Source organism: Bos indicus, chromosome 22 (genome assembly GCF_029378745.1).
Source record: "Bos indicus isolate NIAB-ARS_2022 breed Sahiwal x Tharparkar chromosome 22, NIAB-ARS_B.indTharparkar_mat_pri_1.0, whole genome shotgun sequence".
Lineage (NCBI taxonomy): Eukaryota > Metazoa > Chordata > Mammalia > Artiodactyla > Bovidae > Bos > Bos indicus.
This window is the reverse complement of record NC_091781.1, coordinates 7,104,516-7,227,679: the sequence shown is the minus strand read 5'-3', so window position 1 is coordinate 7,227,679 and position 123,164 is coordinate 7,104,516. Positions and strand designations below refer to the sequence as shown.

The following is a 123,164-nucleotide window of genomic DNA, read 5'->3' as shown; positions in this document are numbered from 1 at the left end:
AGCTGGATGTGTTGTATTTATACATATAGTAACAAACGCAAATATGATCACATATAATAAAGTGATATATAATAATTAGAAATTAAAATATACTGTCTTTCATGTATCAGTTCAGTTCATTTGCTCAGTCGTGTCTGACTCTTTGTGATCCCATGGACCTGCAGCACACCAGGCCTCCCTGTCCATCACCAACTCTCGGAGCTTGTTCAGACTCATGACCATTGAGTTGGTGATGCCATCCAACCATCTCATCCTCTGTCGTCCCCTTCTCCTCCTGCCTTCAACTTTTGCCAGCATTAGGGTCTTTTCCAATGAGTCAGTTCTCTGCATCAGGTGGCCAAAGGATTGGATTTTCAGCTTCAGCATCAGTCCTTCCAGTGAATATTCAGGACTGATTTACTTTAGGATTGACTGGTTTGATCTCTCTTTCATATATACTGAAAATCATGTATGAACACTAAATTAAATGTTGATATTTAGCCTCTTACCTTCTGAGATGGTCCACACTCTGTGGAGTGTCTCTCCCAGGGCTGCTCTCCATCTTTTCAGATGGGTCACATTCTATCTATGGAATGTGCACCTCTCTAAATAAATCCCCTTCTTACCTATCACTGTGTCTCTCACTGAATTCTTTCTATGACAAGGCATAAGAACTTGAGCTTTACTCAACTGACACCAGTTCTGGTTCTGGAGGATCTAAAGCCCCTACCCAGGTAGAGGATGGAATGATGACGCTGACCCTCCTGACTTCAGTCAACTAAAGCTTGGACTCTGTTGACCTTTGCCCCAATTCTATGCTGAATTCCCCTCTGCTCAAGCCCCTTCATGAATATGCACATACTCCTGGTTTAAAAATTACCCCCCTCAAAAAAATTAGCCAATTTTACAGTTCAGGGAGCAACTCCTTTGGAAAAAGATCCTTTTTCTCCTTCTTTGGGGCAAGTAATAAATCCTTCCTTCTCCCCACTGCCCTCCCACAAATTTGTATTTCTTTACATCAAAGATTCCTCAATATAAAAGTGATACTGGTAGAAATTTAAAGTGCACTTCAAATAATTCTTCTATCAAGGATTTATTTTGGCAGTGCAGTGGTTCTTGGAGTATGGTCCGTGGGCCCCAAGAGGGGCTCCAGGATTGTTTTAAGTGGCCCATGAGGTCAAAACTATTTTTATAATACTACTACTAATACCAGATTAAATAAGTTTACCTTCTAAATTCTAAAGAATTCATAGAATTACTATTGACCCTTGAACAACATTTAGGTTAGAGGTGCCCATCGTCTGTGCAGTCAAAAATCCAAGTATAAATTAAGTTGGCCCTCGATGGAAGCAGTTCTGCATCCATGGATTCACCCACCTTTGGATCCGATTGCGTAGTACTGTTGTATTTACTATTGAAAAAATCCACCTGTAAGTGGACCGACACAGTTCAGTCATGTTGTTCAAGGGTCAACTGTACATGTGTTTTTAATTTTTTTCTTCTACATTCTAAAGAAGGCACAATGCAATTTTCCAGAAGCTACAGGTGGTGATGCTGCCAAGTGGTTTTACCTGCCAATACTTTTGCACCATTAGTGCAAATATCAACATAGTGAAAAGGACAAAGAACATCTCATTATTATGAACTTAGTTTTGGACTTGCAAACGCTCTAAAAGACTCTCTGGTTCCCACCAGAGGGCTCCACATTCCACACTTTGAAAACTGCAGTATTAGGGTAATGAATCTTACCAGCAGGTGACAGAAGGTACAATTTAGCATCTTCAAATTAATCCTAGTCATAATTTAAGATATTTTGAGTTATAAAATATAATCCTGGATTAGGCAAAACCTTCTCAGACATATTACAAAACTACAAGCAACAAGAGAAAAAATAAATTGGAATTCACAAAAACTTTTATGCTTCAAAGGTTTAGTTCAGATCAGTCATTCAGTCATGTCAGACTCTTTGCAATCCCAGGCACTGCAGCACACCAGGCTTCCCTGTCCATCATTAACTCCTGGAGCCTGCTCAAACTCATGTCCATTGAGTTGGTGATGCCATCCAACCATCTCATCCTCTGTCGTCCCCTTCTCCTCCTGCATTCAATCTTTCCCAGCATCACAGGGTCTTTTCCAATTAGTTCTTTGCATCAAGTATTGGAGTTTCAGCTTCAGCATCAGTCCTTCCAGTGAACACCCAGGACTGAACTCCTTTAGGATGGACTGGTTGGAGCTCCTTGCAATCCAAGGGACTCTCAAGATTCTTCTCCAACACCACAGTTCAAAAGCATCAATTCTTCAGCGCTCAGCTTTCTTTATGGTCCAACTCTCACATGCATCCATGACTACTGGAAAAACCATAGCTTTGACTAGATGGACCTTCAAAGGTTACCATCAAGTAAAAAGACAACCCACAGAATGGGAAAAAATACATATGTCTGATAAGCGACCTGTATCCAGAATATATAAAAACTCTTATAGTAAGACAAATAATCAAACTTGAAATGAGTAAAAGAACTGAACAGACATTTCTTCAAAGAAGAGATACAGTTAATAAGCACATGAAAAAATAGTGAATATCATGAACCATCAGGGAAATGTAAATCAAAACCCCAATGACATACAATTTCATATCCATTAGGATGGCTATAACTGAAAAGACAGATAACAAGTATTGACAAGGTTGTGAAGAAATTGGAAAACTCACATATTACTGTGGGAATGTAAAATAGTACAGTCACTTTGGAAAGGAGTGTGGGAATTTCCTCAAATAAAAGGAGTTGCCATATGACCTAGCAATTCCACTCCTAGATATATACCCAAGAGAAATAAAAACATATATCCACACAAAGACCTGTAAATGAAGGCTCAAACAGTCAGAAGATGGAAACAATGCAAATCTCTATCAACTGATGACTGGATAAAAAAATGTATTACCATACAATTGAATATTATTCAGCTATAAAAAGGAGTGAAGTACTAGTATATGCTACATTATAAATAAGCCTTTTTGAAAACATCATGGTAAGTGAAGGAAGCCCGTCACAAAAGATCAAATATTATTTCATTTATATGAGATGAGATGTTCTGAATAGGTGGACCTATGAAGAAAGTAGATTGTTACATAGGGTTGGGGCAGAGGAGAGTGAGAGAACGCTGAGTGACTACTAATGAGTATGGGGTTTCTTTTGGAAGTGATAAAAATGTTCTAAAATTGATTATGACAATGGTTGCAAAACTCTTTGAACACACAAAAAGCCACTGAATAGTACATTTTTTAGAAAGATTTACTTATTTTATATTATGGCTGTGGTGAGTCTTCATTGCTGTGTGTGGGCTCTCTCTAGTTGGGATGAGAGTTGGGGTGCAAAGGCTTCTCACTGCACTGGTTTCTCTGTGGAGTGTGGGCCCTAGGGCACAGGGGCTCAGGAGCTCCGGCTCCCGGGCTCTAGAGCATAGGATCAGTAGTTGAGGGGCATGGGCTCTGTTGCTCAGTGGCATGTGGGATCTTCCCGGAGCAGGGATTGAACCCTTGTCCCCTGCACTGGCAGGCAGATTCTTAACCAGTGGACCATCAGGGAAGCCCTGAATTGTACATTTTTAAAAGTGCCTTTTACAGTATGTGAATTATACCGAAATGAAACTGTTACATGCACACACAAGTCAGTGCCCTTATTATGACTTTAAGACTCTACATGACCTACCCCTAACATTCTAACCTCATTTCCTACTATCAATCCCTTCCTTTCTCCACATTAAACTTTGCCGCAAAGATGCTATCAGGCATGTTGTCACCTCCGGGTCTTTTGCATTTGGTTTTTCCTCTGCTTCCAATGTTCTTCTTTCAGATATGTAAACTCTCCCATTCCTTTCAAGCTTTTACCAAAAAATTACTTTCCAAATGAGATCTTCAACTCTTATCGAAATGAAAATTTCAACCCTCTCTGACATACCTTATCAATCTCCATTCTGCTTTTTTCTCTCTAGCATTTCCTATTATCTAAAATGCCAGATATTCTATTTCTTTATTTCTTGTCTTATTATTTTTATTGAATAAAAAGTTCACTTAAAGTACTATATTAGTTTTAGGTATCAGTTCAGTTCAGTTCAGTCGCTCAGTCATGTCCAACTCTTTGCAACTTGAAGGACTTCAGCACGCCAGGCTTCCCTGTCCATCACCAACTCCCAGAGCCTACTCAAACTCACGTCCATACAAAAATCTCATCCTCTGTCATCCCCTTCTCCTGCTGCCTTAAATTTTCCCCAGAATTTGGGTCTTTTCCAATGAGTCAGTTCTCTGTATCAGGTGTCCAAAGTATTGGAGTTAAAGCTTCAGCATCAGTCCTTCCAACAAATATTTAGGTCTGATTTCCTGTAGGATTGGCTGGTTTGATCTTTTTGCAGTCCAAGGGACTTTCAAAACTCTTCTCCAACATCACAGTTCAAAAGTATTCGGTGCTCAGCTTTTCTTATAGTCCAACTACTGGAAAAAAAAACCATAGCTTTGACTAGACAGACTTTTGTCAGCAAAGTAATGTCTCTTTTTAATATGCTATCTAGTTTTCTCATAGTTTTTCTTTCAAGAAGCAAGCATTTTTTATTTTCATGGCTGCAGTCGCCATCTGCAGTGATTGTGGAGCCGAAAAAATGTCTGTCACTGTTTCCATTGTTTCCCCATCTATTTGCTGTGAAATGATGGGACCAGACGCCATGATCTTAGTTTTCTGAATGTTGAGTTTTTTAATGTTGAGTTCTGAATGTGGAGTCAAAAAGCCAACTTTTTCACTCTCCTCTTTCATTTTGATCAAGGGGCTCTTTAGTTCTTCAAGTTCTGCCATATAAGAGTTGTGTCATCTGCATATCTGAGGTTATTTATATTTCTCCCAGCAATCTTGATTCCAGCTTGTGCTTCACCCAGCCAGGCATTTCGCATGATCTACATGTAAGTTAAATAAGCAGGGTGACAATATACCACCTTGATGTACTCCTTTTCCTATTTGGAAACAGTCTGGTGTTCCATGTGCAGTTCTAACTGTTGCTTCCTGACCTGCATACAGATTTCTCAAGAGGCAGGTCAGGTGGTCTGGTATTCCCATCTCTTTCAGAATTTTCCATAGTTTATTGTGATCCACACAGGCAAAGGTTTTGGTACAGTCAATACAGCAGAAATAGATGTTTTTCTGGAACTCTCTTGCTTTTTTGATGATCCAGCAAACGCTGGCAATTTGATCTCTGGTTCCTCTGCCTTTTCTAAATCCAGCTTGAACATCTGGAAGTTCACGGTTCACGCATTGCTGAAGTGTGGCTTGGAGAATTTTGAGCATTTCTTTGCTAGCGTGTGAGATGAGTGCAATTGTGTGGGAGTTTGAGCATTCTTTGGCATTGCCTTTCTTTGGGATTGGAATGAAAACTGACCTTTTCCAGTCCTGGGGCCACTGCTGAGGTTTCCAAATTTGCTGGCATATTGAGTGCAGCACTTTCACAGCATCATCTTTTAGGATTTGAAATAGCTCAACTGGAATTCCATCACCTCCACTAGCTTTGTTCCTAGTGATGCTTCCGAAGGCCCACTTGACTTCATATTCCAGGATGTCTGGCTTTAGGTGAGTGATCACACCATTGTGATTATCTGGGTCATGACGATCTTTTTTGTACAATTCCTCTGTGTATTCTTGCCACTTCTTCTGAATATCTTCTGCTTCTGTTAGGTCCCTACCATTTCTGTCCTTTATTGAGCCCATCTTTGCATGACATGTTCCTTGGTATTTCTAATTTTCTTGAAGAGATCTCTAGTCTTTCCCATTCTATTGTTTTCCTCTATTTCTTTGCACTGATAACTGAGGAAGGCTTTCGTATCTCTCCTTGCTATGCTTTGGAACTCTGTATTCAAATATGTGTATCTTTCCTTTTCTCCTTTGCCTTTTGCTTCTCTTCTTTTCACAGCTATTTGTAAGGCCTCCTCAAACAACCATTTTGCCTTTTTGCATTTCTTTTTCTTGGGGATGGTCTTGATCCCTGTCTCCTATACAATGTCATGAACCTCCATCCATAGTTCTTCAGGTACTCTATCAGATCTAATTCCTTGAATCTATTTGTCACTTCCCTGGTGGCTCAGAGGTTAAAGCATCTGCCTGCAATGCGGGAGACCTGGGTTCAATCCCTGGGTTGGGAAGATCCCCCCGAGAAGGAAATGGCAACCCACTCCAGTATTCCTGCCTGGAGAAATCCCATGGACGGAGGAGCCTAGTGGGCTATAGTCCACGGGGTCGTAAAGAGTCAGACACGACTGAACTACTTCAGTCATTCCACTGTATAACTGTAAGGGATATGATTTATGTCATACCTGAATGGTCTAGTGGTTTTCCCTACTTTTTTCAATTTAAGTCTGAATTTGGCATTAAGGACTTCATGATCTGAGCCACAGTCAGCTCCCGGTCTTGTTTTTGTTGACTGTATAGAGCTTCTCTCTCTTTGGCTGCAAAGAATATAATCAGTCTGGTTTTGGTGTTGACCATCTGGTGATGTCCATGCGTAGAGTCTTCTTTTGTGTTGTTGCAAGAGGGTGTTTGCTATGACTAATGCGTTCTCTTGGCAAAACTATTAGCCTTTGCCCTGCTTCACTCTGTACAACAAGGCCAAATTTGCCTGTTACTCCAGGTATTTCTTAACCTACTTTTGCATTCCAGTCCCCTATAATGAAAAGGACATCTTTTTTGGGTGTTAGTTCTAAAAGGTTTTGTAGGTGTTCACAGAACCGTTCAATGTCAGCTTCTTCAGCATTACTGGTTGGGGCACTGACTGTGATATTGAATTGGATTAGCGTGATATAGAATGGTTTGCCTTGGAAATGAACAGAGATCATTCTGTCGTTTTTGAGACTGCAGCCAAGTAACGCATTTCGGACTCTTTTCTTGACTATGAGGGCTACTCACTTTCTTCTAAGGGATTCCTGCCCAGAGTAGATACAATGGTCACCTGAGTTCAATTCACCCATTCCAGTCCATTTGAGTTCGCTGATTCCTAGAATGTCGATGTTCACTCTTGTCATCTCCCATTTGACCACTTCCAATTTGCCTTGACTCACGGACCTAACATTCCAGGTCCCTACGCAATACTGCTCTTTACACCACTGGACCTTGCTTCCATCACCAGTCACATCCACAACTAGGTGTCGTGTTTGCTTTGGCTCTGCCTCTTCATTCTTTCTGGAGTCATTTCTCCACTGCTCTCCAGTAGCATATTGGGCACCTACCGACCTGGGGAGTTCATCTTTCAGTGTCCTATCTTTTTGTCTTTTCATACTGTTCATGGGTTTCTCAGGCAAGAATCCTGAAGTGGTATCAGTTCAGTTCAGTCGCTCAGTCGTGTCCAACTCTTTGCGACCCCATGAACTGCAGCACACCAGGCCTCCCTGTCCATCACCAACTCCCGGAGTCCACCGAAACCCATGTCCATTGAGTCGGTGATGCCATCCAACCATCTCATCCTCTGTCGTCCCCTTCTCCTCCTGCCTTCAATCTTTCCCAGCATCAGGGTCTTTTCCAGTGAGTCAGCTGTTCTAATCAGGTGGCAAAGGTATTGGAGTTTCAGCTTCAACATTAGTCCCTCCAATTAACACCCAGGACTAATCTCCTTTAGGATGAACTAGTTTGATCTCCTTGCAGTCCAGGGGACTCTCAAGAGTCTTCTCCAACAACACAGTTCTAAAGCACCAATTCTTCGGCGCTCAGCTTTCTTTATAGTCCAACTCTCACATCCATATACGACTCCTGGAAAAACTATAGCCTTGACTAGACGGACCTTTGTTGGCAAAGTAATGTTTCTGCTTTTTAATATGCTGTCTAGGTTGGTCATAACTTTCCTTCCAAGGAGCAAGCGTCTTTTAATTTCATGGCTGCAATCACCATCTGCAGTGAGTTTGGAGTCCCCAAAAATAAAGTCTGACACTGTTTTCCCATCTATTTGCCATGAAATGATGGGACCGGATGCCAGGATCTTCGTTTTCTGAATGTTGAGCTTTAAGCCAACTTTTTCACTCTCCTCTTTCACTTTCATCAAGAGGCTTTTGAGTTCCTCTTCACTTTCTGCCATAAGGGTGGTGTCATCTGCATATCTGAGGTTATTGATATTTCTCCCGGCAATCTTGATTCCAGCTTGTGCTTCTTCCAGCCCAGCGTTTCTCATGATGTACTCTGCACAGAAGTTAAATAAGCAGGGTGAGGATATACAGCCTTGACGTACTCCTTTTCCTATTTGGAACCAGTTGTTCCATGTCCACAAGTGGTATACTACACTGTAATTAGAAGATAATGGGTATAATTCCCCTGCTATACTGTGTATCTTTACTGTTTATTTTATACACAGTAGTTTGTACCTGTTAATCCCATACCCCCAGTTTATCCTTCCCCACTTCCCTCTCCCCGTTGGTAACCACAAGTTTGTTTTCTCTGTGAGTCTGTTTGTTTTGCACATATTCATTTGTATTTTTTAGATTCCACAAAAAAGTGGTATCACGTGGTATCTGTCTTTCTCTGACTTATTTCACTAAGCATAATATTCTTCTAGGTCCATCCACACAGCTGTAAATGGCAGAATTTCATTCTATTTTATGACTGAGTAATATTCCATTCTATATATATATGCCACATTTTCCTAAACCAATCATTCGTTAATGGGAACTTGGATTGCTTCCAAGTCTTGGCTATTGTAAATAGTTTGGCTCTGAACATTGGGGAACATTTATCTTTTTGAATTATGGTTTTCTTTGGGTACAAGCCCAGGAATGGGATTGCTAGGTTGTATGTCAGTTCTACTTTTAGTTTTTCAGGAATCTCCATACTGTCTTCCAGTGCGAAGAAATAGAGGAAAACAACAGAATGGGAAAGACTAAAGATCTCTTCAAGAAAATTAGAGATACCAAAGGAACATCTCATGCAAAGATGGGCTCAATAAAGGACAGAAATGGTATGGACCTAACAGAAGCAGAAGATATTCAGAAGAGGTGGCATGTAAACACAGAAGAACTGTACAACAAAGATCTTCATGACCCAGATAATCACGATGGTGTGATCACCCACCTAGAGCCAGACATCCTGGACGGTGAAGTCAAGTGGGCCTTCGGAAGCATCACTATGAACAAAGATAGTGGAGGTGATGGAATTCCAGTTGAGCTATTTCAAATCCTAAAAGATGATGCTGTGAAAGTGCTGCACTCAATGTGTCAGGATATTTAGAAAACTCAGCAGTGGCCACTGGACTGGAAAAGGTCAGTTTTCATTCCAATCCCAAAGAAAGGCAATGCCAAAGAATGCTCAAACTCCCACACAATTGCACTCATCTCACACGCTAACAAAGAAATGCTCAAAATTCTCCAAGCCACACTTCAGCAATGCGTGAACCATGAACTTCCAGATAGTCAAGCTAGTTTTAGAAAAGGCAGAGGAACCAGAGATCAAATTGCCAACATCTGCTGGATCATCGAAAAAGCAAGAGAGTTCCAGAAAAACATCTATTTCTGCTTTATTGACTATGCCAAAGCCTTTGCCTGTGTGGATCACAATAAACTGTGGAAAATTCTGAAAGAGATAGGAATACCAGACCACCTGACCTGCCTCTTGAGAAATCTGTATGCAGGTCAGGGAGCAACAGTTAGAACTGGACTTGGAACACCAGACTGTTTCCAAATAGCAAAAGGAGTACATCAAGGTGGTATATCCTCACCCTGCTTATTTAACTTATATGCAGAGTACATCATGAGAAACACTGGGCTGGGTGAAGCACAAGCTGGAATCAAGATTGCTGGGAGAAATATCAATAACCTCACATATGCAGATGATACCACCCTTAGGGCAGAAAGTGAAGCAGAACTAAAGAGCCTCTTGAAAGTTAAAGAGGAGAATGTGAAAGTTGGCTTAAAGTTCAACATTCAGAAAACGAAGATCATGGCATCCGGTTCCATCACTTCATGGCAAATATATGGGGAAACAGTGGAAACAGTTTCAGACTTTATTTTTGGGGGCTCAAAAATCACTGCGGATGGCAACTGCAGCCATGAAATTAAAAGACACTTACTCCTAGGAAAGAAAGTTTATGACCAACCTAGACAGCATATTAAAAAGCAGAGATATTACTTTGCCAACAAAGGTCCGTCTAGTCAAGGCTATGGTTTTTCCAGGAGTCATGTATGGACGTGAGAGTTGGACTATAAAGAAAGCTGAATGCCGACGAATTGATGTTTTAGAACTGTGTTGTTGGAGAAGACTCTTGAGAGTCCCCTGGACTGCAAGGAGATCAAACCAGTTCATCCTAAAGGAGATCAGTCCTGGATGTTCATTGGAAGGACTGATGTTGAAGCTGAAATTCCAATACCTTGGCCACCTGATGCGAAGAGCTGACTCACTGGAAAAGACTGATGCTGGGAAAGATTGAGGGCAGGAGGAGAAGGGGACGACAAAGGATCAGATAGTTGGACGGCATCAGCAACTCAGCTGACATGAGTTTGAGTAAACTCCCGGAGTTGGTGATGGACAGGGAGGCCTGGCGTGCTGAAGTCCATGGGGTCGCAAAGAGTGGGACACTACTTTGCAACTCAGTAACAACAAACACTGTTTTCCAGTGGCTGCAACAATTTACATTTCTACCAATAGCGTATAAACGTTCTCTTTTCTCCACATCCTCCCCAACATTTGTTATTTGTAGACTTTTGATGATAGCCATTCTCACAGGTGTGAGGTGACACCTCATTGTGGTTTTGATTTGCATTTCTCTCATGATTAGCAAAGTTGAGCATGTTTTCATGTACCTGTTAGCCATCTGTATGACTTCTCAGGAAAAATGTTAATTTAGGTTCTTCTCATTTTTGATTGTTTTGTTTGCTCTTTGAGTTGTATAAGCTGTTAATATATTTTTTCTTTTTTTTTCTTTTGTTAATATATTTTTAATATTAACCCCTGTCACATCATTTGCAAATATTTTCTCACACTCCATAGTTTTTTTCATTTTGTCAATAGTTCCCTTTGCTGTGCACAATCTTTTTAAGTTTAAATAGGTCTAATTCATTTATTTTTGCTTTTATGTCTTTGCCTTAGGAAACTAATCAAAAAAAATTGCTATGATTTATTTCAAACAGTGTTTTTTTTTTTCTTTTGGAGTTTTATGGATTCTGGTCTTACATGTAGGTCTTTAAAGCATTTTGAGTTTATTTTGCATGTGGTGTGAGGGAATATTCTAACCTCACTATTTTAAATGTAGCTTTCGTTTTCCCAGTACCACTTGTTGAAGAGACTTGTCTTTTCTCCATTATATATTTTTGATACCTTTGTTGTAGATAATTGACCATAGGTGTATGGATTCATTTCTGGGCACAGCATTGATCTATAACTCTGCTTTTTTGTTAGTATCACACTGCTTTGATTACTGGAGCTTAGGAGTATAGTCTAAACTCTAAGAGGGTTATCTGACCAGTTTGAAGATGGTTTTAGTATGGTAGATCATAGTAACAATGGTAATGAAGATTAGACATAGACTGAGCTTATTGTTGGCCTTTTTAAAGATGAAAAGCCATAAATTAATCAATCTTATTCTCTCACACTGACATGAGTAAAATGGATTAATAACAGAAATCTAAAAGATGAACTATGGAATGTTTATAATATATATACTCTACTGAGTACATATGTACTGTCCTTTTCAATCCTCACAACAACTCTATAAGGTAGGTTTCTTATCTTCCATATGTTGATAAGGAAGTTGAGATACAAACATATTAGTAGCCATGCTGACATCATAAAGTTGCTAAGTGATGGACTCTTGATTAATATCCAATGCCTGAGCTCTGAGCTATCTTTTCTTGACATCAGATATGGCTAAGACGGATCAGCTTCAAGGTCTACAGTGTTCTTCAAAGTACCCCAATCTCCCCTAAAAACAAGTGTCAAGTTACACACAAGAACTTGGAGGGACAGAAAAGTAATTACGCTGTATGAAAAATACCAATCTTAAAAGGTTACAAACTGTATGATTTTAATTTTTATAACCTTCGTGACAAAATCATACAGATTGAGAACAGATTAGGTGTTGAGTGCAAGGCTTTAATTGTGCAAGAATTGTGCAAGACAATTCTTCCTTCCAACCAAGTGAGGATTGGAGCCACAGGTAGTTTTCTCGTTGCTACCAGAGATATATACACTATATACAATTTTCTACCAATTCCAAAGAACGAAATACGCATTACTTTCTAATTATAAACAAATGTATCAGTGTGGACTCAAGAAGATAGCAATGTGTTCATCAAAGAGCAAATCCAGTCACCTCAAAGGGGATCGACGGTTGATGAATCATTTTCGTACCCCCGGCCCCTACGCGACCCTTCGACACCAAGTAAGACCTGGGCCCCAACGGCCTGTCCTCACCCCTAGTTCATCTCCGTATCACACTCAGAGACTCCCTGAGGGGAGGAAATGGCCCAGGTTCATAGACTATGTGAACTGCCACGCCCTGAGTCAGATTCTGGGGGAGATGGGGCCTGGTACTCCCGATAGTCTGGCCCTCACTTGATCGGCTCTGTAGCCTTCCAGAGCTCCGAGGTGAGTGAGGGCCACCACCAGGACCCCACAGCCTCCCCTTCCCCACCTCCTGATGGCCGGTCCTTCCCCTGCTCCCCAGTTACCTGTCACAGACCAACGAGTCTGTAAAGAAACCACATGACTACGCCAAGCAGTTAACGGCCGTTCTAGCTCTGAGCTTGCGGCCCTTGGTGTGTCTGAGCATGCACTCCTCTCAGCCAATCAGAAGCAAGAGGGAACTGGTGGGCGCCTCTGAGTGGCTAGCCTGAAGGCGCAAGTCTTGCAGCCAATCAGAGCCAAATGGGCTCAGGGGCAGCGGCTCGGTGGGAGTGTGTCCTTTCGTTTGAGGCTGGAAGTTTATCCAGAGCTCCCCAGGAGTAACTTGAGTAGGGGCGGTTGCCTTTTGGCCTGTGAAGATCAACGAAGAAAGGCAGGTCTTGGGGATTCGTGTGGGGCAAGGGCTACAGGAACATCTAGGCATCTCACCATTGTGCTGTCAGGCTCAGCGCTGTGAATAAAAGGAGGCTGAATATCCGATCCTGAATTCATACTGATTCCTCTGCCATAAATGCCCTTCTTGCTTTCCTACGAAGTTAACTCCAGTTCTTTCAAAGGCCGATGCAGTGCCATCTTGTCCTTCTCCTCTAAGCCTCCTCCAACCTGGTAGCCTCTGATCTCAGGCATACTGACCTTAGTCATCCTGCATGGAGACTGCCCTGCTATTGTGCCACTCCCCACCACATAACACTAGCGGCTTGTCACAAAGCCAGGAAGTGAAGGCAGGTTGAGTAACAACAGCTTGTAAGGGCTCTGGAGACCGAGACCAAGCCTCGCTCAGAGCCAGCTTTCACAGCCATCAAGCTTCGTGGCCTCGGAGGAGAATTAACCCCTCTGAGTTCAGCTTCGGAGTAGGCAATGGCACCCCGTTCCAGTACTCTTGCCTGGAAAATCCCATGGACGGAAGAGCCTGGTAGGCTGAAGTCCATGGGGTCGCGAAGAGTCGGACACGACTGAGCGACTTCACTTTCACTTTTCACTTTCATGCATTGGAGAAGGAAATGGCAACCCACACCAGTGTTCTTGCCTGGAGAATCCCAGGGACGGGGGAGCCTGGTGGGCTGCGGTCTATGGCGTCGCACAGAGTCGGACACAACTGAAGCGACTTAGCAGCAGTAGCAGAGTTCAGCTTGCTCATCTGCACAAGGGAGGAAAATGGAAAAGCCTCCATTTGAATTGTTGGGCGACTTCAACTGTAACAGGACAGATAAACGCATCCCAGGCTCTTGTCATTTCCCTGTCTGGAGAATGGAAGGAGTTCAGGGCTGAGGAGTGGGAAGGGGATCAGTAAAATCCCATGGATGGAGGAGCCTGATAGGCTGCAGTCCATGGGGTTGCTCCAAGTCAGACACGACTGAGTGACTTCACTTTCACTTTTTACTTTCATGCATTGGAGGAGGAAATGGCAACCCACTCCAGTATTCTTGCCTGGAGAATCCCAGGGACGGGGGAGCCTGATAGGCTGCCGTCTATGGGGTCGCACTGAGTCGGACACGACTGAAGCGACTTAGCAGCAGCAGCAGCAGCAGCATCTTCTGATACCTAAAGGCTTCTTTGTTGTTTTGTTGTTTAGTCGCTAAGTTGTGTCCCACTCACTGGGACCCCATGGTCTGTAGCCCGCAAGGCTCACCTGTCCATGGGATTTTTCTGGACAGGATTGTCATTTCCTTCTCCAGGGGATATTCCTGACCCAACTCTCCTGGGGATCAAACCCAGGTCTCCTGCATTGGCAGATGGATTCTTTACTCCTGAGCCACTGGGGAAACTCAAAGGTTTCTTTCAGTTCAGTTAAACTCAGTCCTTCAGTCGTGTCCAACTCTGCGACCCCATGAACTTCAGCACGACAGGCCTGCCTGTCCGTCACCAACTCCCAGAGTTCACTCGAACTCATGTCCATTGAGCTGGTGATGCCATCCAACCATCTTATCCTCTGTCATCCCCTTCTCCTCCTGCCCTCAATCTTTCCCAGCATCAGGGTTTTTTCAAATGAGTTAATTCTTTGCATCAGGTGGCCAAAGTATTGGAGTTTCAGCTTCAACATTAGTCCTTCCAATGAACACCTAGGACAGATCTCCTTTAGGATGGACTGGTTGGATCTCCTTGCAGTCAAAGGGACTCTCAAGAGTCTTCTCCAACACCACACTTCTAAAGCATCAATTCTTTGGCACTCAGCTTTCTTTGTAGTCCAACTCTCACATCCATACATGACTACTGGAAAAACCATAGCCTTGACTAGACATTACTTAATGTCTCTGCTTTTTAATATGCGGTCTAGGTTGGTCAAAACTTTCCTTCCAAGGAGCAAGTGTCTTTTAATTTCATGGCTACAGTCACCATCTACAGTGATTTTGGAGCCCTCAAAAATAAAGTCAGCACTGTTTCCACTGTTTGCCCATCTATTTGCCATGAAGTGATGGGACTGGATGCCATGACCTTAGTTTTCTGAATGTTGAACTTTAAGCCAACTTTTTCACTCTCTTCTTTCACTTTCATCAAGAGGCTCTTTAGTTCTTCTTCGCTTTCTGCCATAAGGGTGGTGTCATCTGCATATCTGAGGTTATTGATATTTCTCCCAGCAATCTTGATTCCAGTTTGTGCTTCACCCAGCCAGGCATTTTGCATGATCTACTCTGCATATAAGTTAAATAAGTAGGGTGACAATATACCACCTTGATGTACTCCTTTTCCTATTTGGAACCAGTCTGGTGTTCCATATCCAGTTCTAACTGTTGCTTCCTGACCTGCATACAGATTTCTCAAGAGGCAGGTCAGGTGGTCTGGTATTCCCATCTCTTTCAGAATTTTCCACAGTTTATTGTGATCCACACAGTCAAAGGCTTTGGCATAGTCAATACAGCAGAAATAGATGTTTTTCTGGAACTCTCTTGCTTTTTTGATGATCCAGTGGATGTTGGCAATTTGATCTCTGGTTCCTCTGCCTTTTCTAAAACCAGCTTGAACATCTGGAAGTTCACAGTTCACGTATTGCTAAAGCCTGGCTTGGAGAATTTTGAGCATTACTTTGCTAGTGTGTGAGATGAGTGCAATTGTGCAGGAGTTTGAGCATTCTTTGGTATTGCCTTTCTTTGGGATTGGAATGAAAACTGACCTTTTCCAGTCCTGGGGCCACTGCTGAGGTTTCCAAATTTGCTGGCATATTGAGTGCAGCACTTTCACAGCATCATCTTTTAGGATTTGAAATAGCTCAACTGGAATTCCGTCACCTCCACTAGCTTTGATCGTAGTGATGCTTCTTAAGGCCCACTTGACTTCACATTCCAGGATGTCTGGCTCTAGGTGAGTGATCACACCATTGTGATTATCTGGGTCATGAAGATCTTTTTTTGTATAGTTCTTCTGTGTAGTCTTGCCACCTCTTCTTAATATCTTCTGCTTCTATTAGGTCCATACCATTTCTGTCCTTTATTGAGCCCATCTTTGCATGAGATGTTCCCTTGGTATCTCTAATTTTCTTGAAGAGATCTCTAGTCTTTCCCATTCTATTGTTTTCCTCTATTTCTTTGCACTGATCACTGAGGAAGGCTTTCTTATTTCTCACTGCTACTCTTTGGAACGCTGTATTCAAATGGGTATATCTTTCCTTTTCTCCTTTGCTTTTCGCTTCTCTTCTTTTCACAGCTATTTGTAAGGCCTCCTCTGACAACCATTTTGCCTTTTTGCATTTCTTTTTCTTGGGGATGGTTTTGATCCCTGTCTCCTGTACAATGTCACCAACCTCCATCCATAGTTCATCAGGCAGTCGGTCTATCAGATCTAGTCCCTTAAATGTATTTTTCACTTTCACTGTATAATCATGAGGGATTTGATTTAGGTCATACCTGAATGATCTAGTGTTTTTCCTCACATTCTTCAATTTAAGTCTGAATTTGGCATTAAGGAGTTCATGATCTGAGCCACAGTCAGCTCCCAGTCTTGTTTTTGCTGACTGTATAGAGCTTCTCCCTCTTTGGCTGCAAAAATATAATCAATCTGATTTTGGTGTTGGTCATCTGGTGATGTCCATGTGTAGAGTCTTCTCTTGTGTTGTTGGAAGAGGGTGTTTGGTATGACCAGTGTGTTTTCTTGGCAAAACTCTATTAGCCTCTGCCCTGCTTCACTCTGTACTCCAAGGCTAAATTTGCCTGTTACTCCAGGTATTTCTTGACCTCCTACTTTTGCATTCCAGTCCCCTATAATGAAAAGGACATCTTTTTGGGGTGTTAGTTCTAAAAGGTCTTGTAGGTCATAGAACCATTCAACTTCAGCTTCTTCAGTGTTACTTGTTGGGGCATAGACTTGGATTACTGTGATATAGAATGATTTGCCTTGGAAATGAACAGAGATCATTCTGTCATTTTTGAGATTGTAGCCAAGTACTGCATTTCAGACTCTTTTCTTGACTATGAGGGCTACTTCATTTCTTCTAAGGGACTCTTGCCCACAATAGTAGATATAATGGTCATCTGAGTTAAATTCACCCTTTCCAGTCCATTTTAGTTCACTGATTCCTAGAATGTCGACATTCACTCTTGCCATCTCCTGTTTTGACCACTTCCAATTTGCCTTGATTAATGGACCTAACATTCCAGGTTCCTATGCAATATTGCTCTTTACAGCATCGGACGGACCTTGCTTCTATCACCAGTCACATCCACGACTGGGTGTTGTTTTTGCTTTGGCTCTGTCTCTTCATTCTTTCTGGAGTTATTTCTTCACTGATCTCCAGTAGCATATTGGGCACCTACTGACCTGGGGAGTTCCTCTTTCAGTATCCTATCATTTTGCCTTTTCATACTGTTCATGGGGTTCTCAAGGCAAGAATACTGAGGTGGTTTGCCATTCCCTTCTCCAGTGGACCACATTCTGTCAGACCTCTCCACCATGACCCACCCGTCTTGGGTGGCCCCACATGGCATGGCTTAGTTTCATTGAGTTACACAAGGCTGTGGTCCATGTGATCAGACTGGCTAGTTTTCTGTGATTGTGGATTCAGTCTGTCTGCTCTCTGATGTGCTCTCTCAATGCCTACAGTCTTACTGGGGTTTCTCTTACCTTGGACGTGGGCTATCTCTTCACAGCTGCTCCAGCAAAGCACAGCCACTCCTCCTTACCTTGGATGTGGGAAATCTCCTCTTGGCTACCGCTCCTGACCTTGGACGTGGGGTATCTCCTTTCAGCCCCTTCAGCACCACGCAAGGTTTCTTTAGGAAAAGACATTTCCAGATTGCAGGCAGCTCAAGATGGCATCAGTAGAACTGGGCCCAGCAGATGGAGACCCCAGGAAAATGGCTTGTCTCAGAGGTGAAGTCCCTATACCAGGAGGGTTCCAATAGGAAAAGGCTATGTCTGGAGCTGACAAAAAAACCCACAGGGGACTTCCCTGGTGGTCCAGTGGTTGGTTAAGATTCTGCGCTTCCACTGCAGGGGGCACAAGTTCGATCCTGGTCAGGGAACTAAGATCCCTGCTGCATGGCAAAAAAAAAAAAAAAAGACCCTTCAGACTTTATCCTAGACTCAGAACCTATGACTGAGAAAGGAAGACATTCTGCAGCATTTTCCCTTCTGAACCCAAACCTCGTTGCGTCTAAAATGAGAGCACTGGGCTGAACATCTTTAGGGGGGCAACTGGGCTAGGAAGGGCAGTACAAACTTGGGAAAAAACTCAAAACCCCCAAACCCTTCCACTGTACATCCTCGACCTCATGCCCATTCATCAGGAGCGCCTTCTCCCACCCCACCCCAATATCTTCTATCATGGTCTCAGTGTTTCCTCCACGTTCAACATACTAAGTACTAAATACTAAAATCTGGCTGTTTCTTGAGAACACTGACTTTTCTCTATCCTTCTCTCCAGCAACTGTTGTTTCTCAAACACTACTGGTTCTAAAATATTTGGAGGAGAAAAAAATCAGGAAGGTGCAATGTCTGAGCAGGGAGGAGACGAGAACTGTGAGCCCCAAGGTAAAACAGCTTCAGTTATGAGAAGGCAGCAGCATCTGAATTAGGGGTCTCTGAAAGTTGGGGTTTCTGGCCTGGGGTTCACAGGGGTCTTTTCCCCAGGGCTGAATGATGAAATCTAGGGCAGAAGAGATGGAAGCTTGATTCCTTGATTCACCAGAACCAAAATATAGAAAGGTTTTTGAGCCCAGGTTGGAACCACGCCCTTGGGTTTGGGCTCCTGCCTGACACATAGGGAAAGTCACTCAATCTCTGGATGAACTTCCAGCCCCACCTATCACCAAGCCTTTTGGGTCTTCACTAACATGTTTTCCCTCAGATTTTCTTAGCTTCATCTCTTTCCAACTATTCCCAGTCCCCCGGCTTTGGGTCTGTCTCCTGCTTCTCATCCCTGGCACCTGCCATAGAACCAGTCCCCCAACTCTGGGCAATTCTTACACCCTTATCATCCCACCCACCCAAACCAAACCACTGAGCTGAGATCCAAGGCACCTGTCCCTTCTGGGCAGTGTGGTGAAAGGATACAGGAGGGACTAGACAGCACGATGGTGAAGCTAGGAGAGGAGACAGCAGAGAGCGAGGGTTTTGTAGTTCTGCATATAACAGGAGCAGCATAGTGAGAGAGGAAATAAAGAGGAATGGGACTGAGACTTCCCTGGTGGTCGAGTGGCTAAGACTCTGTACTTCGAACATAAGGGACCTAGGTATGACCCCTGACTGGGGGACTAGATCCCACATGCCGCGACTAGGAGTCTGAATGCTACAACTCAAAGGTCCGGCATGCAGCAAATAAATACATAAACATTACAAAACAGAAAGAGACTTGAGATGTTTGAATGTTTGACTATAGAATGAACTAATGAATGAACAAAAGAGGCATTGCCAAATCTCTAGTCGGAAAGTGTGACAAGGGAATTTCCCCTGGCAGGTGTGAGGAGGTTGCTAAAGGAAGCCAGCTGGCAGGGAGGAGATGTGCTTAGTTTCACAACTTGTTATGGGTGGTGTTGGCAGAGATTCCTGGAGAACTGACAAATATGAAGATGAACTCTTCGGTTCATAGTCGTACCTGAACACATACACACACACACATTACAGACCTGCATATCTGGCATGATCAACAATAAAAATACATAAGAAAAAAACATAAAAGAAAGAATATACATATTTAGGGGAAAATTCATACAAAAAGTAGTAAAACAGAAAAAAAAAAAAAGAATTAAAATTTTAAAAGCAGAAAGGAACCCAAAGTAGTAAGCAGTGCCTCTTTCTAAAAAAAAAAAAAGTTTTTAATTTTTATTGAAGAATGGTTGATTTTTCAGTAGTCTAGTCATGTATGGACATGAGAGTTGGACCATAATGAAGGCTGAGTGCCAAAAAATTGATGCTTTTGAACTGTGGTGCTGGAGAAGACTCTTGAGAGTCCCTTGGATGGCAAGGAGATCAAACCAGTCAATCCTAAAGGAAATCAGTCCTGAATATTCATTAGAAGGACTGAGGCTGAGACTGAGGCTCCAATATTTTGGCCACCTGATGTGAAGAGCTGACTCATTAGAAAAAGCTCTGATCCTGGGAAAGATTAAAGGCAGGAGGAGAAGGGGACGACAGAGGATGAGATGGTTTGATGGTATCACTGACTCAATGGTGTTAGCTTTTTTTGGAGTTTGAGTAAGCTCCAAGAGATGGTGAAAGACAGGGAAGCCTGGCGTGCTGCAATCCATGGGGTTGCAAAGAGTCAGACATGACTGAACCACTGAACAACAATAGTTGATTTACAATGATAGTTTCAGGTATGAATCAGCAAAGTGAATCAGTTATACCCATGTATGTGTCCAATCTTTATCAGATTTTTTTCCCATGTAAGCCATTACAGAATATTTAGAGTTCCCTGTGCTATACAGTAGGTCCCTATATATTTTTAATATATATATATACATATTGTATATATATACAATGGACTCATTGTACATATAGATACACAATATACAGATTGTATATATACAAACACAATATACTCATTGTGTATGCTGCTGCTAAGTCGCTTCAGTCGTGTCCGACTCTGTGCGACCCCATAGACGGCGGCCCACCAGGCTCCTCTGTCCCTGGGATTCTCCAGGCAAGAACACTGGAGTGGGTTGCCATTTCCTTCTCCAGTGCATGAAAGTGAAAAGTGAAAGGGAAGTCACTCAGTCATGTCCGACTCTTCGAGACCCCATGGACTGCAGCCCACGAGGCTCCTCTATCCATGGTATTTTCCAAGCAAGAGTACTGGAGTGGGGTGCCATTGCCTTCTCCTCATTGTGTATATATAGATATATATATATACACAATATATATATATATATATATATACACACAATATCGGACTTAGCAGCTTAGTAGCAGCAGCACACAAAATATACTCATTGTATATAATATATACACAATATACTCATTGGAAAAGACCCTGGTGCTGGGAAAGATCAAAGGTAGGAGGAGAAGGGGATGGCAGAGGATGAGATGGTTGGATGGCATCACTGACTATATGGACATGAGTTTGAGCAAGCTTCAGGAGTTGGTGATGGACAGGGAAGCAGTGCCTACCAAGTACTTCTTTTTTTTTTTTTGCTTACAAAGTGCTTTGATAGAGGCAAGCAGTCAGCGATTTCACCAAAAAAACAGTGCTCTATAGGGCTTCCGTCTGTGGGGTCACACAGAGTCAGACACGACTGAAGTGACTTAGCAGCAGCAGCAGCAGCAGCAGCAGCATAGCAGGTACCCCCACCTCCAGGATCTAATTCCTGATGACCTGAGGTGGTTGTTGTTTAGTCATGAATTCGTATCTGACTCTTTGCGGCCCCATGGTCTAGTCCACCAGGCTCCTCTGTCAGTGGGATTCTCCAGGCAAGAACACTGGAGTGGGTTGCCATTTCTTCCTCCAGGGGATCTTCCTGACCCAGGGATCGAACGTGTGTCTCCTGCATTGATAGGTTGAGCCACCAGGGAAGCCCATACTCTTCTAAGGTGGGCTTCTGCCTATATCTTGGTCTCATTTGCTTTAGGAAAAATGTCCTGGAGGGAGATCTAGTTGGGAGAGTATGTTGCCATGTGGAAGGTGCAGTGAATACCGGTGGTGGTGGAGTCACAACAGAGCTTGTTTTTCGGGGATTCTGCTGGAACTGGCTGGGAACCTTGACGTGCTGGCACCTGCCCAGCCCTCCCGGCTGGGGGACAGTATGTTCTGGGCGGATCCCTCCTCCTTTCTCTCCTCATTCCCACCCCAGACCTTAACATTATAGGTGCATTCCTAAACTGAGTTCCCACACCTGATGAGATCTCTCAGTCGAGATTAGAGCGTGTGCCAGCCCCTCCCAGCTAACCCCAACTCATCTGACAGATGGTGGTCCAGGCTGCTGTTGAACTCTCCTCAAGCAGTTGGGTCTGTCCATGCCCAGAACACACTGTAAAAATTTTAAAGTGTTGGAAATTCCTTGGAAGTCCAGCAGTTACGACTCCACAATTCCATTGCACGGGGCACCGGTTCGATCCTGGGTCAGGGAACTAAGATCCCACAAGACACATGACTCGGCCAAAAAAAGAAAACAGTTAAAAGTTTCAGATTCAATGATAGCTTGGTCCAGTGAAAATACTGTCTGTAGCCTTTTGTAGCAAGGATAGCACATATTACTAGAAATAGAATTCTTTGTGTTACCTGTAATAGCCTTTTTAAAATAAGTTATCAACTCTACTTCAATAACATCTTTTTTTTAATGTTGGGAATGCTTGACTGTGAAAGTTGCCAAGATAAGCCTCCAATCACTGAAATCAAAGTTGACATCTTCTGAGTCGAACAGTAGGAAATTATCCCATCCAAGAAAACAGAATTGTTGTTAGGCCACCTGTTCCAGCAAGCCCTATCGAAGGGCTTGGTTGAGCAGAAAGTACATTCACATCACGGAATCCACCAAGCAAGAGAGAGGTAAGAATGGGTGAACACCCAGCCAAAATAACATCTGTATGGTTTTGGATTAACAAGGTCATGTTCACATTTGTCAATGTTGCAGGAATATTTGCCTCCAAACCTAGCTCAAAACCCACACATCTTCCCCACCAAAAGGCAACCTCCCCCGCCTCCTTTCTGCTAGGAACGCCCTCATTCTGGCATTAGGCTGGGCGTGTAGGATTAAGAATAAGCCTATGCTGGCAATCCCCTGGTGGTCCAGTGGTTAGGATTCTGCACTTCCACTGTAGGGGAGATGGGTTTGACCCCTGGTCTGGGAACTAAGAACCTGAGTGCTCTGTGTGCCCTACCTACCACCCTCCCAAAAAAAAAAAAAAAAAAAACCATGAAACAAAAACCCACAAATATGTAGTATTGTTTTGAGCTTTTTTCAAACATGTAAAAGTCTTACTGTATAGAGAAGGAAATGGCAACCCGCTCCAGTATTCTTGCCTGGGAAATCCCATGGACAGAGGAGCCTGGTGGGCTACGTCCATGGGGTCGAAAAAGAATTGGACACGACTCAGTGATTAAACAAGACCATGCTAAAAATACTTTTAAGAGTAAAGGAAAAAAAAAAAAAAAAAGAGTAAAGGATATTTTCTTACCTCCATTGTTGCTTTAAAAACAGCATTAAAAATATAAAATTAATATGCCCAAACATTGTTAATAAAAGACAAAGAAACTAAAAGTTATAGATCCAGCACTTCTCTGAGACAAACATTATATATTGGCTTCTGATTTAAAATTGTTAATTTCATCAAACATGATTTGACTTTGGTTGGCCTTTTATAGTTTGCATAAAACAAAGTTGATTTTCTTCAATTCTGTGATTTAAGTATTTTCCATATTGAGCAAATAATTAAATTTGAACTTATATTTCAAAAAAGATATACCGTCAAGTCCCCAGGCAACTAGCTCCTTCGACTTCTGAGTTTACCCACAGTTAGCTCCTGGTCATTCATTTTACAGTCCAGTGAATAAATGTATCACATGTACTCTTCTCATACCTTGTGCTAGAGTCTCTCCAAACCACACTCTAGGTGAAAGGACCAACCTCAGTGCACACCCACGTCTACTGTTTACTAGGTATTGACAAACACCCCTGCCAACGGTTGTACACTCCCACCAGCTGTGTATGACAGTTCCTAGCACTTGCTACAATGAGACTTAACCATTTTTGTCAAACTTTTGAGTACAAAATGGTATCCTATTTTTGTTATTTACCTGAGCTCTAGTGCAGCTGAGCTCTATAAATTACCTAACCGATCCTTTGCCTGTTTTTTTTTTTTAAATTGGACTATATTTTCCTTATTGATTTGTAATTCTTTTAAATATTCTGGAATATTACTTGCTGTTACTTATACCTTTATAAGGGGCTTTCCTGGTAGCTCTGTGGTAAAGAAGCTGCCTGCAATGCAGGGGACACAGGAGACTTGGGATGGATCCCTGGGTCAAGAAGATCCCCTGGAGATGGGAATGGCAACCACTCCAGTATTCTTGCCTGGAGAATTCGATGGACCGAGGAGCTTGGTGGGCTACAGTCCACAGGGTCGCAAAGGGTTGGACATGACTGACCTTTAGGTTTTCATACCTTTATAGGTATCTTCTCCAAGGCCAAGCCTTCTCTTTTTACTTTTTAATGATGTTCATTGGACTGAATTTTTAAGATTCTGAAAGTAACAACTGTACATAGTTTGGTCACAGGTACATCTCTGGTTGGCCGGGTGTGTTCACCACATTCCTAAATCCGGGCTGGTGATGCTGCCTTCCTTAGAATACTGCCTGAGGTCCTGGAAGAAGGACCAGAACTCAGCAAGGGCTCTCCAGGCCCAAGAAATAGCCCTGCTGGGAAGCGGCACCGTATCACTTCCACTTACAACTTTCGGGGTAGGCTAGCCATGTGGCCCTCCCAATACAAGTCCAGAAAAACCAATCAAACCTTTTCATTTAAGCATTAATTTTTAATATAACCCGATATACTGATTTGTGTACTGTGTCTTTTCCTATTGAGATTACTCATATACCATAGAATTCACCCACTTACTTGTAAAAACCATCACCACTGCCTAGTTCTAGTTCATTGCATCATTTGAGAGAAATCCCACGATGTGGATGGCAGGGGAAGGTTATGCATGCGTTGAGGGTAGGAAGCCTCTGGGAAACCTTTGTGCCTTCGTCTCTGCTATGAACCTAAAACTGTTCTTTAAAATAAAAATTGCCTTAACCGCCCCCCCCAAAAAAAGGAAACTTGGGGACTTCCCTGGTGGTCCAGTGGTTAGTTAGGCAGTTTCACTGCTGGGACCTGGCTTCCATCCCTGGTGGGAGAAAGATCCTACATGCCACAGGTTATGGCCAAAAATAAAATTTTAAAAATAAAGGTGTATTACCAATACAGTATAATAACACATATATATGGAATTTAGAGAGATGGTAACAATAACCCTGTGTACGAGACAGCAAAAGAGACACTGATGTATAGAACAGTCTTATGGACTCTATGGGAGAGGGAGAGGGTGGGAGGATTTGGGAGAATGGCATTGAAACATGTAAAATATCATGTATGAAACGAGATGCCAGCCCAGGTTCGATGCACGATACTGGATGCTTGGGGCTAGTGCACTGGGACGACCCAGAGGGACGGTATGGGGAGGGAGGAGGGAGGAGGGTTCAGGATGGGGAACACATGTATACCTGTGGCGGATTCATTTTGATATTTGGCAAAACTAATGCAATTATGTAAAGTTTAAAAATAAAATAAAATAAAGGTGTTTTAGGCGCTTCCCTAGTGGCCCAGCAGCTAGGACTCTGTACTCCCAATACAGGGGGGGACCTGGGTTTGATCCCTGGTAGGGGAACTAGATCCCATGTGCCGCAATTAAGATGCAGTGCAGCTAAATAAATATATTTTTTCTTTAATGTTAAAAAAAAAGTCCTGGTATCCACCTATTTTGCAAACACTGCATGGACCCAATCTGACCCACTGAGCAGAGTACTAGCTCTGGATCCTCCATCACAGACGTCCCTTTCATGATGGCAGTGTACACACCCTTCTTTATTCTCGAATCAAGGACCACACAGACACAGCCTTTCCATGGAAAAAACCCTCTTGTTTATTTGATTAAACAAAAATAAAATAAGCTGCATAGGAACAATTTTAAAGTCCAAAGAGACACCAACTTTGTTTTAAGGCTGCAGTAGCTGATACATCATCTCCTTGCTACCTTGTCCAGCCTCCTCTGTGGACCACAGCGATACATTCAGAAGCCTGTTAGCTAACACAGGAGTTTTTGAACACTTTCCCATCGGTTCTTCACCTGCTCATTGCCTGTCATGCCTGAGGCCTGCAGTGTATCATTTAAAAGTAAAACTCCAGAAGGGAGGAGGGAAAAAAAAAAACCCCACCCCAAACAAGAACCCACCTTAAAGGTCTGGGGAAAACCCTTCACTTCCCCAGTTCTCCACTTAATGGACAGGATCCACACCACCGCTGCAATGCCCATTTTGAAAAGTGTCAAGAGGCAGTCAGCAACCAGGAGGGCTTGCAGCATAGGTTTCTGTGGCCCAGGCAGTTAGTCTGGTGGTGCATATTCCTTACACCATGTCTGCCTTGAACAAATTTAAAAAAAAAAAAAAAAAGGACTTATCTTAGTCATTCTAATCTCAGGCAGCATGCCCGGGTTAATTTCTCCAACTTTGCATTTGCTTTTCTCACAAAAACAAAAAAAAAACAACCCCTCAACCAAGCCATGTGTTCTACACTTTCAAATTTAAAACATTTTGTTGACCGGGCATGACAGCTAATGGACAGTATTAAGCAAGATTCATTAAAAAAAAAAAAAAAACCAACAAACACTAATCACCCTCCCACCCACCCAAATATACCTAACATGCTAGTTAAAAACAACATCCCTTGCCCACCCACCCTCTCACCTGCATTGAATTGAAGAAGAATAAAAAAGAAAGAAATCTTACCGCCCTAAAAAACAAGAACATCCCAGAAATGTGAAAAATCTTCCTCTTGAAAAAGACAACTACACAGACTGCTAGAAACACAAAGAACTATTCCAGAGCTGGTTATTTAAAGAAGGTAAACACATTAACATTCAGTCAGTGTGCTCTGGGATAGAGCCTTAAGAAAAATACTACCTGAGCTTGCAAGTTAATACAATCATTAAAAGGAGGTCTACGACCATGTGGATACACAAAACTTTTAGAACCATTACTGGTTAAATGATGATGGAAAAACATCCCACCAGGCTGGCTTGTGAACCCGTAAGATCAGTTTTTAAAATAGGCATCATTGAGGTATTTCTTCACCATGACATCTTTAAAGCGAATGCGCAATGACGACAGTGGTCTTCAGGACCCTCTCTTCCAAACTATAACAAAAACTGAAGCGAGGGGAGGAAGAGAGGGGGAGAGGCAATACAGTACTACCATGGTAATGTGCTTCTCAACTTTATCAAGTATTTAATCAACAAGCAAAGGAAAAGAACAACCTATCAAAGTATGTGTTACCTTTGGTAGGAGGGGAAAAAAATCAAACACAGGAGTGACACACCCTGCACCATCACTGCTCAGTCAGACAGTGATTGCTGCAATGTCATGGTGAGGCATGCCTAGCTGGGCCCAGGAAGGGTATAAATACAATCATGAGGTCTAAAGGATGCTCATTCCCTTCCAATAGATGTGATGTTTTCAACAACCAGACCCTTAGAATTGCTCCTAAAAGGCTGTATTTGTAGACATTCAAAATACAGATAAAATATTTTTTCTCTTGAAGAGAAAAAAATAAAAGAAAGACCTAAAGGTCTTCATTTGCAGTTAAGTCCTCAAACAGGTCAGATGTACTCGTGGTTTCAGAACACTGAGCAATGTATTAACGGTGTGCATTGTCAACTCCTGGTGGGGGGAAAAAGCCAGATTGGTTAAGAAGTATTTGGGTTTAAGGACTCTGTTCTGCATGAGTATAGGAAGATTTGGTTTCCAGGTTTCTTTTTCAAGGTTGGTCCAAGTTTCTCCTGGGAGAAGTCAGTTCTGGAATTAATGAAAGCATTTTCTTCTCGAGGTAGCTCCCTGCTCCCACCCACTCCCGGTGGATTAATACTATTCAGAGACCCCGTCAGATGCCAGTGTGAGGTAGACGACTTTTTGCCAAAAGTGAGGTAGAAAGCAAACAAAAGCAGACGGTGTGAAGTGGAGTGGGTGGGTGTGTGTGTTTTTGTGTCTGTCTGTGTTTTATGCCCCAGCCTGCAAACAGCCAGAGAAGATTGGGAGGGCCAAGTTCTGCGATTCTACCACACGCAAGTATTAAGACTTTTTATACAGCCCCAGACTGTTGGAAACTCAGTAAGAGTGATGTCTTAAATAAATACTTTTTGGCACCATCGGATTTTTTTCTTTAACAGAAAAAAAAACAAAAAACAAAAAAACCACAAAACCAGCCTCTAACTTTGGCATATCTTTCGCTATCTACCAGGACACAGCAGTCTTAAGATCTTCAGAGAGGAAGAAGACACACAGAAGGCAGTAAGACTTCCCTCCTCTAATCATTAAGCTTTGGCTTAACTAGAATAAAGCAGATGGAGCCAATCTCACGGTCTTCTCTTACAACCGCATTTCAAAGTGCCTTCGATTCTGGCAACTTGTTTTTGGCCCAGCGTGTAATTTAGATTTTGTTTATGGTACCCTAGTCTTGTGATTCCCCAAATTAAGTTAGACTTAAAAGGGTTCTGTCAATCAAAGAGTCAGTGGACTTGGGGTCCTGTCTGGGCCACTGGGCTCCAGCCAACTTGAGTGCCACCTGCCAGCCACCACACAGCACAGGCTGAGATAGTACTGCTTCTCGTGACCAAATTCACACAGGAATTACTAGGTTGGCCAAAAAGTTCGTTTGGGTTTTTCCATCACATCTTATGGAAAAACCCCAGCAAACTTTTTGGCCAACCCAGTATTCAAAAAAAAAAAAAACACCCACACAAAACAAACCCAAACACCAGTAATACTTCTGAAATGTCAAGTTGGTGTCAATCAAAAGTGGTTTGCCTCTGTGGGTTGTTTGGATTTCCTTTAGCCATTGCAATATTTAAACCTGTACATCTAAATCCAATTGGTATCTCAAACCATATACTGACCCCACCCCATCCCCTGACCAGATCGGACATACACGGGGATTACTGTCTCAGCATCACATTCCTGAACAGAAGCATTTTATCCTCCTCCCTCACAGCACCCAGGAACCTATCTTCACACCACGTTAAAGACTCCTGCTCTGACCCAATTCCTGCTGCCCTGGTGTCACACCTCCTAAGGGGCGGGAGACCTGCACTGGTACCCACTTATTGTGAACAGCCTCACTCGTTCTAGGGAGCTCCAAAGGCTAGCCTTTCTCATGACTCTTTGATCCGGAGCATTCCACACTGTCCAAGAAGCACACTCCGAGTGCTTTGCACCAATCCCTTGTGGGTCAGGAGTCAATCGGAAGCAGCCGCAGATGGCAGTGTTTTACAAACAAAAGCTTCCCAAGTGTGAGCATGTTTCTCGAATGGCGACGCACAATCCTAGGCGCAGGCAAGGTAAGGAGATGTATCTTTTACAAAGAGTGAAGAGGCTGCGTCATCCACCCTCCATGCTCGTTTCAAGGAGGGGGCCTGTTTGCTTTAAGCCTGCACACTGGACAGTCGATTAATGAAGCCCTGGTCATTTCAGCCACGTGTGGAAACCCTGGATTCACAACCAGATCCACAGACAAACTTTCAAGAAGCAGCCGTAGTTACTGCTACTCTCTCACTCCGGTCCCAATACTTCCCCACAAATGGGGAGACTGGGAAGCAGAAGTGAGAGTAAAGATAATGAAGCGAAAGACAGACTAAACGAAGGTAGTGACTACCTCCAACAACTCAGCCCAACCATAATCGTGACCTGAGTTTCAGAGAACATTTCAAAGAATTTTCAAGATCCACTCCCCCCCACAGCTAAAAAAAGAAAAATTAAGCATTTAAAATCAGTTGTCTTTGGTGATTATTTGGGGGAGCAGAAGGACTAAGAGGAGGAGGATCAGCACCAAGTTATTCCAAAATTAAAAAAAAAAAAAAAAAGCTTAATTACATGTGCTCTTTACCAGTCAAAGAACTGAGAAGTTAGGGACAACATAAAAGACAACCGAATAGGAATCAGAGGGGAATTCACTATTAGGGAATCACTATTAAATTCTTCAATAAAAGAAGAGGTGCTTTTACCGAACAAAGTCTCCTGACACCTCCCTACCCAGCAACACTGCATCTGGGTGACGGGAATTGGAAGCTGCTTTCCAGTTTGGGGCTCTTTCATTGCATGTGGTTCTCCTTTATGGAACGAGGTTCTCCCCATTTTGGTCACTTAGAGACCCCAGAGATAAAGCAATGGGAAGAGATGGGGGACCGCAACATGGTGAATGTCCCAAAAAGCTGGATGGGAAAAGCGATTTGATTTGCTGGCTACACTGTTTCCCATCATCTCCTTTTCTTCAAGAGTTGTTCCGTTTGTTATTCTGTTCGTTAAAAACCCTAGCCATACTGCAAGAGGAATTTCTCCTCAGTACAGGGCCAGACACTGATCTGTTAGGGGACAGATCCTATTCAACACTGCCATCCAGGCGCACCTCCCTCTCTGGAGCCCCTCTGAAATTTGGTTCTCACTTTAGTTATTTCCAAGACGGCCAAGGCTCAGAAGCGCGAGGCTCTGCACCCTAGTCCAACCCCTGACAAACCCACCCTGTAAAGTGGCAGATGCCATCTCATGGTTCCGCAGCTGGGAAGACTGGCTTCCTACATCTTCCTTCTTTGGTTGAACAAGAGGTATTCTGTCCTATACGTTGTTCAGGTTGGGGTGATTTTGGCTTACAAACCCTTAACATTCAAAGGCCTCTGCGGGGAAAACGAACCACGCCCCGTGGCGCAGGAGCAGACTGCTCTGTGAAGGTGAGCTGAGGAGAGGGCGTGGGAGCGGGCTGTTCCTACTGCACTTGCAAACATCCCATCTCCCTGAACTTCCAAAGCAGAAAAAAATTGTGCTTTTAAAACAAAAGTTGATTCCTTTGCCTACTTATCTTAGGAGGAGAAACGCCTAGTGTTCAGAGAACCACAATCAACCGCAGTCTGGGGGTCCCTCGCCTGTGTCTCATGCTCTCTGCTGACCGACTCAGCACATGCACACCACCCACTCACGTCCACGCTCCAGTCCATGCCTGAAAATCCTCATTCTTAGAAGGAGGGGACTTTTCTTCTTCCTTCAAATGTATTCTTTATAACCAACAGCAAACGAAAAATCACTTAACTTCTGAGAATACTTTTAATCAAAAAGCCTGAACTACATCTATTTATCAGAAACCAAAGTGTGAGAGGAAAGTTCTTTGGGAGGTGGTATAGCATTTTTAGTTTTGCTATTTTGGTGTAAGGTGGTTGCACTCTCTTATACACACACACATACACACACCCCCTCCCTCAGAAGAAATAAAGACTGCATACCCTAAAATAGGAACGGTCAGCGTTTCTCGGCTAGCAAGCCACAGCCACATCTTCTAGGAGTAAGAAAACATGCTGATGTTGAACAGGATGAGAAACACACTGAGGTATAAAAGGAGAACACAGGGAAGTTCTCTGTTGCAGCATTAAAAAAAAAAAATAAAGAAAAAAAGGAAAAAAAAAAAAAGATTTTTCCCAGAAAGATCAAGATCACACAATACAACCTAACCCCATAAACACAGTATTCTTAAGAACACAAATACTCTACAATTAAGAATCTTAAATCCTATTTTTCCATGTTTTATAGTTTTTTTTTGTTTTTTTTTCTTTTCACTTAGTAGTTTTCTCATGTTTCCTTGGCTCAATCTACAGAATGCACCCCACCGCACACATCCAGTGCCCCCCCCCACCAGCCACAGAGATGCTAGGCTTGTGCGTGTCACACCCCATGGAGGAGGGAGGGAAACCCCCACTGAGCGAGTGTGGGAGGAGGCAGAGGGCCTGTCGGAGAAGGAAAGGTAAAAGGTTTCTGAGGTAGATAGAGATATCACTTCACAGGCTCAATCCCTGCAGAAAAGATAAGTACATTCATCTGTAAAAAAATAAAGATGAGGTAGGACGTAAGCAATGTTGTACTTTTCTTGTTGTCTTTCAAACAAAAGCAAAAAAAAAAAAAAAAATTTTTTTTTTCCCTGAGACAGTTTCCTCTTTGAAATTCAAAAGGGGGGGAAAGAGACAGAGAGGAGAGATGGATACACGTGCACCCCAAACACGGAAGCCCAGGAAATGTGATTAGAAGATGAGGATTCGATTGTTGCCGAAGTCCACCACGACGATCATCCCGTCCGGCGTGACCGCGATGCCGGAGGGCCGGTCCATCTGCCCGAAGCCACTGCCCTGGGCGCCGAACTTGCACAGGAAGCTGCCATTGGACTCGAACATCTGCACTCGGTGGTTCCTGGAGTCGGCCACGATGATGCGCCCCTCCTGATCCACAGCCACGCCCTGCGGCCGCAGGAACTGCCCATTGCCCGTGCCCTCGGAGCCCAGGAAGCGGGCCGACTGGCAGTCCGGGTGGATGACCAGGAGCCGGTGGTTGTTGAAGTCGGTGACCACCAAGTGGCCCTCGTGGTTGAAAGCCACGCCCCGCGGGGAGTCAAAGTGCTTCCAGAGAGCCCCCTCGAAGCCGTACTTATTCAGGAAGACCCCGTCGGGCCCGAACAGCTGGATGCGGTGGTTCCGCGTGTCTGAGACCAAGATCTTGCCCTCGGAATTCACCGCCACGTCCCAGGGGTAGTTGAACTGCCCGTTCTTGGTGCCCTTCTCCCCGAACTTGAGGAGGAACTGGCCCTCGAAGGTGAAGATCTGGATGCGATGATTGTCCTTGTCGGCCACCACGATCCTGCGGGAGGCATCGCAGGCCACCCCGGCAGGCCGGTCGAACTGCCCCGGCCGGGAGCCCAGCGTGCCGAACTTGTGGTGGAAGGCGCCGCACGGCTTGAACACCTGGATGCGGTTGTTGCTGCGGTCGGCCACCACGATGTAGCCCTCCTTGTCCACGCTCACGCCCCATGGGCGGCAGAGCTTGCCGTCGCTGTCACCCTCGCTGCCAAAGCTCAGGCCGGGGAGCCCAATGCCCACGTAGCTGCGGCCAGACTTGACTACCACCTTGAAGGGGCTGTTCTCGATGTGCTGGTTGCACAGGGTGACCGACACCAAATGCTCCCCCTCCAGCTGCGGCCGGTAGCTCACCACGTATGTCCCGTTCTGCTGGTCGCTCACCTCCGCACCAAACAGGTTGCCATCAGGGCCCAGGACCACAGCCGACATGAGGTCACCCCCCGACAGCCGTGGCTCCCCGTCGTGGTCGTAGCCGATGACGGTGAAGGAGGCCACCTTTCCCTGCAGGGCCCGCTTGAGGCCATCGCCTGTGGCCTTGGTGAGCGGCGCGAAGGCCCCGCTGCTGACGAAGCCGAAGGACTTGATGGCAAGATACAGGGCCTGGTCGGGGGGTGTGAACATGACCCGGTCATCCTCCTGGGGCTGCAGGAGACTGCGGACGGTCTTGAGCTCCTGTACCTGGGCCAGCATGCGGTCCCGGGCCAGCAGGATGTCCAGCGCCCGGCCCTCCTCCAGGACCTGCTGGACGGCGCTAATGGTGCTCTCCAGCTTGTTCAGGTTCTGCCGCAGCTTCTCCACCTGCAGGTACAGTGACTTGGCCTTCACCTGGCGGATCTTCTCTACCTGGAGGGAAAGGTGAGAGCCAGAAGAGAGGACATGGGAGGCTTAGAAGACAGACAGAAAGCAATTCATCGGCTGACAGACTCACACACCGAGGGAAACCTCAAACTGAGGTTTGAGTCTGCAGAAATGACTGGTCTCCACGCCCCCAGCATATCAAAATACAAAGACAGAGGAAGGCGAGGGAACTTTCCCTGGTCACAGGCGATGACTACAGAGACCTGATGGCTAAATGCAACGACTAATCCTGGACTGAGAAAATGCTACTACTGAACCCATTCCAGGTGGGACTTCCCTGGTGGTCCAGTGGTTACGACTCTGCACTTCCATCGCAGAGGGTGCAGGTTCCATCCCTGGTCAGGGAACTAAGATCCCACATGCCTGGTGGTGTGGCTGAAAAACACCAGTAACAAAAAAACTACTATTGGTGAAATGTGACTGCGGACTAGGCTCAAGATTTGAAACTAGTGTCGTATCAAGACTAAACTTCCTGGTTTTGATTAAGAGAATGTCCTTGCTCAGAGGAAATGAACATGTAGTTGTAAAGGTGCCGAGTTGCCAACATTCCAACTTACTCTCAAACTGCAGGCATGTGCATGCAGTTCATGCACGCCCACACATATACACACACACACACACACACACATACAATGATGAAAATGGAACAAGATGTAAATCACTGGTGAATCTGGATCATGCATACATGGCGTTCTTTTATTATCCCTGCAACTTTTCTCTAAGCTAGAAATTAGGGACTTCCCCCTGATGGTCCAGTGGCTAAGACTCCATGCTCCCAATGCAGGAGGCCCAGGTTCAATTCCTAGTCAGGGAACTGGATTACACATGCTGCACCCAAGAGTTCACATGCCACAGCTCAAGATCCCATGTGCTCCAATGAAGGCCAGTGCAGTCGAATAAACAGAATATTTTTTAAAAAATTTGAAGTGAGAGTTGCTCAGTCATGTCTGACTTGTTGCGACCATGTGGACTATACAGTCCATGGAATTCTCCAGGCCAGAATACTGGAGTGGGCAGCCTTTCCCTTCTCCAGGGGATCTTCCCAACCCAGGTCTCCCACACTGCAGGCAGATTCTTTACCAACCAAGGTATCAGGGAAGCCTCTTAAAAATTAAATAAAAGTTAAAAACAGCCATGTGACAGATGTAGATGTTTCCTGAGCAGCTCCGCTGCACCAGGTGCTAGAGATACACGCGGCCAACAGAAAACACGCGCCTCACCCCACTGAGCTTGTAATTTGAAAAGACAGATGCTAAGCAAGCAACGAAAGACCAAAAGAATAATTAAGACAGTGCTAGGGGTTAGAGGGTAGACACAGAGTGTGATGGAGACTCACGAGGGAGGTCTGTCTTAGACAGAGGGTTTTCAGGGACATATAGCCTTGAAGGTGGAGAGTAAAGTGGCAGACATGGGACCAGAGGCCGGCCGGACTGCCCAACGGACTGGAGTGCAAAGCTGAATCCCAACAGACTGAATCTTCTACACAAGGGCCGGAAGTCTCTTGTAGGTTATTTCTCTCTGTCTCTTTCTCAACATACGTACACACACAATCAGCGGGAGAACACTTTGTGTGTGGAGGGAATATAAGGAAGGATTTGGTGAGCATCTAATTCCAGATTACAAACTAATCCCCCCTCTGTCCCCCATCCTCACTGTTTTTCTCTGTTCACAGGTTTTAGAGATTTTCAACAGGGAGTCTAAGAGGCCCCACACCCCAAATCTGGAGACACGGCCTTTTTTGGCAACCACTGGCCTGGATTATCTCCAAAGGGGCCTCTAACCCTAAAATGCTGCAGGATGTAAAAACATGGCTTCTGTCCTGTTTCTGAGGGTCCCAAACCACACTATTAAGGATCGTGGGATTTCTGTTTGATGAAACAGCCATCTCTCCATTCTTTCGCATGAAATAACTTGAGATTCCTCTAAGTTTAAGTGTTTTGCTCTGTGAAGAGAACAAACCAGCCGCCCGGCTAGTCTGCATTGTTCTGCAGAGACGACCGTGACTTCTGAGTGCCTAACTGATCTGAAAGCCACAGAGTGTCTATTTTAGAATAAGGGTTCACTGGTAGAAGGGCTGGATTTAATCCGATTTTCCCTTGCGGGGTGGATAACATGATTCTGAACCCGATTCCTGCACATTCACCTGTCCACTCTGGAAGGACGTGCGTGCAGAGAGGCCCAGGTGGGGACCAAAGAGAAGCCATATCCTCTGTCGTCACTCTGGACCATATCTCTGGGCCTCAGTTCTGATCTCTCAACTGTGTGGCTGGAAATGTGTAAGCCACAAGAAAGGACATGCATCCAGACATGTAAAACTGGGTCACCCAGCACTAAAGTATTTTCAATAACCAAGAAGCACAAAAAGAAAACGTTATACAAAGGTGCCCAGGCAGGGACAGGCAGGAGGGAGCAGAAAACTTCGTAATTAGTGGAGAAGGCAGACTTCCCCAGGATCTGGGGCAAGGCACTCCAGCAGAGAGCAAAGATGAATGGGACTGCTGTGTGTCCAGAATGGGCAAGCTGATTTTGGGTCATCCAAGAGTGAGTTTTCAGGCAAGTAAACAAGAAGCTGCTTACATGAAGAAGAGACAGACTCTGCTTCCCAATCTGCTTCTCCTACGGTAAAGTGCGTGCTCTCTAGTGCTCCTGAAAGAGCACTGCCCTGCGAGGGAGGAGGATGCGAGTTGGGCCCACCAGAGGGAGGGGAACTAAGGTGAGGTCTGCAGAAACCCCCGCACACAAAGGCCTTTTCATCCACAAATCCAGAAGAGCAAGTTTGTGGCAGAGTTCACCACAGAGCTCTCAGGTTGCAAGAAGGGGGCCTCTTTCGGTTATAATTAACATTCGTGGGTGGCATGGGACCAGCAGACTGGGGGGACATCAGAGTGTCTGAAAACTGTGGCAAGCCCAGAGAGGTGCCCGAATAAACCGTGTGAATGAACTCTTGGCCCGTTTCTACCTGAGGACTCTCCTGCCAAGAGGGAGCAGGGAGCCATATTCCTTGAAAGACCCTAGAAGGCAGAAAGCAGACAGGAAGGGGCAATGCAGAAGCCAATGCAGCCTTCCAAAAGGCCGGCACAATTCACTGTTTTAGGGCATAGGAAATTGACAAGGATCATTTTCAGAAATCAAGAAGCCGTCAGACTGCCCTAGTGGCCCAGCGGATAGGCATCTGCCGGCCAATGCAGGGGACACGGGTTCAATCCCTGATCCAGGATGATCTCACATGCCTTGGGGCACTAAGCCCATGCACCACCACTACTCAGCCCAGGTCTAGAGCCCACGAGCTCCAACTACTGAATTCAGACCGTGTGCCAAGAGACTGTGCTCCGTAACAAAAGAAACCCCCAAACCGCAGAGAAGAGTAGCGCCGCCCCCACACACAACTCGAGGAAGCCCCTGAGCAGCAACGAAGATCAAGTGCAACCAAAAACAAATAATTTTCAAAAGAAAATCAAAATGCAATGAGCCAAACAAGCACCACACACCCAAGTACACCCATTTACATAAGCTCTGCATAGTCTTTGCTGGCATCTTTTTTCAAGTTTTTTCTGGCTGTGCCAAATGACACGTGGGATCTTAGTTCCCCAATCAGGAATGGAACCTGAGCCCCTTGCCTTGGAAGCACAGTCTGAACCTGTGGACCACCAGTGAAGTCCCTGCGTAGTTGTCGTTGTGTGTTCTGAGATGGTGCCTGATTCCAGTTGAACTGGTGTGGGGCACTGGACCTTCTCAGGCCTCCTGCCCTTTTCTTCCTGGGCAAGGGTGGAAGATCTGACAAGAAAATGCTGCTGGGGACGTGGGTGGAGCGAGTCATCTCTCCAGCTGATGTTATGTAAACAGCACACCAGCGGGCGCTGCGCTCCTTCCTGCTCCAACAGGAAGAAAAGGGCACACACATTCACTGCCCCCACACGGAAAACTGGCTTTCCACAAGGGGTCAGGAAGTCCCACCAGCCAGGGCACCAAAACTAAGGATGTGTCCAAGCAGCCTGCTTTCCTGACGGCAGCCTCCACTGTACTCTCTTTCTGCCTAGAATTTTCTGTTCTGTCTGCAATAGAAAACCCGAGCCTCCTGGGACTCCCCTTGGTGGTCCAGTGGTTAGGACTCGCACTCCGAGGGCTACCCCTGTAGGGGGCGCGGCTTCCATCCCTGGTTGGGGAATTAAGATCCCACATGCCCCCCTCCTCAAGAAAGTGTCATGAAAACCCAAGACTCCATCCAATCTCAGGGACCTGACTACTTCTGAAAAGGAGTCTTTCTGCTCAGAGGGCACCAGCAATGTCTAGACACGCCTGCATCTTTCTGTGAGAAAGAAATGGCAACCCACTCCAGTGTTCTTGCCTGGAGAATCCCAGGGACAGGGGGAGCCTGGTGGGCTGCCATCTATGGGGTCGCACAGAGTCGGACACGACTGAAGTGACTTAGCAGCAGCAGCATCTTTCTGCAGACCATTCAAAAGTCGGAGCCAGGGTCCAGGGGACGATATCAGAACACTCACTGTTCTGCTGTGCCTCACAGAGGACATGTGGCCGCCGAGCTGGCCCAGGGTGGGGTGGGGCGCCCCCAGTTACCTTCCACAGCAGCTCACACTCCCGCTCCTCCAGGGCCTTCTTGTGTCTCGCAGTCACAGCTTTGACCTCCGACTGCACCACCTTCGCCTTCATCTCCACCTGCTCTGCCACCGTCTGGGCCTGCTCGATGCTCAGCTGGAAAACCAAAAGCAATCTCAGAGCATGATAAAGATCTTCACTCCCCACAGGCAACACTTAAGGCTGCTTCTCTTCAGCCCTGAAAAATGAATGCCATGGGCCCCCACCCAGGCCTCATGGTCCCCATCCTTGGAAAGGGAGCGGGTGTTGGGAGAAAGAAGGGATTCTGTCTGACATGTAACTGGAGGAGCTGCTGGGCAAGGGCTGGGCTTCTTTGTATGAGAAATGGCACCTCCACAGTGAATGTCAGGATTGTTAAAGAGATACTCCGACACAGTGAAACCACTGTAGCTGGGTTCCAGCCCAAAACTGGAGACTGAGGGTCAGATGTGAAATATACGACTCCAGGCACACGAGTGACTTCCCACAGGCTTTCTGGCCTGGGTCCCTACCTGGGGGAAACCCCGAAGGCCAAGCATGTCCCTGGAGGGAGACATGCCACAGGCTGCAGCCCAGCTCAGAAGCAACGCCAAGTGCAAACTGGGAATGGTGTCACAGAGAAGCCACACCTGTGGCCAGACATAGCTTGCCAGAGCCCATCCCTGCCCCCGCCACGCCCCCACCCTGTACCACCAGCCCCCAGTAAATCAGCCCGTTTAATCAGACATAGTATTGCTCATAAAAAATTAATCCAGACAGAAGGCCTGGTGTTTTCATGAATATTACATGATGCGTGTTGAGAAGCCACAAGGATTGGAGATACTGAGGTATTAAATCAGGGATTCCAAACCAACTGCTGTGGCCCAGATCAGGAGGAAACCAGGGAGGCCTTAAGGGTTTGGATCCTGCCTGGGCTCAGCAATCAGCTGCAGGTGAGCAGTCAACTGTGTGCCTGGCACAGGAGGCTTTCTGGGACATGGAATGCATCCATGGTTGGTGCCCATCCTGGGTAAGCCAGGCTGGATGGCTGTCCTGGGGCTCAGAAACCCAGGTTCGTTCAGATCACAACTCCACCTCCTACTAGTTTCTAAGGTCTCAGACGTGTTCCTGGCCTTCTCCAACTTTGGGGTGAACGTGAGAAAAATGAAGAATAATACTTGGCAAGAGCTGGGTCCAAATCCTGGCCTGGAGTCAAATATGGTGGCTATTATTAAGCCTAGCTGATAAGCCCCTGCAACAAAGGCGCAACCATCCTCTCCCTTCACCCTACTTAGCCACATTATACAATTAAGTAGGCCTAGTCATACCCCCTCCCTTGAGACGCGATCCCACGAGCAACACTCAGCACATGCAACGTGGTGCGGTCACCACCACCATCTGGCTCCAGAGCACCATCTTCACCCAAAAGGAAGCATCCACGCCCATGAAGCAGTCGTTCGCCATCCCTCCCTCTCCCCCACGGCATCCAACACCTACTGTCTCTATAGGTCTGTTTATTCTGGGTATTTCAGACAAATGGAATCAAACAATACATGACCAACCTTATTTTCAGGACCAGGCTCCCAGCTAATCAGTTGTGACAAGGGCTTCCCTGGTGGCTTAGCAGTAAAGAATCTGCAGGGGACGTGGGTTCAATCCCTGGGTCAAGAAGATGCCCGGAAGAAGGGGATGGAAACCCACTCTAGTATTCTTGCCAGGGAATTCCCTGGTGGAGTACAGTCCATGGGGTCGAAAAACAATCAGACAACAACTTAAACTAAACAACAAGAACAGCTATAATTCATTCAGTCACTTATAGTTGAGACCCCTAACTGACCACCCTTCACGCTCAGTTGGAAGACACATTAATGGCATGGGAACGCCATGCAGCTGCCCCCAAACCAGACACAGTGAACATCCCCAGGAGGCCTAAGGACCCACTGAGTGGATGGGAGCTGGTACCTGGCCGATCTGAATGCCTCATAGGCTATCCATGGCCTGGGATGGCTTTCACCTCCAAAGTCACCCCAAAATTCCAAAACTCAGCTCAGATGTCACTCCCTTCACTAAAATTGGAAGTAAAGAACACCCACCCATGACTGCAGTGGGTTAAACACCATCCTGCCGAAATTCAGATGTGCCTGAAACTACAGAAAATGACTAACTTGGAAATAAGGTCTTTGCAGATGTTACTGTTTAAGATGAGGTCACAGCGGACTAGCCTGAGTCCTAAATCCAATGACTCTTACCATACAGGGCTGGGGGAAGGTGAAAAGTCAAAGAGTCAGTCGCTCCGTCGTGCCCGACTCTTTGTAACCCCGTAGACTGTAGCCCGCCAGGCTCCTGTCAATGGAATTCTGCAGGCAAGAATAATGAAGTGGGTTGCCATTGCCTTCTCCAGGGGATCTTTCCAACCCAGGGATCGAACTCCGGTCTCCACCTTTGCGGGCAGATTCTTTACCGTCTGAGCCACCAGGGAGGCTTGGAGGGCCATGGGTGGACACAGGCAGAAACTGGAAGTGATGCAGGTAAAGTCAAGGCAGGAAGAAGCAAGACAAAGTTCTTCCCTAAAGTCTTTACAAGGAGCACAGCCTTAGTGATATCTTGGTTTCTGACTTAGATCCTCCAGAACCGTGAAAAAATAAACTCCTATTGCTGTAAATCACCCGGTTTATAGCAGCGCAAGGAAACTAATACAGCAGCCAGCAAGTTGAAATAGATGGATGTATCCAAATTACCCCAAAGAGAAAAAGTTAAGACTGATCAATCAAGTGAGTGTGTATATAGCAGAGATATAACAGAGTCACTAGCTTTCAAAACATCTCAGGTTTGTCAGTCGGGACTGATTCAGAAAAAGAGAAACCTCACTAGACATTTAAACAGAGACGATTTAATGCAGGGAATTCGGTTGTATAGGAAGTGGAGACCTGCTAGGGCAAAGGGCACCCTGAAGATTGAGAGAGTAACTTCGGTCAGCAGCTACCACCCCTTGGTGTCTGAGAACAAAGAAAAGTAGGGGTTACTGGGACCCAGAAGTATGGGGAGGGACACCCCAGGGCCCAGCTCACTCTGGGAGTGGCAACAGCTGGGAACTGGAACCAACTTCTGCTACCAGGAGGGGAAAAGAGCTGCTGATGAGAACAGGAAGTCAAAAGGAAGAAACAAGGGCCTTTCCCCCACTTCTAGATATGCTGTTTGAAACACTGCAGCCCCTGCCTCAGATAGCACGACCACGCAAGGGCGGGTTGGCACATCAGTAATGGGTATGCCCTGTTTCCAGAGGTGCTGGGTATTAGTTGGCACAGAGCCGATGTCCTCGTCTATATCACTGAGCCAACCATGCCTATGTCTGTAACATTTTAAAATGCCTCCCCGATGGTAAGCAAAGGCATCACGCTGCCTTAGGTTTACATTAATGTCATATTACTTACCAAACTGATTTTCCATTAAAATCAGAAAAAATAGAAATAACAGGCGCACATTTCTACAGGGCAAGAACTAGCCGGAGGGCAGTGACCACCACCCCCCCTTGCATGACAACATGGACAGTGAGGGTCTGGTCACCCCCCACCTTACCCTCTCCTAGCCAGGCTGCTCTCAGCATCTTCTCCCCTTGGGTTTGGCCCTCCTACCCTATGGTAAGAAGTATTTCTTCCATTTTCCAAACAGGTAAAATTGAAGTGAAAGTTGCTCAGTCGTGTCTGACTCTTTGTGACCACATGGACTATACAGTCCATGGAATTCTCCAGGCCAGAACACTGGAGTGGGTAGCCTTTCCCTTCTCCAGGGGATCCTCCCAACCCAGGGACTGAACCCAGGTCTCCTGTACTGCAGGTAGATTCTTTACCAGGGAAGCCCAAAACAGGTAGAAGGGGAGCAAAGCTCTGGTTCGAATTTGAGTCGTCCCCATTCCCAAAGTCATAAACGCTCAGTATGAGGAGACCAAATGGATCTTTCTTCTCCAAATCCTACACAACTTTCAGGCAAGCACTGCACTCCAAGGTGTACAGACCAGGACCTGGTAACTAGTTCCCATTATCTATGCAGAGCATTTGAAGGACGCAGGAGGCAGATGGGTTGGGGGAAATGGCAGTGGGTGAAAGGGATGGGGAAGCTTGGAAAACAGAAACACAAACTTGATATAAAAAAAGAAATGTGCACCGTGGCTGATTCATGTTGATGTACGGCAAAAACCACCAAAATATTGTAAAGTAATCCTCCAACTGAAATAATTAGTTTTTTTAAAAAAGAAGAAGAGGGACTTCCCTGGTGGTCCAAGAGCTGGGACTTTGTGATCCTGATGCAGGGGGCCTGGTTCGACCCCTGGTCGGGGAACTAGATTCCACATGCCAAAACTAAAGATCCTGTGTGCCGCAACTAAGACCTGGCACAACCAAAAATAAATATTTTTAAAATAAATAAATAAGAAGGAAGCAAAGAAAGGGGGGGCGGGGGAGGGAGGAAAGAAGAAAGATCACCAAACAAGCATGGCACTTGAGGAAAAAAAGGTTGTCTTCAAATGTTAACAGATTCAATCAAACACTTGAAGTTGAGGATCCCAATCTGGGCAGGGAAGTCAGTGATGCCAGCTGACTGTTGAGTGGCGGCCACTTAGTAGCGAGGAGAGTCTGAGGCCAAATCTGGGTTTCACGGAGAAAAGTGCCGAAAGCGATTAGTGATGTCTGCATAGAGAACAGTGGTGACCTGATGACAGGTATTTAAAGTGGCCTGATAGTCAGAAGATAAGAGAGAAGCAAGTGTCACCGATACAGGCCACCACAGCAGATATGAGTGATACTTTATCACATTGTGTACCTTTGAAACTATGATTCATCTTAACATTGTCAGTGGGCTTTTTTCCTTTCTTGGTTGTATACTACATAAATGTGTATCTTACAATTAATGGCATCTTACATGTGATGAAAAAGTAAGTAAAGAATCAAGGCTGTCTTAAGTGGAAAGCAACTATACTCCTGATCCAAACTATGGCTGGCCCCAGGGAAAACCTTTATGAAATTCTCAGATTACATTTGCTGTTGTTCAGTTGCTAAGTTGAGTCTGACTCGTTGCAACCCCACAGACTGCAGCCTCCCAGGCTTCCCTGTCCTTCACCATCTCCCGGAGTTTGCTCATGTCCATCAAGTGGGTGAGGCCATCCAACCATCTCACCCTCTGTCATTCCCTTCTCCTCCTGCCCTCAATCTTTCCCAGCATGTGGCTATCAGATAACCTGACTCAGCAGAAAGATTACTTCAGTATCATGCATAGAAATGTTGACAGTTGCTGAGAAACTTACTAAAATCCTAAACCATCCTTCTTCCCTAAAGCATGATCAGTTCTTTACTGTCTCCTTCCAAAAATCTTATTTTAAAAAATAATTCACATTCTAAACAGTTTCCTATTCAATTTCTGCTCAAGGATTAGTAATGCTTGACTTTCAAGCTTATCCTACCAGACAAGGAAAACAACCTGATTATTTTATTTTCCTAAAACCCTGTCAACCTGGATCAGGCAACACTATTATTACCTATGTAAGCGAACTTCCCTGTGTCCCAAAGTTACATGTATCCCTTCCTACATGACCTTATTTAGCTCCCAGGGAAGTTTGAGACTCTGAACCTTATATAAAATTTCCCATGCTCACTTATTTCTCACCTGTAAACCAATCTGGGTAGCAAGATGAGGACAATCTTCCTACAGTTCTGACTGAAGCAGGCTGATGTCCATTGGATTGGGGCGGGGGGTGTGGGAAAGGTGGGAGAGAGGAACTTGGATGGGAAACCTGCCCCAAGCAGCTAGTAACTCAAGCCACACCACTGTCATCTTCACGAGACTGTGAGGTCTCCATGCCCTGCCCGCTCCGCCCTCACGTGACTGCCGCTGCCTGTCACGTGGGCTCATCGGGGTCACTGTCCCATGGCACACCCAAACATCTGCACACATCTGAAAGGGGGGGTGGGAAAGGTTTTCTGTGCCAGGAAGAACCAGGGAGATGGGTGAAGGGTGGGGAGGGACTGACCTGGATGGCCTGGCGGCCTTGCTGGGCGTCGGCCAGCAGCTGGATGGTGAGGGCCCGCGAGTCCTGCAGCGCCTCCTGGAGGTAGACGAAGCTGTGGCCGCCGTGCCGGCCCACTGTACACTCGCGGCAGATGGGCACGGAGCACGTGTCGCAGTACAGGTGCAGCACCTTGGGGACCAGAGAGACGCAGGCGTTAGCAGCGTGCAGGACGCTCTGCAGCAGACCCCCACGGCAAACACACACCCCCCACCGGGGGGGGGGGGGGGGGCGCACCGCCGTCCACCCTGAGGAACCTGCTCCTCTCCACCCCCAACACAGAGAAAAACCAACCAGCTCCCCCGTTCTGCTCCAGTTTCTTTCACAGCCATGACTGAGCCACTTGGAAGGCCAAGAAACAAAGAAACAAAACAATCCTCCTGCCATCAGAGACTTCCCTAATCCTAATCTAACCAGAGGAAGTTCCAAGAGTATGTCTCTGCGGTCTGAGATGGGTGGCCGGAATGAACCAATACACGAAGTTTCTCTTGCCATCCCAGGCTCTGGGCTGGGAAGCCAGGCGGGGGGCCAGGATCAAACACCCACCCACCAGCGCCCGCTGCCACCTTCCCCATCGAGAAGCACTTAAGCAAGGTGAGGGCTTCCGTTTCTGGAACAAGGGCCAGAGGCTCATGGTAAAAGCCAGCCAGCTTCTTGTCTTTCTCTATCCCGCCAAGTTGTTCCCAGGAGCTGACCCTGGGAGGCAGCTGGTGCTTGACAGAGCTGCTTTATGCCAAGTTCTGTGCTGCCCTGGGGCTCCCCCAGTGCTGGGAGGGGCAGAAGGCTTGGCACCGCCTCCACCTGCTGATAAACGCCCAACTCTCAACAGCAAAAGCTCCTTGGCGCGGGGCCAGTCCCATCGCATCCCTCCCCAGAGCTGGCCCTCGGCACCGCGGTCTGTAAATGTTTGCTGGCTTGCTTACAAGAGCAGGGCTTCAGTCTGCCTCTGTTACACCAGGGGGTGAGGGGAAGCCAGCCAACAGGCAGGGAAGCAGTTTGTGTGTCTGGTGGCGGGGGGTGCCTTCACATCCTCAGCACTCAATGCCCGGGAGAAGAGGCCACACAGGTAGCAAGGGCTGCTCCCAACACACAGGGTTCTGGCTGCCCCGTCCAGGGCACAAAGCACCTGCCAAGGTGTCACCAAGGGGGTAAGACCCAGGACCGGGAGATTCTGGAAGCAGAGTGTTGTGAGATGGAAGAAGAGATGGGGGTGCTCTGAGACCCAGGAAGTTCCTATTACACTGCACGTCCCATACTCCAAGGCCCCAGGTCAGCTCGCATTATTTATTGTGGGTGGAGCATGTCCATTAGGAAACGACACCCCCAAGCGGCTGTTTGCCAGGCAAACAGGCCGCTCCACACAGAGCAGCACGTGACCCAGTAAAGGTTAGGGTGCTTCTTCTCTGTCTGGGATCCAAGAACGGGAAAAAGGAAAGACTAAGGATATCAAATTCCTGCTTGGAAGAAATGGTTGTGATCCGGCAAGTTTCTAGACCCCCTTTGTCAGGCAGGAAACGTGATCGGGTTTGTAACTTGTTGAGTGCGGTACTTCTCCAGAAGTCGAGTCCAGGAGGTACTTGCCTCCGTGAAGGCCAATTGCTTTTTGAAAAAGGCCTGCCATTTAGAGATGTAATCTTTCTCATTTGATAAATTTAAAATTCTCAAGCCAGCCTGAGATCTAAACCAAAAAACGCTAAATAAATGTAGGGAAATTCCTGGACGCTCTGTTTTTACCAAGTTCTGCTAAAGCGTTTCTCTGGCCTGAACAACATCCCTCCCCTCTGCTCCTTCCATTTGTCACGGGAATAAAGGGATCACTCCTGCTAATGTGAAGTGTGAAAACCTCCCAGCAGAAGGCTCCCTTCCTCTTACCAAACAGCTAAGCAATCTTCTCTTCACCTCTGCTCAGGATCCACTTTTTTCTTTGGGCTGGGGGGTGGGAGGATGACTGGTGTCTGCCTGCTTTCTTAGATCTGTGGGCTCTGGCCAAGTGGGGAAGAACGTTAGGCTGTCAGCCTGAGCCTGGCACTACCACCTGCCTGCCAGGACACCTGCTATCCAGTCACCTGTCTCGGCTTCAGTTCCTTGTATGGAGCACGTGGTGTCTGACCAGGGACCTCAGGAAACCCCTTCCACTCCAGAACTCCCAGGAACCCTATCTCTGGGGACTCAATGCCACACACCAGAGAATTCTGGGCTGAGCCAGAAGCCAGCCTCCAGGTGCCAATTGTTCAACTGGCATTAAGGTGATTTTTCTGGGCTTTTAAGTTTGCAAACTCTAGAGTATACATGAATGATACTGTCCGGGGAAGAGATCCCACAAATCGTGGGTTTCAAAGGATCTTGCAGGGACTTCTCTGGTGGTCTCATGGTTAAGACTCTTGAGCTTCAACTACAGTGGGCTTAATTAAGTTCAATCCCTGGTTGGGGAACTAAGAGCCCATGTGCTATGAAGTGCAGCCAGAAATAAACAAATAAATGGGATCCTCCAAGCGGTAAGGCCAGAAAAGAGATCCTAGGCAGAGAGGGGAGGCCTGAAGCAGGAGGCCAGAAGCACTTCGACAACGGGGAAATGGGGGTCCTGGGGCATGACCCCACCTGACAGTGTTTCACATGGGATCAGTGTAGCTCTAATATACTCTGCTTTTCGAAGTGCCAGTGCTTCTGCAGTTCCAGGCTAACTACCGGTCACAGGGCTGCGGGTGACACGAACAGTGGGGAGGACTTCCCTGGTGGTCCACTGGCTAAGACTTCTGCTTCCAAAGCAGGGATGCAGGCGGTGGGTCATAACCTGCATTTGATAACCTGGAGGGGGAACTAGGGTCCCATATGCTGTCTGGCATGGAAAAAAATTTTTTTTTAAAAAGGAAGGTAAAAGCAGAGCCCCAGCAATGCTTTTCATTCAACTGTTGATTTTTTAATTTATTAATTGAAAGGTAACTGCTTTACAATATTGTGTTGGTTTCTGCCATACATCGACACAAGTCTGCTATAGATATACATATGTCCCCTCCCTCTTGAACCTCCCTTCCACTCCCACCCCATCCCACTCTTCTAGGTTGTCACAGAGCCCTGGCCAACTATTGATTTTTTCCAAGAACACACTATTCTAAAACCAAAAAACACGATGATCACATACTGTAAACTTTCTATTAGAGTAAAACTTGGGAGGGACGTCACTCCATTCAGAAGCTCCACACCTCACTTGCCTAACAGGTTCTAAGGTCAAAACCCAACACTTTTGGACCTCGTGAGACTCAGTGAACAGGCAGGGTGTACATGGGTGTGCACGGGTGCAACTCTCTCTGAACCAGCTTATTTAAGGTTATTTTGAAAGAATAAACTGGAGGGCTGTTCAGAGGGGCCACAGGCAGAAAGAAATGTGGCAGAGGCCATGAACTGTGGCTCGGGGAGGAGGGAGGGAGCAGGCCTCTGGCGGCAGGAATTCCAGGGCCTGAGCTGCCCCTTCGGGGCTTCCCGGGCAGATGCTCGGACACGCCCCCTCCCCCCCACATGGCGACAATCTGGCTGCCCCAGCTGAATGGAGCAGGCCTGACCTCTGACCCTGCAAGTGACCACCCTCTTCCCTGCCCCCAGCTTCCAGAACGCCCCACCCACTGCCTTCCTCTCCCAAAATTTCTAAAATACCAGGCAGAGACAAAGACCTAGGAATGTGAGCCCAGCAGGAGAGGAAGGGGGAGGTGGGGGGAAGTTAGAGAAAAAATAAATAAAAATACCAAGCAGGCAGGTTTACCTTAGCCAGGGCTTAAACTAAGTGCTCTGTTAATGAACAAGACGGTGTGCCCACGGAATCTACCGTTTTATACAACGTGTGATCCAACAAGGAACACACACACACACACACTCTGTGGAACTCCAGGTTAAAACACAACTACCCACATCAATGAGAAGTATACATGCAAAGGATGAAGGGGGCCTCTCATTGTCCCAATGCCCCGACTGAAATAACAACAACTTATTTCTGGAGATTTTTTGGCAGCCCTTAAAATGAACTGAGGACATGCGGCCTCCCACAAACTCAGGCGTAGACAGGAGGAGGTCTCCACCCGCCCTTCCAGACACTGGGAGGCTACAGGGGGAGGCGGGCTGGTGACAACCAGAAGCCTTATCTGTTCATGACACTCAGCAGCCTCTCCTATTAAAAAATGGTAAACCACGTTCAAGGAGTCAAGTCAAGCCACGAAACCAAGTCTTCAACAACACGGAAACCGAGCTTCACTTGACTAAGGGAAAAACAGATTGAAAACCAGGGCTCTCAAATCCACACAAGCTGTCCCGCACCTCCAACCACGTGCGGCCTCAGGGAGCCTGGGAAGTGAAGAAAGGAATCTTGGACCCTCCTTCGGACACCATCACCACTGGCTCAGAGTCCAGCGGGGGACAAGCTACCCTCTTATGGGGGAAAGGAGTCAGAAACTTTTCAAAATATGTGCATTTTTAATGCAAAAATATACAAACTGGTTTTTTTTTAAATCTGCCCCAACAGCTCGGTTGTTTCTGCATTTTTATGTAATCATCCAAAAAACCTGCTATATTCTAAGACACAAATAGGAGATTATAGCAGACTTTTTCACTTAAGTGTATTAACCCGGAGGCTGTTCTGGGCCCAGCTGCCCATTTTACTGCTGTGTTACGTTGTCTGTGGATATACCGCGACTTATTTAATTAGTACCTGCTGATAGGATTTTAATGCTGTTTCCTGATTTTGGAAAACTCGCAAGCAATGCTGCAGCGAATATTCTTCACATTGCTCTTTACAAAGCCCAGAATTTTCCATTTGGTAATAGATTCAATTGCTACTTTGACGTATCAGAAGGAAAAAAAAAAAAAAAAACCCTACTTGCAAGTGTGGATAGCAGGCCTTCTTGAGTTTAATAACCTGATGTCAGAGTCAGCCTCCACTCCCGTGAAGAACAAAGGTGGTTCGAGTGCTAGTCTGTGTCCCCAAGAGACCAAACCTCTTATTTGCAAAACAGAAATACACACGGAAGTAGAGAACAAATGTATGGACTCCGAGAGGGGGTGGGGGTGGGGGTGGGATGAACTGGGACTGACGTATATCCACTATTGATGCTGTGTATAAAATAGATAACTCACGAGAACCTATTGTACTGGCACAGGAACTCAACGTTCTGAGGTGCCCTAAATGAGAGGGAAATCCACAAAAAGGGGGATATATACAAACAGGCAGCCGACCCACTTGGAAGAAACAAACTGTAAAACAGGTGTACTCCAGTGAAATTAAAACACACACACACGCCCCAAACCTACACGGAAGGCCAGTGTACAGGTCCACTCTGCTTGGCTGCAAGTCGAAGGGAAGGCTGAAGGGAGGCCCCAGAGGAGAAGCAAAAAAGCAAGGCTGGGGTTTCGAGTGCTCGGCAGTGGTGGCCAGATTTTCCAAGGGTGGAGGGGAGTGAGGCCACTTGGGACGATACCAGAGGTGGACAGTGGGAAAGGTCTCGGGCGGCATAAAGAGGAGGGATTGCCAGAGGTGCCATTCAAACACCAGTGAAACGAACACAGGGAGTCCCCACACAAGCCCAGAATCCCATTCTGCAGTCCCCCCAAATCCAACACTCTGGAAACCAAAAGTTTCTATGTATGTTGTGTGGCAGCAAAAACTGAACTGGCGTGAAAATGATTTCTAATTTTTATCTATACCATTTAGGGTGAGTTTTCATATAGTTCACCAAAGAACTGCTAATATTCATTATTTTGTGGTGCTGTTTCACAGTATAAACTTTCCAAAATCAGAAACAGCACATCAAGGCACATCTAATCCCAAGAGAGAGGAGGAATGCCCCCAGCTCTAACAACCCTATTTTTTTTTTTTTTTTGGTTGTGCTGCACTGCTTGTAGGATCTTAGTTCCCCAACCAGGAATTGAACTCAGGCCCCAGCAGTGACAGCACAGAGTCCTAACCACTGGACCACCAGCGAACTCCCTGCTCTGCCGACTTTAGACCCAACGTGGTTGCTGGTGCCAAGGGAAAGCATAGTTCAGGATCACAGAACATCCCATGTGGCTCATTGGAGGTTTCTGTGCCACTTCAAAATCCCGTTCCTATTTTTTTAGAACAAAAGAAAATTTTCACACTCCCAATGACCATTTGCTGCCCTCTTCCTTCCTACCACCACCCAACCACCACCTATCACCCAGCAAGACCCAGCTCCCCACCCACAAGGCTTCCTCCAGGTTTCTCTTGCTCCTCTTCACCTGCTCCTGCTTGTGGATCAGGGCCCAACACCCCAGAGTCAGGGACATCGGATCTCCACTTTATATCCCGGCAGTATTTATATTTTATACTTTATATTTCCTATCTCAGGGTTCAACCCCAGGAAGAACCCTCCCGGGACACACAGCTTCTACTATCAACACATACAAAAAGCAGAACCACTACCTTTTTATGAAAAGCCACTGGTAACTAGAGAAGTAAGTTCTATTTCTACAGCTGAATGGGTGGACTTGGCTGAGTTTACCTGCGGATTGCTAAAAGGAGAAAGAACTCAATTGGGGGTTCATAGAACTGTCAGAATTATTTTAAAAAGAAATGGAAATGAGTTCATCCTGGAAGGAAATCAGTTTTCCTCTAGCACTGCGGCCCCCAGAAAACAAGGACACTCTATGCAGTAAAGCAGACAACACCTTCGCCCAGAGTCACAAGGAGCCTTACAAATATTCCCCATTACAGCCCCCTCCCAAAACTAAGGTTCCAACGGCAAATCTGACTCCTAGAGGCGGCAAGAAAGACGTATAACCCACGTGTGTGTTTTTCTAGGATCCTGATGATACTTGAAGGCTGCAGCTAGGTTTTGAGGGCAGGAGAAAACCCCCAAGAGAGCTCTAAGGGCAGAGCTCGAGATGCCAAGGAAGGAAGGAAAAACAGCAGGCAGAAGACAAAAATTCCCACATGGAGCTTCAGTCAGAATTTCTCAGCGCTTTTGTGAAGTCCAAAAAGAAACATGAAATTTATAAATGTATAATCAGGATGTCACAGAATACTCAGTGTGGGACAACACACAAGGGAACTCCAGAGATGAACTATGACTCTTTCGTCTGTTCACTTGTGATACCCAGGAGTACTCAACCCTCCCTATGCCTGCCCAGCTGTACTCAGGCCCTGCCCCCAGTAGGGGGCATCACTGAGCGCCTCCTTGGGGGTCTGCAGCCATCCTACTTCCTCAGATGATACTGATAAACAAGTTCTCCACCCAAACCCTGTCTACCTCTGGCGGTGCCCAACCTGCAACAGCTCCTTTGCTCCTGGGTCGGATTCTGGTTTTCAGGCTGGAGTCTTGCCCAAAGCAACCAGCCTGAGGCACCTTCATGGCCAGCCATGCCCGCCAAGGCCAGCAGGGTTGACTGCCCACAGTTCTACAGTCTTCCTCACTCCTGGAAGACTCCAACAGTGGCCTATGGTCAAAGAGCACGCGACACTCCTGTGCCGGGGGTTTCTTCCAAGAGACCCAACTTACATCGAGTGACACTCTCGAACATGCCAGAACTGTGTGTGGGGCTGCTGCTTACCAAACGTTTTTTTTTTTTCCAGCAAATAAACTTCTTTACTTACATGAAAAGCGGGTTATTCAGAAATTCTTCCAGTTTGAAAATGAAAACAAAACTTCCCTATCAACAGAGAAACAGTATTGTCCACACAATACTTTTAACAGTGAGGATCAATTACTGATTTGTGCCACCACACAGATGCTTAGTGGAAAGAGCTAGAATTAAAAGAAAAAAAGCATATACTGTGTAATTCTATTTCTTTGAAGGCAAAACTAATCTAAAGTGAAAAAAAAATTAAAGAAGTTACAGGTGAAAACAGGTGTGGTTGGAAGAAACTCAAGGGAGATATTCTGGAGTGATGGATGTTCCTATTATCTTGCAGGAAGGAGTGGGTATACAGGTGTATAGAACTGTCAAAATGGGGACTTCCCTGGTGGTTCAGTGGTTAAGACTCCCTTGCTTCCACTGCAGGGGGCACAGGTTCCATACCTGATCCAGGAACTAAGGATCCCACATGCTGCGGAGCCAAAAAAATTAAATTGTCAAAATGTATGATTGTATTTACGTCAATACAATACAACACAATACAATGAAGATTGGAGCCCAGGCTCTGTACGGACTCCTCAGAGCTAAAGACCTAATAAATACTCCTTGAGCCCATAAATGAGTTACTCCAATGGCCCCACATAATTTACTTCTAATAGGTCGCTACCATTCTTCCCACAATGTTCCCATTAGGTATTATTTTTCCTTTGCCCTCCACTATAAATATTATCTTAAGTTTAATCTCACAAGAGGCAAGTCGGACCAACTCCCTGGAGGCTTTGATAAAATTAGAACCCCGAGTCCGATTTACAGCCCCACAGGCGGCCGGCGGTCACACAAAGCCGCACGAAATCATTAGTGTCCCAGCTGCTGCCCTGGCGCGCACCTGACCTCTGATGTACTAATGAGTGGCCCAGGCAGCTTCCAGCAGCAAATAAAAGAGATCGGTCCCAACAACGGAGATCACTGCCCGTGGACAGATTTTCAAGCCAGGCACAAGAAGATAGATTCTGACACAGATACACAGTTTTCCTGTTTGCCTCTGAGGTCGAAAAACCAAGGTCCAATTTTAATCTGCTGTGTTCTGGACCAGATTCGGGGAAGCAGAGGGGCTGACTTTAAGAAATGGCCAGACTCTGTAGGTGGCCATGTAACTCAGCCCTCACCTCTTAAAAAAAAGTGTGTGATGCCATGCACCTGAGCCCTTTCGCCCCTTGAAGCTGCTTAAGGGGTCTCAGTGGCCCCTGTGGCTGAGACCACGTGGACACGCGGATGTAAAAACCAAGGGAAAAGCACTTATCTCCAGAAAGGCAGCAGAAACTAAGACTCAAGCAAGGGGCCTCCCTGGTGGTCCATCGATGAAGAGTACACCTTGCAATGCAGGGGCGGTGGGTTTGATCCCTGGTGAGGGAACTAAGATCCATGTGGCTGCAGGGCAACTAAGCCCGCTGGCCACAACTAGAGAAGCCCGGCGCCGCACTGAAGACCCAGCGCAGCCAAAAAAAAATAAAAGGCTCAGATAAGAAAAAAAATGCAAGATGAAGAAGGTTTTAAATTCTTCCTAGTAAGCCGTATCTCGGGCTTCCCTAGTGGCTCAGGGTAAAGAAACCATCTGACGATGCAGGAAACTTGGGTTCGATCTGGAGGAAGAAACGGCAACCCACACTCTAGGATTCTTGCCTGGGACATCCCAGGGCCAGAGGAGCCTGGCGGGCTAGAGTCCATGGGGTCACAGAGAGTCGGACTCCACTGAGCACACACGCACACAAGGCGAATCTTATCCCTCCAACACAACCAACAAAAATGTTCCTTCCTCTCTCTCCCCAGCTGGACAAGTTCTGTTACTTTGAACTGAACACCTTCTGGACTCGGTTGTCTGCTGCCATGGGCAAGACAAGACAGATCCAACACTGGCCTTCCCAGTGGCTCACTGTGACAGTCACACCTGCTGACGATTCTCAGGGACAGTAACCTTATCAAGCACTGCCTCCAAATCAAGAGTATTTATTGCTCTAAGAACCTTGTTCACAGGCAGGAATGATTTAAATTGGGAAGTGGGGACGGGGCAGGGGAATGTTCCTGTAGGGGGCCCGGATTTGATTCCTGGTCAGAGAAGTAAAGATTTCACACACCGAGACACATGTATACCTGTGGTGGATTCATTTTGATGTTTGGCAAAACTAATACAATTATGTAAAGTTTAAAAATAAAATAAAATTAAAACCAAAAAAAAAAAAAATAACATTATGGAACTCTCTTTAGTTTAATGGCAAACTTGATGTTCACCTCCCAGGATATTCCGTTTCAGCTTCATATCAAAGAAATGTGAAAATAAAAGTTAGACAGACAAAAAAAAAAAAAAAAAAAAAGTAAAAAATGAATTAAAAAAAAAAAAATCAAATAGGGGAAGGAAGCCAACCAAAGAAGCAGTAGATGGGACTTCCCTGGCATTCTAGTGGTTAAGACTCCATGCCTCCACTGCAGGGGCACAGGTTCGATCCCTGGTCGGCAAATTTAATATCTGGTATAAAAAAGAAAAAAAAAAGCTTTAGGAAGCACTGGATGGCTTCTGTGAATTCTCTCAATGCCAGTGAGGGGCGACCCTTGGCACAGGACTGGGGCAAGGGCTCCCATGCATCTGTAGAGTCCCAAGCCTCACGTTTTGGTGACACTCCTTAAAACCACCCCCATCAAGGAAAGCATCAAATAGAGATGGACAGACACACTCCTTGACCCCTGTGACACCTCAGGAATCACCGCTCTGTGACCAAGAGCAGAGGGACCTCAAACCGCAGCTCCAGTGCAGCAGCTGGAGGTGATACGACAGGCCTATGTCTTATCAAGACATGGATTTCTTTCTAAAACCCTTTTCAAGTCAGCACTTTTAGACAGTCAATTTAAAAATCGCACTCTACTTGGACTCCAAAACAGGAAACTTAATCCCACCATATGTTAGTTGTTCAGTCGTGTATGTAACCCCATGGACTATAGCCCGCCAGGTTCTTCTGTCCATGAAATTCTCCAGGCAAGAATACTGGAGTGGGTTACTATTTACTTCTCCAGGGGATCTTCCCAACCCAGGGATTGAACCCAGGTCTCCTGCATTACAGGATTCTTTACCATCTGAGCCACCAGAGAAGCCCCACAGACACCCCTACAAACGCAACAGGGCCAGGCCAAGCCAGGAGACCAGCTTTATTTCAAGAGTCACCTGTCACCCATGCAGGGCTGGGAGACACGAATAGGACCCTGATTCTGTGATCCAGGCAGTTTACAAGGGCGGGTATTACCCCCCCGTCCCCATCCCCAGGGGAAAACCCAAACCTCAGTGAGCAATGGAGATGTGAGGCCAGCAGGAATGCGGAGTCCTTGGAGTTCACCCACCTCCATCCCACCAGTGCGTGTGGATCCTGTTGGCTGTGGTCCTAAAGAAGCACTGACAGCAGGATTTGACAAGGAGTCGGGGAACTCCAACACAGGCCAGCGGGATTTCAGGCAAGGAAATGCCAACTGACAGAAACAAGATGCAATCAGAAAAAAAGATCATCCACTGGGGTAGAACGATTAGAGTCCAACTCCTGTTAGAAGCCTGAATTCCCAGGACCACTCATCCTGCGTGAATGAAGGTCTAATGAGACAGTAACGATAATGAGAATAATTCTAGCCTCAGAAATGGACGGCACTGCCTCAGAAACCCCACTTCATTCCAACAGAGGAGGCCTGCGCTTCACCTCTTTGCTCTGCACCTGTGTGCTGTTCAATAGAATTTAATGGATGGCCCCACTGACCCTGACCCAGCAGGTAAGGCAACCAGGAGGTACAGGAGGGGAGGGGGCTGCGCCTCCCCAGCATCCCCGCCCCACGCAGATACTCAAGGATAAACGCCAGTTCAAAGGCCAGACTTGACAGGGTAGAGGAAAGACAAAATGCACTCGCTCTGAGCTGGGAAACAATCAGGTGGAGTGTTACGTAATCCAAAGTTCAAGGCAGACAGTAAAGGAACAGTCCTTAAAGAGGTCTCTCCTTGGGTTTTTAAACTGCTGACTTGCTTACTTAGTTTGGCTCTGTGCGGAGACCGCTGGGAGGGAGTCACCCTTACTTTAGCTGGCACCTAACCAGCTGAGATGCAAGGCCTGGGAGGTGCAGGAGGCATTTGTCTGTGATGGATCTTCAAATTGGTGTCTCTGTTTTTATTTTTGGCCACACTGTGCGACATGTGGGATCTTAGTTTCCTGACTAGGGATCGAACCATCACTCTCCTCTGTGAAGTGCAGAGTCTTAACCACCGGATTGTCAGGGAAGCCCCAAACTGGTGTGTTTTGAACTTCTGGCCCCAGGTGGTTCTTCCTCAGCCCTTCGACAGAAGAACCCACTGCACCTAATACTCCAAGGGCCTTCCCCAAGTAACAGGCCCACTGGGACGTCTCAGGCTGGCCTGTCCACTTATCCCCCTGCTCTCCCAACAGTTGCCTCCTGGAGTGAATGTCACCGTTTCACAAACAGCACTAATACAGGTGGTTTGTAGACTCTGAGGCCATGATGTCTGCATTAAGTATGCAGTGTTTGCATACTTTATTTAAAAAAAAAAAAAACCATTTACACTGGATTTCAGGCTCTGAGCTAAGAGCCTTATGAGATTTAAAAAAAAAAAAAAATCAACTCATGAAGCTTCCAGTCTCCTAGAAGTCTTGGGTGGTCAGCCTGGGGAGGTCATGGTCATGTTGTCTACATGTGATTATTAACAACGGCCTCTTTCACTCTCAAAAATGGCCCAGTATGAAAACTCACTGGACAGGATCATTAAGACAAATGGGGAATTAACCAAAATACACGAGGGCAGAGAGGAAAGACTGCCATCCAGAGAAGTACAAAATCCCTTAGGATTTACTGGGGTCACATGGCCTAAGGGTGAGGCAGGTAAGTCAGAAATGACTTTTTATGGGGCTTCCCCAGTAACCCAGCGCTTAGGACTCTGTGCTTCCATTGCACGGGGTGCGAGTTCAATCCCTGGTGGAACTAAAATCACACACAAGCCATGAAGTGCAGCAAAAAAAAAAAAAAAAGGACAGGGACCGAGATGCAAGATTTACAAATTCAATTAAAAAGAACACTATGAGCAGACGCGCACTTTTCTCAGCCTAGGTGCAGGGAAGACCCTGCAGCAGACTGAAGGCGAAGTTAGCTGGGAGCTCAAGCACCAGAGGGGGCTACACGGAAGGAGGCCAGGGCACAGCCTGGGGCCACCTTTTTGTTGAGAAGTCCGAAAACCCAGGTTCAGATGCTGATGTGGTCCTTCCTTCTCCAGCTCTTTTGGTTAAGCGGGCTCACTGAGCACTTTCCATCCCCCCAAGGTGGGGAGTGTATACTTCATCTCACGGTTGGTAGTGAAGAGTTCGCAAGTGCATGAAACCCAGATGCTAAGAGCAGTTCTAGCAGTGGGGAAAGGGATGGTGGCCTGCCTTGAAGGCTCCAGTTAGGTCAGTGAACAAAGAGGTAAGGTAAATCCAACTCCAGAATCCTGTCTGCAAGGCTGGCTGTGTTTGCAAGGCAGGGCTGATACGGGCTGCCAAGCCCCTCCCATGGTCAATGACCTTTCTCCAGGGCTGTGACTTTCTTTGCCCACTGAAGGGAATATTTACATAGCCCATAAATACAACCGGAAAAGGCAGACTGGGGACTTCTCTGGTGGTCCAGTGGTTAATGCTCCAAATGCTGGGGACCCAGGTTCTATCACTGGTCAGGGGACTAGATCCCCCATGCTGCAACTAAGACTGGGTCAGCCAAATCAATTTAAAAAGATAAATGTCTCCAACCTCCTATGCGGCCACGGAGCTGCCCCGCCACTCTCAGACCAGCCCCGTTCGGTCCCCACCAACAGAGGTCATGTGTTCAACAGGAATCCCCAAGGCAGGCATGCTTCCTCACTACACCTGCTCCTGGGACCATGCCCTTTCCTTCCCCTCAAAGAGGGGACAGCCCACCAGGAGGGGCGATGAACGAGGACCGCAAGATCAGGAATGGGGGAAGAAATTGAACACTGGGCCGCCTCGGGTAATCTCAGCAGACTTCCAGGAGGAAGGGGAACCTAAGTCTCAAAAGGTCCACACCAGGGGGACGCTGCTGGAGAAACGAAAGTACTGTCTCACTCCACTGCCCACCCTTCCACCACTGCTCCCCTGCGTCTCCTCACGCAGAGAGTACCTTCTGCGTATTTTTTAAATCTTTTTTTTCCCCCCATTTACTTTTCCCTGACCAGGGATCAAACCTGCAGTGGAAGCTGAGTCTTAATCCCTGGACCTCTAGAAGTCCCAAGAGCGCCTCTTAGAGTCAGAGGCAGTGCCCCCTCCTTGAAGCCCTCCATGGTTCCCACTGCAAGCCTGAGCCCCCTCGGCCTGCGGGGTTTCACTGGGCTGTCCTGGACTCCTGGCTGCTTCACACAAGCTCCACCTGCTTCCCCCTGCTTGAAAACCCTACCCCTCGCACCACCAGCGCCCAGCTGCCCCCGTCCCTCCCTCAGTTCCTGCCAGTCAGTATCGCTTCCTCAGACAGATCCTTCCCCTGACTACTAGCACTAAGGTCCTGGGTTCCTGGCTTCCTCTGAATTCTTTTTTAAAAATTATTTTATTTATTTACTTCTGGCTGTGCTGGGTCTTCCTTGCGGCGTAGGCTCTTCTCCAGTTGCAGAGAGTGGGGACTTCTCTCTAGCTGCAGGGTGCAGGCTTCTCATTTCGGCGGCTTCCCCGGCGGCAGAGCGTGGGCTCTAGGGCACAGGTTCAGTAGCTGTGGCGCCCAGGCTTAGGTGCTCCACAGCATGTGGGATCTTCCTGGATCGGGGATCGAACCCGTGTCTCCTGAACTGGCAGGCAGCCTCTTTAACCGCTGAGCCACCAGGAAGGAGAGCCAGAGATCAGTTTTAAAGAGACTCCTTCCTAGGTGGTGCTGTGTACTCTCTGAGCCACCAGGGAAGCCCTCTCCTGAATTTTCTTGGTTTAACGCTTTCCTCTGCTTGTTCTGTGCTTCCTTTCATGTGTCTGGCACATGAAAGCCCAATAAACATTTGAGTGACTACTCGGGTGGGAGACTGGCGCTGTAACCAGCAGAATACACAGGAAAGGGGCCATGCGTCTGGCAGCAGGTCCCCAGATGAACGGACAAGTTCTTGGCCACCTGTTGGACCTTGTCTAGCCATCTCTCTAACTGCTGATGAAAAACACCCCACATCACGATGAAAACAAAACAGAAAACAAGGAGAGGGGAAGGACACAGGCTGGGAGGTATGACAGAACTGCAGGTTCCACGGTGTGCAGGTTTAATTAAAACGTGGACAGAAATCCAGGATGTGATGGGGAAGTCCAGCTCTCATCACTGGCGGGGAGCACCAGGGTGCCCTTCTGCGCTTTTCAAAGAAAAGCCACTCGTGCGCAATCGAAGACAGCGGCATGCGTTTTGCTATTCCTCTCATCAAAATATAAAATCTGGGACTTCCCTGGTAAACCAGCGGCTAAGACTATGTGCTCCCAATGCAGAGGGCCTTGGTTAGATCCCTGGATCAGGGAACTAGATCCCACATGCCACAGCTAAGACCCAGTGCAGCCAAATAGATCAGTAAATATTTAAAATACACACACACACACCATCTACTTCCCCTCTGCTTGAATCAGAGCTGGTCGTGCAACTTCCCTTGCCCAATCAAATGTGTGGTGGCCATTCTATAAACCCCGATGGAGCCCTCACTCTCTGAGTCCAGCAGCAGCGCCCTGAGAAACCCAGGCCAGGAAGAAACTAGGAGCCCTGGCCGCCAGCCCCAGCTGATCACCAGCCAGGGGAGCGCACCTTCTTCAATCTTCCAGGCCAGCTAGCCTTCCACCTCCAATGACAAGGTAAAAAGGCAGGCTCTGCTGCTGACTCATGAGAAACAATCAATAATTAAAACACCATTTCAATCTTATCCATTAGAAAAGAAGAAGTTTTTCACTGAGAGATAACGCCTTCTTCCATTCTTGAGTGAGACCTGGAGGCACACGTGCATACTCAGTCCTTTCAGCTGGGTCTCGCTGCGACCCCAAGGACCGTAGCCCGCCAGGCTCCTCTGTCCATGGGATTCTCCAGGCAAGAAGATTGGAGTGGGTTGTCATGCCCTCCTCCAGGGGATCTTCCAGACCCAAAGATTGAACCCAGGTCTCCAGCCACTGCAGGCCGTTTCTTTACCATCTGAGTCAGCAGGGAAGCGGAGTAAGGCCTAGGGATTAAATGAGATAGTCACGGGTCCTTCCCAGCTCTGCCCATGGCTGGTTCCATCAAAATTCAGTTCACAGATTCCATTCCAGACCCTGATCAGGCAGCATCCACAGAGGGAAAGCCCAAAGAAAATGCAGATTCCCCAAACCCCAAGAGCTGGCCACAACCTCTCAGCACCTCAACAGCCTACTCAGTCCAACCAGAAGCATCTTTCTGTGTCTGAGGCCAGGTCTCTGAATAAGTGGTTCTCTAGAAGTAGCTACCTAGAAGAATGCAGTAGAAAACCATTAAAACGGGGCAAAGTGAAAGCGTTCGTCGCTCGGTTGAGTCCAACTCTTTGTGACCCCGTGGACTGTATCCGCCAGGCTCCTCCTCTGTCCATGAAATTCTCCAGGCAAGAATACTGGACTGGGTTGCCATTTCCCTCCTCCAGGGGATCTTCCAGACCCAGAGATTAAACCTGGCTCTCCTGCACTGCAAGCACATTCTTTGTCATCTGAGCTACCAGGGAAGCCCAAAATGGGGAAAGGGAGAGTTTAAATCCCCAGGAAGCTTCCAAAAGGGTCAACCCTAAGTGTCTTCCCAGGGGTCTCCCCTAAGCCATTGTGTCCCACTCACTTTTGACAAACTAGATCTGACTCACGTGGAGCCCAGAGCTCTGATTTGTATTTCCCAACACAGCCGACTGCGATCCCAGGAAAAGCCTTAACCTCTATTTCTTCTCAGGGAAGAAGAGAGGGCATATTATTTCTCCAGTAAACAAGAACTTCTACAATGTATATGTTCAAGCCATCCAGCTAGGAACTTGGCACTTCCTTGGAGGAAAAAAAAAAAAACAAAAACAGATGGTCTGTGGCACCACGTCTGAGATTAGATGCAAACTAAATGTCCATCAATAGGGAACTGGTTACAGTTATTAAATAGACTGATTACTGGGCAACCATAAAAAAGAATATGAGCAACAGAATGAACTCCAAAATACACAATTGAGGGGAAAATAAGGAAGGAGTGGTGTACACGGCATGCTATTTGTGTAAAGGAAGAAAACAGGTACAGGAACTCCTTACTAACTCATTCTACAGTGAGGGGTACGTGAATGTGCTTAGATGCCATAGGATACTATTCTGTAATATTTTTCACTCCATGCCCAAATGGGGCATGATTATATAGTTATTTAGAACCTCATGAAACTGTAAATACTTTCTGCTATTCCCTTCACATTCCTAAAATATTTGCTAAGATAAGCTACATGTTTAATTACTGTTTACACTAAACTAAAAGCAGATATTATCGTGATGTAATGTGCAGTGAAAAACAGAATACGAACAGTATTTATGGTATGATCTAAATAGGGGAATGAAGTTGCTTGTAAGCCACAAAATCTAGAATGTTATCAAGCCAGGGAAATGCCTGTTGGTCCAGTGGTTAAGATTCAGTGCTTTCACTGCCCAGGTCCAATCCCTGACTGGGGTAAGATGCCACAAACCACGAGGAATAGTCAAAAAAAAAAGAATGATATAAACCAAATTATTAATTCTGGGTTAGGATAACCAGCAACTTAATCTTCTATATATATTTTTTTGTTGTTGCTGTTGTTCCCCCACAGGGCTTGAAGGTTCATTTACCCAAACAGCCTCAGAGCCAACAGGAATTTTATATTGGCAAACATTTCTCCGAAGTGTTTACTGAGGTCAGGCCCTAGACCAGACACTCGACACATATTAACTTGTTTAATCCTCCTCACAGTCTTATGGGGTACAGCTACTATTATTCTCCATTTTACAGGCGAAGAAATGGAGGAATACACAATAACTGGCCCAGGCACACAAGTAAGGTGTCAGAGCCATGAGGTTTGCCGGCTCTATTAAAAGTAACAACAGTCCCTGTCCCACTGCCTTGGAAAACTCACCTCTGTAATTTCCCATGGATACATGTGCCTGTGATACAGGCAACCTGTGATGTGTGCCAACAACCACTGCTAACATCGATCCTCCAATTTTTTTTCATGACTCCCAAACTCAACAACCCTCCATGGCTCCCCACTACCTATGGGTCAAAAAGAAAGTCCTCAAGTCAAACACATCTTATCTTAAAAGCACATTCCCCAGGCACTCTGAAATGAGTTTAGCATGATGCCCAAAGCTTTCTGTCTTGCTCTGGCCTCTCTGCTCTTAAGTGTGCAGCGTGGAGAGCCCCACGCTCCCCCTAACTCTTATGGAGACCCTCACCCTCTACAGAGCATTCATCCCAACCACTCAGCAGACACAGGGTAAATCTGGATAACACACACCCCTCTAGTACTCAGAGGGAAGAACACAGCTCTCAATGTCCTGCTCCAGGATGTGCCCCAGGGCTCCAGTTTTAACCCCCTCCCCAGGGACTCTGTGATCAATTTGGTGCAAGGCTTAGTCAATCATAAAATATTGATAGGTGGGTCCAAGATGGCGGCTGGCCCAATACAGAGCCTTTGTTCCTGCAAGCTTCCTCCGGTTCACACTCTCCCTCCCGCCCTGCAAGAGGGAAGCTGACAGAAAATCCCTTCCCCAACCCCCAAGAGATAACCATGGATGTCGGCAAGATGGTAAAATGAGGTTTCCTTTTTTTAAAAAAATTTCCTTCTCGTCACTTGCCACCCTGAAATCGTCAAGCTCCAAAAAGTAAATTTCTATGACTGTCACACGGGAGGTCGTTACTTTAAACCCAATGGCCCCATCCCTCTCAAAGCTGCCAGCTCTAATATCATTACCAATCGGAAGAAAAGGTGTGGATAATGGCGACCAAGAGACTTCAAACAACTTTATGTTAGCTGCGCGAACTCAGTGGAGGAGGAGGAAGGCCTACAATCAAAGTCAACCCTGCAGACGCTTGTTCTGGACACAGCTCTTTTGCTAATTGTCCGCACTGGCCTATTACCCACTGTATTCATCTATTCGCTCCCTGTAGGCTGAAATGTCAATTTCAGGATTTGCAGAATTTTAAAGTGGCGGGGAGGGGATGGAATTAAAGCCAACGCTTCTCAAAAAAGAACAAACTTTTGTTGTTCTCCTGAAGAAACACTGCCAAACAGGTTTTAAAATGCAGGGGCTGGGCTAGTGATATTTCCAGTTGTATTTGGGGAAAGGGGGCTTTTTTAAAGGCCTGTTCATAGAAGTCCAAGAGACAACAGGAAGGTGGAGAAGGTTGTTTTTTAAAAGTCATACTGTTTTCCATTTTGCGTCTTTTGACAAATCACGTTCTCCATTCAAACCCCTCCCCCACTCTCACCCTTAGGTTTTCTAATGTGAATGGGGTGGCTGGTGGGGGTGGAGAAATGACTTGAGATTTCGGGATTTGATCAATGCAACATGTTAGGGGCAGAGCACAAGGTCAAAAGGAAATGATTAATCCCACAAGAGAAACAGGCGGATGGGGCAGGGACCAGCTCCCCTACAAAAGCCTCACTAATAAATAGGTCAGAAGATTTAAAAAAAGAAAAAAAAAAAAAGATACTCTGGTGAGCAAGGTTTTCTCCCCAACCCAGACTCAGCAGTTCATCCTAAAATAGTTTTTAGAATCCAAAGAACATTAGTCCACACAAGCCAGTCTTCCTTTGGGTTATTTTTATTGGCCGATTGCATTCCAGCTGTTGCCGGAGGGGGTCCAAAATGGGGGGGGGGAGAATGACCTCAGTCATCTGGATGACTAGACACTCTATGACAATTTCCATTACTGGAGGGAACCATGCTGTCATTAATGGAGACAGGGATATTTCAGGCCTACTTAAAAGAAGTTAGCAGTCCAGACATACAATATCCCTTTGAAAAGCTATGACATCAACACTCTGAAAATACATAAATAGGTCAAACACGAGGACGGGGAGGGAAAGGCCTTACAAAAATCCTCTGGGAGACAATTTTCCTCTTAGCTTTTCTCACCCTAATACTTGCATGCTTTTAGAGCACCACACGCAAAAAAATTCGTATTTCTAATGAATGATGCACAACTTCCCCCCTCTAATCACCACACTCTCCTGCACAAACACAAGCCAGACTGGCCCACAGGGCTGTCATTGCACCCTTCTGCCCCTTTCCCCACCTCATCCCCCTCAAAAAAGCATGAGCCCAGAGACAGAACGGCTTCCTCAGGGGGCTCAATGCTGACACCATCCAAGCTGGGTGGAGTTCCGTTCCACTTGTAAAAATTCATGGTTAACAGATGACGATCTAGATTGAAAGGCACTCAAGACATCCCCCAAGAATGCTTTCAACCACAAAAATCTTACACGCTACAGGGGAGCAGCCCTCAACTGTGAGAGTGCATGTTGCTTTGGGACACGCAGGTATTACCTTCTTGTAAGTCTCTGCCTATTAAAAAGAAAACGGTGAAAAATCCAGTGTGCTCAACTCTGCCCCTTCCATCAGACAAACAGTGGAGCCAAAGGAGGGCTGTTTGTTCGGGTAAAACAAGCATGGTGTGTGCAGGAGTAAGGATCAAAACTCAGTCCTCCAGGGCCCCTCTACAGGCTCCTTCCTCCAGCCAGGCTGTTTACAAATCCATCCTAGGAGGGGATCCCGATGCCAGGTTTATAGTCTAAGGCCTTTGGAGGGGGGAGACTCAGCTCAACCCCAAAGAAAAGATCTGCTTCCGTCTGACCTTGTGCGGCCTATTTTCCAAAGCATCGCTTTTAACTTTAAATTGCAATTATCCTGCCCATCCCCCCAGCTCTCTGCTTAAGGCCCCCCTGACCTCCCAGGGCCAGCATCCCCAGGATCCCATTTCCTAAAACAAGAGAGTCCTTGAAATTTTTAAAATAGTGTCTTAACCCTCCCCCACCCCCAGACACTGAGGCTGCAAGGAGCTGGCTCGCTGATGTGGAGGTGGGGGGTGCTGGGGGCTGCGGGTCCCCTGCAGCAGGGCCCAGGCTCCTCCAGGGGAGGCTGGTGTGACTGGCGGGGGTCGGGGCAGGAGGGTCAACCCCCTACCACCACCACCACCTTGAGCTGCAGCCACAGGAGGTTTGCTTGGCTCTCTGGATTTTCTTGCCACCTTGAGTCCCGGCTGCTCTTCGACTGGTTCCCTGACACCCTAGCTACTGGCCTGGGCTTTACTCAGCTGCCACGAGTGGTGGCCAAAGGGTGAAGATGAAGAACACACAGCATGGTTAAAAACACCTGGCACGGACTTCCCTGGTGGTCCAGTGGCTAAGATTTCTTGCTCACAATGCAAGGGGCCTGGGTTCAATCCCTGGTCGGGGAACTAGATCCCATATGCTGCAACTAAAGATCCCATGTGCTGCAGTGAAGACCAGGAACAGCCAAATAAATATCTTTTAAAAAAGTAATAAGATAAAAATGGCTGACAAGGGGAAAGTAACCTCATCCTCTTGTTCCCGGATGCAGTATAGTGTGTTTTTGAGCTTCGTTCCCCAAAAGGAGCATGAAACGAAGCAATCCTTAGAAATATGAGAGCTTCCTGGGCAGTGCAGTGATAAAGAATCTGCCTGCCAATGCCAAGTGACACAAGAGATGTGGGTTCGATCCCTGGGCGGGGAAGATCCCCTGGAGGACGGCTTGGCGACCCACTGCAGTATTCTTGCCTGGAGAAGCCCATGGATGGAGGAGCCTGGCAGGCTGCAGACCGTTGGGTTGCAGGGAGCCGGACACGACTGTGCACAGCAACAAAGCAAGTCATGTTGCCATTAGAAACACGAAATGAGGAACAGGGGGCAAAGAATCAGCAAAAACCATCTCCTTGTGTCCTCAGACAGACATTTCCAACAACCTGATGCCCCGTGACTCAGGCCCCCGGGCCAGAGGGGTGGTCCCAGATAGCAGGGAGGAAAGCTGCTGACTGGTGCAGAAGCCGATGGATAGGCCAGACCTGTGGAACTCCCTGGGCAGGATTCCTTGCCCCAAAAGAACAAGAGGGAGGGCAGAGAGAAACGCACCCTACCCCGAGGTGTGCAACTGTCAGAACTCAACACAGATCAGATTGTGGGTACAGGAATGTAGCTACGCTGATCCCTAGGCAACACATAAGGAAAACCAGGGCAAAGGGAGAGAGGAACGGCCCTGCTCGAGGTCACAGGGTAGTCAGTAGTGCTTCGGTCCTGGCTGCTTTCGCAGGGAGACACATAAACATTCCTTCCAAAATGTGTCTTAACGCAACTCAAAAGGAAAAAGAGCCCAGGACAAAGAGCCACCTGAGCTAAGACTCAGAGGCTGCGGGGATGGGGCAGACCCTTGCAGATCTGCCTGGTTGTCGGGACCTTCCTTTGCCAACATGAGGAAGGGGCCGCGTTTAACTAAGCACAGATACTCAATGGATGCTTGCCAACTGGATGGACGCAAAAAGTCAGGCACTGGGCTGGATACCGCCCCGCATCATCACGTTTAAAAAAGCACGCCGGGGACTTCCTGGAGGTCCGGCTCCTAAGACTCTGCAGGGGGCGCGGGTTCCATCCCTGGTCAAGGAACTAAGATCCCACCACACCTAGTGCCATGTGGCCAAAGATAGATTAATGAAAATTTTATAAATAAATAGAAAGCACGATTAACAAGCCATAGCCCCATCTCCATCTTTACAGATGGTGGAAACTGACGTCTGGCCCGGGTCAGATGGCTGGTGCGCAACCTGACCCAGAAACCCCGTGGAAGAGATCAAGGTGCTTTGTTCCCTCAAGGGACTGGGCAGGTTACTGTTATTAAGCCGCAGCACGCACAACTGGTTTGTGATGGTATGTAATGCTCAGTTACCTGGTGCCTCAGCTTGGAGGTTTGTAACCCTAAACAACTCCCTGCAGCCCTGCTGAAGTGCGCCAAAGGCACAAAATCACGGTTTATCAAAGAGCTAACTGCTCTGCGGGTAAGACAGAAAAGAATGATGGAAGGATGAAGGAAGGAGAGAGGGAGGGAGCAAGAAAAGAAGCCAGCCACCCCTGGAGCTGCCTTCTCCCATCCTCCTTGTCCCAAGGGCATGCTACATTTTTCACAAGGTCTTTTTTTAAGTCTAGTTCTGTATCAGGAGCAGGGTAGGCCAGTCTGGATCAGAGCAGGTCACTATCTCCCAGTCTGCACCCAAGCAGTGGAATTCACCCTGGGCAGTAAACGGCAGCCCTTGGGGTGGGTGTGGGGGAGTCACAGCCATCCGCTCACCTTTTCAGCCCCATCTTTCCATCGCAGTGGCTGCTTTAATACAATCTTCAAATGAAAGGGACACTCAAGAAGATGTGTTCAGTTTAGAACATTTGTCCTTGCACCTGTCAGAGCTCCTCTCCTAGGGTAGGGGCGTGGGGCAGTGGATGGATTCCAGGTGGGCTCTGCCACTCTAAAGAGTTTGGATGAAACAACAGAGGACTTAGAGGGGGGTGAAAAAGAAAAGCTTTATTTACTGACTTAAGTCTTTCAAGGAAACATGGAGATTTAGGGGGTAAAAAAAAAGAAAGAAAAAACTGGGATAGACAGTATCAATAGATCAATTTCCCAAGGAAGAGAAATGTAGCTATACAAGAATTATTTCTCGGGAATTCCCTCGTGGTCCAGTGGTCAGGACACTGAGCTTCCAGTGCAGGGGAAAATCCTGAAAGCTTCGTGGTGCAGTCAAAAAGAAAACATGTATTATTTCTTAAGTGTTAAGTCGCTCAGTCGTGTCTGACTCTTTGCAACCTCATGGACTCTACCCCAGCTAGCGCCTGTATCCATGGGACTCTCGAAGCAAGAATACTGGAGTGGGTAGCCATTTCCTTCTCCAGGGGATCTTCCTGACCCAGGGATCAAACCTGGGTCTCCCACACAGGCAGATAGATTCTTTACCATCTGAGCCACCAGGGAAGCCCCATTATTTCTCAAGCCAAAATTCAAGCTGAATGTGCTCAGCAGCCCTGGGGAGGAGAGCCTGGACTTCTTAGGCAGTGCTACAATCGTGTCCCCCATAAGCCATCCTGAGATGCTCCTGCAGTGCCTGCCAGGCCCGCCCGTGCCCTGCAGACAGGTCCCTGGAAGGCCTCCAGGGAGCTCCCTCGTGGCTCTGTTTAGACAGAGGCGGTGCCAACTGGCAGCAGGAGCAGCGGCTGAAGACTTGGCAACAGCCTTTGGCAGTTGTGTAGACTCTGGGACTCTGGTCCCGGTGCCCAGTCCCAGAGGGGCTAACCTAGTTCCAGCTGCTTTTGGTCTGCAGCGACGGCAGAGGTCTGCAGACTGCTACTGTGGGGCTTCTCACTCCAACACAGGCCAGAATGCTGTCTTCTGGACCTAAGTCGGATTGTCATCACCACATCAGTAAGACAAGAGAACTTTGGAGGATATCAACTAATGGGCCCCTTGACCCTCTTCAAAGTGGCTCACGGTGGTTAAGAATCCATCAGCCTGCGAACACAGACAGGTTCGGTCCCTGGTCCTGGAAGATTCCACGTGCCTTGGAGCAACGAAGCCCATGTACCACAACTTCTGAGTCTGTGCTCTTAGGGCCCCGGCGCCAACTGCTGAAGCCTTGCACATCCTAAAGCCTGTGCTCCACAGCACCTGCCCCGCAACTGGAGAGCAGCCCACACTCCATAGCCAAAGAAAGCCCGCACACCAAGGACCCAGCACAGCCAAAAATAACGAGCACCGGTGTCTTTTTAAAGCAAACAAACAATCAAAAAGTGGCTCAGAGGAAAGGACTGCCTTCAAATCCCATGTTATGGTTTGAAGCTAAACACCAAACAGTATGTTAAAGCATCATATTTTTTAATCAAGGGCCGCTGAAACCAGGGCAGCTGACAATAAAACAGGTTAGGACTCAGGTGCAATCACTTAGATGGGATACATGACATAATTAATGATTGGTAATTGGGGATTAAAATACTAATACAAAAAAATACAGAGCTGCGGCTCTGCAGTGACCTTAAATCTCCTCTCCTGGGTTACCGCTTAAAACTTCTCTCTCAAGGGAGCCATGTGCACTAGAACCCCAAGGTACTTTTTAAAAATGCAAACTGGGACCTTCCCTAGTGGGTCCAGAGGTTAAGAATCTGCCTTGCAATGCAGGAGATACGGGTTTGATCCCTGGTGGGGGAACTAAGATCCCACATGTCACCGGGCAACTAAACCACGCACTGCAAGTGGAGTCTGCAAGCCACAACTAGAGTCAGTACGCTGCAACAGAAGAGCCCACAGGACACTAAGACCCAACACAGAAATATTTTTTAAAATGCATGTTGGAACCCCACCCTGGTTTTAAACAATCAGAATCTCTGTGGGGTTAGGAGCCCTGGGGTTAATCAATGAACTCCAACAACTTCAGTTGTTAAAACTGGACCAGGCTGATTTAAACAAGAAGCCCTGAAACAGAAAATACAAGCGCAAAATGGGCAGTCACCAAAAATGCTCTTTGCATAAAATACTTTATTTTTCTATTCTAACAGCTTAGGACATTTGTTCTTTGTTTCACCTCCAGGCACCTTAACAGAAAAAGTACATTGTCTGATGTTATTTGCACAACATTCAATCCAGGAGTTCCTGCAAAGAAGGGCTGGTGCTGTGTGTTTCAAGAGCAGGGCCCACAGGCCCACATCCAAGCCGCCTTCTGGTCTGGCTCTGCACCTTCCCTGGAGACAGCAAGACAGAGGTGTTTTCAGGGAGGTTCTGATAGCCCTAGGGCCAGAAGACTCCCTCCCAGAATGTTACTCATCTCTGGAACAGAAAATCCAGCAGCTATTGGGATAAGCATAGAGAGGAAGATTAAACAATTAAAATCCTGCAGAATGGGAGGCAGAGGATAAGCTCACAGGAGGAAAGGAGGGAACTGCTAGCAGGAGGGGTAGGGCCTGCCTAACCCAGCGATCTCTCCCTCAACAAGATCCAATCCAGCCATCACTCCACTGGACAAGTCCCAGCAGCCCTTACTGAAAGGCCACTCGGTAAAGCCTGTCCCAAGAGCTGGGCCACCCCAAGTGCCTTCTTCATCAAAAATGAAAAATGAGTTACTGCTGTATCTTAAAATGCTGACGAATGATAAAAAAAGGGAACTGGGTGGGGAGGGATCCTCCGAAGTACACTAATCTCTCAGCCCTTCTCATCTCTCCTTGCTCCACCCTGTCCAACCTGCCAGGATTCCCCAGCGGTCCCCACCCAGCCCCACCTGGCTACAGCACCCAGGGGGCCCTTGCTCTGTCACAATCTCTGCAGCCCGGGCCCTGCTGGGAAGGGCTCCAGCCACCACCCCAGTAATCCTACAAGGCTTCCCACTCCACCTCCCAATTACAGAAAACCAAAGGCACCTCGATCAAAAAACCATGTATTCAAGCACCTAACTGCCTAAAGATTCAGAGGGGCCTGGCCCCTGCCCTGGGAGAGGGTCATTTATGACCATTACGGCCAGAGTAAGGCAGGCTCCCAGAGGCCCATAAAACTCCCAGGGAAGGAAGTGGGGATTAACCACTTCCTCCCACTCCTCAAGAAGGGGTTTCAAGCTCCACCAAATTGCAGAAGGGCTCCCTGGGTGGGGGAAATGGGGGACGGGGGTCCAATGACACCCAGCCATAGCCTCTTCCAGGGGACATGACTCACCCCGGCGTCTTTCAGGATGCTTTGATTTTTACAGGTGGGTGCTTTTTGGGTCCTGTTGCCCCCGGAGGTTCGTGGGGACACTCTACCAAGTCTCCTTGCCCCTCAGCATGGGGCTGGACCCTGTCCAGGGAGGGACTGGCGTACATGAGGATCATGTGTTTATCTGACAAGTGCTATGCTCCCTACAAGTGCCATGCTTCTTTACATACTCATCAGCCCGATTTATTGGATTGAAACGGTCCCATTCCTGGGCAGGTGACAACACCCTCATCTTTCACTCGATTTTTATTGAAACTGATTTCAGTAACTCTTACACAGATCTAGGAAGAGCAGCTTACAAAGAAAAGCCAGTAACATACATGTAAACCAAGTTTGAGCCAACTCATTAGAAAAGGCCCTGATACTGGAAAAGATTGAAAGCAGGAAGAGAAGGGGACAAAAGAGGACGAGATGGTTGGATGGTATCAACATCTCAATGGACATGAGTTTGAATAAGCTTCGGGAGATGGTAAAAGACAGGGAAGCCTGGAGTGCTGCAGTCCATGGGGTCTCAAAGAGTCAGACATGACTGAGCAACTGAACAACAAGTTGGCTAAGGAGAAGCAAGTCAGCGAATCTCCCTACACTGAAACCAGGAGTTTGGCTCCGAGCTTCCTGGCAGTCAGAGCAAAATGGGCAATTCGCCACAACTACACTGTCAAACCATGAGTTCTCCGGGCAGCAGATGGAGACACAGCAGTGAGCCTGGAAGCCTCCTTCTCCAAACTCCCCAACACACACTCACTCCTGCAGCCTGCTCGCTGGGCTTCTCTTCCCCGCGGTACAGAAATTCCTGCTGAAATCCTGAAGAGACCATCTTTCTCTCTCTTGCCAGAGAAAAGCAGATTCAAGTGCCCAGAAGCCCTATGGTATGTGGGACGAGACTCCCCTAAAATCCTCTTGTAGAAATCCCAAAACTGCTTTTCCTAAACTAGTGCCCAAATGCTTCAGACAGGAGTGTGCCTCCTCACCCCCCATGATGGCTGGGGTCTTCGGCAGCAACGCACCAGGAGTACGGTCGAGAGCTAAGCTTCCTCCCACCTCTGAGCTGGCATCTGGTTTCCAAGCGGAGCCTCCATCTCTCCACCACCATTTTCAGCAAGGATCCCCAGTGGCTGGGGTGGGGGTGAAGAGGTCAGAGGGCTCCTGTTCTGGGCATTCTGTCCTGTGACTAACTGCTGTCACCTAGGAGAACTCTTCACCAAAAGAGTCTATAGCAGCCCCCAACCCTTAGGCACCAGGGACCCGGACTGGTTTCATGGAAGACATTTTTTCCCAAAAACCAGGAATGGTTTCGTGATGATTCAAGCGCACCCCATTTATCATGCACTTTACTTCTATTATTGTTACATCTGCTCCATCTCAGAGCATCAGGCATTAGCTCCCAGAGGTTGAGGACCCCTGGTCTGTAGGGCCCAAAGGCAGCGTGGGGGAGGGGTGCGTCCTGCCAGGGGGCTGGGTGGCCGGGGGAGCCTTTCACTGGATTTCAGCCCCTGCAGTAGCTTTAAGGAGTGTCTGGAGAACAGTCATACAAACTATAGCACAGCCCAGTTAAATTTTAATTTCCAACAGACAACAATGTTTGGCAAGCGTGTCCCAAACACTGCACGGGACATATTAAAAAATTGCTTACTATTTACAAACTAGGCATGAAGCGGGGCGTGCCAGAGCCTGCAATCTTGGTCAGGAGGCTTCCTGGTGATTTGGGGAGGGGGGGTGTCCCAGCTGGGTGAAGTGACTCCCTGAGAAGGGGAGCCTGGAATTTTGAGGTTACTCATTAGCACAGCAACCAGGGTTTTTTTAGTTTTGTTTTTAATGGGCGGAGGGGTGTTTCGTGTGACTATGGTAAGCACTAAAACGGGTCCACTTAATGCAGCCCAGGGGTGACTGAGCTGGTCTGACGCATCACCCCCCAACCCCCCCCACCCGAGCCCTAAGAGCTGCCCCAGGAGCAGAGACCAGGCTTCAGTGGTGCTGGCCACTCAGGCCAGGGCATCCACATTCCAGGAGGCCGCCATTCCCGCCCTCAAGAGGAACAAAGGGCCTGGGGAGGAACTCCTGCTGCCCCAAGCATGGGGGTGGGGTGGTATCCAAACAAAACTGGGCAGAAAAAAGCGCCCCCAGCCAGAGGCCCTGGGGAAGAAGCCCACTCCCCTCCGCGCCCCTCACACGGACAGGAAGGCCCAAGGAAGAACTCCATCTCAGACACTAAAATCCAACCTTCTCAACACAGAATGCAGTTTGGGGGGGCAGGGTCCCTAGCTGTGATGGAGTAAAGTTCAAGAGAGAAAACTCTCTAAAGGAAGCAGGCCAAAAGCTCCAAATGTAATCATTAACTTTATCTTGAGGGTCTTCTTTGTATTCCCGCCAGGGGCTGGCTTTTACAGTAACCCTTTGCAAACATTTCACTGTCCTTCAAAACCAGAGGGTGGGATTCGCGGGCCGGTTTTTTAAAACGACAGCTCCTGCATCACCACAGATGATGCCAGACAGGTTCCACTCAGGGATCCCCAGCACCAAAGACATTTGGAAGGAGGGGTGCAGCTGGGGTGGGGTCTGGGGAGATTAGCCTGGGCTCTGGCCGGTGTGCTGGGCACCCGCTTTTGGGGACCACAGTGGACAGAGCCTGCAGACAACCTGAGGGGAGATGAGAGACTCCAGGGCCTCAGTGAAGACGACGGGAAGGCTGACACAACTGTAGCGTTCCCTTTTTGAGGGCGGAGATGGTTCCAAGCAAGGGTGACTCCTTTCAGCATCCCCAGCCACAGGTTTGCAAGGGGCCCAACCGCTCCCTGGAGCCTGTTTGAATTAACTCCGCAAACACTGGTTGAACATTTGCTTTTCTGCAGATAACGTTCTAATCGCCACAGGGTACCCAGCAAAGCGCTTCCCAGTTTTGCAGACGCCCTCAAAGGCTCCCAGGCCTTTCTTCCCGGAGGTCCTCGCCCTCTACCTGGGTGGGTCCCACCTCACTCTCACCCCTCTCCCCTTGCAAGAAAAAAAAAAATTCTCTTTCAGGCCTTGTATCCGGTTCTCACAGTATCCAACCCTGATTCCGTCCCAGCTTCGGCTCAGCAAAATACTACTTCCTTTGCAGGCAGACCCAGGTTTCGCTGGGGGCGGACGCCAAACCTCAGGAAAGAGGAAAACGGCAGAAACCAACTCTGGATCCCGACAGTGCCTGGGGGTTAAGGACTCCTCCCCTGCAACAGCACTCAATGATCAACTTACTAAAGAAGCTCCTCGGGTCTGCACATGAAAGCAGCCTAAAACCAGTGGAAGGTGGCTGTGAAGGACACAGCCACAGCCCGTTTGGGGCAGGGAACTGCCACCACCCCAAAGTGCAGTGTGTCTCCTCAGTAACAACTCAAGACTTTTCCAAGAAATTCAAAACCAAAATTTTCTGAACAGGGAGTCTTCAGCAATGGAAGTTACCAACTGGTCACCCCAACTGACTTGGCAGGCCTGGAAAGCTATGAGTTTTTTTCAGAAATGTTTGGGACCACATGGGCCTAGATTCAATGATAAGAACCCTCTAAAGCAGCGGTCCCCAACCTTTTTGGAACCAGGGACCAGTTTCGTGGAAGACAATTTTTCCATGGATGGGGTGGGGGTGGCTTGGGATGATCCAAGGGCATTGCATTTATTGCGCACTTTATTTCTATTATTATTACATCAGCTTCACCTCAGATTGCCAGGCACCAGATCCCGGAGGCTGGGGGCCCCTGCTCAAAGGACACAGGACTCCAGCACTCTGCTGGGAGGACTTCATCCCCTCTACTGCATTACGCCTTCCTGAGCCCTGGAACAGTTATTTTTTTTTTAACATGTGAGCATGTAACATCTCATCAACAACTTAATGCTTTTACACGCACATGACTCCCCAGAATACCCCAAATCCCTGGTTGCTCTAGTTCCCTGTATGGTGATGTAAGTAAGGGTCCCCAGAAGGCAACCTCCGTTCCAGTCCTTTGTGTCTTCAAACACCCGGAGAGGGCAGACACTCGGCCGGGGTTCAATGAGAAGTGTGTTGATTGAACGGAATTTACTTCCACATTTTCCGAGCAATCCTTGAGGAATTTGCCTCCCAGCAGGCAACTGCTTGCTGGAAAACAATGTTCCCTGACCATTTGCATTGTGGCCCTGAAAAGGCAAATGTTTAAGACAGGAAAAAAAGAGAGAATCTGGGCCTTTGCAGAGGATAAAATGCCTCTCAAGGGTCAAGATTTTAGGGTGTTTTACAGCTCCCCCCACCTCAGCAGTAAACCAGGACATCAGACCCGGCAACGCTGCCATCCGTCTAATTCACATCCAAAGGTCTGTGTCCCGCTCTCGTCTCCATAAATCCTCCCAAGACCAGAGCAGCAGGCCAAATTCTCCAGACACGAGCTCTGAAAGATTACTGTGGCAACGGAACCTTCTAAGGTGGTAGAAATGTTCCATCATGATCGTGGTGGTGGTACCACAGATGTATAAATTTGCCCGAACTCACCACCAAAATGTGTTTGGGACTTCCCTGGTGGTCGAGTGTGGCTAAGGCTCCACAATCCCAAAGCAGAGGACCAATTTTCGATCCCTGGTCAGGGAACTAGGTCCCCCAACTCAGAATTTGCATGCTGCAACTAAAAATCCCTCCAACGGCAACTAAGACCTGGCGAAGTCAAATAGTAATAAATGCTTTAAAATGGGTGCATTTGATTATGCCTACACTACACCTCAGCAAAGATGATGATAAATGGCTACTAGGTCTCAAAGACAAAGCGAGATGTAGAACAACAGGTGTATTACAAATGATGCTTTCCAAGCAACTTTATTAACATCAGAGTGTGCCCTATTACAGATTAAATGACAAATACAGTCATGAAGATAATGGTGCAAAAGCACAGGAAAGGAGACCAATGACAGAATCCAGCCTGTTACCAGGAGTTACATCTGGGGAGTGGAATTAGCAAATTGTATATTTTTAGCTACTTCGCACTTGCCTGGATTAAAATGACTACTTGCTTCTCTTCCAGTTAAAAAACCCAATGAAGATTAAAAACTCAGGGAAGAAAAGGCAGGTCTGCAGGACCCTGCCCAATAACTGGCACACAGTAGGCGACAGAACAACCTGTGCTTAAACACTGACCGATGGGCTTCCCTGGTGGTCCAGTGTTAAGACTCTGCCTGCCAAAGCAGGGGACACAGGTTCTGTCCCTGGCCCAGGAAGATCCCACAGGCCACAAGGGAACTAAGCCCGTGCTTTACAGCAAGAGAAGCCATCTCAAGAGAAAGCCCACGAGCAGCAACCAAGACCTAGTGCAGCTAAAAATACAATTGTAAAAACATAATAACAAACAAAAGCCCACTGACTGATGTCTAATGGGCCTACACCAAACCAAGCGTTACCATTTACCTGCTGTCTATTTCCTTAATAGCCATCCAACACCAAAGAGATTTTTAAGAGATCACCTGTATAGGACCACAGAGAACGAACATCCAATATACATACATTAAACTGCAACCCAGTTGGCATTCACTGAGCAAAGGTCTTAATACTCCCTTCTCTTCGCCCCCCGTGGACAGTCACAACTGTTTCCCAGAAATTTAAGGGTTCAGAGAAAGAGGGGAAATGAGACCGTTCACTCACAGTCAGGACCTCAGGATCATTGTTCATTCCAGATAAAATTAGATCCCACCTCCTAAGATACACTAAGAAAATATTGTAAGATATGATTAAAGACACAGTATGCAGAGACAATGAAAGACAATCGTCAGTATTGAAATTTAAAATGTATACCAAGTACTGAAATTTAAAATGTATACCAAGTTAAATTAAACTGAGGCTAGCCAAGGACTCTGAAAAATCTGCTGGAAGAAAGAGCAGTATTTATCCAAAATGCCTACGAATTGATTTTTTTTTTAAACCCAGAAAAGAGGCCCAGGAACCAAGGCAATTTGGGGAGGGAATCCAAATGGTCAATAAACAAAAAGACACCCGCCCCACAGCAATCACAGAAATGCGAAGTCAGTCAACGGACGAGCCATTTTTCTCCCATTAGATTGATGGCAACAGGGCCGGATTGGGTGGGAGGAAATGTGGCTGGCAGGAAGGCAAATTAACATTTCAAATGTGGCTTGCTGGTATCTGCGTAAGTCCCTGGCTGGGGGGCTCTTGAGTCACAGGGACACAAATAAGTGGCAATGGCCAATGCAGAGAAAAATCCCACATAAAGGAACAGCTAAATAAATTCCACAGCACGAACACCAAGCCTGGAGCAGTAATCACTAGCAAAGTAAGTACAGGAAAATGTCTATATTAAGACTGTATTTCTATACTCCGTGTGTGTGTGTCTGTGTGTGTGTGAACAGCTGTAAAGGTTTGGTAGGAAACACACCCAAATTACACACTTTGTCTGGGGGTATACTTAAAAAAAATTTCTTACAGATCATCCTAACAAAGATATTTATGTGTTACTTGTATAATTAAAAACAAGGATTCGAGTTAAGTGGGCCAAATCAAGTATTCCTGGGAGAGAACACAAAGTCGCTCTGAGAAAACTCTCAATTTTTCATTCATCCAGCAACTACAAGCTGAGCAGGCTGAAGGAAGGAAGGAAAGGTCAAATAAATAACAGTCACAGACATATACGTATTCAGAAAAATCACCACCCGAATGACAAGCGCTGGGAAGTCTTAGGCACAACTCAGGTAAGGAAAAGGCAAAACAAAACTCAGTTAAGGGAAAAAAACCCAAGTCAGTCAAAGAAAGAAAGGAAAAAAACTTCTCAATGTTGTTAAAAGAACACAAATTTTAAACAAAACTGTTACCTCTTCCCCCTTTCATGGACCCGATCAAATGTTTGCAAATGTTGAAAGGTTTTTATTAAGCACGCACTCATCCGGGTTCCTCTTTTGAGGTCACTGAGGCAAACCTGTCTGCCTTTACCCCCAAGATGGGATGAGACCTTCCCACCGTGAGTGGCAACATGTGCAAATGCTAACTGAAAGTCAAGGAACCAAAATGAGAAAAGCTTGGCAGACAGGACAGAGATACCGCCCCAATTATTTGTTTAGACTCCTGTTTTCTTAACCTGTTGGAACCTCAGAACACTGTGGGCTTCCCCCCATGCAACACCCAAGCCTCACCAAGCTATACAAGCCAACATCGGGGCTTGTATTGTATTTGCAATCCTTTCTCCCAAACTAAGGCCAAATATCTCCTCCTCATCCTCATCATTCCATCTTATGCATTTCTTAGATTTTATTCCCATATATTTATCTGTGGCTTTCCACGACGTTTTTTTTCCTTTGGTGGAGAAGAAGAGAATTGATTTTGCATCCCAACAGGCAAACCATCGAAAAAAACCTTGAAAGTAAGTTCCAGGAGGCTAGAACAAATAGACACTGATGAACATTACATTCAGAAAAATTCTGAGCTTGGTTCTGCAGTAGACCCCATACAACCAATGCAGGGGGAGAAAACACGTATATGAATGCTGGAAACAGTCAAGTGTGAACACCATCCCTTTTATGAGGGAAAAATGGTTACTTTCCCAATTCTAAACAAGCTGCATTTTCAGTCTGAGATGCCCAGATAGAGTGCCGTTCTTTGCATGTTCCTGTATGTTACTAAGATTTCAATGTAATTAACAATTTCACCTCCGTTCTTAGATCTCAAGGCACACCTGTCTTTTTACTGTACAGCATACTTAAGGGAGAATAACAAGATTAGAGACTTAGCAGCTGCTGTGAACCTCAAATGTTGCCTACAAGGAACTGCTATCTCGGGCTCGGAAAGGATTCTGCTAGGCCCTCGTAACTTGGTTCTATTCACCACCATAAGTATCAACAACCTCAATATGAAACGTCCCTTTCCCCTATTAATCTCCCATTTACAATGGAGACACTTGTCCATCTACACTCCACGGAAGCAATTCTTTCCAGGACTCCCCTAAAAGCTCCAGATATTTGGGGTGGTCCATCACTGATCAGAGTTATATTTATTTTTTACATGCACCCATGTAGCTTTTAAAAAATCTGGTTAAACTGGTAAAGACAAATTTTCCTCTTTGTATATGCCTCCTGAAAGCTCTGATAAAGTTAATATAATAAAATGGAAATAAAAACCAAAGAGAATTGTTCTGTAAAGTTATTAATAAAGGGCAGAGGGAAAAAAAAAAATCAACAAAGGGCGAGGCTACTGGGGGGCAGACAGATGCTTCCCCTGTCCCCTGCAGCACAGCCTCCAAAGCAGCTCCTGCAACTCTGAATTTCTGTCTTCACTTATATTTTTAAATTTTGTATTAAAAAAAGAAAAGATGATTTACAGTATCACGTTAGTGTCAGGTGTATGGCACAAGGATTCAGTTTCACACCTACGTTAAAGTATATATTCCTTCCTTTTCAGATTCTTTTCCCTTATAGGTTAATACAAAACACTGAGTACAGATCACCCACTGTGATCTACAGTGAGTCCTTGTTCATGTAAATATATATGTAGTGTACCCTGCACTTTTTCATCAGGCAATACCCCATCTGATCCTCAAACAGAAAAGACAGCCCTAGGCAGACAAATGCAACTGTTAGCATCCTACAGAGTGATGTGGGAACTAGTCTCAGAGCCACTCAACGTTGCTGACAAATGTTCCAGGATGAAAATCGGGACTCCAGCTGGTGACAGTGACCACCAAGACTCAACACAGCACTGCTCCTATTTCAGGCATCAACACAGTCACCATGGCTGAAAACAGGAAACAACGCGCCCTTCAGCTGGGGAATGTGAAAACTATGGTACATTCATACGGTGGAAAACGACTCAGCAAGAAATAGGGAGGAACCACTGACACCAGCCACCTGCCACCTGCGAGGACTTGTGAACGCAGCCTGGCAAGTGGAAAAGGCCCAGATTCGAGGATCCAACACTCTCAGATGCCATTTCATGACCTTCTGGAGAAGACCAGACCAGAGGACTGGAGAAGAGGTCGGAGGCTGCCTGAGGCTCTGAGACGGGTATTGTGGGGTGATGAGGTGCTCTTTAGAGCCTGGAATGATGGCACTCTCCGCCCTTGTCAAAAGGTGCAGAAGTGTACGCTAGAAAAGAAAGATCAATTTTACGATGTATATGTTTACCTCAATACGCAAAAACCAATGCCAAAAACACTAAAGAAGAAATCACTGAACTTAGTCAGAAATGAGGTTTTCCCTCTCAGCCTTGGGCTCTGCAGCTGAAACTGCCCCCTCAACTGTAGGGCAAAGCCTGGGGGGCAGGTCATCCCAAAGGCGGAGGAGAGGAAGGGGAAGCAGGGACCCGAGCTCCTTCCTGCAGGGCCAAGGCTCCTCCCCTCCATGAGGTCAGAGCCCTGATGGGCTGGAAGGGTCTAGAGTGCAGTCAGGGAGGTTCCCACAGCAGTCCCTGTACACCAGAGCTGTTGGCCCAGAGCACTGCCTTTGCGGAAGAAGGGCGAGTCCCCCAGTAGCAAGCTGGCTGGATAAACAGGCCCCATGAAGAAAAGGGATTCAAGGCTGTTCTGCTCACTGCTCTGTCCCCAGGGCCTCCTACTTTCCACCAAAGCTGAGTTCATAGGCATACAGGTCTGCTTACACAGAAATTTTCTGCACCGATTTCATTTTTACTTAAAACTGTGTAATTTATACAAACAAGTACGGAGGACACAGGGCTTCCCAGGTGGCTCAGCGGTAAAGAATCAGCCTGCAATGCAAGAGCCACAGGAGATGTGGGTTCAATCCCTGGGACAGGAAGATCCTCTGGAGAAGGAAACAGGGCTACAGCCCTTTGGGTCGAAAAAGAGTCGGACACGACGGAAAGCCTGACCACGTACACACACGGGAGGACACACACAGGTCTGGGAACAACAGAGGCTGTGTCCCCCCTGTAAGCAAGCCCAGGGCGCGGCTGAGTGCTGCCTGCTGGGTTAGCACGCTGGGTTAGCAAATAGCAAGCTGGGTTAGCACGAGTGTGAACACACAGACGGGACTGGGCACTGCTAACTCCGGCTACCTTCTAGTCCCCCTCAGCCCAGGGTCTCCCCCACGTTTTCATGAAATTTTCAAATGGAATCAAGCACCAAGGGGGGAGTCCATCTTCCACGAAGTGCTGCTTACCGAGCTCTGACTGCTTCTTAGCTTAAACCCACCCCCCGAGTGGGCCACACCTCTGCTTTGCCAGCTGCATCCCTGTGACTCCGACACTAGGGAACTTGACGGGGAGAAAGGTTTTGCTCTAGGAGTTCTGCTTCCTGGGTGTGCACTTCCTTCAACAGACTTCTCTAACCCAGCGTCACGAGTCGTTCCAGTGGCAGCACCTGATTCCAGGTTTCTAACGCTGACCCGACCCGCAGGAACCCACAGGAGTATTAACAACTCCCAACTTTTTCCTCTTCTCATCTCCCAACCCAAGGAGGGGAGCTGCTTCCCACAGCTGCTACCCGCCAGCCAGGCATGCAAGTAGTGTCTCTCCTTGCATTGCAATTTCCCAACTAAAAACTCACGAAGAACTCAAATAACAGTCAATAACGCTTTACGTTAAATTACCTGTTACAGTAACTAAACGTGGCTCTGGCTCCAGACTGATAAGCTCAGCTATTTCCTCTACTTATCAATAGTCACCCTCCTAAAAAGGGAAGTCCCTGGCAGTCCAGCGGTTAGGGCTCAGTGCTTTCACTGCAGCTATTGAGTCTGGTCCCTGGTCAGGGAAGGGAGATCACGCAAGGTGTGCAGATGGCAGGAGGAAAAAAAAAAGGAATGGACCTCTAAAACTACAGTAATTTCACTCTTGGATAGGTATCTGGAAAAATTAAAACTTCAAAAAGATACCTGCACCCAATGTTCACAGCAGCACTACTTACCATAACGAAGACAAGAAAGCAACTGAAGTGTCCCTCCACAGATGAAGGGATAAAAGAGATATATACACTACTCAGCCACAAAAAGAAACTTTGCCACTTGCAGCAATGTAAATGGCCCAGAGAATATAATATGCTTAGTGAAAAGTCAGACAAAAAGTATGACATCACTTATTTGTGGAATCTAAAAAATAAAAACAGGAAACAGCAAAACAGAAACACGCACAGACACAGAAAACAAACTAGTGGTTACCAGCGGGGAGGGGCAAGATCGGGGCATAGGATCAAGAGGGACAGAGTACTGTGTATAAAATGGACAAGCAACAAGGATATACTGTGCAGCAGAGGAACTCATACTCATTATTTAGGAATAACTTTTAACGGTATAATCTATAAAAATACTGAATCACTATGCTGTACACCTGAAATTAATATACTACGGTAAATCAACTATACTTCAATTTTACAAGATGGGGAGGGGGAGCCTAACACCTTTCTTAGGGATGCTGAAAGGCAAAATCAGATAAAAGATCGCAATCACAAACACTCTATAGTCAAGCCAATGCAGCTGCTAAAAGCCAAAAACCACTCCTGCCTTCTTTCCATCTTCTACCTAAATCCCATCATTCTCCTAGATTCCTGTCTTTCAGCCCAAACTCAGCTCCCTATCAGAACCTGTTCAGAGGCCATGAGAGCTTGCTTTAACATTTAGATTTCCTCTAGTAATGTAAATAAAACCACATATAAAGTAGACACACAGGAAGCCAAGAATCCCTCTGCCCCATTCAAACAACTTTCTTCCAGTTTCATCCTCCCAGCGAGACTAACCAGAGGTTGGCAAAGAGCACAATTCTAAGCAGCAGACATCCAAGTGTTTTGATGACAAATCCTAACACATCAAGTCCTCTGTCAGCAATAAGGAACTGCCCCAATTATTTCATGGTATCAAATATCATTTGGCCATCAACCAGAAAACATTTTTTAAGAAAGATAAGCAGCTTATTTAATTTCATGAAGAAGGAATTTTACCCGTTTGACTGCAACTTGCAGGAAACGTTGAAGCCAAATTTTTTTCACGATACTGAAAACATTTTTTCTAGCTCCTTCTTCAAAGCATCTTCATGTAAATCATAACTTCCCTCCATAAAGTTCTCAAAAACTACTTCAACCATTTCCATCTGAAAGATCAGAAATCAAGGATAAGTGACTTGTCCAAGGTCTCAGTTACTTCAGGGTGACACTGGGCTGTGAGCCCAGGTCTTCTTACCAAGAAGCTACAAGCATCTTCCCATTCCGTGGCTTGAAAAAGAAGTCTCCTTTGTTTCTGATAAGAAAATAAAGGCAGCACCACCATTTTCCATCACCACTGGGAACCAGCAATCCAGAAATCATCTTTCTCAATTTGGTCCTTAAGGCCACCAACATCAACCAAGGCCAGATCTGGCATAAAAGCCCCAAACCCACTGGTGTTAGAATATTTGCTCTGACGTGCTGAGGCCTCAGGGTGAGCCTGTGTTAGAGGTGGTTGGCAGAGGAAGCATCCTTCTCACTTCGATACTGAGAGACCTCCTATGAGACTTATGCATCATTTCAAGAGATTAAACTCAAGGCCTCTTCCTTGCTAAATTACTGCTCTGACAACACATTAACCCTAGAAGGAGAGGCAGTCACAGCAACAACGGTCACACTTGCTTTTGCCAAGCTGTACCTGTGCGTGCATTCTCAGTCACAAAGTCGTGTTTGACTCCTTGTGATCCCATGGACTGTAGCCCACCAGGCTCCTCTGTCCATGGAGTTCTCCAGGCAAGAATACTGGAGTGGGTTGCCCTTTCCTTCTCCAGGGGATCTTTTTAACTCAGAGACTGAACCCGTGTTTCCTGCACTGGCAGCTGGCATCTTTACCACTGAGCCCAGGAAGGCTCCAGCTGTAAATTACATGTATGTCTAATTTTCTCCTTATTAAAAAAAAAAAAAAAAAAGACCAAAACCAAAATAAAACACAAGAAGCTAAAGATTCAAACAATAAATTTAGCATTAAATTTCAGACTTTTAAGGACTAGTTTCAAAAATATAATTCCGGACTTCCCTGGCTAAGACTGCACTCCCAATGCAGAGTCCAGGTTCCACCCCTGGTCAGGGAACTAAGTTACACACACTGCAACTAAGAGTTCCTATGCCGCTGCTAAGACGCAGTGCAGCCACATAAATACAGAAATATTTTAAGACATAATAATATATTTGCCAAATACTGTACATAAATTAGCAGAGCAGAGTGCTGGACCAGGCAAGTTCCTGCTAAAGTCACTTCACCACCCCAGCCTGTCTCCCCATTTGTAAAGCAGCAGTTTTTCTATAATGATTTAAGGCCTTTCTTGTGATAACTGAAGTTTCCTCTTCGGGAACACCTAAACACGCAACTGATAACACCGTGAAATTAGAGCTTATAAAATATTCCAGTCTATGAAATCAAACTGTTCCCTTGAGCAAGTTGATCTCTTTCCTTGAAATGCCACGGTCCCCCCAAAAATCAAGACTTTAAAGATTAATGATTCTCAACACATCATATAAAATGTAAACACAAACACTGGCCTTCCACCAAAAATAAAAAAGCCACAAGCATTGATGTAGCCTGTAAAGACACTTGTGCCCATCTTTCCACTGGGCTCAGGGAGCCCTGTAACCCAAAGACGGTCTAGACCAGAAGTTAAAGTTGAGGGCTAGTTTTTCTAGAGTGAAATGAAGTTTATGCATGTCTCTCCAGTTTACCTTCCATTACTTGAAAGAATCACTGCATCTTTCCAATTAGACCAGAGTAAACTGACAGAAGCCAGTTTCCAACACCGGCAAACAGTTTTCTTCTACAGCATCCTCTTTGGAGGCAAAAGGATGGGGTGAGGAGTCTGCTTCAAAACTCAACAGCTTATTAATTACAAACAGCAAGGTCCTCTTACTGTACAGCACAGGGAACCATTATTCAGTATCCTATGATAAACCATAATGGAAAACAAATACTAAAAAAAGGAATAATGTATATATGTATTAACTGAATTACTTTGCTATTTAACAAAATTAATAATATTATAAATGAACTACACATCAATTAAAAAAATTAAAAACAATGTTTACAGGGACTTCCCTGGTGGTCCAGTGGTTAAGAATCTGGCTTACCAAGGCAGGTGAAGCAGATTCCATCCCTGGTTGGGGAACTAAGATCCCACATGCCAGGGAGCAACTAAATCGGCATGCCTGCTAAGACCCAACACAAATAAGTAAATAAATAATTTTAAAAATATTTACAATTGCCTTCTAGTGTGCTATAAGACACTTTAAATATATTAATTGGAATGCTTACAACACTGCTAAGTGTTACAGATGAGAAAACTAAGGTAGCACAAGAAATCTCAAAACCACATTGTCTAAGAGTGGTTAAGTAAAAATAAACCTAAAAAAAACATTTTTCCAACTATACCAAAATGTCCTCTACTATATCCACTTTTCTGCTCAGCACTTATCCAGTACAAGCCTAGAGATGATGCTCAGAAAAAGATCTTCCTCTGACACTTATCTTAAAGAGAGGTAGAGGATACAGACCAAAATCTTCAATGTGGTCTGCCCAAACACACCGTAATCATGACTGCTGATGCCACCTCTTCACCATTCTGGTTTTTTTAAACACCTGTGCTGAAGATGTTCTATCAGATCCATGTGCAGCAAAATCTCCGTGTCCAGACTTTTTCTTAGAAGAACACCTTTAGAATTATGTCAGTTGGTCAAAGATATGAAAGAAGTTTGCAAAAACCTATTGTCATTTCAAGAAAAGAAAACACACACACACACATCTTCAATTGTGAACAGTTAAGGCTAGATGGAAGGAAACGGCTGACTGAACTTTTCAGGAGTGACAACTAAAGGATACAGTTGCTGACCTTTGACAGAGGCTCAAAACCAACTCAGGGACCCTCAAAATTCATAGGGTGTGGGAGCCAGGAAGGGAGCCCCTAGTCTACACAACTGACCTGATCCACTTCATTGTCTCATGCACACTGCTCTGCTTCATGCAAGTCCCATTAATGTCGGCAGAATGTGCAATTTGCACAAGTTTGTCAGATAAGCAATCACAGTCAAGAATTTAGCCCTGGCAGTCCAGGGGTTAAGACTCCCGCACTTCCACTGCAGGGAGCGTGGGTTTGATACCTGGTTGGGGAACTAAGATACCACATGCCCCCTGGTGTAGCCAAAAAAAATTTTTAAATAAATTATGCCCTTATTCATGATCAGGACTCCTCTTCCCAATATTTACAACTTCAACTTGTAGTCTGTATATTACTGAAAGCAGTATCACTAAAGAATACCACTTCCTTCTGCAAAGCAATTATCCTTCAATAAAAACTTAATTAAAAAAAAAAAAAAAAGACCACCACTTCCTTAGGGCAACTGTGTGGAATATTGTTTTTGAACAAATTACTAATTTCTCATGTCTACTGATCCTTAAACTGGGATCATTATACAGATGTACTAAAAACAGGACTCACTTGGTAGGAACTGACACTCAGGTAAGAAAAATCTACATAAAAGAGGACAAAACAAAACATTGGTCTGATAGCTTCAGATTAAACCAGAATCTCCCCAAATTTCAGCTGGTTTTGAGTGGGAGATGAAAGCCAGGAGTTAGGGGTCTTCCCCTGTTTCATTCCACCCTACCTTCAAAGCCAACCGCAAGCAAAGTAAAACACGAAGGAAGTGGAAGATGCCCTCTGAGGAGGCAAAGAATTACGCTGGAATAGGGTTTAAGCCAAAGTTTCAGATGTAAATTGCCTACGCTCAACCCCCCACACCCCTCCCAATTTTTCTGTTAACAAGTCAGAGCCTTGTCAATCAAAACAGTCAATCTGGTTTCAGTCAACTAGGTTTGTGGATACAGACAAAACCTCAAAGGGAGGAGAATAATTTAGGACTGAAGAAGCGGGAGGTCGCATCAGCTGAAGAGGAAAGATGGCTCAGGCTTCCTCCTCCAAGTCACAAAACTTGAAAGCTCAAGGGAAGCCAGAACAGAGTGGGCTGCGAGGGTGGCATCTTGCTCCCTTTGGGCGACTGTAATTCTTATCAGTACCTTTTCCCTCCCTTCCAAAACAACAGAGGTGGCACAAACAGCCTCAGTGAGTCAAGCCCTGAACTCTTTGTTAGTGTTATGGGGAAAGGCAGGAGGAAACCGTCTGAGTGGTAGAATTCTTCTCAATCTTTCGTTCAAGTGTCATGAAGAATGACATCGAATTGGTCCTTTATTCCCTAAGAATGAATACATCTGAAATAAACCTTGCCCTGTGAGAGAACTGGTGAGAATAAGCAACCCATGTGACTTCAGTAAGCCCCAAAGGAAATAAAATTTGGAGGGGGTTAAATGTGAGAGCTATATAGAATTATCAAGTAAGTTAAAAGTCTTCATAAGCAGAAAAAGTTTATAAACTCTTTCTTCTCCTGGCAAACTACTTCAACAACAAAAGAATTTGAACCATTTCACCTCATTTATGGCTTCCTCCAAAGCTAACTCCCTTTCTACATATGCGAAGTTGGTTGTTTGTTTTTTTTTTTTTTTTTAATGAAAACATAAGAAGCAAAACAGTTGTGCTCAAAATTTTACATGTGCAGAGAAATTAGGAAACTCTACATTTTAATGTTGGTTTTAGTGCCCTGAAATCTGAAAAGGACTCCCTGGAATTAGCATTTATAAGTAGCTAAAATGGGAAGGAAAGCTGGGATGGAAAAAGGCAATTTTACTCAGTCTTTAAACACTTTCAGACTGCTTTAGTCCTACAACTATTTAACTTGTAAACACTGAATCATAAAGAACGTATAGTGCTATCAAACGAACTGAAAGTACCCATTTTCTTCCTAAAATATTTTCCTTGTTTGCAAAATATATATTCCTAGCATTGGAAATAAAGATCCTGTAGACCAAAACTAAGTCTATGCAACTCTCAAACTAGTGTTTACTCCCTAACAAGAAAAATTGGTCCTAAGTCTCCAGAGACAGCACTTATTCCACAACAGCCTCAGGATCACCAGCATCCTTTCTGACTCTCGGCTGTGCCTGTGAGGCAACCTTACCAGCACAGCTTGCCAAACTAGCCACTTGCCTGGGAGCCATGTTGGTGAAACTCATCTTTGTGCAGTTTATGGAAGACCAGGCACATTCCTCCAATCACATGTGAATATTTTTTTAAAGTTCACAGTGTAGAGATTATATTCAAAATTAACATACTGACAAGTCAATAGTGAACATTTCTCTCCCGGAGGTTTTCCTCAAACATTTTCATAATTCAACAGATTTCAATCTACAAATATCCACCTGCTGAACTGGATTCAAAGCAGGAACCTTCCAACTATTTCCAAGGTATGGAAGGTCTGATTTTCCGGTAAATAGGTGAGATGTGTGTGCTAAGTAGACATACATCTACCAAGTCCTATCGAACTGGTAGAGGATGCAGAGCAGAAACAACTAGAATGCACATTTTTACTCATTTTTTACTCTTGTCCTTAAACAAAAAAACCTCTTACTATAAATTTTACAATTTACAAGGCACACACATAATTTTAAAACACAAAGGGATGCATGCCTGAGAAAACTTAGCCTCTGCAAATACAGAATAAAATATATTGATGCCAATTCGGGTAAAGTCGCCATTCATAGGAACTTATTCAAAATAAGATACAAGAGTACATTCCACAATCAATTATTTTAGGCAGCAAACCTTCTTCCTCCAGGTTGTTTGGAGCTGATTTTTGGAGAGTGGTTTCCTCAATATTTGGGGTCAACATTTAGGATCATATTGAATTGGAATTCTAGAACCTATCTTCCAGGGAGTTTGTTACATACACACACACACAGAAATAAACTGCATTAGTCCCTTCATCCCACTTTCCATTCAGCAAACTCAGGAAAATCCACCCCCACTCCCACCTTCCTAACTGGGAACCAACATTGCCATCTTCGGGGTCTACAAAGAAACCCTCAGCTCAAGATGGCAACTAGGTCACCCCTGCCCTACTCCCAAGTGACAGGGCCTTTCCGGGGACCGGAACAGGCTCAGACCCCACTCAGCTTCTCCCATTTACAGAGCGCTGCCGCCCGGCCCTGAACACACACACACCCTTTCTGCTCCCAGTGTCGCCTCCGAGGCAGCCAAGGAAGAGCTTGCTTCCCACGTGCAAGCAACACAACATTTAAGGGCACCTCGTGACGACGGGAGCCGCGCGCTCCGGTCCAGATCTGCGCCCCAGTTCTCCCCGCAGATGCCTGCCGACCCTGTCTCGGGCCCGCCGCGTACGGCTGGCGGAGACCGGCTCCGGACTGGTCGAGCCGCCTCCGCCCGCCACTCCCAGGCCCCGTGGGAGGCGCGCGGCCAGCGGGTCCCGGGGCGCCGACTACCCACCCCCCGCTCGATTCCCAGCCAGGCCGCCCGCCAGCAGGCCTTTTGGACTGACCGCCACCGAGGCAAAAAACCCAAACTCTCGTTTCTTGCCTGGACCAAATACAGAGTAGGAGGAAGCAACCTTCATTCCGTTGGAAAACCCAGCTCCCTTCTTTTAGTTTTCCGGTTAATGTTTTAAACCAACGCTCAGAGAACCATCTTGTCACGCTAGCGGGGATGCTTAAGGAACGCAGTTTGGGGGAAGAGACCCGACCGGCTACCCTCCTCGATGCCAACTGTTGGACGCACTCTCCCTAAAATTAAAGGGGAAGAGCCAGGCATGGGGGTCCCCTTGCCCAAGGTCAGGTGGCATCAGTCACCATAAGACAAGGGCAAGCTGAATTATTTCATAGAGCCTGTTGACACCGGAGCAACTCAGAACAGCACATTTCAAAAATCGAAGCAGACTGTACCCATTGAAAATCACACGGATTTAGGCATTCCTTTCATCACTATCAGAGGACAAGGCGGTCATCTTCCATAGTGACCTCAGGCTCTTTTCCCAATCGGAAAAGGGGCTTTCTGAAGGCACATCATTCCAAAACTATTAAAGATCACTCCCTTGGAAGGAGAGAAAGAATTTAGGCCAGGGCTGGGACCCCCTGGGTGAACCAGGTGCTTTTCCTCTGAACATCTGACTTTCCCATTCACAGCCCTGGTCTGTCCCTTTAAACTTAAATTCGGTAACATTCCAAACCCAGGAAATATTAAAAAGGTCTAAAAATTAATTTCCAAGTTTTCTTCTTTAAAACCAACAGGGGGGCAGGGGGAGTAGAGTTTGCTCAAAACTGAGAAAATTTCGTGTTTTTAAAGGTTAGTTGGTCTAACAGTGTAGTATCTTAATGCCTCTGCCCAACAACTTCATCAGAACTGCACACGTTAAAAAATAGAAATGTTCAGGGCATCCAGGTACCTCCCAGGGTGAGGGGAACACCGCTCACTTCACACACTCCCATACTATTTGAATGGTTTTATAATTTGAAAAGTATATAAACCTTTTACAAGTCTGGCAACACTGAGCATGTACTGTTTTAACCCAAATAAAACGTATACGGATCTTTAACTGGGAATATAAATAAAACCTGACATTTAAACTCAACTGCTGAGAGGGAGGGTTCCATCTACGCCCCTGCCAGGAGGGAAACGGGGGCGGATTCGAGGCGCCCTCTCCCGCCTCCTCCCCGTTGACACTAAACTTCCCAGTGAGTTGGTTCCCTCTTTCCATTCCCGAGATTGGGATTCAGATCTCTTTTACCTCAATCCATTTTTTGAAAGAATCTGCTAGAAACATTCAGCCCTGAATGTGGGAAAACTTTCAGAAGAGTCCATTCAAAGCTTTAAAAAAGGAAGGCAAAGAATAACGGCCCGCCTAGGCTTCGTACCCAGAAAGAAACTTTGAAAATGAGGGATCCACAAGAAGTAGATTAGAATTTCAACTTTTTTCCAATAGAAGAAGCCGGCTTAAGGCCAGCAAGCAATAGCTCCGCCCTCCTCCCCAAATAACAGGTTAGAAGTGGAAAAGGCTGCGCGGGGCAAGCCTCAGCCGCGCTCGCAGCCAGCACGCCCACCCCACCTCGCAGGCGGCGACTCCCACAAGGACTCCTATTCCCCTGCAAGGCGAGTCTAGCATCACGTCTCCCCGAGGGACTACAGGTAGATCCCATCAAGGCACCGACCCTCTCAGCAGAGGCTGAGCCTCAAAACGTTCGGCCCCTTCCACTCATGGGCTCCAATAACTTTAAAGTGGTACACGAGGTGAAAAATATACAAGAAAGGTTTATTCCACCAACAGCCAAGAGCCAAGTGAGCCCAAAGGCTGCCCTTCAGCCCGCGGGCTCTACGTGCCCGGTTCGAGCCGCGTACAGCCGGGATCGGCTTGTTCCCCAGGGGCAGTCGAGCCACAGGCTGAACGGGGTGGGGACACCTCCCAACCTGGGAAACCGGTTCCCGGAGAGACCGAAGCCGGGGCAGGCGAGGGCAGCCCGAGGACTTCCAGCTGGGTGAGGGCAAGCAGCAAGGTACCCCCCCCGCCCCCCGCCCCAACGCGCAGCTCCGGGCGCAGCGGTGGCCCACGAGGCTCATGTCCACACAAGGGAGGTTCAGGGGCCAGAACGCGCTTTTTCTCCACGTTACGGAAACGGAACCTCGGGAGGTGGAGACCCAAGGCCCTCACAGATCCGCAACTGCCCGCTTATCCCACACAAGGAGGTATCCCAAATACAAGTATAGTCCGCCCTCCTGATCGCGCACGTGGAAAACCAGGGCATTTCGGGCACGTGTACCCCACACTCACCCACTCGATCCCCTAACTCCTGGCCAATGCCTTACTTAAAAGCAACCATCGAGGAACTTTAAACAAACAAAACTAAAGTGGGGGAAAAACCTAAACAGGAGCCCTCAGTATGCCAGGAGGCCTCTAGTGTACCCCCACAAGACCACATCTACGCACGCACACACACACACGCCTCCATCCCGTGCCTTACTTAAAACAATAGCCTGCCCGTTTTGTCAAACAGAAATGAGGAAACCAAAGTCTCTAAAGAGCGGGGGTATCTCCAACCTCGGGAGCTGTCTGGGGGAGCAGAGTAGGGACGTCCCCTCGGCCACGGAGGCCAGGTCTACACAGTCAAACATCTGTGTTACCCCAGCTCCTGCCTATACTGGAGACAGCGATTACCACGTTTGGCCAGCCAGAAAATTAGATATGGAAGCGGGAGGAGGGGAAGTTCGCGTCTGGGACCCTCTGTGGCCAGCACACAGAAGCCAGCTCTTCTCCGCACACACAGGGTCGTCGGCTCCATGGCAGTTGACTGCCACGTAGTCAAAAAGGAAAATGTAAAAATCCGGAAGGGGGAGAAGACTCTCTCCTTCAGTCGGGGACCTGCCCGGAGACCCCTGCGAACACCCCCGCAGCTCCCCTGGGGCCCAGACCCGCTGCCCAAGTCGCCGGGCCTCAGTCCCCCGCGGGAGCGGTCCCCACACTCACCTCGTCGTCGTGGTGCTGGCAGAAGCCGAGGCGCTCCGGGAAGACGGAGAGGAGGGAGAAGGGAGCGCCTGGGAAGGGCGGCCCGAGCCCGAGCTGTTGCGCCGCCGCCGCAGCAGCGGCTGCAGCGGGACCTGGCGGGCCGCGTTCGATGTAGTGGTCCTTGGTGAGGCGCACGCGCTGGTGCGCGCGGACGCAGTTGTCGCACAGGTGCTCCTGGCAGTCGAGGCAACGCGACGAGGCCGCGTTGCCCTCGTCGCAGGAGCTGCAGCCATGGGGCCGGCGCAGCAGCAGCGCCGACGGGGAGCCTGCGGGGCCGCCAGGCGCCGAGCGCGGCGGCGCAGGCGGCGGCGGCGCGGGAGGGAGCGGCGGCGGCGGCGCCGAGGCGGCCGCGCGCGGGTGCGCGTGGTGCGCGTGGTGCCGATGGTTGCTGCCGTGGCCGCCCGCGCCCGCTGCGGCGCCGGCCCGCCCGTTCTTCGGCGGCGGCTCGTCGGCCGTGGCCACCACGGCGTCGAGCAGGTTGCTGAGCAGGAAGGCGGACGAGGGCAGTGCGTCCATGCCCGCCGCCTCGGCCAGAACGACCTTCTGGTCGCACACGGGGCAGCGCAGCTTGAGCGGCTCTCCCGGCGCGCCGCCGCCGCCGCCCGCCGCCGGCAGCCGGTGCGCCTCGAGGCACGGGCGGCAGAAGGCGTGCAGGCAGGGCAGGACGTGCAGGCGGCGCGCCGCGGCCCCAGGGCCCCCGCCGCCGCCCCCCGACGACGTGGACGTCTGCGAGGATGACGACGACGCCGACGAGTTGGAGGAGAGCGGCGCCGGCGAGCCGCACATCTCCTTGCACAGCAGGCAGATCTGGAAGTCGGTCTCAGGGAACGAAGCCATTTGCAACCAGGCCCGGAGGAGGGAGGAGACCAGAGAGGAAGAGGAGGAGGAGAGCGCCGACGAGGTGGGTGGGGGAGCCGCCGACTCACTCAGAAAAAAGGCATCGATTAGGCCTACGCACGGGAGCCGGCACCAGAGCGGCGCGGCCGGCTCGGCCTCGCCGCGTCCGGCCCGCGCACTGCCACCCGCGACGCAGCGGGCATTAAATGCCACTTTCCAGAGGCGACAAGGATTTCTCCCGGAGGAGGACGCGGGAGCCGTGCGCCTTCCGAGGCGGGAGCGCCGGAACAAGTCCCGACACGCGAGGGGCGAGCGGGGGCAGGGAGGTCAGAGGACTCCTGGAGCAGCTGCAGCTTAGCTTCTCGCCAGCCGAGGGGAATTGTCCCCCACCCCCAAGTTAAGTCCGCTGTGCAATCCCAGTCCCGGCTTGAGTGGCAGAATTTGGTTCGACGAGTATATCGTGCGTGGGCTTTTCTTTAAATGGATTTAGTCTCTTCTTGGGACAGGAAGGCTCCCCAAACTAGTAAAGGCGGGAGCGGCGCGACGCCGAGCCCTTGTCCCCCCGCGCGATGCCAGCCGCCCCACCGCATGACGCGGCGGCCAGGGGCTCCTGGGTGGCCCGGCGTGCTGCGCTCCGGGCTTGCGCACGGCCGGGCGCGGCCTCTCTGCAAGGGCGGTGAGCCCCGCCGCAGCTGCAGATAGTGGGGCCCGCCGCGGCCGCACGCGGGTAGTACGCACGCGCGCCCCACGCGCCTGGAGTCTCCCGCGCGCCCGCCGAGCCCCGCGGAGCTGCCGGCGCTTAACACGCACGCGCGCCCCACGCGGCCCGGGGCCCTCTTGCCCCGGCCTTGTAGGGCCTGGGCGCCTCCCACGCGCTCCTTCTCCTCCGGTTTAGCCGCGCCGCTGCGCGGGGCCGCAGGTCCCCGAGGGCCGTCGTGAATTATTCATCGGCAGGAAGATATTAGATGTACCCGCTGCCTGCTCCGCGCGAGCCGTCGTGCAATGCTATCCGAGCTCTGCGCGCGCCCCGCGCCCCTCCTCCTCCTCGCGTCCGTCCTCTCTGAAACCTTGGCAGCGAAGGGGGATCACATTTCCTTTGTCATCGGGCCATTTCGCCCTCGCCTTGGTCCCCCCCTCCGATCCCGAGCCGCGAGGACGGAACCACCACCGAGGCGCGCCGGAATCAGTGGAACCGGCAACGGCCCAGCGCGGTGAGATCAGGAGCCGCGTGGTCAACGCCGCCGGCCCGCGCCCGCGTCATCTTCTTTCTGAAAACGAGTCGCCGAGAGAGACGGGTGGCCCCGGCAGCGTTGCGCCTACCGGGCTTGGCTCGCGCTGTGCGCCCTGACCGCCTGGGGCTTTGAACAACTCCGCAATTCGGGCTGCGTGCGTGCACGCGCGCGCGTCCCCCCTTTCTCAGCTTTGCCGCCTCTTCCTCCTCCTCCTCCTCCTCCTCCTCTCAGTACATTGGTTATTGGGACTGATCGGAATTCGGAATCCTTTTAATCTCCAAAGGAGCAAACTCACTTCCGCCCGAGTGCTGGGAGGGGGCTGGGGGAGGGGACACAGAGGAGGGGGTTCCAGGCAAACAGGAAACATTAGCCCTCTCTGCACGGCTCGCTTTTGTGTGCTCCCTCCCTCCTCCTTCCAACCTCCTCCCTTCTCCCGGCAGCTGGGGAGATGAACGCCCCCGGGCTTCAGTGTGACGACCTTTGAAACCCTCTGAGCGCGGAGTGGAGAGCGACTCTTCCGTTTATTTAAAAAAGAAAAGATTTCATTCTGAATCTGCAGAGGCTGATATCCACTGCCCGTGAGATCTCACCCCCACCCCCGCCCCAGACACCGGTTTCTTTCTCTTTTTTTCGTTTTCTTAAGGACTCTGCATATCTGTGATCAACAGCAAAACATCAACGCAGTTTGGAATTAAACGAATCTGAATTTCGACCTGCTTGGGGGCCAGTTTCTTTTGGCGTTTTACTGGGGGGGTGGAGATAGGGGGCAGAGGGCAGCTGTTCGGGGGAGGTCCCGGGTGATGGCCCCGCGGCCATCTGGGTGCTACCCGAGGCTGCCTGGGCGGTTCTGGTTAGAGGAACTCGCTGGGCCCTGGAGAGAGACTGACTTGGTAGAGTGGAGAGGGCCAAACAGCAGGATTTAGAGGGTATATAGTGAGGCCATCGGGTGGACCGATTGTCCCAGTCTTAACAGCATCAAGCTGTGAGTGACAGCTTGGCTCCCACTTCTGCAAACAACCTGGATGAATCTCAAAAACATCATGTTAGAAGAAAGGAACCAAACACAAAGTTCAAACTGTGTGATTCTGTATACGGAAAATTCTAGAACAGGCATAACTAAGCTTTGAGATAGGAAAAGAACCCTCGAGGGTAAGAGAGTAGTGACTGGGAAAGGGGATAGGAGAGAACCTTCTGGGGAAATGAAAGGGTATTTGTGTGTACATTTGTCAAAACTTCTAGATATGCCATTTAAGATCTGTGCAAAATTAAAACTGGCTGTAAACTAAGTTCAAAAAATAATAACTTGGTGCCCAAGCTAAACATCCATGCTTGTATCATAAATGTGAAATATAAAAGAAAAAAACTACATACACATTTGCAGCTCACCAGATTTCACAGAGATTTGCAGGGAACTCTTAACATGCTGAAGGCCCCATGCTGCAGAAACACCACCCTAGTGGGACAAAGCCATCATGGGGCCTGGTGCTGCCTTGAGATGGGAAGAACTCTAGGACAAGCCGGCAGACCTAGTCTGCTGCTGCTGTCTCCTTGGCACCTGGAGCAAATCTGAACTGAGTGAACATTCACCCAAATGTGGGAGGAGTGCAAAAATTATTATGGAATAAACCCAGAACGTATCAGTTATATCTCAATAAAATGGGGTGGCGGGTGGGGGACAGATTTCCTTCTTTGACCAATGAAGAGAAGTTAACATTTTATGCTTTGAATATTAGAAATAACATTGTGTATCAGCTACACTCCAATATAAAAATTTAATACATATTAGGAGTTTTTCATGCCAACACAAGTTTCTTCCAGTTTGAGACCTGTGAATAAGTGTGTGCATGCTGGCACATGAATTTTCCTACAGAATTTTGTACCACGCTGGCCTTGCTTCAACAGAGGTGTGGATGTATTCTGTGGTTTTTGTTTCTTTTCCTTTCTTTGATTGTTTTTAATTTCTTTTTTTTTTTTTTTTTAACAAAAACAAGAGGAAAACAGATGGGGGAAGAGAATTGCCAGAAGGAAGATGGCCCCAGAGGGTCAGAAAAGGGATGGGCCAGACCTGCTGTCTCCCTCTTGGTTGGCCCCACCCACCAGCATCTAAAAAGGTTTTAAAAAAAAAAGATGACCAGAGAGGGGGAGGGGAGAATTAGCAGCTCTTCTGGTCCTATGACTCTAAATATCTTGCAAGTGGATGGCAGAGATGGAAAGTCAGCTGAGACATCTCCGAGGAGCAGGAAGACTGTAACTCCAGAAAGAGGAATCAAACTCCACAGCAGAGGGTGGGTTAGTTTCCTGGGGACAATTGCTCAGAATAAGGCAAAAAGAAAGAGAAGGAGGAAAAAGACGTCGATTTCTCTTCATGAAGTAGCTTCCCTTTCTTTCCTTTCCTGAATTGACAGGACATTGCCAGGAAGCAGGGCTGCAGTGTAAATTGTTAAATTAGCACTTATCTAATTTCCATTAAGACTTAATTCACCATACCTTGGGAAAGAGGAAAATTTTTAAAGCAACTCATTCAATCCCAATTGTAGAGAAATAAAGTTACGATTTTTTTAAATATGGTGTAGTGAGAAGACCAAATTAGGAAGAGATTTTAATAAGGCTGTAGCTTATCCATGAGAGGAACGGGAGCTGTATATCCAGATGAAAGGTCAAAGACAGTCCCCTGCTATAAACTAGTATTAAATTTTTCATTGCCATCCTAGCTAATAAACACCCTTTCTTAGCAAGAGAGGAACAAGCAGCCGTCCAGTTTTGCCTAAATTAGAAAGGGAATACGTAAACATCTTTCTGAAACCTGAAAATCAATCATTCGTATTTTAATAAGGAACTACTTTAAAAAAAAAAAAAAAAAGCCCTAAAATTATGTAGGCAGTAAATTTGCAGTCTTTCTCAAATTCATCTGTAACCATATTTTCTTTTCAAAGAGGACACTGGCCTCTTCCGTTCTCTCAGGCCTGGGCTTGGGGTTCTACCACATTTCCATCCATCAGAGCGACTACATTTTTTTTTTAATCTGATCCTTTCATTAAATATTTGATATACCAGCTTGTTTTGATGTAAAATTGCATCTTTCACCATCGTCCTCGGTACATTCACATAATTTTAAAATACATGAATCACTAGAATATTCTTTTTGAATATTAAAAAAAAAACACTTTATATCATAATAACTCTTTTAAACCACTAGGAGCAGGGGAAGTGTTACCAGCCAAAGAGACTACCCTTGAATCCTTGTCTGTATCCTGTCAGTTGAAGGGGAATGGAGTTCAACACACCTGGCGAACTCTTAACTCTGCCCTGACTCTGGCCTTGGAGTTATTATAATGAGGAGGGCATGGCAACCCACTCCAGTATTCTTACCTGGAGCATCCCCACGGACTGAGGAGCCTGGTGGGCTATGAGTCCATAGGGTCTCCAAGAGTGACTGAAGTGGCTTAGCACGTATCAGCTGCTTTTAACAGCCCAGAGTCCAGAATAGCAACAAGTCAGAGAATATATAAGCTCTAGTCACCTAGACCTTTATAGACTACAGTAAAGAAGCTTGAAAAGTCAATATCCAGCTTGAATGGTTAAAAGTACTCCAGGGCTCAGTCAGGCTTCTCTCCCAGCTCAGCACTCTGTGATCTTAGGCAAGTTACTTAATCTCTCTGTGCCTCTGATTCCTCATGCTTATAGCAGGACTGGGCCAAGTACTTAGCCTATCAGGGTTAAATGAGCCGCTAAATGTACAGTGCTTAATATAATACCAAATACATATAAGTGTTCAAGCACACAGTTAAATATTACCTTTTTGTTTTCATTTTGTTTATTCAGTGGAGGGGTTTACAAACTGCCTGCCTACCCCTTAACTTTGTCACCCTCCCCTGGATCTCAGCATTTCAGATCACCAATGATGCCCTTCTTCCCCTCCATAATAGAGAGATGTGGTCTTGCCTCCTGTCACTCACAGCTCAAGACCCCGCAGTAGCTGCGTGTGGCCCACCAGGTTTAAGCGTAGGTCTCACCTTATGTTTTATGAAATGAAATGTGTGTCTTTCATAGTCGGGGGGCAGAAACTATAAAAGTTGTCTTTTAAATAAACAGCAGAAAATCAAAAGATACATAAATCAATACATACTGTTAAGCCTGACCGGCCTCTTATTCCAGAGTCTCCAATTTTGTAGCTGAAAGGGCTCCCTTTTACCTAAAGAAGTCAGACTGCTCACCCTGATGGCCAAGGACCTCTCTGTTGTTTAGTCACTAAGTCACGTCCCACTCTTTTACAACCCCACGGACTGTAAGCCGGCCAGGCTCCTCTGTCCATGGGATTTCCCAGGCAAGGATACTGGAGTGGGTTGCCATTTCCTTCTCCAGGGGATCTTCCTGACCCAGGGATCCAATCCGAGTCTCCTGTGTTGGCAGGCACATTCTTTACCACTGAGCCACTAGGGAAGCCTGAGGACGTCTCTGCCCTGTCTCAAATCTCCCTTTCTGTACGTCTTCCACACAAGCACTTCCCACTACCCATAGATACCCAACTCATCTGCTTAGCACCCAGTAAGTCTTCAGCCTGGCCAGACCGTTCCAACTCAAGGCTTTCCCTGAGAGGTGGGGTCTGTTGCCCCTTCCCTAGAGTCTGGGCTGGCGCCTGGCTGCTTCAGCCAGTACAGAGTATGGCAGAAGGGATGCTCTGCCTGTTCCGGCCCCGTCTCTGAAAGACCTGACGGCTTCCACCTTGGTCTCCATAGTGGCTCAGGGTACAGGAAGTCAAGAGGGAAGTCAAGAGGGACCCACATGGAGGGTCCCTGAATCAGCATGGACAGAGAGAGGGGGCCGTTTGAGCCCAGCCTCCCTGCCGTCCCCGCCAGGCGCCAGGCAAGTGGCGGAAGCCATATGGATCGCCTAGACCATCCCAGTCTGAATACCACCCAGTTGGTGCCACAGGGCTTCTCTCCACTGAGCCGATCTGAATTCCAGATTTACAAAATTGTGAAATATAATAATGTGGTTGTTGTTAGCCACTAAATTTGGGGGTCATTTGTTACACAGCAGGAGACGAATGGACACTGCCTTCCCCTCCTGCCCCACATTTTCTGCCAGATTACCATCCCTAAGTTTCTTTCTTCCTTCCTCTCGCCCTGCCTCCTTCCCTTCCCTCCTTTCTTTCTTTCTTCCTCCTTTCCTTCCTCTCTCTCTCTTTCTTTCTTTCAAAACAGCTTTACACAGCTTTTTTTTTTCAAACAGCTTTAGGGAATTCCCTGGCACTCTAGTGGTTCGCTGCCGAGGGCCCAGCCTCTCTCCCTGGTCAGGGAACTAAGATCCCACAAGCTGCATGACCAAAAAATAAATAAAACAGTTTAATTGAGGTATAATTGACATACAGTAAATTAACTACACACTTTTAAAAGTTCACAGTTTGGTAAGTTTGGATATATGGATGTCACCACAGCAAGAGAACAAATGTATCTCACTCCCCGAAGTTTGCTTGGACCCTTTGATAAACCCACCATGTAACCTCTCCCCAGGCTCTCACCCATTGCTTTCTATAACTAGAGGTTGGTTTGCATTTTCTAGAGTTTTATGTACATGGAACCCTATAATACATATTCTTTTGTATAATTTGTACTTTTCTTGGGGGTATGGAGCTCTGGCTTCTTTAACTCAGCATAATTACTTTGCTATTTGTTTTTAATTTTTATTGGAGTATAGTTGATTTACAATATTGTGTTAGTTTCAGGTGTACAGAAAAGTGATTTCATTATACATGGACATATCTCCACTCTTTTTGAGATTCTTTTCCCATATAGGTCATTACAGAGTATTGAGTAGAGTTCCCTGTACTATACAGTAGGTCCTTATCAGCTATCTATTATATATATAGAAGTGTGTATGTGTCATTCCCAATCTTCCGATTTATCTGCATATTTACTTTGTGATTAATTCATAATGATGTGTGGATAGGTACTGCCTTTCTTCTCAGTAATACTATTGCTGAGTAATATTCCATGGTATGGATGCTCTGCAATTTGCTGACTTACCAGTTTGCTTGGTTTATGGGTCATTTTGGTTTATGGGTCATTTGGGTTTGTTTTCAAGCTTTGGCCATTACAAATAAGATTGCTATAAATATTCATACACAAATCTTTCTTTGGACTAGTATCTATTTTCTCTTGGAAAAATACATGTGTGTGGGATGGCTGGATCACATGGCAGGTGTGTATTAAGTTTTCAAGGAACCACAAAGTGGTTTTAAATAGTGCTTGTACCATTTTACATTTCTACCCACAGAATGTGAGTTCAGTCTCGTCCACATCCTCACCAAGCTTTGTACAGTCAGTTACGTGTTTTGTTTCATTTTAGCCATTCTTATAGGTGAATGGCAGAGAAGGCAATGGCACCCCACTCCAGTACTCTTGCCTGGAGAATCCCATGGACGGAGGAGCCTGGTAGGCTGCAGTCCACGGGGTCGCTAAGAGTCGGGCACAACTGAGCGACTTCACTTTCACTTTTCACTTTCATGCATTGGAGGAGGAAATGGCAACCCACTCCAGTGTTCTTGCCTGGAGAATCCCAGGGACGGGGGAGCCTGGTGGGCTGCCGTCTCTGGGGTCGAACAGAGTCGGACACAACTGAAGCGACTTAGCAGCATAGGTGAATGGTGGTAGCTCTCTGTGGCTTTAATTTGTGTTTCCCTGATGTCTAATGACATTGAGCCTTTTTTCATGTGTTTTATTTAAAAATCATAAATCTTCTTTAGTGCAGTGTCTGTTTACAGCTTTTGCTTTTTAAAAATTGGGTTTTTTGCTTCCTTATTAATTCAGAGTTCTTTATGCATTTTGGCTATGAATCCTTTATCAGATACATGCTTTGCAGAGATTTTTCTCCCAGTCTGTGTCTTCATTCTCTTTTGAATGAATTTTACATTTTAATGAAGCTCAATTTATCTGTTTTTTTTTTTTTAAGTTTTCACAACAAAATTTATTAGAAAAGTGGTTTTGAAAAGTCTAGCATCCGATGAGAACTACTGTAGACAACATTACCGCTGGGAATGTTTCCCAAAATGTCATTGTCAAGTCACACAATGGAGCTATTAAATCTTACACACTCACCAAAGAAATAGTGCATTGGATATACAGAGCCAAAAAAGAGAACCTCATGGATTAAAGTTTTAAATGTTTATCACATACATTAAGACATGGCTTATTTCAGTCCAGTCCAAAATGAGGACTTCCCTGGTGGTCCAATGGCTAACAGTCTGTACTCGAAACGCAGGGGGCTCAGGTTCAATCCCTGGTCAGGAACTAGATCCCACATGCTGCAAGTAATAGTTCACACGCCGCAACTAAAGATCCCACAGGCTGCAGTGAAGATCCAAGATCCCAAGTGCAGCAATAAGACCCGATGCAGCCAAATAAATATTTTTTAAAAATCAGAACATGCATTAAAAAATTTAATGTAGTGCAAATGCAATCAAACCAAAAGTTTAATTCAATCATAAGTGCTCTCCTACATAAGTGTGAATCATAGCAAGGAAGAAAAATTTTAAATCACACGATTCGAAAAAATATCTGTATTATATTTATCTGTAAATAAATATAAACTACAGAACAAGAGAAATCTTACATTATACATTCTGTCAAACTGTAAATGGTATATTGAAATGAGGTCCATAAGAGAAACAGGGGTTCCTGCTTTGTTGCATGACACTTAAACTTCTAGAAATCTGAAAGATGTCATTTTCCATAATCTTCAGAGAGTATGGGTTTTATATATGGAGAATTCTCTTTAGATGTCAACTATCAAATATTGAAGCAGAGGAAGAATCTTTTTTGTTAACCACAGATAGTGTTGCAGAAAACAAAAGGAGTTTTTTTTTTTCTAATTTACCATTTTAATCACTTTAAAATATATATATGTACTTTATTTGGCTGCGCTGGGTCTTGGTTGCAGCTTGTTGAATCTAGTTCCCTGACCAGCGATGGAACCCAGGCCCCCTGCCTGCCTTGGGAGTCTTAGCCACTGGACCACCAGAGAAGTTCCTCAAAAAGAGTTTTAAAGAATAAAGACCTCTAGCAGACAAGTCCTAACATTAAAGATACAAAGGGTTAAAACCCTAGAATAAGAACACATCAGAAGAAACTTGTCACTGAGGACTTTAAGGCTGCAAAATATACTGACAAAACAGACAAAATTGTCCGCTGATATATGGACCAAGACCTCTGCTAATTTTTGACATTTGCATATTCATGTTACAACATCAACTTTGGCAGAATCACTACTACTAAACCTAGAGCACTTCTGGCCCAACGGTTCCCTCACAGTGGCCAGTGCACAGAATTCTCTGAAGACACTGCATAAACTAGAACGTCAAGGTCAGACACCCAAAGACCAGCGCTTGAATTTAGTAGTAAAAGGTGAAGCATCTAGGACCATGTCAATTTATTCTTTTAGGGATTGTGAATTTTTTACTGTATGTAAAAATCTTTCTCTACACCTTGTTTCCCTTTTCTATAAAATTGGGATAAAATATCTGCTAGTAAATTGGGAATTGGTATTAACAGATGTGTACAACTTTATATAAAATAAATAAACAAGGAGAATTCCCTGGCAGTCCAGTGGTTAAGACTCCATGCTTCCAATGCAAAAAGTGTGAGTTCAGTCCCTGGTCGGGAAACTAAGATCCCACATGCCTCGTGGCCAAAACTAAAAATAATAAAACAGATAAACAGCAAGGTCCTACTATATAGTACAGAGACTTATATTCAGTATCTTGTAAGTAAGTAAGTGTTAGTCGCTCAGTCGTGCCCGACTCTTTGCAACCACATGGACTGCAGACCACCAGGCTCCTCTGTCCATGACATTTTCCAGGCAAGAATACTGGAATGGGTTGCCATTTCCTTCTCCAGGGGATCTTCTCAACACAGGGATCGAACCCAGGTCTCCTGCACTGCAGGCAGATTCTTTACCGACTGAGCTACAAGGGAAGCCCCCCTCAATATCTTGTAATAACCTGTAATGGAAAAGTCTGAAAAAGACTATATATGTGTGAATCACTTTGCTGTACACCTAATAGTTTTAGGTTGTGTTCCAAATCCTGAAAGATGATGCTGTGAAAGTGCTGCACTCAATATGCCAGCAAATTTGGAAAACTCAGCAGTGGCCACAGGACTGGAAAAGGTCAGTTTTCATTCCAATCCCAAAGAAAGGCAATGCCAAAGAATGCTCAAACTACCACACAATTGCACTCATCTCACATGCTAGTAAAGTAATGCTCAAAATTCTCCAAGCCAGGCTTCAGCAATACGTGAACCGTGAACTTTCAGATCTTCAAGCTGGTTTTAGAAAAGGAAGAGGAACCAGAGATCAAATTGCCAACATCCGCTGGATGATGGAAAAAGCAAGAGAGTTCCAGAAAAACATCTATTTCTGCGTTATTGACTATGCCAAAGCCTTTGACTATGTGGGTCACAATAAACTGGAAAATTCTTCAAGAGATGGGAATACCAGACCACCTGATCTGCCTCTTGAGAAATTTGTATGCAGGTCAGGAAGCAACAGTTAGAACTGGACATGCAACACCAGACTGGTTCCAAATAGGAAAAGGAGTACGTCAAGGCTGTATATTGTCACTCTGCTTATTTAACTTATATGCAGAGTACATCATGAGAAACGCTGGACTGGAAGAAACACAAGCTGGAATCAAGATTGCCAGGAGAAATATCAATAACCTCAGATACGCAGATGACACCACCCTTATGGCAGAAAATGAAGAGGAACCAAAAAGCCTCTTGATGAAGGTGAAAGTGGACAGTGAAAAAGTTGGCTTAAAGCTCAACATTCAGAAAACAAAGATCATGGCATCCGGTCCCATCACTTCATGGCAAATAGATGGGGAAAACAGTGTCAGACTTTATTTTTCTGGGTTCCAAAATCACTGCAGATGGTGACTGCAGCCATGAAATTAAAAGACGCTTACTCCTTGGAAGGAAAGTTATGACCAACCTAGATAGCATATTGAAAAGCAGAGACATTACTTTGCCAACAAAGGTTCGTCTAGTCAAGGCTATGGTTTTTCCTGTGGTCATGTATGGATGTGAGAGTTGGACTGTGAAGAAGGCTGAGCGCCGAAGAATTGATGTTTTGAACTGTGGTGTTGGAGAAGACTCTTGAGAGTCCCTTGGACTGCAAGGAGATCCAACCAGTCCATTCTGAAGGAGATCAGCTCTGAGATTTCTTTGAAGGGAATGATGCTAAAGCTGCAACTCCAGTACTTTGGCCACCTCATGTGAAGAGTTGACTCATTGGAAAAGACTCTGATGCTGGGAGGGATTGGGGGCAGGAGGAGAAGGGGATGACAGAGGATGAGATGGCTGGATGGCATCACTGACTCACATCACATGGACGTGAGTCTGAGTGAACTCCAGGAGTTGGTGATGGACAGGGAGGCCTGGCGTGCTGCGATTCATGGGGTGGCAAAGAGTCGGACACGACTGAGCGACTGATCTGATCTGAACTAGGACACAAGGTTGTAACAAGACTTTGCTCAATGGGGCACTCATCTTGAAAACCCTGAGCTACCATAATAAAGGGGCCATGTGGAGAGGTTCTGAACATTTATAATGATGGATGGAGAGATGGACAGGTAGAGAAATGATAGATTATTAGATCGATTATGATGGATGAATAGATTTCCAGGGAGCCCCAACTATTCATGGCTTCCCAGCTATGAAGTTAGATATATGTGTGAAGTCATCTCTAGATGATTCTAGTCTCAAACCCTTAGAATCGCCCCAGCTGTTCAAATCTTCCCAGCTGAGATTTCAGGCACTGTGAAGCTGACACCAGCCAGCACCTCTGCTCTGTCTTGTCTGAATTCCAGACCCACACAACCTGTGAGCATAGTAAAATGGTGATTGTTTATGCAACTTCATTTCAGATCAGATCAGATCAGTCGCTCAGTCGTGTCCGACTCTTTGTGACCCCATGAATCACAGCACGCCAGGCCTCCCTGTCCATCACCAACTCCCAGAGTTCACTCAGACTCACGTCCATCGAGTCAGTGATGCCATCCAGCCATCTCATCCTCTGAGTCAACTCTTCACATGAGGTGGCCAAAGTACTGGAGTTTCAGCTTTAGCATCATTCCTTCCAAAGAAATCCCAGGGCTGATCTCCTTCAGAATGGACTGGTTGGATCTCCTTGCAGTCCAAGGGACTCTCAAGAGTCTTCTCCAACACCACACTTCAAAAGCATCAATTCTTCGGCGCTCAGCCTTCTTCACAGTCCAACTCTCACATCCATACATGACCACAGGAAAAACCATAGCCTTGACTAGACAGACCTTTGTTGGCAAAGTAATGTCTCTGCTTTTGAAAATCCTATCTAGGTTGGACATAACTTTCCTTCCAAGGAGTAAGCGTCTTTTAATTTCATGGCTGCAGTCACCATCGGCAGTGATTTTGGAGCCCAGAAAAATAAAGTCTGACACTGTTTCCACTGGTTCCCCATCTATTTGCCATGAAGTGATGGGACCGGATGCCATGATCTTCGTTTTCTGAATGTTGAGCTTTAAGCCAATTTTTTCACTGTCCACTTTCACCTTCATCAAGAGGCTTTTTGGTTCCTCTTCACTTTCTGCCATAGGAATGGTTTATAAGGCGGCAGGCAGGCAATGGATAACACGCATATACCATGATTACCATATGGAAAAATGTGCCTACTCAAGGTAATGAAATACACTGCAGTTTGAAAGTTGAGTTAGTAAGATGTGCTGATGGCTTGAATGAAAAAAGATAGCAATCAAGAGGTGGGAAAGGGGATGACTCCAAAGTTTTTTGCCTGAGTAGTTGGATACTTGGATACATTTCCCAGGTTACAGAATGTTGGGGAATTGAGTGAGTTTGGCTTGATCATGTTACTAAAAGGACTGTGCAACCTATGTGTAGGACAGAAAGCAATTCCCGGAGACGTCCTGGCAAGGCTACTTCTGGTCCTGTATGCCCTCAGATCTGTTCTCTGTCCAGCTCTGTTCTGAGAGTCAGAGGGCTGATAACTCCAGGTCCTGCTCCCAGGTTCCTGAGTCAGATTCTGGCTGGGTTTGGCCAATAGGAAGCCAGTAGTTGATTAGAGGGGGCTTCTCTGGTGACTTAGATGGTAAAGAATCTGCCTGCAATGCAGGAGACTGGGCTTTAATTCCTGGGTTGGGAAGATCCCATGGAGAAGGAAATGGCAACCTACTCCAGTATACTTGCCTGAGAAATCCCTTGAGCAGAAGAGCCTGGTGGGCTTCCGTCCATGGGGTCGCAGAGTCTGACACTCTGAGCGACTCACACACACTTTCCAGCTGGCTCTAGTGGGAAAGAATTCGCCTGCCAATGCAGAAGACACAAGAAACGCAGGTTCGATCCCTGGGTCAGGAAGACCCCCTGGAGAAGAGCATGGCCACCCACTCTAGTATTCTTTACTGGAAAATCCCATGGACGGAGGAGTCTGGCAGGTGATAGTCCATGGAGTCGCAAAGAGTGGGACACGGCTGGGCACAGCATACACACACACGGTTGATTAGAGAGCTAAAAGAAGAGAAAGTCCAGGACTTTGTCCCCTTCTCTCTCTGCCTTGGGTAGCAGCTCTAGTCTCCAGCCATGGTTGCATCTCTTCCTGGTTCCATCTCCAGGCCTGCTGTGATTCCGGCTTCCAGCAGGGGACCCCTGAGTTCAGCACGTCCATCCCCTCCTTTGGCCTTCCAGCCAGATGAAGTGGCCGTGGCTTCCGGCTGTAGCTCAGGGCAGCAGACCGGTACCTCCTGTCCTACTCGTTGGGACATTAGATTAGAAATTAAGTGCACAATGAATGTAGTGCTCTTGAATCAGCCTCACACCAGCCCGTCAATTCTGGGTATGTGGAACAATGATCTTCCACAAAACCGGTGCTTGGTGCCAAAAAAGTTGGAGGCCATGGCTCTGCCTGACCTCTGGGTTCTATCTCCTGTCCAGCCAAACCTCTCCATTCAATTCTCTCTGTTATAAATATGTAAAGTCATTTGTTTTTCCGCCTTGCCCCTGACCATAGTAATCTAGGTTGAAGATTCAAGTGTACATGTGCAGGCTCAGGGGAGCAGCAGAGCAGCCCAGCCCTACCTGGGGCAGACTCCCAGGCTCCAAGGTGTTTACCAGACCTTCACCTTGGGATTTGCTCATTCCCGACCTCTGCACTTTTGTACCTGACATTCCCTCTGTCTGTGTGCAAAATGTGATATCTGTGCATCCAAGGCAACCCCCCCTCACCGGCTTTCAACCCCAGCTCAGAACCCGTGACCTCCTGTATGCCTGACACCAATGGCTCACCTGTCCAGCCCCCAGCCTGCGGCCTTGGCTCAATGAAAAACCACTTGCTGACCAATCTCTCAGTATTGCATCCTGTCTTCCACCTCTGTGCTTGGCAGACAGTCCCCTTTACTATTGCTCACAAGGTCCCTTTACTGGAAAACTCCTACTCAGCCTTCAAAACCTACTTCAAGTGCTCCACCTGGGGAGTAAGACATTTCTGGCAGGTTTCCTTCCACATTCCTGCTTCTGTCTTGTTTCCCGGCAAATCACTTTGCAGTTACTTTACACATCCCTCTCCCGTATGCAACTGCCAGCTCCTTGGAGGTGGAGCTAAGTCATCAGCTGGGGTCTGGGCTCCAGTGGCCTTCAGGAACTCTTGGTTGAACTCTAGACACGTGGATGACCATGCATTTTCAGTGACTGCAAGCAGGTGACTTTGGTCTTCCCAGTCTGCTTAGAAATCTCTCTTAGGGGGATTCCTAATTCTTGTGCAGTTTGTTGGTACCTATTTTAGGGCAGGAGGAAACCAATAAATGTGTCATCAGACATGAACACTTTGTCTGTTTCCTTTAGTGCCATAAACTGTTCTTCCTTCTTCGTTCCTTCATTCCTTCCTGCCTCTTTCTTTCTTTCTTAGCTTTTTTTTTTTTTTGCCTGTGCCAAGTCTTAATTGTCACACTTAGGATCCTCGATCTTCACTGTAGCATGTGGGCTCTCTTAGTAGGGGCATGCAAACTCTTAGTTGAGGCATATGAGGTCTAGTTCCCTGACTAGGGATGGAACCTGGGCCCCCTGCATTGAGAGCACAGAGTCTTAGCCACTGGACCACCGGGGAAGTCCCCTTTCCTAGCTTTTATCTCTTCTTAATTTATCAGTTTTACTGATTTTTATTTTTTCTAACTTTGTATTTCAAAATCATTTTAGTTGGAGAGAAAAATTACAATGACAATACAAAGAATTCCCACCTATCCTTCACCCAGGATCCCTAAAGATTAACCTTTTCCCCATATTCATGGTCACACCCTCTCTCTCTCTCCATATATACATGTGTATTATAATTATTTTAGTTAATGAATTCATTTTTGGCTAGGGATCCAAGTTCCCTGACCAGGGATCAAACCTGGGGCTCCTGCATTGAAAGTATAGAGTCCTAACCACTGGACCACTAGAGAAGTCCCATACATGTGTATTATTATATACATATAATATGTAGATAGCACATAATGTATGTGTATTGTGCATGTATATATGTTAAATGTGTACCTATATATAAAATACAGATAGATGTAAAATACCTATAGCTATAGATTAAAAATTGTTTTTGTGAACCATTTGGGAGGGAGTACGATGACCTTCTCTTTTCTTAATCACTTCCTGTGCCTTTCCTAAGAATACAAACATTATCTTATGTAACCAAAGTACAGTGTCTAAATCAGGAAATTTAGCATTGCTACAAGACTACTATCTCATGCACAGACTGTATTCACATTTCGCCAGTTGTCTCAATCAGCTCCTTTCCGGGAGAGTTTGTTTTTCCCTTCCTAGGGTCCAGTCCAGGACCACAGGCCACAGTCCGAGGTCCTGTCTCTCCAATCCTCTTTTATTTTATTATTATTTTTATATGTGTCTCTATTTCTTTCAGCAGTAAAATACACACTTTTATTTTATTATTATTATTTTTTAATATAATTGTATTTAGTTTTGGCTGTGCTGGGTCTTCGTTGCTGCACGTAGGCTCTTGTCTAGTTGCAGTGCGCAGACTTCTCACTGTAGAGGCTTCTCTTGTTGCAGAGCACAGGCTCTAGGGCTCATGGGCTTTAGTAGGTGCAATAGTTGCAGTTCCCAGGCTCTAGAGCACAGGCTCAATAGTTGTGGTGCACAGCCTTGGTTGCTCCGCCGCACGTAGGATCTTCCCAGACGAGGGGTCGAAGCTGTGTCTCCTGCATTGGTAGGCGGATTCTTTACCACTGAGCCACCAGGGAAGCCCCTGTAATCTGGGCATTTCCTCCTCTTCCTGAAGAAGGACAGAGTCTTCAGAAGGCAGTGCTTTCTCCTTAGCCTCTGAGGTCATTCCAGCTTCAACATGGCCCCACATCCTGCCCGCCCTGTTAGGAAGGGAATCCCCGCAGCCCAGCGGCTCTGCTGGGAGAATCTCTCTTCAGCCTCTCGAAGCTCCACCTCTCTAGGCCTGGAGGTCTTGGGCATGGAGGCCGCCACAGGGCCTTCACTAGCCTTCGTTCCATGCAATGAGCCCGATACACCCGCACCGCCGACCCAGAAGGCCCAGCCGATGGGGTCTGGGCGCAAGCGGGTGCGGAGAGCAAAATACACACTTTTAAAATTTTTTTATTTTTTAACTTTTTATTTTATATTGGAAAATAGCTGATTAAAAATGTGTGATAGTTACAGGTGGACAGCAAAAGACTCAGTCTTACATATACATGAATCCATTCTCTTCCAAACCCTCCTGCCACCCAGCCTGGCACATAACACTGAGCAGAGTTTCCTGTGCTATTCAGTAGGACAATCCTCTTTAATCAGGGCAGACCCTCAGCCCTCCTGTGTCTTTTAGGACCTTACTTTTTTTTTTTTTTTTTTGGCTGCCCCACGAGGCATGGGGGAATTATAGTTCCCTGACCAGGGATGGAACCCATGGCCCCTGCTGTGGAAGCCCAGAGTCTGAACCACTGGCCCGCCAGGGAATTCCCAAGACCTGACATTTTTGGAGCATCAAGGCCAGTTGCTTGGTTTCCTCATAGGTCTCACCACGTTGTTACTAAACCCTCTTCTTGTCCAGACTCAGGGGAGGACTCTTTGCAGGGCCTTGTAAAACCTTAAATAAACGACATGGACAAATTCCACTTTGACCACTATCTTGTTAAAATTCCTCAAAAAAGTGAACTCATTGGGCCCAAAGTGTCTTAACAAAAGCCAGGCTGTACTTCTAGTATTCCCCCTTCCTCAAAGGATTTTATGTGCTGTTTAATGATTTTTCACAAATAGTCTTTCTTGCCCTTAAAGTTGGATTAATTGAATTTTAATTCAGTGGGATCACTCTCTAAAAAGAGAGACACTAGCTCTGCAGGTCGGGTCTGGGCTGTTCCACCTAATTAAGGGCTTTCTCCAACGGAGTGGGATTCTGAAGGTGAGAAAGTCCAGCCAAGCAGCACCCTAAACTCATGTCTATTTTGGATCATAATGAAGAAATCCCTTAAGAATTCCTGGGTGGTCCAGTGATTAGGACTCCGATCTTCTCTTGCAGGAGACATGGGTTCAGTCTCTGGTTGGGGAACTAAGATCTTGCATACTGCATGGTGTGGCAAAAAAAGGAAAAAAAAAGAAAAGAAAAAAAAGCCCCCTTTTCTTTCTTTTTAAAACATATTTAATAATTTATGTATTTGGCTGAGTAGTTGCAGCATGGGGGATCTCGCTCCCTGACCAGGGATGGAACCCAGGCCCCTGCATTAGCAGCATGGAATCTTACCTACCGGACCATCAGGGAAGTCCTGAAATGTCCTTTCCCTTCCCAGCAAAGGGAATTCTGGTAGGCCTATGAAGGGAAGCCAGCCACCAGGGTTTTCTGGGCTCCCAAAACTCACCTGTCATATTTAAGGCCCCTGCCTTTGGTGGGTGGGGGTCCTGAGACCATTCTCCTGTTGGCTACTCATATTAGCCTCCCTGTTCTTCCTTTACAAATTTTTTTTGAACAGCTAAACATAGTTGACTTTTGAACTGTGGTGTTGGAGAAGACTTTTGAAAGTCCCTTGGACTTCGAGGAGATCCAACCAGTCCATCCTAAAGGCAATCAGTCCTGAATATTCATTGGAAGGACTGATACTGAAGCTGAAACTCCAATACTTTCGCATCCAATACTGATGTGAAGAACTGACTCATTGGAAAAGACCCTGATGTTAGGAAAGATTGAGGGCAGGAGGAGAAGGGGATGACGGAGGATGAGATGGTTGGATGGCATCACTGACTCAATGGACATGAGTTTGAGTAAACTCCGGGAGTTGGCAACGGACAGGGAGGCCTGGTGTGCTGCGATTCATGGGGTCGCAAAGTGTCGGACGCCACTGAGCGACTGAACTAAACTGAAAAATAGTTGAAATTCCCCAAATTACGAAGGACTATACCAAGGTCGCACAGAGTCGGACACGACTGAAGCGACTTAGCAGCAGCAGCAGCAGCATACCAAGGAAAGCAGACTTTCTCTCCCGAATTCTGGCCTCAACCCCACCGTTCTGGCCTCAGTCCCACTGTTCAGAGTTGTTTCTGGCCCAGAGGACTTGAACTTAACTGAATGAATTTTACTGAATGAATCCGTGAACCAAAGCTTGTTATTTCCTCCTAGAATCCTGCCCACTATTTTCCTGATCAGCCTGGCCTGGACTAGAGTTATAGATAGATAGATAGATGATAGATAAAGACAACCCATACTGAGAGTTCTAGAAAACGTTCTGACTTCAAGTGGACAGAACAATTATCAAACGAGAAGTATCAAACTAGCCACAACCACTCCACTTCGATGGTATCTGAGGGACTGACAGGCCAAATGGGGGCTGCTATTGACCTCAGATTCCTGATCCACAAAGCCAGGGTTCGTTTTTCTTTCTTTTTTTGTCATGCCACACAGCTTGCAGGATCTTAGTTTCCTGACCAGGGATCCAGCTCAGGCCACAGCAGTGAAAGCAACGAGTCCTAACCTCTGGAACGCCAGGGAACTCCCAGCCGCTGTTGGCTTTCTCAGGGATTTTCACACTGTTCTTAGTGAAGGGCAGAAAGGAAGAAAACCCCTCTTTCCTTCCCCAAGAGAGGATGCCTGGAAAACTCAGACTCCAGACAAAGGGCAGCCTTCTGGGCAGGCCTTTTCCCCAAAAGGAAGGTTTTGAAGTGGAGCAGAATTGTGTGGTCCTTGCTCCCCATGTCCTCCTCCTGCCTTTGGTCTGTGGAAAACCTTTAGCCAAAGAATAAGTGTAATCAGACAAGTGAGAGAATGCAGAAATAAAGGAAAACAGTTCAACAAGACTCAATAATTTGCCATGAAGTGATGAGAACGGATGCCATGATCTTAGTTTTCTGAATGGTGTTGAACTTTAACTTAATGACTAATAGTGGATTAGTCATTAAGCAAAGTCAAGGACCTTCAGTTTCTCCTCAAGGGCGATAGATAATATTCTGAACCATATCCTGTGAGCTGTGTGCTAAAGGCTGAAACCCCCACCAGGTGGAAGACGTTAACTACATGAGAACCAAGCTGTAGCCATGTAGCTTATGTGTGCCATACGCTACCACAATTCTGAGAACTGGCATCAAAGAAATGGGGACAAACCGACCCTGGAATTGAAGACTGACTCTACTTAAGACAATCAAGATGATGCTGGACAGACCACCTGTGACCAATTTCAAGATGACCGTTAGAGCTGACCATGCTGTTTCTGCAAGGAGCCTATGAAAGCTTTTGTCCGAGGATTGTGTGGAGTTGGGGGGGAGGTGGCTTTCGGACAGGAGTCCACCCTACTCTCCAGGTTGCATGCATCCAAAATAAAGCTAATTTTCCTTTCCACCAGCCTTGCTTGTTTTAGTTCAATTCAGTTCAGTAATTCATGGTGTCTGACTCTTTGCAACCCCATGGACTGCAGCATGCCAGGCCTCCTTGTCCATCACCAACTCCTGGAGTTCACCCAAATCCATGTCCATTGTGCCGGTGATGCCATCCAACCATCTCATCCTCTGTGGTCCCCTTCTCCTCCTGCACTCAATATTTCCCAGCATCAGGGTATTTTCCAATGAGTTAGCTCTTCTCATCAGGTGGCCAAAGTATTGGAGTTTCAGCTTCAGCATCAGTCCTTCCAGTGAACACCCAGGACTGAACTCCTTTAGGATGGACTGGTTGGATCTCCTTGCAGTCCAAGGAATTGCAACACCACAGGCTTCTCCAACACCACAGTTCAAAAGCATCAATTCTTTGGCGCTCAGCTTTTTTTACAGTCTAACTCTCACATCCATGCATGACTACTGGAAAAACCACAGCCTTGACTAGACGGACTTTTGTTGGCAAAGTAATGTCTCTGCTTTTTATATGCTGTCTAGGTTAGTCATAACTTTCCTTCCAAAGAGTAAAAGTCTTTTAATTTCATGGCTGCAGTTGCCATCTGCAGTGATTTTGGAGCCCAGAAAAATAAAGTCAGCCACTGTTTGCACTGTTTCCCCATCTATTTGCCATGAAGTGATGGGACCAGATGCCATGATCTTTGTTTTCTGAATGTTGAACTTTAAGCCAACTTTTTCACTCTCCTCTTTCACTTTCATCAAGAGGCTCTTTCGTTCTGCTTCACTTTCTGCCATAAGGGTGGTGTCATCTGCATATCTGAGGTTATTGATATTTCTCCTGGCAATCTTGATTCCAGCTTGTGCTTCTTCCAGCCCAGTGTTTCTCATGATGTACTCTGCATATAAGTTAAATAAACAGGGTGACAATATACAGCCTTGACGAGCTCCTTTTCCTATTTGGAGCCAGTCTGTTGTTCTACGTCCAGTTCTCACTGTTGCTTCCTGACCTGCATACAGATTTCTCAAGAGGCAGGTCAGGTGGTCTGGTATTCCCATCTCTTTCAGAATTTTCCACAGTTTATTGTGATCCACACAGTCAAAGGCTTTGGCATAGTCAATAAAGCAGAAATAGATGTTTTTCTGAGCTCTCTTGCTTTTTCAATGATCCAGCAGATGTTGGCAATTTGATCTCTGGTTCCTTTGTCCTTTCTAAAACCAGCTTGAGCATCAGGAAGTTCACAGTTCACATATTAGTGAAGCTTGGCTTGGAGAATTTTGAGCATTACTTTGCTAGAGTGTGAGATGAGTATAATTGTGTGGTAGTTTGAACATTCTTTGGCATTGCCTTTCTTTGGGATGGGAGTGAAAACTGACCTTTTCCAGTCCTGTGGCCACTGCTGAGTTTTCCAAATTTGTTGGCATATTGAGTGCAGCACTTTCACAGCATCATCTTCCAGGATTTGAAATAGCTCAACTGGAATTCCATCACCTCCACTAGCTTTGTTCGTAGTGATGCTTCCTAAGGCCCACTTGACTTTACATTCCAGGATGTCTGGCTCTTGGTGAGTGATCATATCATCATGATTATCTGGGTCATGAAGATCTGTTTTATATAGTTCTTCTGTGTATTCTTGCCACCTCTTCTTAATATCTTCTGCTTCTGTTAGGCCCATACTATTTCTGTCCTTTATTGAGCCCATCTTTGCGTGAAATCTTCCCTTGGTATCTCTAATTTTCTTGAAGAGATCTCTAGTCTTTCCCATTCTATTGTTTTCCTCTATTTCTTTGCACTCATCACTGAAGAAGGGTTTCTTACCTCTCCTTGCTATTCTTTGGAACTCCACATTCAAATGGGTATATCTTTCCTTTTCTCCTTTGCTTTTTACTTCTCTTTTCATAGCTATTTGTAAGGCCTCCTCAGACAGCTGTTTTGCTTTTTTGCATTTCTTTTTCTTGGGGATGGTCTTGCTCCTTGTCTCCTGTACAATGTCACAAACCTCCGTCCATAGTTCATCGGGCACTCTATCAGATCTAGTCCCTTAAATCTATTTTTTCACTTCCACTGTATAATCATAAGGGATTTGATTTAGGTCGTACCTGAATGGTCTAGTGGTTTTCCCCACTTTGTTCAGTTTAAGTCTGAATCTGGCAATAAGGAGTTCATGATCTGAGCCACAGTCAGCTCCCAGTCTTGTTTTTGCTGACTGTATAGAGCTTCTCCATCTTTGGCTGCAAAGAATATAATCAATCTGATTTCAGTGTTGATCATCTGGTGATGTCCATGTGTAGAGTCTTCTCTTGTGTTGTTGGAAGAGGGTGTTTGCTATGACCAGTGTGCTCTCTTGGCAAAACTCTATTAGTCTTAGCCCTGCTTCATTCTGTACTCCAAGGCCAAGTTTGCCTGTTATTCCAGGTGTTTCTTGCTTGTTTGCTGGCTTTTAAGCTGGGAGCACCTGGACCTACAAACAGGTTTTTTTTTTCTTTCTTTAATCTTATTTTATTGGATTCCAAAGTTTATACTTTTGAAAGGCATTGAACCCATATCTATGCATCTATATCCCTGGTGGCTGAGAGGTTAAAGTGTCTACCCGCAGTGCTGGAGACCCAGGTTCAATCCCTGGGTCGGGAAGATCCCCTGGCGAAGAAAATGAAACCCACTCCAGTATTCTTGCCTGGAGAATCCCATGGACAGAGAATCCTGGTGGGCTACAGTCCATGGGGTTGCAAAGAGTCGGACATGACTGAGCGACTTCACTTACTTACTATATATATCTGTATGCTAAGGAGCATTGCATTTTGGAGATCTGGCCCTGTCTTGGAGTGCCTACTCACTTTTTTTGGCTTCGCTGAGTCTGAGTTGCAGCACTCAGGAGCTTCGTTGCCACATGCGGGATCTTTATAGTTGCAGCACCTAAGATCTAGTTCCCTGATCAGGGATCAAACCCGGGGCCCCTGGATTGGGAATGCAGTCTTAGGCACTGAACCACCAGGGAAGTCCCGCTAACAGATGTTGGTGCCCAATGTCAGGCTGTGTTCTTGCAACATCGGGCTCCAGGGAGGGAGTCGTTCCCGAGCCAAGGCACCACCTTCATGACGCACTGGGAAGGCTGTGAGGAGCCGCTGGCCCCAGGAGGAGGTTTGAGAGGACGTTCCCAGTGGAAACCATTTGTTTTGGGGATCCTCTCTGTTTCTCCCCTGCTCAGCCCTTACGACCATACTATGCTTTTCCTTGGTGGGACGAAAAGACACCTCTGAGGAGAGCTGACAAGTTCCAAGACACCTCTAAGTCCACCAGCGTGCACCCGGATAACTTCTCTTTTGAGTATGAACTGTGCTATTTTGGCATTTTGTAAATTGGTTGTGATTTGTGTCTGATGTGGAGGACAATTTTTGTAGCAGAGAAAGCTGGGCTGATAAAATACTGTTTTCAGAATTCTAATCCTGAGAGAACAAAAATGTGCCTAGGAGAAAGCTTGACGTGAGCTCTTATCGTGTCCTTAAAATACAAACAAAGCCCACTTTGCCTGAGACTTCAGTCTTAGGTTAATCGGTAGAACTTCAAAAGATGTTTGGGGTTTATTAAACACTCTTGTTCCACATTAAAGAGAAAGGGTGCTATGAGAAAAATTTAAGTTTTTGGAGATTAGGGAATATGTTAAGTAAAATGCTGGTATAACAATTCAATTACTTGTTTCTTGGTTTTGTTAAGGCTTTTAAGGGTTAAAAATTGTAAATATGTAATGAAGGCTACTAGCATGACAAGGAAAGCATTTCAGAGTGTAAAGAACTATATGCGTTGTAGGTGAGAAAAGGTATACAGAATGGAGATGTTTTTGTTGAGGAAAAATGGTGAAAATTTTGTTCAAGAGCTGTTTCTGGATGGGGAAAAATAAGAGACAGATCGTATGGATACAAAAAGTGGTAAAAGGTTTGTGAGAAAAGGGAACTTCAAGAGAAGACTTTTGTGGGTTGTCAGGAGTGATTAAAATTAGAATGGATTTAATTAGGTAAATCAACTTTGTTACTAATAGTACACTGGTAGAAGATGGGAATTTTTTTCTTCCTGCTCTGCCATGCAGCTTGTGGGATCTTACTTTCAGGACCACGGACTGAACCTGCATCCTCAGCAGTGCGAGCACTGAGTCCTAACCACCGGTCAGCCAGGAAATTCCCTGGAATTTGGTTTTCTTTCTCCCTGTTAAAAGAACAAAAATTTCCTGGAATATGGGGCTTTTTTTGATAACAGACTGTACGTTTCTTTCTCTAGCTAAGTTTGAGTATTCCCAAGGGCCCCGAGGCATCTCAGGAAAAATAGTAAAGTAAATTGGATTATTTGGTATATTAAATTATATTAGAAACACTTGATAACTTTCAGATCATACTGCTGGACTGGGTAAGAAATTTAAATAATATTATGGAAAGCTATTGTTTTGTTGCAAACCATATTTCATTTTATTATTATTTTTTTTTTACTTTTGGTATTTTAAAAAACCTTTTGGCTGAACCACTTGGCATGTGGGATCTTAGTTCCCCAACCAGGAATAGAACCTGAGGCCTCTGCAGTGGAAGCACAGAGTCTTAATTGCTGCACCACCAGGGACATGCCTTCAAACCGTATATTATTTTAAAAAACAATAATTTTATGTATTTATTTTTGGCTGTGCTGGGTCTTCTTTGCTGTGTGGGCTTTTCTCTAGTTGCAGTGCATGGGCTTCACTTGTATTGGTGCTTGGGCTCCGGGACATGGGCTCAGTATTTGCTGCTCTCAGGCTTTAGAACACAAGCTTAATAGTTATGCATGGGCTTAGCTGCTCTGCAGCATGTGGGATCTTCCCAGACAGGGATCAAACCCATGTCTCCTGAATAGACAGGTGGATTCTTTACCACTGAACCCCCCAGGGAAGCCCCCAAACCATATTTTTGACCCCAATGTCCAGGGTGGAAAAGATACATTCAGAAAATAGTACAAAAATACATTTTGATTGTTATCCTCATTGTAATGTCTACTCATTTTCAAAATTTTGTCCAGGTGCTATGACAAAATAATCAGAGAGAGGCAATGTTTGCATGCTATAAAATATTGATGCTAAGCTTGGAAACTGAGATTATTTCCAACTCCGTGTCCATTCCCCAAGTTAGGCTGGGCTTCCCTGGTGGCTCAGTGGGTAAAGAATCCACTTGCCAATGCAGGAGACACAGGTTCAATCCCTGGGTCAGGAAGATAACCTGGAGAAGGAAAAAGCAACCCACTCCAGTATTCTTGTTGGGGAAATCTCATGCATAGAGGGAGGCTGGTAGGCTACAGTTCACAGGGTCACAAAAGAGAAGGAGTTAGCAACCAAACAACAGCAACAACACCCCATTTCAGCAGGAAGTAGTAAGTGGTGGTTGCCCCATTCCCTTGAAGGGTTGGAACAAATTGGAATGGAAATGGAACCAAAACCAAATTCCTCTGCTGAGTTTATGTTAACCTCTGTGTTCAAAACTGTATTCCCTTTCTTGTTCTGTACCCATTCCTCCTCAAGATTGAGAAATATCACAAAAAAGGGGTGGGGGGATTGAAACAGAGGACCCTTCTCTGTGGTCCTAGTCCCCAGCAGCCCCCAAGCATTTTGGCACCAGGGACAGGCTTCATAGAAGACAATTTTTCTAAGGACCAGGAGTACAGGGGATGGTGTGGGGATGCTCAAGCACACTACACTGATTGCGTCCTTTATTTCTATTATTTTTATTACATCAGCTCCACCTCATTTTATCAGGCATTAGACCCCAGAGGTTGGGGACCCCTGATTTCCTCCCATAACCTCAGCCTGCCTTCTGTTGTGGAAAAAGTTTTAGTAACAACTCCAGGCAAGGGGCAGCCAAGGGAGGCTCTTTTCCCCCTAATTCATGACAGCAGTGCACCTTGGCTTTTAACAAGCAGAAATCAAAAACTCAGGACACCCCTCTTGAAACAGCTAGAGACCATCTGCTGAGCAGCTTTGCTAAGGAAGCACTTCTTGACTCTGCCCTCGGAAGTGGGCATCACTCTCATTTTATAGAGGTGGAAGCTGGGGTCCAGAGAGAGAAAGCAATTTGCACATAGTCACACAGCCAGGAAGTAGCAGAGCAATGCCCAGGACTTTGCCATGAACCCATCCTTCTTTCTCTCCCAGACTGCAGAAGAGAGCCCGACTCGGGATCTCCACGAGGCATTTTATAGTAGCTTCTGCATTCATTTGTTTAACCTTCACTGAACTGGTACTTACTAGGTGCCAGGCTCTTTTCCTAGAACAACTCACTTGAGCTTCATAACAGGCCTATGGGGTTCCTATTACTCTGGTGCCATTTTACAAATGAGGAAACTGCAGCATAGAGAGGTGCAGTAACTCACCCAAAGTCACACAGGAAGTGGTAAGTGGGATTGGCATCTGGACCCAGGCTGCTGGGTTTCAGAGTGAATGTTCCCTACATTCCCTGAAGCCAGATCCAGGAGGAGAGGGTGGGCAAGGAGATGGTACACCAACAAATGAAAAAGCAGAATGGGACACCTCCCCAAAATTCATGGATTAGAAACCCATCTTTTGCCCAGTTTGAATGACAAGAGCCTCACCGAAAGTCATATCTGGGCAGTGTCTTCACCAGGCTTCTTGTCAACCCTGCCATTCCCATGGAGTCCTTTCCTGTGGGAACAGCAGAAATGGTGTTCAAGAAGGACCCTTGGCCCTACTGCTGGCTGTGGCTACAGGAGCCACGGGGTTCAGGACTGGAAGAAAGCTTCTTTCTTTCTACCCTTCCCAGCCCATGCCAGGCGGTAGACACCCTATGTGAGCTTTTTGTTTAGTCACTAACTCGTGTCTGACTCTTTGTGGCCCCATGGTCTATACCCCGCCAGGCGTCTTTGTCCATGAGGTTCTCCAGGCAAGAATACTGGAGTGGGTTGCCATGCCCCTCCTCCAGGAGATCTTCCCGACTCAGAGATCGAACCTGAACCCAAGTCTCCTTCATTCGCAGGGGGATTCTTCATCACTACACCACCTGGAAAGCCCAAAGCAAATATTAGCAAAGTGTTAACTGGTGTATCTAGGGTATAAGCGTGTTCACCAAACCTCTTTTTCATCTTTTCCATAAATTTAATCTTTTTCAGAATAATAAGTTGAGGGAAGACAAGGTGAAAATTTAAGAAAGTAGGGAAAACCACTAGACCATTCAGGTATGACCTAAATCAAATCACTTATGATTATACAGTAGAAGTGAGAAATAGATTTAAGGGCCTAGATCTGATTGATAGAGTGTGTGATGAACTATGGAATGAGGTTCGTGACATTGTACAGGAGACAGGGATCAAGACCATCCCCATGGAAAAGAAATGCAAAAAAGCAAAATGGCTGTCTGGGGAGGCCTTACAAATAGCTGTGAAAAGAAGAGAAGCAAAAAGCAAAGGAGAAAAGGAAAGATATAAACATCTGAATGCAGAGTTCCAAAGAATAGCAAGAAGAGATAAGAAAGCCTTCTTCAGCGATCAATGCAGAGAAATAGAGGAAAACAACAGAATGGGAAAGACTAGAGATCTCTTCAAGAAAATCAGAGATACCAAAGGAACATTTCATGCAAAGATGGGCTCGATAAAGGACAGAAATGGTATGGACCTAACAGAAGCAGAAGATATTAAGAAGAGACGGTAAGAATACACAGAAGAACTATACAAAAAAGATCTTCACGACCCAGATAATCACGATGGTGTGATCACTCACCTAGAGCCAGACATCCTGGAATGTGAAGTCAAGTGGGCCTTAGAAAGCATCACTACGAACAAAGCTAGTGGAGGTGATAGAATTCCAGTTGAGCTATTCCAAATCCTGAAAAGTGATGCTGTGAAAGTGCTGCACTCAATATGCCAGCAAATTTGGAAAACTCAGCAGTGACCACAAGACTGGAAAAGGTCAGTTTTCAACCAATCCCAAAGAAAGGTAATGCCAAAGAATGCTCAAACTACTGCACAATTGCACTCATCTCACATGCTAGTAAAGTAATGCTCAAAATTCTCCAAGCCAGGCTTCAGCAATATGTGAACTGTGAACTTCCTGATCTTCAAGCTGGTTTTAGAAAAGGAAGAGGAACCAGAGATCAAATTGCCAACATCAGCTGGATCATGGAAAAAGCAAGAGAGTTCCAGAAAAACATCTATTTCTGCGTTATTGACTATGCCAAAGCCTTTGACTGTGTGAGTCACAGTAAACTGTGGAAAATTCTTCAAGAGATGGGAATACCAGACCACCTGATCTGCCTCTTGAGAAATTTGTATGCAGGTCAGGAAGCAACAGTTAGAACTGGACATGCAACAACAGACTGGTTCCAAATAGGAAAAGGAGTACGTCAAGGCTGTATATTGTCACCCTGTTTATTTAACTTATATGCAGAGTACATCATGAGAAATGCTGGACTGGAAGAAACACAAGCTGGAATCAAGATTGCCGGGAGAAATATCAATAACCTCAGATACGCAGATGACACCACCCTTATGGCAGAAAGTGAAGAGGAACTAAAAAGCCTCTTGATGAAAGTGAAAGTGGAGAGTGAAAAAGTTGGCTTAAACCTCAACATTCAGAAAACGAAGATCATGGCATCCGGTCCCATCACTTCATGGCAAATAGATGGGGAAAGAGTGGAAACAGTGTCAGACTTTATTTTTCTGGGCTCCAAAATCACTGCAGATGGTGATTGCAGCCATGAAATTAAAAGAAGCTTACTCCTTGGAAGGAAAGTTATGACCAACCTAGATAGCATATTCAAAAGCAGAGACATTACTTTGCCAACAAAGGTTCATCTAGTCAAGGCTATGGTTTTTCCTGTGGTCATGTATGGATGTGAGAGTTGGACTGTGAAGAAGGCTGAGCGCCGAAGAATTGATGCTTTTGAACTGTGGTGTTGGAGAAGACCCTTGAGAGTCCCTTGGACTGCAAGGAGATCCAACCAGTCCATTCTGAAGGAGATCAGCCCTGGGATTTCTTTGGAAGGAATGATGCTAAAGCTGAAACTCCAGTACTTTGGCCACCTCATGCGAAGAGTTGACTCATTGGAAAAGACTCTGATGCTGGGAGGGATTGGGGGCAAGAGAAGAAGGGGACGACAGAGGATGAGATGGCTGGATGGCATCACTGACTCGATGGACGTGAGTCTGGGTGAACTCCGGGAGCTGGTGATAGACAGGGAGGCCTGGCGTGCTGTGATTCATGGGGTCGCAGAGTCGGACACGACTGAGCGACTGATCTGATCTGAAGGTGAAAATTCGTAAGTGCAATTCACAGTGCTTTCCAGAGAACTGATAGCAAATAGTGACTCATTTTTCTCTTCCCCCCAAATAACATAAGACATACACCTTATTGCACAAGGTCTTCGGGGAAGTGGGGAGCACTGTGGAACTCAACCATAGGGTTTCAGCGCTGACAAATGAACCCTTACCTACCTCAAATTACATACCACTCTCTCTCCAGCAGCTAAGACCCACTGCAGTGTGACAAGAAAAACAAAAAGAAAACACATCTTAGAACTTCTTTCCTAATTTAATCTGAAACGTACCCCCTGAGGTCCAGTCACCTGCGGCTGTCTCCTGCCCCCTCTACCTGACCACCTGAAGTGAAACTTCCTCCATGATGCTTTGTTCCAGTTCCTGGGTCCTTGTCTCCCATCCTAATTTTGGCTTGGAGCTCTAGAGACTGGGAGTCTGTGCCCAGAGCAGGTACCTTGATGGAGTTTAAATATCTGATTGATCAAACATGCAGTGTGGGTTGCACATTGTGTCAACTGGAGAAATATTTATTAATGGCTTTTGGTCAACACATGTCCCTGGCCGAATGATGACATCAAACCTTGTTCCCGACTTTCCAGGTGCTTCCAATTTAGTTGTGGAGATGAGACAGACACTGCAAATAATGAGCTGAAGTGTATTCATTTTCACTATTAAAACTCAGAGGGAGGAAAATACATACACCTCAGGACAGGATGAAAAAGATATCCATCTTTTCCCTTCAACCACAAATAAAGTAATAGACAATAAAAACAAATGGATTAATGAGATAAAATGAATAAAAAATAGAATAAAGAGAAAATAAAAATAAAAGCAGATCAAATGAAATAAAGCTAGTAAAAACAAAATGAATATAAAATGAAATAATAAGCCGAGTAAAATAATAAAGTGGAATAACGAAACAAAAATGAAATAGAAGAAAATTACTATAACAACTAAAAATAAAGCCAACACAATAAATATAAGAAAATTAGTAAAATGAGAAGGAATGTAATTAATCAAAGAAACACTGTAAGGATTGGAGGGAAGGGAGTTACGTTTGTTGGGCAGGATCTCGTTATGTTTTCCGCCTGCATTTGGGCCCCCGGGTGTCGGCCAGAACGAAAGCTCGGCGCTGGGACATGCTGGGTCGCTAATTCGCGGCGCCCTCGGGTGGGATGGCTTTCCGAGCCGGTAAACGTGGAGCCTGGCGGGGAAAGAGGGGCTCCCCGGGCCGGCACCACCTCGGCTCCTCTGGGCCGGTTCGCGGCGTCGACCCAGCCGCCAGCAGGTGGCGCCCTGAGCCCCGAGGCCCGCGCACCGCG

At 46.4% G+C, this 123,164-nt stretch overlaps 1 protein-coding gene and 1 long non-coding RNA gene across 3 annotated transcripts in view; both read right to left on the bottom strand.

Moving 5' to 3' along the window:
* The window catches only part of LOC109575950 (uncharacterized), a 15,364-nt gene extending 2,585 nt beyond the window's left edge, over window positions 1-12,779 (bottom strand). The window contains exon 1 of one of the 2 annotated variants that reach the window (XR_002183300.2): window positions 12,647-12,779. This is a non-coding gene — a long non-coding RNA (uncharacterized lncRNA). The remainder of the gene's footprint in view (window positions 1-12,646) is intronic. The other variant, XR_011563201.1, reaches the window with a different exon arrangement.
* A 12,871-nt stretch (window positions 12,780-25,650) lies between these two features.
* On the bottom strand, window positions 25,651-92,641 carry TRIM71 (tripartite motif containing 71). Its single transcript, XM_070777313.1, has 4 exons — window positions 91,601-92,641; window positions 43,888-44,055; window positions 37,872-38,006; window positions 25,651-33,281 (listed from the first exon to the last, which is right to left on the bottom strand). The coding sequence occupies exons 1-4, from the start codon at window positions 92,474-92,476 to the stop codon at window positions 31,830-31,832; spliced, it is 2,631 nt and encodes an 876-aa protein (XP_070633414.1). The 5' UTR covers window positions 92,477-92,641; the 3' UTR covers window positions 25,651-31,829.
* Window positions 92,642-123,164: the final 30,523 nt, after the last annotated feature.

Coding starts and splice junctions, on each gene's coding strand:
- TRIM71 (XM_070777313.1), bottom strand. CDS start 92,476: ATGGCTTCGTTCCCTGAGACCGACTTCCAGATCTGCCTGCTGTGCAAG. Junction 44,056..91,600: donor GCCAGCACCACGACGACGAG/GTGAGTGTGGGG, acceptor CTGGTCCCCAAG/GTGCTGCACCTGTACTGCGA. Junction 38,007..43,887: donor AAGGCCGCCAGGCCATCCAG/GTCAGTCCCTCC, acceptor TTGGTTTTCCAG/CTGAGCATCGAGCAGGCCCA.